This window comes from Citrus sinensis, chromosome 7 (assembly GCF_022201045.2).
Source record: "Citrus sinensis cultivar Valencia sweet orange chromosome 7, DVS_A1.0, whole genome shotgun sequence".
Taxonomy (NCBI): Eukaryota; Viridiplantae; Streptophyta; class Magnoliopsida; order Sapindales; family Rutaceae; genus Citrus; species Citrus sinensis.
The window spans coordinates 17875828-18020006 of record NC_068562.1 but is presented as its reverse complement, the minus strand read 5'-3'; the positions used below and the strand labels follow the sequence as shown (position 1 = coordinate 18020006).

The 144179-nt window shown below is 31.4% G+C and overlaps 1 protein-coding gene, 2 long non-coding RNA genes and 1 other non-coding gene across 15 annotated transcripts; 1 reads left to right on the top strand and 3 right to left on the bottom strand.

The window, feature by feature from the left end:
- Nucleotides 1-10948: 10948 nt before the first annotated feature.
- Nucleotides 10949-11055, bottom strand: LOC127899012 (small nucleolar RNA R71). The gene has a single exon (XR_008050779.1). It is a non-coding gene; the product is annotated as a small nucleolar RNA R71 (small nucleolar RNA).
- A 13297-nt stretch (nucleotides 11056-24352) lies between these two features.
- LOC102610644 (beta-amyrin synthase-like) lies at nucleotides 24353-122569 on the bottom strand. Of its 2 annotated transcripts, XM_052444738.1 has the most exons (36): nucleotides 122028-122193; nucleotides 121838-121927; nucleotides 121542-121739; nucleotides 121338-121422; nucleotides 120414-120580; nucleotides 119977-120165; nucleotides 119755-119868; nucleotides 118698-118817; nucleotides 118489-118611; nucleotides 117763-117861; nucleotides 116080-116136; nucleotides 115837-115883; nucleotides 115593-115736; nucleotides 114358-114535; nucleotides 113182-113262; nucleotides 112959-113042; nucleotides 105005-105099; nucleotides 57654-57665; nucleotides 43802-44015; nucleotides 43527-43715; nucleotides 43337-43426; nucleotides 43041-43238; nucleotides 42825-42909; nucleotides 41900-42066; nucleotides 41391-41579; nucleotides 41169-41282; nucleotides 39160-39279; nucleotides 38936-39058; nucleotides 38718-38816; nucleotides 37702-37758; nucleotides 37460-37506; nucleotides 37219-37362; nucleotides 36290-36467; nucleotides 35501-35581; nucleotides 35272-35355; nucleotides 24353-24646 (listed from the first exon to the last, which is right to left on the bottom strand). In XM_052444738.1, the coding sequence occupies exons 3-36, from the start codon at nucleotides 121692-121694 to the stop codon at nucleotides 24527-24529; spliced, it is 4047 nt and encodes a 1348-aa protein (XP_052300698.1). In that variant the 5' UTR covers nucleotides 121695-121739; nucleotides 121838-121927; nucleotides 122028-122193; the 3' UTR covers nucleotides 24353-24526. The 2 variants fall into 2 exon arrangements, with proteins under 2 accessions (XP_052300698.1, XP_052300699.1); XM_052444739.1 differs by lacking the exons at nucleotides 57654-57665; nucleotides 105005-105099; nucleotides 112959-113042; ... (13 more) ...; nucleotides 121838-121927; nucleotides 122028-122193 and adding an exon at nucleotides 122380-122569 and having other exon boundaries at nucleotides 24356-24646; nucleotides 43802-43879.
- Nucleotides 47668-51404, bottom strand: LOC102611136 (uncharacterized). 2 transcript variants are annotated; one of them, XR_008056605.1, is made up of 3 exons: nucleotides 51099-51377; nucleotides 49067-49125; nucleotides 47668-48583 (listed from the first exon to the last, which is right to left on the bottom strand). It is a non-coding gene; the product is annotated as an uncharacterized LOC102611136 (long non-coding RNA). The 2 variants fall into 2 exon arrangements; XR_008056604.1 differs by lacking the exon at nucleotides 49067-49125 and having other exon boundaries at nucleotides 51099-51404.
- On the top strand, nucleotides 59183-66967 carry LOC102612112 (uncharacterized). Of its 10 annotated transcripts, none has more exons than XR_008056599.1 (5): nucleotides 59183-59516; nucleotides 60063-60161; nucleotides 60902-66312; nucleotides 66465-66586; nucleotides 66665-66967. It is a non-coding gene; the product is annotated as an uncharacterized LOC102612112 (long non-coding RNA). The 10 variants fall into 10 exon arrangements; XR_008056596.1 differs by having other exon boundaries at nucleotides 60870-66312; XR_008056603.1 differs by having other exon boundaries at nucleotides 60063-61937; nucleotides 62651-66312.
- Nucleotides 122570-144179: the final 21610 nt, after the last annotated feature.

Genomic DNA, 144179 nt, shown 5'->3' with positions numbered 1-144179 from the left:
GGGCACAACTACAGTACATGCATGCATCTCATACATGCATAAAACTAGCCATTAGATTAAATTGGAGTAGATCGAATGGCTGAAATTTTTTATTATTATTAAATATGAAATAAATAAAAACCTGAAAAACCGGTAAACATGAAACATGGGACCAATAAATATGAAACACCTACTATTAACTTGAAACTGATTCATTAAACTTGAAACCAAATGGAACTTGAAACCAAATGGAACTTGAAACTAAGAGTAATGAACATAAAACTTAGGATCATTAACTTGCAACCCTGATTAATGGACCAACAAGCATGGAACACATACCATTAACTTGAAACTGGGTCATTAAACTAGAAACCAAAGGAACTTGAAACTTAGAGCAATGAACATGGAACTTAGGATCATTAACTTGCAACCACGAAAATCATGCAATTAATGGACCAATAAACATGAAACACCTACTATTAACTTGAAACTGGGCCACTAAATTTAAAACCAAATGAACTTGAAACCGAGGGCAATGAACATGGAACTTGGAATTATTAACTTGCAACCTCAAAAATCATGCAATTAATGGACCAATTAACATGAAGCACCTACCATTAACTTGAATATGAGATCATTAAAATTGAAACCGAGATCATTAAAATTGAAACCAAATGAATTCGAAACTGAGGGCAATGAACATGAAACTTATGATCATTAACTTGCAACCCCGATTAATGGACCAATAAACATGAAACACCTACCATTAACTTGAAGCTGGGACCATTAAATTTGAAACCAAATTAATTTGAAACTGAGAGCAATGAACTTGAAACTGAAGGCAATGAACATGAAACTTAGGATCATTAACTTGCAACCCCAATTAATGAACCAATAAACATAAAACACCTACCATTAACTTGAAACTGAGACCATTAAATTTGAAACCAAATGAACTTGAAACTGAGGGTAATGAACATGAAACTTAAAATCATTAACTTGCAACCCCAATTAATGGACCAATAAATATGAAACATCTACCATTAACTTGAAACTGGGACCAGTAAACTAGAAACCAAATGAACTTGAAACTGAGGGCAATGAACATGAAACTTAGGATCATTAACTTGTAACCTCGATTAATGGACCAATAAACATGAAACACATACCATTAACTTGAAAATGGGACTATTCAACTAGGAATCAAAGGAACTTGAAACTCATAGCAATGAACATGAAACTTGTGATCATTAACTTGTAACCCTGAAAATCATGCAATAATGGACCAATAAACATGAAACACCTCCAATTAACTTGAAATTAGGACCATTAAATTTGAAACCAAAGAAACTTGAAACTCAGAGCAATGAACATGGAACGTGGAATCATTAACTTGCAACCCCAAAAATCATGCAATTAATGGACCAATAAATATGAAACAACTACCATTAAACTTGAAACTAATTTTTAATTATTATACAACTAATTCTTTATTATTATGTTACCTTTATTATTAAAATAATTATTATTTTATTTATTATATTATTTCATAATATAATATTAATTTAAGGAGCAACCGGTTGCTCCAAGTTTTTTTTTATGTTTGGCTGCCAAGTGGCAGCCAAACAATGGCCATATTTTTTTAATTTTTTAATTATCCGCATGTATGTGATACATGCTGGTATTGTAGCGTTGGCCTTATCTACTATCTAACACCAATAATTCTTGGGTATAATCCTGACACAAACTTGTTTTGAATAGAATAATTAGGAAAATTTGTGCTACTGATCCATTATTCATGGGATTGCCAATAATTTATGGTCACTTAAGTCCCAGTGGTTTTATGCCAGTCATGATATTATAACTAAAATTTATATGTGGATTGACATACTGAAAGTTATTGCATTTATTAGACAGTACCATACCAACCTTTTGCTGACTTTATGGGAATGAAATTATTATATCTATGATGCGACTTGACATATATTGGCTGGATACCAAGGCAAGATATGGCAAAAAAATCTGCAACTGAGATTCGAGATTCTATGTAGAAACAGACTTGGTTGACATTACTAGGATCAATTCCAAAAGTAGTTGGAATTTGAGATTGAAATGGATTCTACTTACAAACTTGGGACGAAATTTTAGCTAACAATATATTTAACATTGTTTTTTTAATATTACTAATTATGAATCACTATTTAATAAAGTAAGAGATAAATTAGAAGACGAAAATCATATACATTTTAATATAATGTATTTTGTTGTGTACTATATTATGTTGTGTTTACTTATTGGAGTGGAAGTGTGAATTTCTCTCACCCCACTGTTTAATTACTTATTTAAAGAGGAGAGTGAGAATCTCACTCTGTGGGTCTTACTCATTTTTTAAGTTTAGAGTGGAATTCTCACTCCTTAGGAGAGGTGGGAGTGAGAATATACTCCTGACTCTTTATCCTTTCTTTATTAAATATAATATAATTATATTTATTAAAATAAGATAATGTTACAATTACTTAAAAATAATAATATTAAACTTATTTAAATAAAATATTAATATATTTAGTTAAAAATAATAATTTATTTAGTCTAAGTTAAATTGTTTTAAAAATAATTGTATTTTATTCATAGAGAACTAATAATATTACTATATATATATATATTTAATTTTAATAGTATTATATTTATTTAATGTTAATAATTAATAATAATAAATAGTTTATTCTGAGAAAATATTAATTTCATACTATATTATTAATAATAATGTTTCATGTGTTGCTCATATCAATAATTTTTAATTTACATAATCAAAATTAAAAATAATAAAAATTATTGTTCACATAATTAAGAATATTAATAATTATTATTAATTTATATAATTAAAAAAATAATAAAATAAATAGTTTATTTTACAAATATATTTTTTATTCACTTTGTAATTAAAAACTACAATTCTTTAATTAATGATAAAACTGTAATTTCAAACAGTTCATTTCCAATCCAAGATAAAGTGAACACATAAATGATATTCTAATTCATATTTCACACTCTTATTTTAGTGTAAGTAAATAATTACTCTCACTCCCACTCCCACTTTCACTCTCCACTTTCAATTTCAGGATTCTCAATCCAATCCGAGAGGTAACTGCTACCTTAGACTATGTGTTTTTATTATTTTTTTAAAAATCATTTACTATTAAAATATGAGATCTCAGTGGAACATTACTACTCATTAATATTATATTAATGCAATTAGTAATATAAAATATTCTTTACTTTTTCAATTATATTGGAGATGTAATTTTTAATATCAATTGAGCTGTTAATGGAAACACAGATATTTTAATATATGAAAATTTTAAATTGAATCTTATTAAAATATATTATGGAATTAAAATATTAATTAAGTGGAATTTTCATGATATATGGGACAATTAGGATGGGATGAGATTTTGAATAGTCTGAGATTAGTCTTAATTTTAATTGCAAATATACAAATGAGATGAAACATTAGTCCAAATTTGTATCCCCTTCCTAGACCATTACCATCTCTAACCAAGTATGCACGAGAGCCTCCTTCACCTTCTCACATTCACTCTCTCTATTTCTTTTTTCCTATTTGGATACATATAATATAATATTTCATTCCTACACAAGAACCAATGTACAAAATTATTCATAATTGAATCAAATTACATTAATTTATTACAACAAACAATTGGGTCAATTAGTACAATCCTACTAAAACACAAAAGAAAACTCTCGTACGCTTGAGAAATAAACAAAAGGTTTTTCCATCTAGTATACACATAATAGATTCCGGGTATATTTAGAACGCCCTAGACTATTTTCATATATTTCACACATAAAAAGTATATAATTAAATAGTGCATGAATTAAAAAAAATAATAGAGTTACAAACTCAAGTTTGTACAAATTGATGTAATATTATTAAATTAATTAAATTAAATACCTATTAGCCTACATAAATGACTTTTGTCATTTTATGCTTTCTTTCGATCAATAAATTTATGTCACGTAAATAAATTCATGATGGGTCTATCCTAAGACCTTGACAATTCCTTCCCATTCTTTCTTGAAGTTTGATATTAAAATTATTAGAGAGAAGAACAACAATTAATGATAACATCTTTTTCAACCTTTCCTTCCTTTTATTTTTTTCTATTTTTTTTCATAAGAGCCCTTGCCTTCCTCAGTATCGATTAAAATGCCTTTTTTTTTGTCCCCTTCTATTTTCCATCTATTGTTGGTCATCCTACAATGCAACAACTGTATCTCATACAGTGGCACAATTATTAAGGAAACTTGAACAACCAACTTTTTACTTGTCGTTAATTAAATAATTTATAAAAAAATATTTTTAATGTTAAAAAAATGAAAAAGATTAAGAAAATTGGTAAATAATAAACATAAAAACATTGGTTGAGAAAAAAATTTAATTTAAATTAATACTTTAAAAAACAATAAAATTTTACTCTCAATTCTTTAAGGCGAGTTTACTTGCAGGATTAGGAAATTGAAATTCGGAATTGAGAAATGAAAACTTGATTTTCATTGGAGGTTTAGAATCAAGATCCGATTCATTAAACTCTCCATTTTACCCCTACAGAATTTTCATAATGTCCAAATTGCCTTGATTAAGTTTTGTCACTTTTGCATTTTGGTCTCCGTAGAAGTTTTGTAATATTTGCAAATATGTTTATCATCATTATTATTATTATTATTATTATTATTAGTAATAGTAGTAGTAGTAGTAGTAGTAGTAGTAATAATTGTTATTTATTAATGTCATTATTCTTGTATTATAATGTTATTATTAAAATTTATTCATTTTATTATTATGATTAATTTCATTATTGATATTATTATCATTGACAATAATTATTTTAAATATAATAATCATAATCACAATTATTATAATAAATAATGACAATAATCAACTAAAGTTATTTTAGTAACTTATAATAATTTATTCTGATTCCAAGATAAAGTAAACACATCAATGGTAATACAACTCATTTTAATTTTGAATCCTATAGGTAAAGTAAACTATTTATTCTTATTAACATTTCTCATTCCAATTTCAGCCCATTTCAATTCCACTCCGTTCCAATTCCCCTCCATTCTGATTACTTATTAGTAAATGCATCTTAGTTAAAAACCAATATATTGGTTAGATGTTTCAAGTTGATATCACATGTATCTAATTTTGGTTAAACTCTTTTATTTATGGGTATATTTGTTTCAATTTATAATTCACAGTTTGAAGTCTTATGGTCCTACTAAATTTGTCCAATACTAACATTTTGGGTTAAATTTCAAATAAATTCATTTCTCATTAGATGAATTTCTAAAATTAACTTGGTAAGATTCCAATTACTTGGTTAAGTACAAAATTTAATTTTTATAATTTTATTTTGGTTAGATTAGTCACTGAGTTTTGTTAAATTTTCTCACTTATGGGTTTAAATGGGTCAGCTTATTAGTTCACCAGTTTTTCATTTTATGTTCCTACTGAATTCATTAGTGCCAATATTTTGGATTAAATTCTAAATTAATTCATTTCTTGTTGGATGAGTTCCTAAATTTGGTTATACATTCTCCCTTTTGAGCTAATGATTTTCAACTAATTATTTCACTACTTTTATGTTGCATATTCCAATCAACTTGGTAAGATTTCAAATATTGGATAAAATACCAATTTTACTATTTATAATTTTCTTTTTAGTAAGGTTAATCTCTAATTTTGGTTAAATCTTCTCTATTATAGGTCCATATGTTACAACTTTTTAGTCCACTAATTTTGTGTTTAATGTTCCTACTAAATTCATTAAATACTAATATTTTGGGTTATTGGATGAGTTCCTAATTTTGGTTAAATTTCTCCCTCATGCCTATATGTATTTCCACTAATAATCCCATTATTTTTCTGTTAGATGTTCCGATGAGTGTGAACTCAAATTAATCTGTCCACTTTCTTTCTCTACTGCAGTTTTGAACTTCTTGAAAGCTTCAAAAACTTTCAACTTCTACTTCAAAAAATACACTAAGTTTTTCTTAAAAAACATGTATAAAAAGAAGGAAGTAGTTTACTTTTACCAAGGGAATTTGACCTAATTCAACCACAAACGTCTACATGAATGAGCTCGAGTGACTTTTTTGCTCTGAAGTTTGACTATTTTGGAAAGCTTTTTCTGAATTTCTTCCCTCGTAATCATCCTTTGCAATGTTTATTAAGGTTGTTATGCATGGTAAGACTTTCACCATATTCTTCTTGTATAGTAACTCCAGTTCTCTAAAGTTGAGATGCTCAAATCGAAGATGCCAAAGGCATGATATATCCTTGTAACAAGTCATTAAATACTTTGTAATATCATTTTGAATATTCAAAGGGAACATTCTATTATTTGATATCTTCACCTTCGTGATTAAGATTCTTTTGTCATCATTTATAAAAAGATTATAATCTTTCACGTGAATATCACAGTCTTTTTCTAAGAGTTGACCTAAATTCAAGATATTTTTTTTTCATATTGGGCACGTAGTAAACATTTAAAACAAATGGATGCCTTCCATCTTTTAGATTGATAAAGATTTTACTTTTCCCTTTCATTGGTACTTTGGAATCATCTCCAAATGATACATTGTCGTTCAATGATTCATCTACCTCCACGAAGATGTTTTTTCTTCCACATATATGATTCTCACACTGGTGTCAAGATACCAAGTATTATCTTGGCCTTCATAATTGTCCTTACGTGCTAGTCACAGTGTTTCACTTTCTAGGGTCTTTTCTTCCTAAAGTTACTCTTCTCTTCAACTTTATTATTGGGAGGTTGTTATTGATTTTACTTCAATTGCTATGGTGTCAATGTGCAAGTGTACACAACAAGTAATAAAATGATGAGTATTTAAGATCGTCTCTACAGGGATTGATATTATTAGACTTGCTACAACAATTTCAACAGTGCAATCTATGTTCTAAATTAAATCAATACAACTAATATGACCAAGTAACTTAGTAAAATAAAATCATAATAATTTAAAATGCAATGAATAGAGTTTGCACGTTAAACATAAAGGTTAAATCAATAGGAATAAAGTAGTTTAGTGATTAAACTCTTTTAATGGTGTTGACTGTTTTATTCATGTTAAGTTCAGTTGCTGCAGCATCTTCTATAGCACTGAACAAAAACCAGCTTTATCCTCAGCGGTAGCATGTTGGATGTCTGATATCTTTATGCAATCTAACAATGACTAGTTGTTATACCTACATAAGATATAACATTACACGTTTAGGTTCTTTTTACTCTATAAGGTAAATCCCTATAGCTAGTTCATCACTAATATTAGATTAAGCATGACCCTTTTAGGACTTAAGTTAAACTCAATCCAAGACTGAGTATTGCTCTGATATGTTCCACTAGGATAGGCCCTTTTGTGGTTCTTTCCTAAATTGTATCATTACATGGGTGGTCAGTCGAAATAATGACTTGAAATAAATACTATCAAAGCAAAATGCTATAGCAAACATGCATCAACATCTATATAAGTCAATTAAACATCAAACTAGTTTAACACTCAACGAAAAATAAATTTAGTTCATAATTTCTGAAAGATAAATAAACAATCAAGTTCTAACCATCGAATACATCTTCATGATCAATGAATAACAAATAAATAAGAAAAGAATGAGAAAGAACGAATTCCAATCCATTTTGCAATTTCTTCTATTGGTTCAGCCTTAAATCTTAATCAGGAATTTTGCTTCTTCGTTGTTTCTTTTCTGTTTTTAATTTTGATTGACGACCCTCATTTCTTTTCATGTATGCCTCCTTTTATAATCACAAATTAGGGTAATTGGAAACTTTAAGGCACGCATCTTCATATTAGGAAACTGCAGATCGTAATATTTTAAATATCCTACCTGGATTTTTTTGTCAATGCTCGAGGATTGCTACAACAATAGCTACAGCATTTGCACTGTTCTAACCTTGCTTCAAGTCTTCTGTAGCCATGTTCGTTTGTCCTTTTTATAAGTCCATTGCAACAACATCCTTTCCATGAGATTCAGGTTTCCAATTACCTATAATTAAGCACATGTTTTAGGCATACAATCATTCAAAATCACACAAACTTCATCAAACTTAAACTAAGATAGATGTTAACGCAAACCAACATCAAAATGTACTAAAAGCACATTAATTAATCTCTCAGCAGTCTTGATTTAAGCCAAAAAGTCTCATAGTAACTCTCATTTCATAGAGTTATTAGAGGCATGCATTCCAAAACATAATGGCTGAACTCTTGACAATTATGGCATTGAACATGGGATTTGTCATACTTGTGTTTAAGTGCCCTCTTTCATGACCTTTTATTAAGTTATTGCCTCATTCATAATTGTTATTGGAATTATTTTTGCTAAAATCCCAATCTCATACACAACCGTGTGCTTCATCTCTTATCGACCTCTACCTCTACTTTGAGATTGTTATTCTCCCTGATTGCCTTAGCTTGTTGTCTTCTCATTGATTTGTGTTTTGAGGAGGTGTTCATTGATCCCTTGTTTCTTCTTGCGCTTCTCTTTGTAGGCTTGCAATAACCCTTCAAGTTGTTCTATTGTCATCGCTCTAAGGCCTTTGTCTCTTTAATTATCACAACTATATGCTTGAATCTTGCGGTTAATGAGCGAAGCATTTTTTTTTACATCTTCTATGTTCTTACAATTTTTTTTAATTAATTTGAAATGGCTAGAGCTCTTGAAAAATAATCAGAAATGGATTCCACTTCTTTTATATGCAATAACTCAAACTCATCTTTTAGAGTTTGGAGACGTACCATTTTCCCTTTCTCTTCTCCTTTATAATAGGTTTGAAGCTTCTCTTTTATAAGAGGTTAGACGCTTCTCCCATGGTTCCTTGGCTGAATTTACACTCGAAATCTTCTCAAATCCATTATCATGCAATGCTTGATAGATGAGGAAGAGAGCCTTCTTCTCTTTTATTCTTGAATCTTTTAAATTATCCTTTTGTTGTTGAGTTAAAAAAGTCTCATCTTCTAGCTCGTTGTAGTCTTTTTCAGTGACTTCCTAAATATCAAAAGCTCCAAGGAGGGCCTTCATTTTAATACTCAAATTGTTGAAGTTACTTCCTTTTAGTGATGGAACTTAGAATGATACCATGCCATGGTAGAAATTTCTGACAGTAAATGTAAGTGATAACTCTATACGATGAGAGTTATCATGAAACTTTCAAACTTGAATCAACAATACTTAGAGAGTAAATGTCATGTTTTTATTGCATTTTAACCATATTTTGCATGACCATCCATTTTAGTTTATTTTTGATAAGTTTTGTTTTATTTAGAATAATTTTGTGCTTAGATTATATGCATAATTGTAGGTGACTGGGAGCTCAAATTTCAAGGAAGGAATGCTGCTGCAATAGACTTGCAAAGATAATGAAAGAACTTGGCCACAGAAAAATTGAAACAAGTTTGAAACAGTGCAAATGCTGAAGCCATTGTTATAGCATTGTTGTTGTAGTACCATTGCTATAGCAATCCCGGAGCACTGACAAAGAAGATTTCGCGCGAGATACTTAGAAGATTGCTATTTTCAGTTTTTAAAAATGGAAGATATGCGCCCTGAACTATCAGTTGCCCTAATTCTAAACTATAAAAGGAGCACATACAAAAAGAAAAAGAGAGTCGTCAACCAAGGAGAAAATCTGGAGAGAAAAACAAAAGAAAAATAGAATTTAAGAGAGAGATTGAAGGCTGACAGAAGAGAAAATCACAGAAATAAAATAAAAATTAGTTCTTCTTATTTTTCTTGTTTTCTATTTCATTACGGGGATGTATTTGATGACTGAAACTCTTTAGTTATCTTTTTTTTTCATAAAGCATGAACTAAATCTTGTTATGGTTGAGTGATAAACGATCTTGATAGATGTTTGACTAATATAAGCATGTTGCTCTGTGTTTGCTATAGCATTTTGTCTTAATTGATTTATTTTATTCTCTATTTCGGTTGACCATCCATTTAGTTTCATAAATTATCTTAATTTCATTTAAACAAAACTGCATTGTTAATATTGTTGTAGGAAGTGTTATAACATCAATTCTTGTGGAGACGATCTGAATACTCATCAGTATATCACTTGTTGTGTACACTTGCATATTGACACCTATAATATTATAGACTGCACACATAATATTTTTGGTGCCGTTGCCGAGAATTGATTGTTCATTGTTCATTGTGAATTAATTTTTTAACAGTGCTAATTTTTAAATTTTATTTTGATTTGTTTATTTTGTTGATATAAAAACCTTGCATGCGCAAATATAAACCTGTTGAATTCTATTTTGATCTAAAAATTAAAAGAACTGCAAGGAGATTGAGAAAAGAGCAAAGGGATTCAAAAGTTGGTGTAGCAATGGATGATTCACAAGATATAGGGAATTTAAATCCCCGAGGAGATTTACAACTAGTAAATGCACAAGAAACTCAAGAAAGTCAGAATAGGTAGATTACTTATGGGCCACCAGGGAACAACAATATTCATATGGCAGATGATAGAGATAGAGCCATTGAATTTATGCAGCGTTGACGCCTCAAGCCATAAATTGTGGAATAGTTCGATCCGAAGTGCAAGCTGACAATTTTGAGCTCAAACCCATGATGTTTCAGATGCTTCAAACAGTTGGGAAGTTTAATGAACTGCCATCTGAAGATCCTCATTTAGATCGTAAGTTGTTTTTGGAAGTGACTAATTCTTTCAAGATTGCTAGAGCATCACATGAAGTATTGAGGCTCAGACTTTTCCTGTTTTCTTTGAAAGATCGACCAAGGACATGGTTGAATTCTTTACCACCTAACTCCATTACAAGATGGAATGACTTAGCAGATAAATTTTTGATGAAATACTTCCCACCAACTAAAAATAAAAAATTAAGGAATGAGATCATATCTTTCCATCAACTTGAAGATGAGAGTTTGTATGATGCATAAGAAAGATTCAAGGAGTTACTTAAGAGATGTCCTTATTATGGTATTCCTTACTTCATACAGTTCGAAACTTTTTACAATTGTCTTAACCCAAGCACTAGATTAATGGTGGATGCTTCAATAAATGAGGCTTTCTTATCTAAGTACTACAATGAGGCCTATGAGATTTTAAAGAGGATAGCCAACAATAATTATCATTTGCCATCAACCAGACAAGCTGCATGACTCAACCTATGCCTGACAAGATATTGTCCGCTTTTAGCCTTAACAATGTCTGTATTATTTTATTTTTAGGGCGCCTATACACCCCAAAACAAGTTTTGCTAATTAAGGTGTGGATCACCCCTTATAAACCCAGCATCTCTCCTGTGTTGTCCCGATGTGAAATTTGCCTAGGGTGTTATATTCACCCCCTTGGGGACTCATCGTCCTCGCTGAGGTTTGCCCCACCATCATTCAAGAGGACAAGTGAAGCCGCTCTGATACAATAATGTCATGACCTAACCCAGACTTGGCAAGATATTGTCCGCTTTGGGCCTTAACAAGGCCCACACAGTTTTGTTCCTAGAGCGCCCATACACCCTGAAACACGTCTTACCTGTTAAGGTGTAGATCACCCCTTATAAACCCAACATCTCTCTCGTGCTTTGCTAATATGGGATTTGCCTAGGGTGTTTCACAAGCTGCAGCAAGAGGAGTAATAGGAGTTTATAACGTAAAGGCCTTGACAGCACTGTCAGCCTAAGTTACCTCATTAATAAATATGGTGAAGACTATGACCACTGCTCCAGCAACTATCAACCAAGTTGCTAACGTATCCTATGTTTATTATGGAAAGGGGCACTTATTTGACAATTATCTTGGGAATCCAGCCTTGGCTAACTATGTGGGAAACTTCAACAGGCAGAACAATCAATATTCAAATGCCTACAATCCTAGATGGAGGCAGCACCCAAACTTTTCATTGAGCAATTATAATCAACATGCTGCAGCATCCAGTGGACAAAATAGACCCGCTTAACTACCTAGATTTCATCAACAAAATCAAGGGTAAAGAAACACCAGCAATGACCAACTCAATTCTCTTGAAGCTTTGCTTGAGGAATACATTGTGAAGAATGAAGCAGCTGTACAAAGTCAAGCAATATCCTTAAGAAATTTAGAAAATCAGATTGGATAGCTTGCTACAACATTAAGTAATAGACCTCAAGATAGTTTACCTAGCAATACAGAGGATCTTAGAAGAGAAGGAAAAGAACACTGTAAATTCGCCTTTTGTTCTTTTTCGCATCTAGAAAGGATGTTCATATTCTAGTTAGAGTATAAAAGAGAATAGTTGAGCCCGTCTCAGCCCAAAAGGATACTTAATTTAAGGAGGAGCCACAACAACCCATTTTCTAGCCCAATGATGTGAACAACCAAGCTTCAGTGTCAACAGAAAATAATGATCCAGCAAATGTTGAAGAAGATGTTGCAGTACCAACTATATCAATTTAGAACAAGGCAAAAGAGAAGCAACCTGCACAACTTGTTGTAGCACAGTAGCTTATGCATCTACCACATTTTACACAAAGATATAAGAAGAAAAAGTAAGACAAGCAATTTAGTAAGTTCTTAGAAGTGTTGAAGCAACTATATATCAATATTTCTTTAGTAAAAGCTCTCGAACAAATGTCAAATTATGTTAAGTTCTTGAAAGATATTCTACTAAGGAAAATGAGACTTGGAGAGTTTGAAACAGTTGCTCTAACTCAAGAATGCAACTATATGCTTCAGAATAAAATACCTCAGAAGTTGAAAGATCCAGGAAGTTTTACAATGCCAAGCTCCATTGGAACTAAATACAAAGGTAAAGCACTATGTGATTTAGGGGCAAGCATTAATCTTATGCCTTTATCAGTGTTTAAGCAATTAAGAATTAGAGAAGTTAGACTTACAATAGTGACTTTACAACTTGCTGACCGATCTTACGTTTATCTAGAAGGGAAGATTGAAAATGTTTTGATAAAAGTGGATAAGTTTATTTTTCCAGTAGATTCCATAGTGTTGGACTTTAAGGCAGACAAAAAAGTGTCAATCATTCTAAGAAGGCATTTCTTAGCTAGAGGATAGACCATAATTGATGTGTAAAAAAGAAAGTTGACTATGCAGATGAATGGCCAGCAAGTTACATTCAATGTGCTAGATGCTATGAAGAGTCTTGATGAAGTTGAAGACTGTAATTTTATCAGTGTTGTAGATTCGTTGTGATAGAGAGATTAAACAATTACTACAGTAAAGAGAAAATCGATGTTGTAACATTTGAAGAACTTAGAGATGAAGATCCTATAGCAGCTAATATAGCATAGTTATGAGAGAAGCAACCCGTAAGAGTTGTCACACATTTTAAATCTTTAGAACTCTCAAATACGGAAGTAAAACTGTTTATTCATTCTATTGAGTCACCTCCTGTTCTAGAATTAAAACTTTTGCCTTCACATTTAAAATATGTTTATCTTGGTGACAATGACACACTACTTATAATTATTTCATCTGCTTTGAGTGCAGATCAATGGAAGAGCTTGGTGGATGTATTGAGGAGATATAAGAAAGCTATTGGATGGATCATGACAGATATCAAAGGAATCAGCCCATCTATATACATCCATAAAATTCTACTGGAAGACTGCTATAACAATTCTATAGACTAATAAAAAAGATTAAATACCATTATGACGAAAGTTGTAAAGAAGAAGATCATCAAGTGGCTTGATGCTGGAATTATTTACCCAATATTAGACAGCTCATAGGTAAGTCCAATTTAATGTGTTCCAAAAAAAGGTGGAGTAACCGATGTAACAAATTAAAAGAATGAGCTCATTCCCACAAGAACATTGATTAAAAGAATCTCTGACTATGAATGGTATCACAAAAACATTTCCTGATGAGCAATTGTTGATGTTATAACGGTCTCAGATGCTACAACAATCGGGTTTCCAATGGTATTTAGATTTTGCCAACTATTTGGTGAGTGCACTATTACCACCATATATGAGTTACCAGCAGAAAAGAGATTTCTTTATAATGTAAAAAGTTATCAATCGGATAAGCCCTATTTGTACAATATGTGTTCAGACCATATGATTAGATGATGTGTATTAAATGAAGAAATTTAAGTTATTTTGCAATCCTGCCATACTACAGCATATGGAGGTCATTTTGGAGGGCACAAAAAAGCAGAAAAAGTCCTTCAATCAGGCTACTACTGGCCCTTTATTTTTAAAGATGCTTATGAGCTTGTTAAATGTTGTAATATGTGTCAAAGGGTAGGAAACATCTCTAAAAAACATGAGATGCCACTTACTAACATTTTAGAGGTTAAACTCTTTGATGTATGAGGTATAGATTTAATGGGATCGTTCCCACCCTCTTTTGGCAAACTATATATCCCAATAGCTTTAGACTATGTCTCTAAATAGGTAGAAACGGTAGCATTATGAACTAATAATGTCAAAGCAATAGTTAAATTCCTTCAAAAGAATATATTCTCAAGATTTGGCACTCCAAAAGCTATCATTAGTGATGAAAGAACACATTTTTGCAATAGAACATTTGCCACAACACTGGCTAAGTATGAATCAAGCACAAGGTTGTTACAGCGTATCATCCACAAACAAGTAGATAGGCAGAGGTATCCAATAGGGAGGTCAAGAAGATTTTGGAAAAAATTATGAGTCCCAACAGGAATGATTGGTCACTTAGATTAAATGACTCCTTATGGGCATATAGAATAGCCTATAAAACTTCACTTGGCATGTCACCGTACAGAATTATTTATGGAAAAGCATGTCACTTGTCATTAGACCTCGAGCACGTAGAATATTGGGCAGTCAAGTAACTGAATATGGATATGACTGCTGTAGCAGATCATACAAAATTACAACTTTCAGGTTATTCTCCTGTGAAAATGCAAGATTGATAAGGAGAAGACCAAGCAATGATATGACCAAAGAATCCAAAGAGGGAACTCATTCCAGGCACTCAAGTCTTGCTTTACAACTCAAGATTAAAGCTCTTTCCTCGGAAATTGAAATCTAGATGGTCAAGACCTTTCAAGCTTATTAAAGTATATACTTATGAGGCTGTTGAACTTCTAGATGAAAGAACGGGTCAAGAATTTAAAGTTAATGGACATAGAGTAAAGGATTACATAAGAGCTAGTGTAAATCACCCAAATGAGGACTTGTTCTTGAGGGATCCCACATGAGCAAGCAAGGATGGTCAGACTGAATTACCTAAAATCAAGTGCTAATTGAGAGGCAACCTAATGATTAGGGGAGTTATTTCAATTTTTCTTTAAACATTAAGTCTAGTTTTCTTGCTTTTAATTAAATATTTTTTAGCATTTTAATCAATTATTTAATTTCTTTCTTTATTTTATTGCAACACGTTTTAAAAAAAAAATTGGGCAAAGAAACTTATAAGAATTGTTGTAGCATTATAGGCAACATGGTAATTAGGTAGTGGTTCTCATCACATAGGAGAATTTATCGTTGTTGTTGCAGCAACGATTTTTACTGCTAGGAGTAATTTTGCCAGCTGGCGTCAGCAGAGTAGAGTTATAGATAAGAAAGGATTGTGCAATTCCTAAATAACCGTGATAAATATCGTTTCCTTTTTAAACTTAGATTTGTTTTAAATTTCAAATATGCTTTCCAATTTATTCTTTTTTATCTTATCGCCACCTACAAATTAGTGATTTACTGTAGCGTCCTTTATTCTCATCCAAATTCTTTCTCTTCCCATTAATAATTATCACCATTATTTGCAATCCCTTTCATGATTTACACTTTTGTAAAGTAGCTAAACGATCAATTCAGTCTGCTCTAGCAATGACAAGGTACAAGAAGACAACGGCTCGATTAAAGGACTTTCACGCTTCCATAGCTACAAAGCCGATGATAAATTTGAAGAATTTATAGAGCCAAGGAAGATTATGGGGGAAAAGGGTTTCATATTCCCCACGCAACCAATAGGTGTAATGAGCAGCATCCATACTACTGTAGCAAGGTGAGAATAGGTTAAATTTTGCTCTCACCCTCAAAACCCCATTGTTTCGGTTGTTAAAAACATCTATTCCAACATGTTGTAGCAAGACCATCAAAATATTTTTGTAAGGCAAGTCCAAGTCCCTTTAAACTATAAGGTTATTAATGCCTTTTATAATTTACCCACTGCTATTGAATGTGAATATACCCAATTTGCTGCAAATATGACCGTCAAGAAATATAGGGAAGTTTTCAAAACATTAACCGTCTCTGGTAGTGAGTGGATGAATGAAGGACGGGTAGTTAACAGAATCGATTTGAAACCTGTAGCCAAGGTTTGGGTTAAATTCTTAAAATCTAGGTTAATACCTACTACCCACACCAATATGGTTTCACAAGACCGACTCGTACTCCTTTATGCCATTATAAAAGAGTTATCTATAGATGTCAGTAAAATTATAAAACAAGAGATTCGAGACTGCGCAACAAGAAAATAGAAATCAGCAACCTTGGTATTCCTTTTTTTAATCAGAGGTATATATGAAGCCTTAGGGGTGAAGTTTGAGGCAGGTGATGAAAGGGTAAGGAATGAATGAGCCACTATAGCCCGAACAATAGAGAGAATTGATGGAGAGACTACAACTATAGTAACTCCAGAGCACCCTACTGCAGCAACTCTAAAACACCCTGCTCCAGTAAAAGTAGAATAGGCTCTCGGGCTTGAGAAGATGATTTAAGCACTTAGTGAGACAATGCAAGCATGTGTCCAAGCCTAGATGGATGAAAATAAAAGGTTGTGGACTTACTTGCAGTATTTAGAAGCCTTAAAGCACCAATTTGCTTTGTACATGAAGAGTAAGAATGAAGATTTTCCAAACTCGTTGTTGCAGCAATTTAAATTTAAAGAAGCTGAGGAAGAAGCTCCAGCAGACAAGGGTAAAAATACTGCAGCAAAAAATGAGAGAGAATGAGAGTCTAAGGAAGATCACCAGCCAGAGCAAAAAGAAGTAGAGGATGCTGAAGCAGAAACATAAGACTCAGAATAGGAAGAGGGAAATAAAGAAGAGGAGAAAAGAGAGGCATAACTCCCAAAGGTTACTCTTTCTCGCAAAAGAAAAGAGAAAATTTTATAAGAAGAGGAATTAGAATCAGATTGGGAAGAGAATGTGAATTTAGCTAGAGAGCAAGATATTAGCACAGTTGCTAGAATAGAAGAAGCAAGAAGCATTATAAAAAACCTTATTGCCAGCATCAATGCTGAGGAACCTACTACAGCAAAACCTGCTCCCACTGCTACACAACAAACTCCAACCAAATCTTCTTCCCTAGCTCCTAGGATATCGAGGAACGCAAAGGGGCACAAACCTCTAGAGTTATTTTGCATTTATTTCTTGTTAGCATATGCATGTTTGTTTTGTGTTGTTTCTTGTACTTGTAAGGACATAACACCTCTCAAGTTTGAAGAAGTTGTGTTAAAGTGTAATGCGTTTGTGATTGCATGTGTTTGTGTTGTGTGTTGTGTTAAGCTCTGTTATTTAGTATTTGTGTATAGATTAGAAAACCTAATGAAGATAAATTGAGTGTTATTTAGTATTTGTGATTGCCAAGTAGGGATAGTTTATAGATGAAGGTTAAAATTCTGTCTTGACACTTAGGCTTTGGTTAAGTTTCATGAGTGTGTTGTAGTAAAGCCAGAAAAACCAAGAAGGGTAGAAAATATTTTAAGTTTGAGGGAAATTTGTTATGAAATAAATTCTGCACCAATAACTTAAGTTGCTGAGTAACCAGGGCTGAGTATGTACCACATATATAGACTTGAGTCAAAAGGCAACAAGACCTATGAGCATTGTTGTAGTAGATATATATATATATATATATATATATAAGATATTGAGTAGTCAGGTCTGTTCATGGGCATCATGTTTAGCCTTGAGTTAAAAGTGTCTTTAGATAAGACTATATTATAATTTTTTACATGTTATTGTTGTAGCAACTCTGATCTGTACATTGGTTGAGTAATTGGGTATCATCATTACAAGTGATAGACATTCACATGAAACATCAATGACGCATTGAAGAGAATTTAAAGTGACTAAAAAAAAAAGAGAGGAGTATTCTGTTGTGGCACAGTTTACCTTTGAGCTATATGTAATGCATGTGTGATGTTTTAGTACCTTTGAAAGTTGATCAAAGTGACACACACACACTTTGGACAGAGTAAGGCCTAAGCCTAAGTCTAAAACTGACTTGCTAGGTCAATGTTGCATGGTTAAGAGTGTGATCTAAGGGTTGAAAAATCCTTGCAAGTTTGATGATAGAGGTAAGTTATTTGATGCATGATTGTGTGATTACAGTATTATTATTGTTGTCATTACTTAAGTATAAGTAATGGTTTAATTTTGGGGTTGTGATAACTCTATGAAATGAGAGTTATCATGACACTTTTAGACTGAATCAACAATACTTAGAGAGTAAATGACATGTTTTTATTGCATTTTATATTTTACATGAACATTCATTTTAGTTTATTTTAATAAGTATTGTTTGATTAGAATAATTTGTGTGCTTAGATCATATGCATAATTGTCGATGACCAAAAGCTCAAATTTCAAGAAAGGAATACTGCTGCAATAGGCTTGCAAAAATAAGGGAAGAACTTGGCTACAGAAAAATTGAAACAATTTCATAACAGTGCAGATGTTGAAGCCATTGTTGTAGCACTGTTGTTGTAGCACCGTTGCTGTAACAATCCTGTCGCATTGACAGAGAAGATTTCGTGCGAGATACTTAGAAAATTACAATTTAAAGTTTTCCAAAATGGAAGATACGCACTCTAGGCTTCCGGTTGCCCTAATTTTAAACTATAAAAGGAGTACACAAGCAAAGAAAAAGAGAGTCGTCAACCAAGGAGAAAAATCAGAGAGAAAAACACAAGAAAAACAAAATTCAAGATAGAGATTGAAGGCTGACAGAGGAGAAATCAGAGAAATAACATAAAATTAGTTCTTCTTCTTATTTTCTTGTTTTCTATTTCATTATAGGGATTTTTTTTTATGGCTGAAACTCTTTTATTTATTTTTTTATCACAAAACATGAACTAAATCTCATTGTGGTTGAGTGATAAACAATCTTGATGGATGTTTGACTAATATAAGCATGTTGATCTATGTTTGTTATAATATTTTCTCTTAACTGATTTATTTTATTCTCTATTTTGGTTGACCACCCATTTAGGGATGCTAGCTAAGAAATAGCCTAAAAAAGGTCTGACTTAGTAGATCTCATTAAGACAATACTTTATTTTAGATTGGATTTTCCAAGTTGAGTTAATATCAATATCCAATTCAAAATACACAAATTAATGTGCAATGAAAAATAAAGAGATAGGGTAAGATAGAGTGAACACGCGATTTTTACATGATTCGGCCAACCATGCCTACATCCACACCTCCAAGCTCATCTGGCTTAACGATTTCACTAAGCGAGCTTCAAAGGCTTCAGCAACTCTTACAATTGACTTCTTAGGTGTCAATAGACCTTTACAACAAGAGATTATCCCCAATCTCTTAACTTAAGTGTACCCCAACACTTACAACCTCTCAAAAATATAGATTACAAATGAATTTTCTCTTACACAATGTATATGGTTACAAATGAAAGCTCAAAGTGCGAATCAATGAAATAACAACAAGTTCAAAGCTCAATAACGGTTGTATAATTAGCAGCATGCTTAATGATAACTGTTGGATCTCTCTTCGTGTGAATTTGATTGAGCCATTTTATAGTAAAAGCCGAAAACTAGCCATTGTTGACTTTCTGAGAAAAATCGGATCGCTGTTAGCTGCTGTCAGTTCACCGTTTTGGCTTGTTCAAATGACCATTATGCTTAGATTTTTAAATAGTCAGGTAATCGTTTAGAGTTATCAGTTAGCCATTTATTTCCAAAAACCTGCTCATAACTCTATGAAATGAGAGTTACCATGGCACTTTTAAACTTAAATCAATAATACTTAGAGAGTAAATGGTGTGTGTTTATTGCATTTTAGTTATGTTTTGTATGAACATCCATCTTAGTTTATTTTTAATAAATTGAGTTGTTTTACAATAATTTGTATTTAGATTATATGAATAATTGTAGGTGACCGAAAGCTCAAGTTTTAAGGAATGAATACTATTGCAACAGACTTGTAAAGACAATTAAAGAACTTGCTACAAAGGAATGAATAGTGTAGATGTTGTAGCATTGCTGTATCAATCTTAAAGCAATGACAAATTGGATTTCGTGCACAACAACTAAAAGATTGCAATCTAAGGTTTCTGAAAATGGAGGATATGTGCCACATACTTTTGGTTTCTCTAATTCTCAGTTATAAAAGGAGCACACATGAGAAAAAAAAAAGGGAGTCGTTACTCAAGGAAAAATCATAGAGAAAAACAAAAGGAAAATAGAAAATAAGAGGGATCCGAGTGCTGCAACAGAGGAATCACAATGAATAAAGAGGAGAGATCGCAAGATTAAGTGGACTTCAACTCTTTATCTTGTTTTCTTGTTTTCTATTTATTTATGGGGATGTATTTGATGGTTGAGACTATTTTATTTACTATTCTATCGCAAATCATGAACTAAATTTAATTGTAGTTGAGTGATAAACAATCTTAATGGATGTTCGACTAACATATATCCATTGCTCTGTGTTTGCTATAATATTTTGTCTTAGTTGTATTTATTTCAATTACCTATTTCGGCTAACCACCTATTTAGGAGATACTAGTTAGGAAAGAGCCTAAAAAATGTCTGACTTAGTAGATCAAATTAAGACAGTACTTAGTTTTAGATTGGGTTTCTTAAGTTGAGTAAATCTAAATTTAAATAGGGTCATGTTTGATTTAAAATTAGTGAAGAACTAGACATAAGGATTCACCTTACAAGGTGAATAGAACCTAGAACATTTAATGCTATATTTAATGTTGGCATAACAATTGGTCACTGTTAAGTTGTATTAGATATAAAATCTCCAACAGACGACAACTGAGCATGATGAGGGATTCCTAGTGTTGTAGTAAATGTTATAGTAATGGTATTGTAATTAAAAAATAGTCAATACCATTAAGTGAGTTTATTCACTCAATTACTCTATTCCCATTAATTACATCCTTATATTTGACATGAGAATTTTCTTTAAAGCATTTTATTTATTGCATTTGTAATTCAATTAAGTTAGTTAGTTTTATTAGTTGTTTTATTTTCTTTTAAAACAAAATTGCACTGTTAAGGTTGTTGTAGCACATCTGATAACATCAATCCTTGTGAAGACGATCTGAATGCGCATTAGCATATTACTTGTTGTGTTTACTTGCACACTAACACCTATTGTATTAGAATTAACCCAACAAATTTTTGGCATCGTTGTCGGGATTGATTGTTCATTGTGATTTGTGAAAGTAATCTTAAACATTACTAATTTTTTATTTTATTTTAATTTGTTTATTTTGTTGACAGAAGTGATCCAGCAGCCCTTGCATGCACAAATATAAACCTGTTGAATTATAGTTTAATTCAGAAATTGAAAGAACTGTAAGGAGATTAATAAAAGAGTAAAGAAATTCAAAAGTTGTTGTAGCAATGGATGATTTACAAGATATGGGGAATTTGAACCCCCGAGGAGAAATACAATCAGTGAATGCACAAGGAAGTTAAGAAGGTCAGAATGGGCAGATTATTTATGGGCAATTAGGGAATAACAACATTATCCATATGACAGATGATAGAGATAGAACCATTAGAGATTATGCAATGTTGACCCCTCAAGCCATAAACCCTGGCATAGTTAGACCCGAAGTGCAAGCTGATAATTTTGAGCTTAAACCAGTGATGTTTCAGATGCTACAAATAGTAAGCCTCTATGTGTGTTCAGACGTGCTCCAAAGGCCTCTCATTTCATCTGTATCACTATATCTGAATGGGAATGGTACTGTCCAATGATTTTGCGAACAAGCTTTTATACACATATACATAAACATATAATCACATCTGAAATCACATTTCCTTTCCATGTAACGTACTTCAAATCTACTAAATTCTCTTTAAAACTATTATCATGCATTTACTCAAAAACGATAGTAAAATCATTAATCAAACTCATTTTTAATAATAAGAATAAATATCAACACGTAGATAAAAATTCATCTGCTAGAAAATCATAAAATGAGAGCATTAAATATTTATTTATCAAAACGTGTTGTACTGTATCATAAAATAAAAATATATTATGAAAATACATTTTGTATATTCCACTTACAGTGACGATATTTAAACCCGATATCGTCAATGTCTACGGGTTAACTCTTATTTGCGGATCCTCCTAATTCAAAGAAATGACATAATCATTTTTCATAAATGTGAAGTATAACTAACTTTATGCAATAAAGCTTGAAACAAATATTTATCCTCAATAAACTATTCCTGTAAGCATAAATTTACTAAAATACCCCTATGTGCCAAAATTACTAAAATGCCCCCAACAATAATATTTACCAAATTATCCTCAGAATCCTAAATTGCCAAGCTACCCTCAATTCAAATTACAAAATTAACCACAATGTCAGAAATTACAAAAATACCCTTGAGTGTGAAAATACCAAAATGCCCTTAATAATGTAATTACCAAATTACCCCCGAAATCTCAAATTACCTCACTGCCCTAATTTGAAATTACTAAATTATCCACCATTTTTTAAAATTATAAAATTATCTCGTGAGTTCGTGAAATTACCGAATTGCCCTTGCTGGTCAACGGTGACTGGAGTTCAGTCAACGGCGATGGGAAGCTCAGGTCTAATAGTTTTGAACTCGGTGAGTCCATGTTGATGTTGACCCCCCCACACGCAGCGACGATGGCGAATCAAGCTTCCCAAGCCAAGAGCTTTCTAGCAGTTGTTTGAGGCCAAAACGGAGGTTTCGGGTAACGAGGTTGGTTGGAAAATGATGTGGATGAGTTTAGAATCAAGATCCAAGCGGTGGCACGGCCTAAATTCAGCGAAATCACGGTGAGATGAATTGGGTTGAGCTGCAGGTTTTCAAGCTTCGATCACCGGCGTTATAGCCATTTTCCGGCGGTGATGACAGCGAGGATGCGATGACCAGCTTCTAAGCTTCAAATCGGTACCCTGCATGACCGGAATGGTGGCCATAAATGGGAGTGGATTCGGGTCGGTTTTGCAGGTCGGGTTGGGTGCCTCTCTCTTTCTATTTATAGAAAATAGCTCCCCTTTTCTTTTCTTTTGTTTAAATACAAATTAAGCTAATACCGGACCCATGTTGAAAATAAAATCTACCTACATAATCCTTTAATCACGTTCCATTTGTCTTGATTTATTGTCATGACAAATTTAAAATAATCCAAATAGGATATATTTAATAACATGTACTATCACCCATAATGTCGGAAAAATTGCATTGCATCAACTTAACTGTAAAAAGTTCGTAACAAGTCCTACAAATTTAAAATTAATGCCAAAGTGGAAAAATTAAATAATACACTTAATTAGAAAATTTAGTCCTACAAATTTAAAATTAATGCCAAAGTGGAAAAATTAAATAATACACTTAATTAGAAAATTTAAATCGCATATATTACATATTAGGGCTCATTTGGGATTGTTTTTAGGAGACACAGAAGTAATTTTGAAAAATTAAAAGCTAATTTTGGTGTTTGGTAAATCTTTAGAAATCACTTTCAGTAAAATCACCTTATCCTATAGCAGACTTTTAAAAAGTAGGGATGGTTTTTCAAAATATGATTTTGAGAATGAGTTTTATACTTAATACAATTCCATACATATCTTTATATATATTATAAAAATTTAAAATTATCCTTATTAATTAGGAAATAAAATCATTAACGTTAAAAAGATTATTATTATGACTAACTATATTGAGATAACAAAAAACAATTAATAATATAAAATGTTTATTTTAATTATTAATGATTATATATGCACAATAAAAAATATTTTATATACATATTCATAAATGTGTAAATAAATTTTATTCAACATTTCATTCAATTCAATCATTTAAATTCTTACAATAGTATTATAGTAAGATTTATCAAATACATAAGATTGCCTTCAAAACTTAAAGCATTTAAAAAAAATTATCATTATGTTCACAACTAATTATTTTTATAGCATACTTAGCAACAATCATTTTAAAAGTTATACTATTATCAAACTGACCCTTACCCTTATTGATTTAATGTTGCTCAAAAGCTCCATTTATTTTATCAGAACATGAATAACATAATAGAATCACAATCAATTACATAATTTGGGGGTATTTTCTTATTTGTATTATTACACACCATAAACATCATGATACTTACTACTATATCTATATGTCATAATTGACAATAACTTCGGTTAGATATACATGATATTATGGTCTTTATTTAAGCTAATGAGAATCCTAGTCTGATCCTAGCAGACAGTTTTAGAAAATCTCTGTTATTAGTAACCTTGATCGGTACTCTGCCAAAGCCCACATCGGGAAAATATTTCTATATGTCGGGTAGTGTGTCATGCAATTCTCCATAAAAACTCCAGTGAGTTCCTGCAATCAATAAGCAGGTAATCAATCATTTTACACCACTTGAGAATGAATTTATTTTATATTAAATAATCATTTTTTTTGTGGAGTAAAAGTATTACACTTACATAATTTATATAACGTACTGTATCAATCATTATTTTAACTGATGATGATTGAGTTTCTTATCCACTATTTTTTTCGCTAGCATGCCTTACAATGCCTTTACAATCTGGATTGAATTCTAAATTTATATATGTGGGTCATTATAATATATATGCACATCAATTTAGATACAATTTATATATCGTGATTATGTATATTGAAAAGTGATATATGGTATTATTTTAATAATATTGTCTTTATAATTTGGGTTGAGCTTCTAACCGAACCCAACTTTTTAAAAATATACTATTAATTTCCCACGAAATCTCATATCACTTAAAACATTATAAACATAGAATTTCTCATAAAAGTATTTTATGCTTTATTTAGGATAAATTTGATTGTATATTTAAATAAAGAAAAAATATTCACAGTCCATCCGTGTTTTTCAACTTTTTCAAAAATACACAATTCTTTTTTTTTTTTGCTGGAATCCACCTAAAGTTACATTTTGTTTCACTTTTTCACTTCCGTTTGGAATCCGTTAAGAAAACTAACAGAAACTTAAAAAAATGACCATTTTACCCTCCAAAATAAAAATTACAATTTCACCTTAAAAATTACCAAAAATAATCAGATTAAATCTAATTATTTTTCCCATCGGTCAATAAAGAAATTAATTGTACAACCATCAAATGCATGGTTTTTTTTAAATATGTCTGTAATTAAAATGTTAAATTATAACAGTAGTATTAAAAATAGCTCAATCTTGCAAACCATCAATTGAATTTAAGATAAGTAGAGTTTTATTATTCATTAAGTTATAATCTCTAGTAGTTAAGATTTCTTTGTACTTCATTAACGTACCAATAATGATATTCATCATTAAATTTGATTATTTTTGGCATATTTTAGAGTGAAATTGTAATTTTCATTTTGGGGGTAAAATGGTCATTTTTTTAAGTTTCCGTTAGTTTTCTTAACGGATTCCAAACGGAAGTGGAAAAGTGAAACAAAATGTAACTTTATGTGGATTCCAGCAAAAAAAAAAAAGAATTGTGTATTTTTAAAAAAATTAGAAAAAACGGATGAACAGTGGATATTTTCCCTTAAATAAATTGACTATCATTAATCCACTATCAGATTTTCGCTATGTCATTAATTCATCTCCACAGTATTAATTTTTCCGTTTCTTTAGATGATCAACTATGTTTGAATGATGAATGTATAATGCATACATTTACCCCGAATACATCTAGGGTTAATAAACATTTAAAATACCTTTGAATTTGTTAACTAAAATATAATTTACTAAAGTTTTATTTTCTCTTTCCTCTCTCCATCTCTATGTTCTTCTTATTCTGAATTAACAAACTTCAAGCTCAAATAAATTGATTGATATCATAGGAAGACATAAATAAGTGTAAAAATAAATACACTATGTTTTTCTCCGGTCCTTACTTTCTCTTTTGAATCAGTCAAAGTCAAAATCAATGCTTTTCGATGGTGAGGGACATAATGAGAAGGTAAGTTAAAGAGATAGAAAGAGAAAGGAGATAATAGGGAAAAAATTATTCCTTTGAAATTATAAATATTTTTGTTATACTGTTCATTACTTAGTTATATTATAGAAAAAAACTAACAATACGGTGGTAGAGTAATTAATTTTCAAAAACTGAAGAGTAGAGAGTCAATTCACGAGATGTAATCCAAAATTAACTATCTTATTGTCCACCATTTTTTACTGACATATGAACACTTTTGGTTGAATTTTATATACATATATATTATTGGTAGTTTTTTAGTCCAGCACTTGAAAGTGCAGAAAAAATTGAAGAAAGTTTTAAAATCATAGGGTTTAAGAGGATTAAAACTTAAAGTGTATAAATTGCACAGTTTATATATTTTCTTTTAACTTTCCAGTACTTTAAGATACATGCACATGTACATGTATATGTATGCAAGATTGGCTTCGATACAAAATGTATATCGTGAATATACAAATCAAAAAGTGACATATGGTATTATTTTATTAATATTGTCTTTATAGTTTGGGTTGGGCTTCTAACCTAGCCAACCTATTAAAATTATGGTATTATTATAATATTATTAAAAAATCTAATAAAAATTGTTTTTTTTTTTGAATAAATTTAACTGCACACTCAATATTGACTATCATTAAGTCAGTGCCAGATTTCGATAAGTCATTAATCCATCTCTACTCTATTAATTTTTCTATTTTCTGAGATGATCAACCATGTTTAATTGATGAATGTATTTATTTAGCCTTCATACATCTAAGCTTAATAAGATGATAAAAATACCCTTAAATTTATTATTAAAATATAATCTCCTAATTTTTTCCCCCTCTCCGTGTCTCCCCATCTCTATGTTCTTCCCATTCTCAATGCACAAACTCTAAGGTTGAAGAAAATTATTGATATCACAAAAAAGACAGGAATATGTGTGAAAACAAATATTCAATTAAAGTCAACTATCTATGCTTTTCGATGGTGAGGAAGAAACCGAGAAGTAAAAAGAGAGAAAGAGGGAGAAAGGAGATAGAAAGGCAAAATTTGCTGTTTCAGATTATAAAAAAATATTTTTGTCGCAAAGTTCGTAGTTTAGATTCATTCTTTGAGCTACCCTTGACTCAATTAAGTTATCCGAAAAAGTTAACAACGTGGGGAGTACATAAAATTTTGTCGTTCATAACTTGTAGCATGATATGCTTAGAAATAACAGCATATACGAGCTTGTTTGGAAGCGCCCAAAATATTTATGGTGAGTGTTTAGCAACCAACCTTAAGGACATGTTTGGTTTGAAAAAAAGGGAGGAGACGAAAAGAGTGTAATGGAGAGGAAAAGAGTGGAGAAAAGTAATCAAATTATATTTCATTTTTTGGTTTGATATAAAATTTAATAAGAAAAGGAATTACAATTTTTTTTCTTTAGACAATCCTATACCTTAAATATTAAACTATTTATATTAGTAATAACACACACACACACATATATATAAATAAAATGGCGGTCCAGTGGCGTCCGGTGAAGGTCCGATGACAGTTGATTTGTATTTTTATATTTTCATATTAAATAAATAAATAAGTTTATTTATTTTGTTAAGTTTCTTAAATCATTTAATAAATTTAATTAATATATAATTATTTATAATATTAAATCAATAAATTAAAATTATAAATAATAATTATTAATGGCATTAAACAAGTTAAAAAGTTGAAGGGTAATTTTAGAAACTTTGGTTTCCAACATAAGAGGAATTTAAATTCTTCACTACTTGGTGTGGAATTCAAATTCTACATTATGATGGATATTAAATTCTAATAAAAATTAAATTCTTATATATTTTTTCAAACCAAACAATGGAAATAAAAATAAAATTTAAATTCTTTTCTTCTCCCCCATTTTCTTCTCCAAACCAAACACCACCTAAAAGTACTTATCAAAATTTAAAAGTACCGGTGGACTAATAACTCAAAATTACATAATCATTTCATAATTTTAAAAATACTTTAATACACACACACACACAAAATTACATAATCATTTCATAATTTTAAAAATACTTTAATACACACACACACACACACATATTATTTTTTCTATCTTATATGTTTACTATTTTTAATTCTGTTATCAAATAAAGCGATGACATGCAATATACCACTAAACTCTATTTCCTGAGATCTACAAGGTAAATTACGGTGTTGAGCTACCATCATTTTATACACTTAGGTGTTGAAAAGTCAGTACCAAAAGCCAACTTTTCAACAAATGTGTGGCTGGCATGCAAGCTTGCCACAACTAATATGCAAGCTTGCTATAGCTAGCATGCAAGCTTGCTATAGCTAGCATGCAAATTGATTGTTGACTTGAATATTGGCCATTATTTAGGCTATAAATAGAGAGGTGATGAGAGCTTGAATTGCATTGCAAAATTTGAGCTTAATAATTTAAATGAAGAATTGTTAAGAGATTGAGCAATTGGAGAGTGTGTAATTGAGAGATTTTTTCTTTCAAGTGCGTGTCAGAGTACTTTATATATTTGGATTTTGGGACAGTGAGGTTTCTTTACTCAAATTTGTACTCTAATAATTATTAATAATACAATTATTTTTCTCTTACTCCCATAGACGTAGGCATAAATGCCGAACTGCATAAATTTATGTCCTTTATTTTTCTTGTAATTATTTAGTGCTGTTCATTTTGCATTCTACACATAACAAGTGGTATCAGAGCCGACGATTCGTACTTGGAGTAGACAATATTATTCACGTATACGGTACTATTCTCGTATACGCTACTATTCACGTACGGTACTATTCACAAATACGGTAGAGACGGCCATTTGTACTTGGGAGACAGTCTATTGTAAGTAGTGTGTATTTATACATGTCTAGAAAAGTTTTGTCAACAAGACGATAAGAGTCTAAGGAGTCTCAGTTTTAAGTAGGACCATTGTGACCCCTCCATTCTCCTGAAAATTTTCCTGGTGCATTTAGTCATGCGAAATTAACATCATAGAAGTTGTTTTTCAAGTGGAAATAGTTCGTTGAGAAAATGGTAGAAGATGAAACTTCCAGAATTAAGAAGGGATCTGTTTAGACTATTTAAAGAGACACTTCACGTAAGAGACGAGATTTGTCAAATCGTCATTCAGCACATATTATAGGAGGCCAAAAGATCGATGTTGAAAATTTTGATTGAAAAATCAACTTCGGCATGTGGAGGCGTGAAGTTATGGATGCCCATATTCAAATCGATCTCGATGTCGTTCTGAAAAATAAAAGACACTTGTATGGTGAAGAAACTTGGGATTGTATGAACAAGAAAGCATGTGGTTAGATTAGATCTTGTTTGACCAATGAGGTGAAATACTTGGTGAAAGATGAAAAGTAAGCGATGACTTTGTGGCGTACATTGGAGGAGAAGTATTTGCTGAAAAGTCTTGAAAATCATCATCATGTAATGAACCAAGTATATGGCTTTCGAAAGAAGCTCAGGGTGTCAATGCATGATCATGTCTCAAGATTTGGAAAGTTACTTGCTGATTTGAAGAATTATGATGAAAATATTAAGGATGAAGTCAAGGTTATGATTCTGTTACACTTACTGCCAGAGGAATATAGCCATTTTGTGACTATTTTGATATATGGAAAAAGCGTGATCATCTTTAAAGATGTTTGCATAGCATTGACCAATTTGAAAATTTAAAATAATGATAAACATTCCGCAAGAGCATTGTATAAAGTTTTGTTTGCCGGAGAAAGGACGATGAAGAAAAAAACGAAACGTGGCGGAAAGAATTCTCGATCTAAATCGAGAAGCAGAACTATAGCTCGAGATGAGCGTGCCTTTTGTCATGAAAAGGGCCATTAGAGGAAAGATTGTTCAAAGGCTCAAAAGAAAAATTGGAAGAAACCAGCAACAGCAAACATGTGACGTAAAGATGAAAACTCTGATTATTCACTAAGTGTTACTCCTACAGCATACATGGCTAGTTTGAGCGAGTGGATACTTGATACTGAAGCAACCTATCATTTGTGTCCCATTAAGGAATGATTTACAGATTTTTGTAATTTAGAATCCGGTGCAGTTGTGATGGCCAATGATCAACCTTGTCGCACAATGTGGGATATGAACAATTTCAGCTTTAAAGAAACATTTAAATTTTGCAAGTGCTCTAGAAGGTAAAGGCTACGGGGCTATTATTGAAAATGGCACAATGAAGTTCAAGTATGGGGCTATGGTGATTCTGCAAGGGGTTCGGCATCACAATCTGTAAAGAGAGGTACAACCGATAGCATGTACGACTGGGACATGCTGGAGAGAAGTCTTTAAAAACTTTGATGAGGCATCGACTCTTCGAAGGTACCAAAACTTGTAAATTAAAGTTCTGTGAGCATTGTGTAGCAAGCAAGAAAACAAGGGTCAAATTTAGTATGGCTAATCACGATACTCGTGAGATCCTTGAATATGTTCACAGTGATGTGTGGGGACTAACCAAGACTACATCAATTGGTGGAAGCCATTATTTTGTTACATTTGTTGATAATTTCTCTATACGTGTGTGGGTGTACATCATGCAAGCAAATGATGAGGTTCTAGAGATTTTTGTGATGTGGAAGAAACTAGTGGAGACTCAAACTAGTATAAAGATTAAAGTATTACTATTTGGTAATGGGAGTGAATATATTTCTGATCAATTCTTGCAAGAATACTAGAGTGAAGGTATAAAAGGACATTTCACGGTGAGACATACTCCGCAATAGAACGGTGTGGCTGAGCGTATAAATCGAACTTTGTTGGAAAAGATAAGGTGTATGTTATCTAATGTTAGTTTAGATAAAAAGTTTTGGGCTGAGGCTGTGAGCTATGCAAGTCACTTGATAAACCGGTTGCCTTCTGCTGCAATTGGAGGTAAAACTCCTATGGAAATATGGTCTGGAAAACATGCACAAGACTATAACTCCATTTGTGTGTTTGGGTATCCAGCTTATCATTATGTAAAGAATGATACGCTCGATTCTCGTGCAAGAAAATCTATCTTTGTGGAATTCAAAGGTGGAGTTAAAAGTTTCAAGCTTCGGGATCTTGAAGATAAAAAGTTTGTATATAGCAGATATGTCACTTTTGATGAAGCTTCTATGCTGAAGGCTTCAAGTTCTCAAGAGGTGGAGAACAAGACCAATGAGATATTGCAGTGGGTGGAGTTTAATGCAACTCCATATGTACCAATTAGTTTTATATCAGAGAAGAGCTCAACTTTAGAGAAGACCCCACGAGTTGAAGAAGAAGAAGTTTCTGCTGATGTCCCACAACAAGAAGAAACAATTGAAGGTGTAAAAGATGAAAATGATACTACAGCAAAAAGCAAACCAAAAAGAGAAATAAAGAAAGCCGAATGGCTTGTTAAAGACATGGTGGTGGCCTATATATTTCTAGTTATTGATGATGACATCCCCAACACTTTTGGTGAAGCATTAAGCAGCAGTGAAACTGATCAACGGAAGTTAGCCACAGAGGAAGAGATGAAATCTCTTCATCAAACCAAACTTGGGAACTTGTGAAGTTACCAAAGGGGAAAAGGGGTATTGGCAATAAATAGGTCTGCACCAAGAAACAAGGATCTCTAAATCAATCAACTCTTCGATATAAGGTAAGGCTTGTTGCAAAAGGTTTTGCTTAGAAAGAAGGTATTGACTACAATGAAGTTTTTTCTCCAGTCGTAAAATATATTTCCATTTGTATCATACTTGCCTTAGTAGCTGAATATGAGTTAAAGTTGACTCAATTGGATATTAAGATGGGGATTTTACATGGAGATTTGGAGGATGAAATCTACATGACTCAGCCTTGTAGTTTCAAAGTTGTTAGAAAGGAGAATCATGTGTACAGATTGATTAAATCTTTATACGGACTGAAACAATCACCAAGGCAGTGGTATAAGAGATTTGATCAATTCATACAAGGGTAGAAATTCACCAGAATCGAACACCATCATTGTGTTTACTTCAGAAGATTACAAGATGGAGTTTTCATTTATTTGTTACTCTATGTCGACGATATGCTTATAACTTTGAAGAATAAAGCTGAGATGGAAAGACTAAAGAAGTAGTTGGCTTATGAGTTCGAGATAAAAGACCTCTGTGATGCACATAAAATACTTGGAATGGAGATTAACAAAAAGAAGATTGGGAGCCTATGGTTGACTTAAACATCTTATTTGAAGAAGGTGCTAGAAAGGTTCGGTATGGATAACAAAAGTCAACCACTATGTACTCCTCTAACTCATCACTTCAAATTAAACTCTTCTTCATGTCCTTCTTCTCAAGAGGAACACAACTACATAACTCGTGTTCCATATGCTAATGTTGTGGGTAGTCTTATGTATGCTATGGTCTGCACAAGGCCCAACATATCTTAAGCCGTGAGTATGGTTAGTCTATATATGCATAATCTGGGTAAAGATCATTGGCTTGTGGTGAAGTGGATTCTCCTATATCTGTATAGAATAGTGGATGTTGGGTTATTATTCAAGAAGGATTGTGGTTAACAATGTATTGGGTATTATGACTCTGATTTTGCTGGAGACTCAGAGAAGTGAATATCAACAAGCTACATATTCACATTGGGTGGAGGTCCTGTTAGTTGGAGGTCAATTCTACAATCGGCAATCGCTCTGCATACTACGAAAGCAAAGTACATGGCAGCAATTGAAGCTGTAAAGGAAGCTATCTGGTTGAAAGACTTGTTAGGCGATTTGGGAGTAATCCAGGAGAATATTGCGGTCTTCTGTGATAATCAAAGTGTGACATTCCTTGCGAAGAATCAAACATATCATGTTCCGACAAAACACATAGATGTAAAATATCATTATGTGTGAGAGATTATCAAGAACGGTAATGTGTTATTAAATAAGATCAATACCAAAGATAATACATCAGATATGTTGACAAAAGTAATTTTTGGAGTTAAGTTTCAACATTACTTAAAACTAATTAAAATTCTTCGAATGCAATAAGTTTGGAGAATTTTGAACTACGGTTGGCTTGGTCCTAAATTTTGGGTACGTAATCAGTCACAGAGATGCAGCCACTTTGTGGATGATGATTTGTTGGTAGTCGGCTCAGATTTGGTCAAATCTTTACCTATGTGAAGAATTATTGAAAAGTCAGCACCAAAAGCCAACTTTTTAACAAACTTGTGGCTAACATACAAGCTTGCCACAGCTAATATGCAAGCTTGCTACAACTAGCATGCAAGCTTACTACCGCTAGCATGCAAATTGATTGCTGACTTAAATATTGGCCATTATTTAGGCTATAAATAGAGAGGTGATGAGAGCTTGAATTGCATCCCAAAATTTGAGCTTAGTAATTTAAGTGAAGAATTATTAAGAGATTGAGAAATTGGAGAGTGTGTAATTGAGAGATTTTTTTCTTTCAAGTGTATGTGAGAGTATTGGGTGTATTTGGGTTCTTGGAAAGTGAGGTTCTTTACTCAAATTTATACTCTAATAATTGTTAATAATATAATTATTTGTCTCTTACTCCGTGGACGTAGGCATAATTGCTGAACCACATAAATTTATGTGTCCTTTATTTTTCTTGTAATTATTTAGTGTGCTTCATTCCACATTCCGCACACAACATCAGGCTCTAATGGTAATGGTGCGACACACGACAACAAGTGTTGGCTGCCCTAGTTTATCGCTCGCTGTGGAGACTATGCCTCCCACATTGCTCCTTTTTAAAAACTGTTGAAGAATATAATTAATTACCTTGATACATTGTAGATTTTCCTCTCAATTACCGGACATTCTGTTCTCTGATTTTATTTACTTTCCTACTTCTATTTCTTTAATTTAGAGATTTTATAGCTTTGCATTTAGTTGCTTTCCTTTATTAGTCTTTAGAAGTCAACTACAGTTTTGTATATAATTCTTTGTATTTTATGATGTAAAGTGAACAACATGTGATAGCATTTTCGAACCTTCATTTTCATCATGGTATCAGAGCAATAAGTCTTATTGCTATTCATTTCCCCTTCTTTTCAAACTTTGGCTACCAGTCATCATGACTGAAAAATCGGATGCCACAAACGACAGCAAAAATGCTGCTCTTACCTTACATCCTTCAGATAATCCTGGAACCATTTTGGTTTCCTTTCCATTAAATGGAGAAAATTACACCATGTGGAGTAGAGCCATGATTAAAGCACTAAGTGTCAAAAACAAATCTGGTTTTATCAATGGTGTAATAAAAAAGCTTTCCGCTTTAGATTCAAACTTTGAATTGTGGAAACAATATGATGACATGATAGCCTCTTGAATTGTGAATACTATTACTCCAGAACTTGCAGGAGATACTATTTATACAGAGACAACTCATGATTTATGGGTTGATCTTCAAGAAAGGTTCTTTCAAATTAACGGGCAGCGTATTTTCGAACTACAAAAAATAATCAGTTCTATATCCCAAGGTTTGGACTCCATTATAGCCTATTACTCTAAGCTGAAAGGTTTATGGGATGAATTAAATATATATTCTCCCATGCCTATCGGATAAATCTCAAAAACGGATCCAACCATCACATAAAGCTCAAAAATATGAGTCGATGGTATGGTTTTTATCTCATAAATTCACCATTCGCTGTCACTGGAGCACTATCGGAGCCTCTAACGATGGTGACACCGTATGACTTGCTATTTAGTTTTAAAAGAATAAATTAATTAAATATTATTAAGTACTTATTGATATAATGGGTTGGACTATTTGTTTGAACTTAAAATTTTGATGCTAATATATATCCATTAGTCTCATCAAATCCATTGGTAAAAATTAAAGAAGGTGGATGAAACAGTCATGTTACTTGTTTATTTTACATCTTCACCATTAAATTTAATCAGGTCAATATAAATTTGTATGAAAATCCTATGTCAAAACTATATGTTAAAATAGTTCTCCACCCTAAATTATTGTCTTCCTAGTTTTTTCGTAATAATTATCGAAGAGAATTACCTGTTGGGGAAAATCGCCGTCTTCCAGCTGCGAATTTATCAACAGTTTTGCAGCACGGTGAAGAGGAGTAGGATCTTTTTCCATCTAAACCCAAAAAGAAAAAAATTTATATATATATGTAAAGAAAAAATGAAAGGAATTACTTTTCTATTATTTAGCTGAATTATGTAATTCATATATCGTACAAGTTCTTAGAGAAACCATTGTATGGTAATTAACACCTGATTACCTGTCCAGCATGGATTAAACTCATCATAGCCCATGCAGTTTGTACTAAATTCGATCGGTTTCCAGCAAGAGGTACATATTTCTACATTAGGAAACACAATGATAATATTTTTGTAAAAATCACTAATTTTCTAAATGTAAAACTGAAAAAATAATAAAAAGAAATCCGAAAACTAGTTACTATACTCCAAGAAAACCTACTGAAAGTTTAGGTGGCAATTCGCATTTGTTTCTTCAAATTTATTTACTTCTGAAACTCTTAATGATTTAAAGCATATATTCTAATAATATTTACCTTAAGAAGACCTTATCTTTTCTTGCCTATATTTTTCATGACGATAAATATGTGAAAACAATATTTTTCAGATATTTCATTTAGAGATTAAAAAAAAGTATATAATTCTGATTTATACCAAAACATATATAACTCTAATTTATACTTTCATATATATCTAATTAGATTTTAGTCAAACTCGGACTTAACTTTGAAGTTAACGAACTCTAAATAGTTGAAAAACACGTTAAGTCGAAATTTTACACTTAATTCTATTATCTGTGATAATTAAGTTGTTAATAAAACATCCGAATACCAAAATTAATCATACTCAATCATAGTATAATCTAATGGCAGAACCAAAACTTCATTTGATATTACCAGTAGCTATTTGGTAGGTTTTTATTTTATTATCGCAAATCCCAGATATCGATGATTTCATGAGAACAATAAGGTTTAAGAGAATTAAATTTTTTTATACATTTATAATTATCAATCAAATCCAAATAAAATTACCATGTTTGGGCAGGAACGGTAACTCTCTCCCCAACCACCATCTTCGCATTGTATTTTGAGTAAAAAATCTGTTGCTTTGCGCATAGCTAAACAATTACTGTAAGTCTTTTTAGCGGCAACTAGCCCTGACGTTGCAAACCATGTACCGTACATGAAGCAGATTCCCCAGCTACCATACCTGTCAAAACATAATTAATTTTTTATAAACAATTTTCTAGGCTCAGCTTAAAATCTTGGTAAAAATCGAATAATTTTTCAAGTTTAAAATAGCATTTATACAGTGTAATATAACCTACCATTCGTATAAATTTGACAGACAATAAGTGACAAATAGATAAATTAAGTAATCTAATGAAATGATTTGCTAATGGTTTTAATTGGAAATTTTTTCGGGGTGAATAAAAGATTTGCAATTCTTGGTCACATACGTGGGAGAGAAAAAGATAGGGAAAAAATGATCGCCCAGTCCATCTTAATTAACCTATTCTGACACACAAAACTTTGACCATGCTCCAAATGAAAAGATTCGATCTTATGTCTCGGTTTTCATGGTTTGTTAGTATCGGGCTTGGACCTAGTCGTACAACAAAAACCTAGGCTTGGCCGAACCCTAAACTTTAAAAAAATAAATAAATGAATTATTTTAGTTAATCAAAATAATAATATAAAATACTAAAAATAAAAGTCTAAAAATAAAATATTATTTAAAAAAGACCAGACTTATCCAATTTTGGACAAACTTTTAAGGATATGGATTTTAATTAAAAACATGGGCTTGAGCTGAGGCTAGGTCAAGCCCAACCTGGCCCAACTCAAGTATATACTTAGGAGAAAATTGAATTGTTATCAACCCATTAAAAACAAATTAAAAAAAAATAAAAGGGCACACATCTTAAAACAATCATGATTTTTTTTTATTGAAAACGTACCAAGAACCGTCAGGTTTTTGTATGTCTTCAATGAATTTCGCAGCATTTCGGATGAAGTTTTTAACCTCTTTTGTCCTGTGTTTTGGATATAATTCCTTAAACAAAGTCATTGCTTTCAATGCTGATGCAGTGCACTCAACTTTACTGGATTCAACACAATTCACAATTTCTAACAAGTATAAACCAGAATTTATAGCAAGAATATTTGTGTAAGATCAAACAAAAATTCGGAAAATCTTACTCATGTTCAATGATGACTTTGTCAAGGAATTCTATAGGATTCAGCAACTGAACAATGAACGAAAGAAAAAATTATTTCAACCAATATACATATTAATGGTTTTTTTTTTAAATGTAGAAACTAGGAAAGCTTAAATCGAATTCTTTAACACCCCGTCTCTTAAGATTTGAACTCAAGTGGTTAGTCAAATGAAGCTGATTATTAATGACTAAATAAAAGTTTTATATGTTAAAAGTTTTTACCTCTAACCATGATGGTGCTCCTGTTGGCTCCCAGGCTGGTACTCCACCAGTTTCACTCTGCATAAAAAAATTTTGGACTAATGAGCCAGGGAACCATATATATATATAGAAAAGTACTAAACTAAATACACATATTTAGTTGGAGCCTCTTTTATACCATTATTTGCATGTACATTCATCGAATAAATTTATGTCATAAATACCTAATAATAGATAAGTTATAATTAATTTTAGTAGAGAAGTATACATTCACATGACTAAAATTATCTCAAAATATAACTTTCTCTAGGCAAAAAATAGTGAATATTTTGGGGTTAATAAGTAAAAACATAAGACAAGAATATAAGAATTTAAATCTTAATTATATGCTATTAGTAATGAACATGTGCCATGCAGGCAAGGGGGAACTATGTACAAGCGAATTGTCGCTTCGGTCATCCTAGGTTAAGAATAAAACAAGTACAGGGAGTAAAACATATCAATTGAAATTTGAATACTGATCTAATTGAAGTTCCTGGACTATATTAAAGTTTGGCAAACCTATTAAACTATATGACTTGGTATAATATCATTATACAATTAAACTATATAGTTTAATAATTTTTCTGGACCTTAACAAAAGTCTAGAATTCTGTATTGAAATATTTCTATTGAAATTTTACTGTGTTTATGCAACTTTAACGTCTAGATATTTTAGTTTTACATAAGTTTATTACAGCCTGCTATATCTATGATTTCCGCACTATGACCCCCGCTACTGGCCTTCTTGATTGTATTGATATACTGTCACACTCAATATAAGTTTACATTTTCTCCATCATGGGCCCGTCGAAGTAAATCATGTTTCACCACTGCATACAAAATCTTCAAAAATTTAAGAGAGTTTAAATCAAGACAAAATCTTATTTCATATATGTAATTGATATTCGAAGATTAATATTTTCGTCAAATGTGTACAATTTACAAACGATATATGCAAATAATAAGGTTGCAAATAAAAACTGTTCGCTCCTTACCTGCAAAGAAAGTATGCAATTAACAGCATCATAAAATCTTTCAGGTTCCATTTTTTCTCCAACAATTTCTGGTCGCATCATTGAGAAGTGTAGACAACACTGCATATATGGTATACGAAAGATAGTACGAATTTATGTGTAAAACTACATGGAAAAATAATTACCATTTTGATTGCCTTGTTTACCCAAAAATGCCCATTTCAATCATCTCTAATTACCAGTAAGGCTTCTGCAGTACAATCAGAAACTTGCCATCCATGATCTTTATTAGAAAATGTCCATCCTCCTTTAGAAATGTGACGAAACATGCTCCTAAAATCTCCTTGAGGATTATCAGTGACCTGCCAAATTGTATGCGTATATATGTGTCTGATCATGAAAAAGAAAACTGTGCTTGTGTGCTAGAAATAAAATTTACAAAACAAAAATGGGAAAAATTAACCTGAGATGCTTTAAGGAAGTCATGTGCTTTCATAAGTATTGGACCAATTTCGTCAGTGAGATTGCAAGCAAGTAAAGCTTGGATGGCAAGAGCACAGTCCCATGTTTGACTACCGAAACTCTGCATATGTTGTTAACAATAACTAATTTTCAATTTTAAAATGCAGGGTTAAGCTAGATATTAGGTACCTATATGTAGAATCTCCTTTTATAGTCTCCTTTTACTAAAAGTTTCCTTACTTTAATATGGTAAGCTATAGGTTAAAATATATATATATATATATATATATATATAACTTTCAATACATTAAAAAATAAAATATATTGTATTGAAATATCTGTTTTTTTAATCTTTAACTTGTCCCTTACTTTATAGTCAGGGATTCTTTATAAAAAAATTCGTTAGATATCTATATGTGTGCGTGTATACGCATTGAGAGAGAGAGATATGAAGAGAGAGAGAGAGAGAGAGAGAGTTGTGCTTAGGTGAGAATGTTCTCATGAATTTTTGTGTCTTAGAAAGTTTTATAATTTGAATCTACACAAAAAATCATGCAAACATCTAAATCTGAGCGCATATTATATTATATATATATAGAGGGTAAAAGCTCATTTAGTCCTTGTATTTTAATATTAGTATCCATTTATCCCTATATTTTTAAATATGCCGCGAAACATCTCTACCGTTATAGTATTGATACCCCTACCGTTACTTTTTATTTCTTTTGGCTTACTTTTACAATATTACCCTTTTACAATAATTTTTTTGTTTGGACATTAATAAAAAGAAAATAATTAAATTACCAATTTAACCCTAAAAAATAAAAAAAATTATATTAATTTTTAATTGTCAAAAATTAAATTGTTACTTTTTATTTCTTTTGGCTTACTTTTACAATATTACCCTTTTATAATAATTTTTTTGTTTGGACATTAATAAAAAGAAAATAATTAAATTACCAATTTAACCCTAAAAAATAAAAAAAATTTATATTAATTTTTAATTGTCAAAAATTGTATGCAAACTACCAAGTATGCAAATGGTGCTTGCAAAAAAATTAATATAATTTTTTTATTTTCTAGGGTGAAATTGGTAATTTAATTATTTTCTTTTTATTAATGTTCAGACAAAAAAATTATTATAAAAGGGTAATATTGTAAAAGTAAGCCAAGAGAAATAAAAAGTAACGGTATGGGTATCAATATTTTTATGGCAGAAATGTTTCAAGGTATTTTTAAAAATACAGCGACTAAACGGACACTAATCTTAAAATATAGGGACTAAATGAGCTTTTACCCTATATATATATAGTATACATCTGTACAATATACGAGAAAAATTATGGTACCATACCACAGTTGCACCCAGCCGTTGGATCCCAATGGACGCCATCAATCCAAGTGGATCCAACGGCTGGATGCAACTGTCCACAATATACATATATTAATATTGTATACTTATAATTTATTAATTATTGTCTTCTATTCTAAATCTTGATTTTAAAAACGGGACGAGAAAGTAATTATAAATTGACCATTTTCACATATCGTACATTGCATCATAAGTTTTAAAAAGAGGAAAAAAAATATTTGATTACATCAAATTAATTGTATTGAAATGTACATTATCAATACTATTTCACATCTATGGTTATAATGATTAGATTGTAAAAGTCTATGGATTTAACTCATATCCAAAAATTAGTTCTTGAGTTGGCTATTCTTATTTTAAGAACTATTCTTAGCTGAAGTAATATTTTTTTGCCTCTGTCACATACACGCTAATCCACATTACCATGTGTGGGGTGTCTTTTTTATCTTAGACTTTGTCACGTGGAATAATAGTGTGTCCCAATTGTAAATGTGTTAACTCATAAGTTGAGGATTGCCGGAATATTATCAGCCAAGGTAACACATTTTTCCTACAAGATTTTAAAATATACTCTTAAGAAAAATTTTAAAAGTTTGTGAGCTTGTAATACAATTAATGCAGGACGAAATTGTACAAACCTGCACTCTCATTCCATCTTCTCCAACCCATAAGTACTCGCCGAGCCTTGCAAGATGCTTCTTAAAATAATCACTGTTAGGATCTTCGACCCAGCAACAGAGCATATTCAACGGCTGTCCGATCAAGCATGTATCAATTAACATATATGAGTCTCGAAAATATAAATGCATAGCTTATGATAAGCATATTGCCATCTAATCTTACTACTCTAATTCAATCACCTTTTCAACGCATCCAATAGTCATGTACCGACTTGCCTCGTCTTCATAATGAATGAGATTGATTGCTATTTCTAGAGACTTCTGTCGCAATTTGTTAAGGGGAAAATGATTAAGAACGGGCTCAACTACGTTAGACAGAGTATCCCAAAGCAAGTTTTGAACGGTAGTATGAGGAAAGAAGATATCCTCCTGCAAAAAATAATAAATAAATAAATAAATAAAATCTTAATCATTCCATCAATCAATAAAGTCTTTCAATGCATGAGCTTCCATTCGAACGACTAAGGCTCTGATATTTTGATTATGTGGCTTCTAATTTACCGTTGTTATGGAATATATAATAATAAAAATTCGAACATTTAAGGAAAGGGATGTCTATTTGACAGCTAGACTAACGAAGTCAAGCTACAAAATATTTATCGAATGCTTTAGCAGGTTAACTTTGACGCACAAATTCCCAACAAACAAAAAACAATTAAAACAAGGAGAAATCAATTTAACGAAAGAACCTTTGCACAGAAGTGTCGCATTTTACTCCAATTAATCTCACTGTAAGGTTGAGTGTAAATCTCTTCTCTTAATTGTAAAATAAGTGATGTGATTGGACCGACAAATCTTTTTCCATACAAATATGACATGGGCAGGTATGTCAACCGACAGTAGCAAAGCAATTTTCCTGTAATGTTGAAACGAAAATACAGAAAAAGAACTGAAATCACAGCATATTTTAGAACTTAAAAAGAGAGATTGCAGCATCAATTTTCAATTTGAAATTAAAATGGGACTTGTGTTTAACCAATAATTACTATTCATTCTGCTTATAATTAAAGTTAGCCCCCGAATTACTGTCATGAGTATGTAATTACTTATTTACCCTTGCTCATTCAATGATATAATAATCATTTTCCAATAGAAAAATTATTAACGGTCACCTGATGTTTTCTCAATCTTTAAAAATACCCTAAAATTTTTAATCTGTGCAGCAATCCATCCTTTTTTACAAATTACATCCCCGTTTCCTCCTTGTCATTAATGGAGATTAACTTTTGATGACGTTGCAAAAATAATTTGAACATTCAATATGTTGTCATTTGTCAAAAAAAAAAATCAATTTTTTACCCAATAACTATCATTTTTTTCACTCAATGATTGCTAAAAAAATTCAAATTTTCACCCATTATTAAACTATACTTCAAGAGCAAAATGGTCATTTTATTGAGACACTTTTAACAATGTTAATAGAAATGTGAAAAATTAATACAATTTGTAAACTTCGCACAAACTTCGGGGGTAAACAATTTTGGGTAGACAATTGATAATTTGTTGTTCAGTATATACTCAACGTATATTCGTCCAAAAGTGGAATCCCGATAATTTAATTGACAGCAATAATCAATGATGTTTATAATGATTTTGCATGTTCTATGAGCTAACCTGGACTGATAGGTAGAAAGGAAGGAAATTTCCAAAATTCTGGAGGCATTGGGTTACATCCAGACCAATCATAAACACCAAGAATCTATTAGACCAAATAAAAAAAAAAATCAATTCATTACCAAAATATTGCTGCTAATAATCAAGATTTCACTAGATTTAACAAATTTGTTAAATTTGTGTGAAAGATTTAACAAGAAGAATGATGGATCATACTGAAAGCCAAGTCTTTCCCCATGATGTTACGCCCATTGCTCCACCGCGATCAAGAATCCATTTTCGAGCTCTTGCACAAGCGTTGTTCTCGCCACCGTCGGGTCCTTCTCCCAGTAAACGCATGCAAATGTAGTTAAAAACAGTACCAAACATTGTGCTGTGCCCCTCAACGTGTAATCCCCATCCCCCATCTTCATTCTGTTTATATAATGCACATAATATTGCAATTCAAAATTATTCAATGTGCATGAGAATTTAAACCTGGTACAACAATCGGCGATTTAATTTTTAAGTACCTGATGATTGTATGTGTAACGAAGCATTTCTTTGCGGTGTTCACTAGAGAGTACACTGTTAAGATACCCTGTAACGTATAAACAAATAACCTGCACATTTTCAAAAATTTAAAATCTAGACTAATAGTTGAATGAATAAAATAGTACTTTGATTGTAAATTTGTGAGAATTATGAATTAAAGATAATTACAAATGGGGTGTTATAAAACAAGGGGCCAGAATTATCAGCAGGCCAGTGGCCATGGCTAGATTGCAAGGCTGAAAATATGTGAACTGCCCTCCGCAATGCGGCTGTGGCAGTTTCAAGTGTTATCTCCTCTCCATGGTCATCAACTTTGACCTGCGGAATTGTTTGTTTGAATTTCTTCTCTCTTAAAAACTGCAATTAATTAGCAAACAAATTACGTATGTTCTGTTAATCGAATTGGAAAAAACATGTTAGTGTTCGTGCATTACACAAATTACCTGAATTTGCCAGATGAGGTCAGAAGAATTTTTAACATTGAAGCGGTTATTGAAGTAATTCAAACGAGCCGCCTCAACCTCAGCTAGCTCCTCAGGGGAGTCTGCATCAGGATCAAATTCCCAAATTTGCCTACCGACATGGTTGTTTGTGCTGAATATATATGGATCATTTTTCGTCCTATGATCTCCAATCCTAAGCCTCCACATTATGCTTCTTAATTTTCAAGAACACAATTAAAGAAATGATTGTTCTTCACGTACGCTTATAATTATCAATTCAGCTACCATTTTCACCCGTCCTAGGCTCTTTATAAGTCCTTCTCAAACTGAGGATGGCCTACAAAATTAATGAGAATGAAATCAAGAAAATTTTTATCCAGTCATTTATTATACTCTGGTTTGGAAGGAACTTAATTATAAAATAAATGTTTCGGTGATGTCAGCACAAAGTAGTTAGTAGTTGTCTCTTTATTTAACATACTGCAAAACTACATTATAAACTTGTATGTTGTAATATAACAATCTATTAAGTGATGCTGTTCACCTTGTAATAATATGTCGTTATCTAGTTAATCTATCATTTTAATACCATTCATATTTTATTATAAAATTATATCATATGTCCATATAGTCACAATATAATGGAGAGAGATGTTCAATAGATTATTTTTCTACAATAACATAGATACTTATAGAATCATTATAATAATTAATAAACAAAACAATTACATACCACGAAAATGCATATTACAGGCAAGACATCTTTATTAATTTCGGGTCGGACAGGAAAATTATTAATTGCTTCTGAATTTCTGCGGCCGAGCGATGACAGTAAATGGGATTGGATCACATAAAGGACATTGGTCCCATAACTCTCCCAATAAAAAATATGATAAGGCCCATGTGAACGGCTCGAGAGAGTAAATATGACAAAATTTGAAAGAATTTGTTGGATTAACACCAAAATTTGTTAGGTGGACAATAACTTTGGAAAACGACTCCACTGCCCATCATTAATTATTTTGGATCGGGCTGGAGAAATAACAATTGTACTTCTTAAACATAACTTTTTTGGAACTATCATTTCTACACAATTCATATCGACTACGAAAACAGTCGACAATATCTTGACTCTGATATCTAAATCGTTTATTGTATTCATTATATAGTTTTTCTAGAGAGAATAAAATATAAAATTTATAAATTAATATTAATTGTAAAATATAATATAAATTATGTATATAGAATATAAGATTAATAAATAAAATATAAAATAAATAAATTAATATAGGAGTGATAAATTAGTATATCACTGATAAATAAAATAAAAACTTATAAATGTAACATTAAACTTGAGAATCAACATTATGTGTAAAATAAAATATAATTTATGTGAATAAAATAGAAGACTTATAAATGAAAGGTAATATAAATGAAAGGTAATATAAATAAAATGTAAAATAAGTAAATTAATATAAAAGTAGTAGATTGATGTATGAAACAGATAAATGCTCGTTTAGTTTCTATGTTTTGACTTAAATGTCTATTTAACCCTTATATTTTAAAAAATACCTGAAAACATCCATCAAGTTAAATATGTTACATTCTTAACCTTAATTTTTCTTAACTTTTATAGTATTATCCTTACAATAATATTCTTGACATTAATTAATTTATCTTTACAATAGTTAATTTTAGTAAATTAACCAAAAATTAATTATTAGCAAAGTAACCAATAAATAGCAACATGAAAAGAACTAGTATTTTTTGTATCTGTGCAACAATCTTGCTAATAATTATTTATAAATAAATTTATATTGACCAACTTAAAACAATGTTTAATATCCTTCCAACAATCTTACTAATAATTATTTTATAGAAAATTAATTTACCAAATTAATCATAAAAATAAAATAGTAATATAAATATTTCAGTAAATTTTTATATTACTTGTAAGGCTAATTTGATAAATTATCATTAACATCCTAAAAAATATTGTTGTAAGAAAATTATTGTAAAAGAAAAGAAAAAAGTAAGGATGCCTTGAGGTATTTTTTAAATATAAGGACTAAAAGAATAGTTAAATTAAAATATGAGGACCAAATAATAATTACTCAATAAATTTGTAAAAACAAAATATGAGAGTAATATATTTAATAGTAAGGATGCCTTGAGGTATTTTTTAAATATAGAGACTAAAAGAACAGTTAAATTAAAATATGAAGACCAAATAATAATTACTCAATAAATTTGTAAAAACAAAATAAGAGGTGTTTTATAAGAGAAATAGAGGGGTGCCAGTAACATCACTTTTTTTTTTTTTTAATAAAAACAAGAACCAAAATTTCAAAAGACAATGTGAAATGAGTTGTGCTGGGCTGCTAGCCAATACTTGGGCGAGTAATGATATTTAACCCCACCAACCTACATTTCTCACTTAACCCCAATGTAAATTTTAAAATAATTATTCTTTCTGAATATACCTTATCTAACACCCATTTTATCCTTATTATAATTTTTAACGTTTTTCATGCACCCCCATCATATAAAACTTGGAGAATTTACTCGTTAACTATGAGAACTATGGAACGATTTCCTTATTTGTTCTCAGTTGGGATTCACTCAGAATTTTGTTTCAGTGAATGCTAATTTCATAGGTGGTTTCCATGCTCTAGTTGAAGAAAATTTTGCTAGTTTTTAGGCATAATATATTGGGGAATGAGTCCAAGTTGATTGAATTAGAGAGTTGACAATGATGGCGAGGGGAGTTCGAGGAAGTCTTTGGTTTCCAGACCTAGGACTTATCAAGTAAAGCTCGGTCCCTCAGCCTCATCCTTGGGCCGGGTATTCAGCGGGGTCCCATGCAAGCCTAGGCCGAGCGAATATTCTTAACATCTCTACTCACATACCTACTTCTGATGAGCTGGCTTGACAGGGCCGTTGGACATCTGTGTTTGACAAAATATCATAAAACCTTTATAAAATAAAATAATATACTTGGGAGTGAGGACGAGTTTGATTTTCGTAAGTTTTACGTTTTGTACCCGTTGATCATGGACTGATTCAACTTAAAAATTTCACTGAGTTTTGCTTTTTGTATACATTGATCGTGGGCCTATTCAACTTAGAAAATAGAAATCAGGGAGGTTAAATCTTCTTGCCTTCAAGTTGCACGGCGAAACCATGGAGGGACCGAAAAGTTTGTCTTCTTTCCATGATAAGCTGTTTTCCTTCCACTTAGGGTGCGTTTGAAATTGAAGTTGGGCAGTTGTAGCTTAAAAATTACAGCACTAAAATGTTTGGTAAATACTAACTGCTGTAACTTTTAAGCTATGTTGATATGATTTTTCACTTGTATAATATAAAATTTATTATATCTTTAATAATTTTATCAAAATTATTATTTAAAATTTATATTTATTATATATTATTAACTTTTGTTTCATAATTACAGCTTTTTTTTCACAGCAGTTGTAGCTTAAAAGCTACAGCACCTCAATCCCAAACGCACCCTTAGCTGCCCTTCTGAAGTGGAGACTTAACCTTTTGTATTGAATAATTGACTTTGTATTAAGAAATTTTAATCCCACCCTAAGACCTTGTAAGTAAAAATATCAAATAAATAATAAACAGAAAATAGATAAAGAATAAAACCAATCACGCAACACAATAATTTACGTGGAAAACTGAATTACTGAAAAAAAAAATTACGGCTACCAAAGACAACAAGAGAAAAGTTTACTATGTGAAAAATTATTATAATCACTCTAGTATTTTTCTCCCAAACCCCAAAAACACCCAATTTCTCAATAGACCTACTATTTCTCTCAACTAGAAACTGTCTACATAAAGAGAACTGATTGTTGTATTATACAAACAAGTGAATCCAACCTCTCTATATATAGTGATTATTTCTTATAGGAAAAATATTTCTTTTTTTATACTAGTTATATTTCTCCTTAAAAAAAGTTAAGTCCTAAAGAAAAAATTATTATCCTTAAATAGGATGTTGCAGAAGCGTGAGTTGAGCAATTATAAATAGTATAGTGATTGCAACTTCTGGAGAAATATAAATGTGATGATAAACAAATGCAAAAAAAAAAAAAAAAAAAAAGACACAACAATTTACTTGTTTTGGCTTAAAGCATACTTCCATGGGCAATCAGCCCTTCCCCATTACTCACTTCATGCCCATTATTTCTCTGAATCTCCTTTGAGCTCAGTGATGCCTTAGCATTTTCAAAGGTCAATGTTGTTCTTAGATACAACATTGTATCTAAGAAATCTTCATAGGATTGTGGCAGTGAACTTAGCAAGAAGAATGCTTTGTCTTCACCTCGAATCTTCACATTCTCAACCCATCATGATAAAGAATGATCTTGTTGAAGGTATCAATGTGATCTTAGATAGACACACCCTCTTTCATCGAAAACGCATAGAGCTTTTTCTTCAAGAAAGCCTGTGGGCTAAGTTCTTCATACACAATGCCTCCACCTTATTCCATATCCCCAAAGGTGTTTTTTCTTCAGAGATTTCCCTTAAGATTGAGTCACTAAGGCTCAAAATCAAGGTACTGTGGGCTTTGTTCTGGATCTGTTTTTTCTTTTCATCAGGTTTGGAACTTATAGCTCTATCAAGATCTTCTTCTTCTAGAGCAGACTCATGGCCCTAATGAACAAGCAGAGCCCTTAGCCTCATCTTCCAGAAACCATATAACTACCTTTTAACAACCCAGGCCATGTCAGCAAAAGTTTTTAAATGTACCCCTCAACTGAATGCAATCTGCATAATGACCCACAAAGTTCTCATTTGATTTCACTTTTGTTCCTAAATCAGACAAGCATATCTTCACAACTTGAAGCATTCACTACTATAGAATTGGTCTTTAATGACGGTTTTAAATGACATAAGATGACGATTTTAAAACCATCATCTTAGGCAGTGGCATTAAAAGTGACATTAAAAAAGGCATACTTTTTATAACGGTTCAAAAACCGTCATTAAATGTATACATATAATGATGGTTATTTTGCTAAACATTCGTTATTTATGATATATACTAAAATTTTAATCATGATTTTTTTCCTAAAAACCATCATTAAAAAGGCACATTTAATGACGATTCTTTTAATAACGGTTATCTATTGCACTTTTCCATTAATTTTTAATGACGGTTTTATTCACAACTGTCATATTTTATAGTAAGTATACTTATATTTTATGACGGTTATTACATAATAAAATTTTAAGGTGTAGGAATTTAACCTCTTCATATGGCCTATCAATTTAATGACTGTCACCAAACTTAATTGTAAATTCTTGACCTACAAAATTTTGAAAGAATATATGATTAGAAAGATCCTGCAAATAACCTCCATCTACTAAACTGAAATTTTGAAAGAGTATAATCTATTACATATGCACATTCCTATGCTTGTACTATATTAATTTAATATAGTATTCCAATTTAGTCGTCTAAGAGCATTAATACGTATACACTATAAGCTAAACAATTAGAAGACTCTATTGGTACCCTGATATGAGTGTTTATCTAAAAATATTTTTAGAACTCATGTTCTAAAGCAAGAAATATAAATATATGATCTTTATAGATATGAATGGTGAGTAGTATAGTTGTAATGCCATACAGGTAATTAAAGCACAAACTGCAAAGGTCACCTAATCAGCTAGTATTTTGTCAAATCATTTAACTTATCAACAAAGATGAGGAAACCATTGGAGTCAAAATATGCAGTTGCTTTATTGTCTCCTACATAATCTGCATTAACAAAGTCATATTACTGATAGAACTAATAATTTTGAATGAACTAAAATGAAGAAAGGAAGTTGTTCGAAAGCTAAGTTAAGAAAATGAATTGCTTTCAAACTACCTAGAAATAAAAACAAGGAAAGAAATAATCAACAGCAAGTTTAAAAATCAACTTGCTTTCATGCTTTTGTTCTTTAGGCTTAAATTGTATAGAGTCGTAAATAACTCCTTCCAATTTCTCAGTTTTTATCTTAAAAGCAATCAAAGCATCCATTTGCTCACTCAAACATTCAACCTAAGCATAATTTTCTTTCACTTTATTCCTATAAAACTTGTCAAATTTATCAAAATCATCATCAAGCCTTGTAAAAAACTACTGCTCCCATTCCCCTCCTTCCTCAACAATCTTCAAAAATATTTTTAATGCAAAATAAACCAAAAAAGTTTCCGGGAGCCGTTTTGATTGAAGAACAGTAACCAAATAGCACTTGCAGATTTCCAGCTGTTGTTTTGCTACTGTCTTACAGTGAAAACAGCCAATAGAAATTTGCAGAGGCTGTTTTTCTGCTTTTCTGTGGTGAAAACAGCCCCGCAAATTACCAAGGGCTGTTTTGGTGCAGAAAAGCAGAAAAGCAGTCCTTGTAAACTTCTAGCGGATATTTTGACAGCAAAGCTATAGAAAAACAACCTTTGGAATCGTCCATTGCTGTTTTAGTTTGATGAAAAATAACGGTAAATTGATTTTTTTTTTTTAACTATGAACAAAATCAATAGATGATTCAACAACCATGGGAAATTATCAAAGCAACCTCAAATGGGAACAAGCAAAGTTATCAAGCAAAAACAAAATAAATAAGCCTTATTATCATTTTCCTTTCTAAATTTTGATATTAATAATAAATAAAAAAATTAGTGCAGAGCTTTCAATGATTTGGAAAAATTAAAAAGCCCAAAATAGGAGGAGGGACAGTTAAAACTTATATGATAAAGGTCAAATCCAAGAACATACATTGATAACTTTGATAAAGATCAGCTGAAACTTGCGCTGCATCTTCAGTTGATTTCTTAGAAGCTTGGTTGTAAACAATATAAATCCCATATTTTTTCACCACGTCGCAACAATTTATGTGTTTAAGATCTAACTGGAAAAAGACAACAATATTTTCACAATACTCACCGTCCCCATTGAAATTAAAACTACTGAAGAAATTCTTCCCGAAAACTATGTGAACTAACTCAAACTAAAAATAATGTAAAAAAAAACTGAGGTGGCTATCAAACCTGTAAAGTGGGATAAGTCGAAAAATTGCAAAACAAAAACCATGGCAAGAGAGAACATAATCATTTTCTATTGCCACAGCACAAAAGATTCCCTTAATCAGCAATATAAGGGAAAAAAAATTAAATAGAGCAACCAAAACAAGTAATCAAAACCATTGAAGAAATTATTGCACAAAAGGATTAAGGCTCACGACAATGAAATGAACGCAAGAAAAATGAGATCTAAAACAGCGATGTAAATCATACCAAATGCCGCAATAATCCGTGAATGGCACCGTGAGAGGGTGTTGGAGTTTTGTGGCCATTTAAATTGGAAGTTAGGGTTTCGTGTGACATGAAATTGGATATTAGGGTTTCGTGTGATAGAAAGGTAAAGATTTTGGCTAATAAAATTGCATGAAGTGAGAGAGGAATCCAAAAGTTTTGTGTATTGAGAAAGGGAGCGAGGGAATGTTTGAAGTTTTGGGAAAGTGTTGTAATAGAAAGGGGATGAGATTAAACATGACAGTTCTAAACAATTACAGTCATGTTAATTATTAAAATTAAAAGTTATATATAATGATGGCTTTTAATCACCGTCATAAAATAATTACACATACAATGATCGTTCTTTATTAGAACGGGGGTTATTTAGCGTCAGCCCCCACATGTTTCGACCATTTGCGCCGCGCATCCACAAGTTTCGACCATGTGTGCCGCACACCCATTGCCGTTAAAATAACTGTTATCTGTTACGGTGGAGGGGTAAAAATGGAAACAAATGAAGAAATATTTTAAAATCTTGTACTTTGAAAATTCGAATACGAGCTGTCATTTCAATCTCTGTGACTTCACTCTTCCTTCATCATGGCAGTGAGCTTGCTTATACAAGATGCTCAAGTATTGGAAATTGGAGGGAAATCGAAGACGAAGAAGAGCAAATGGCGGGAAAAGCATCCATTGTCACCCACGACAGTCATATATATTAAGGAGATAAAGTTATTACATTGTGTTATTTAGAAAATGCACTGAGGAAACAGAGGTTTGAGAGCTGAACCAATCACACGTTCTTGAAGAAGCTTAAGTGAGTGAGAATACTTCTTCATTTAATTTTTGGTAGTTATATTGATCTGCATTTCGATTCCAGTAATTATGTTTTGTGATTTGAATCTATAGAGTTATGATTATAGATTTGATTGTATTACAGATGGTTATGGCTCAATTCTTTTGCTATTGGATATTTGGTTTGTTGGTCATTGATTATAGCTTATTTGGAGAGCGTTGAGATGGTTGTTGATAGTTTGTTAGGCTGATGTGTGTAATCGATGAAATTAACAAGGGTTTGTTTGTTTAATGGTCTGGGTAAATGCTTTGATTTAATGAATTGTGTGTGCTATAGGTTTTAAGTTTTTATGTTGATTGAGATTTATATTTATTTCATGAAAAAAATCTCTGCATTATAAAGTAGGTACTGTCATTACAGGAATAATGGATGGAGATGATGATACCATTATGCTTGTAAGTTACAAGGATAAGACACATAACCTTGGTATTGTTGATCGAGACAAATTCAGTAGGGTGTCTGTGATCAACAAAGTTATGGTGAGAGTGTATGGAAGGAAGATGTTGTTTGATGAGAGGTTTAATATGAGTATTTGGCAGTCGTGGGACTGTAAGGAAGCACAGATTGACACTGATACAGACCTCATCTCACAACTAAAAGAGCACAACCATCATCTAATCTACTACATGCAGTTATACCTTGATAAGATACCCCAAAACCATGACTCTACAGCAAAGAGAGTGTTATTTGAACCTTCTAAACTAAACTCATCTAGAGATCCAGACACCAACAATCCAGCAACCTTAAACCTCAATGATCCAATTCCATTACCCCTGCATGTGTCGACAAACCCAACTGAGTTTTCAAATGAAACACTCTTGCCTGAATTAGAAGCTACAATTCCAATCACTGTCACCACCAATATCATGAAATCTTTGGTTGCACCCGATTCCATTCAATCTCAATCCAATTCACAAAAATCACCACCTCCTTCTATAACCAAGATTCAGAACAAATTTGATGCAAACTCTGACCTATTTGAAGATTTCATGGACAATACTTCATGTTACACTCCAGAAAGTCCATCTCAGCAGCTCCCACAAAACTTTGCCCAATCTCCAAACCTATCTCCTTTCTTGAATGATTGTCCATCCCCTCACGAAGAGACAGACAAAACATCTGAAGCTGCCTTTACATCTCTTGACCAAAATGATATAGTTTCTTTCCTGCAAACTCAAAATCCTGAATCCCAACCTACTTTTGCTTCCAATCCTTTCAATAATTCATCTGACCATGGTAACATACCCAACTCCAAAGCAGCAGTGGGTGCTGAATATGACTCAGACGACAATGTTTTCAGTTTGATTGACAGTGATGAAGATCCAGAGCATCCATTCGGTACTCCTAATGTCATTAAGCCATCTACAAAGACTGTGTTGGAGCCTGAAATGGCTTCTGTTGTTTCTGATGGTAGTGATGGAGATTATATCCTATCTGATTATGAAAGTGGTGATGATGATTGTGGCCTTGTTTATGATGATGAAGGTGATGGTGTTTTGGCTAAAATGGAGGCTATTATTAAAGAGAACTTGTACATTCCAAGTTGGGATCATGTGACTTTCATAATAGGGATGTATTTTTGAAATTTTAGAGAGCTTGCATGGGCAATCAGGCAGCATTCTGTTGAAAACAAATTTAAGGTGTATAGGCATAAGTTTGAAAGGGCTCGAATTACTATTGGTTGTGCATACTACAAATGTCCTTGGTTTCTACATGCTGGCAGGACCAGATTTAATAGTGTTTACCTATTGAAGAGACTGCACAATGTGCATACATGTTCACGAGAGCTGGACAATCCTGAATGTACTGCTGAGTTTATAGCTGTGAAGTATGAACAAACCTTTCTAGATCACCTAGACATAAATGTTGATTTCATTATCGATGAGCTGAGAAGAATATATGGTTGTAAGGTTAATAGGTTCAAGGTGTATAGGGCAAAGAAAATGGCATTGCAAAGAGCAGGTGCAGATCATGAATCAAGCTACAGGCTGATCAGAAGTTATGCCCAGATAATACTAAATAAGATGCCACAAGCTCTGGCCTTAGTTAGTGTTATTCGGTTCCCAAGGGAGCAGTCTCAAACTCATTTTGATAGATTTATCCTTTCATTTCCAGCACTTAGAGATGGTTTCAAAGCTGGTTGTAGACCATTCATTAGGATTGATGGCTGCCACTTGAAGGGTCCATATAAGGGTGTAATGTTGTCAGCTGTAGCACTTGATGCTAACACTGGAATATTTCCAGTTGCTGTATGTGTGTGTAGTGTTGAAAGCACAAGTACTTGGACATGGTTTCTAGGCCATTTAAAAACATTTCTTGAAGATGCAAGGCAGCTAACCTTCATGTGTGACAGGCAGAAAGGTATCCAGAATGCTTTGGCCCTTGAGTTCCCAAATGCTCAGGTGAGGTTTTGTGCGAGACACATTCTTGCAAACTTGAAGACAAAGCATCCGCATACAAACTTCAAGGCTTATTTCTGGGCAGCTGCAAGGGCATGTAACAGCAAGGATTTTGATGTAGCAATGACTAATTTGAAGAATATAGATGAAGGTGTTTATGAGACACTAAGAAGGTTGCCACCAAAATTCTGGGCTAGACATGCTTTTGACAACAGTTGTAAGAGTGACCACTGCACAAATAATATGACAGAATCTTTTAATGCATGGCTTAGGGTTCAAAGAAAAGTCTCATTGTTGAATATGCTTGAATGGATGAGGAAGAAGCTAATGAAGAGGCTGGTGAACAGAAGAAAAAAAGCTAAGGCTTAGGAGTCTGAGATTCCAAAGAGGATCTATGATAGGATGATGAATAATCTGCAGATTGGAAGTCCAAACCCTGTAGCTCGAGCTAGTGAATGACTATATGAAGTAGACCACAACCACAAGACTTATATAATTGATTTACAGCACCATGTATGTGACTGTGGTCACTGGCAACTATGTGGCATCCCATGCATCCATGCAATGCCATGTATCTTTCATAGTAGAAAAGAGTTAGGACAATTCCTTAGCCCATTATTAAAGCAGGGGAGCTATTTGAGGACTTATGCTGGAATGATCCACCCTATTCCAGATAAATCTTCATGGCCAATTACACCAGGTGATGAGATTTATCCTCCATTGGTGAAAAGGCCTCCTGGGAGGCCAAAAATGAATAGGAGACGGGAAGCTGATGAGGTTCCTCCAGAGAAGAAGCGATATAGGATGCAATGTAAGTGCTGTAAACAATTTGGCCATAACAAGAGAGGTTGTCCCATTAACCCCTTAAATGCAAACAAATGTACAAAACATTATAAGGTCAGTGCAGTTTCTGTGATTTTTACAGTTGTCTTTCTGTAACGTTGAACCTTACTTTGTACATTTGTGCATGCCCACAGACCAATCTAAAACAGTACATGACAAAGACAGGATCAGCAGCTCGAGGTATGATTTTGTAACTACTCATGTTTCTATTGTTAATATACAATTGTTAACTCATTAGTCAATAATTCAAATGACAAAAAAAAAATATCAGTTTTACAAGATAGGCTAGTGGATCCACTGTCAAGTGCACTAGGCAGTGGGTCCACCATTGTTATTCACATGCAGCCATATGAGGATGTGAGGACAACAGTTGAGGTTCACGAGCCTAGAGAGATGCAGTTGCCACCACAAAAGACAAATGCATTTAGGAATCAAGAAGGGCCATCAGGTACCAAGAAAATGAATCATCAACAGATGGCAAATATTCAACTTGATGCTCCGTGGTTGGGTGTACAAGGCAGGAAGATAATGGCAGTTTGTGGAATCAGTTTGAGAGAAAACCAGACTAAACATAAAAGAGTGAACTGAACAATGCTGGCAAAGGGAAGGCACCAGCCTTCCCACCTGATATGGTTAGGCATTGTTTTATCCTGCATGTGATTTTGTGATTAATATTATCATTAGGTAATGAAAGCATCATGTTACTTACTCTGTATTCTATTACTTATCATAATTCAGTGATTGGTGAATGCATTTGAGACATTGGCAGCAGTAACAGTACCAAGTAGTGGAGGTATATAAGCATTTTTTGACACCTTCCACAATGCCACAGTGAACCAGCTGAAGCTTTTGTTTTTTATTGGAAAGAAGAATGCAATGGTTAGTTTATAGTTGAAATTCTGGAGTTGGTCCTTTTTGGATGTGTAATGTTAGTCTGCACATGGAGCTTAAATATAAACTAATGCTTAGGTTATGTTGCCATGGGTTTGTGGCATTATGAAAGTTGTTGGCAAAGTATATATGTAGGACTTACATATAGGTAGACCAACATTGTTTTTTGTTTTTTGTTGGATACATTGCTGTGTAACCATACAGGTGATTAATACACCATTTCAGATGCTGCCAATATATATTACTCCATGATCTATTTTATATTATTAACTACAATGAATATGAGCAACTGTTACACTTAATTTCTCTGCAATTTCTAAAGCTAAGCAACCATTCTGAAAATATTTTTCATAACTTACAGTAAATGATAGTTGCAAGAAATAATAAAATAACCATTGTGATGAATTGATACTTTTTCAGTTGATAAAGAAAGATTTCAATTGTGACGGTCCTCTGATCAAGGTCAGCCATTGTCAATTTCATAATATTATTGTCACTGGTGTCAACACCTTGCTCTTCAAACGGGTTCATTTGTCTTGTAAATTCTGTAATCTCCTCTCTAGATGGCGTCCACCATCTAAAGAAACCACATGCAGGATCATTAGGACAACTATAGTATAATCTGTTGGGATTTGACTTAGATTCTGATATTTTAATGGCTGCCCTGACTCTACAATAGCAAACTTTGTTGTGGAACTTGAAAATTCCTCCATTGATTAAATTCTTTTCTGAGTCGGGTTTTGATTTTGATGAACTTGAAGCACCCCCGGAGCAGTTAGACATTCTTCTACCAATGTATGTGTTGACTAGGTTGTAATTTCAGTAGCTGGTGATGCTTCAAGTGATACTTCTAGTAATGCTTCTGGTTATGCTTCTAATTGGGCTTAATAATGACAGCTTGAAGCTAAACAATGACTGCTGTTTGTAGTAATTTAAATATGGTGGGTTTTGATAGGCATGCTGAAGATGAGGAATTGTCATGTGCAATATTTATAGCTAGTGGAAGTGGCATGCCGTTATGTTACCGTTGCAAATGAACTGTAAATCAAAGACTTGTTCTGCCTATATAGCCGTTACAATGCACAGCTGCAAATACTTTACTGTAATTAGATTGTTATTTAAGGGCAAAAATGTCATCCTAATAAATATGGGCAATTTCGTCATTTTCCAAAATCACAAACGGTACAGTAACATATAACAGTTATTTTAACAGCAATGGGTGCACGGCGCACATGGTCGAAACTTGTGGGTGCGCGGCGTAAATGGTCGAAACATTTGGGGGCTGACGCTAAATAACCCTTAGAACGGTCATTATTTGTGCTTTCTTCGATGACGGTTCTTATACGGAAAATTTACAAAAATAACTTAAAATCTTTTGTGATTTTTATAATTGGCCCTTCAAATTTTTTCCTATCATAATTAGCCAAACACAAGATTTCTTTCTTAAATTACCCTTGTCTATCAAACCAAACGCAACTTTTCTTCTCCCTCTTTATCAAACCAAACGCAGCTTTGCACTCTTGAATCATCACCGGCAAATGGCAACGGCAAACGACGACGGCGAACGGTAAAAGTGAACTCCGATCAAATATAGCTGAATCTATCCAGATTCAACACTAATCAGACACAATTCTAACAAAGTGAAATAGAGTCAACTTGATTTCGTGTGACAAGAGAGTTTCAATATGATTGTATGTTAGTGCGACAGGCGCCTGTCACACTGAATTTGTGCGACAAGCAACCTGTCGCACCAAGAGTGAGTTGCACTGAAATTGTCTCTTGGTGTGACTGGTGCCTGTCGCACAAATTTGGTGCGACAGACTACCTCACTAAGTATGTGCGACAGACTGCCTGTCGCACTAAGTCCTATCGCACTAAGCTTGTCGCACCAAGCATGAGCGACAAGCGCGCGCTTGTCGCATAAATGAGGTGCGACAGGCGTACTGTTGCACCTGATCAGGCGAGATGTCTCCCGGCACTAAGCCCACGCCAACTTCAATCTTCACCCATGCACCACATTAATAACTTCACCCATGCCATCAATGTCACAAACACTTCAATCTTCACTCACCATCACCAACACAATAGGAAAACCACAATATAAAAGAAGAATAGAAAATAGAACATGCTTCAAAATCTAGGGTTTTTGAACTAATCATTGATTTCAGATCTTGACCGAAATTTTGGTGATGTTGGCTGCCGAGGATGGACTCCGGGAAGCCGCCAACGATGAGTGACCACCTTGGGAGAGAAATTGTTGGTTAGAGAGAGAGAGAGAGAGAGGAAGCTTGGTGAGTATGAGAGGGGTATTTTCGGCACTTGAGAGGGTTTTTGGCTAATGTTGATAGAAAAAAATTTAAAGGGTTAAATGTCAAAATTACAAAAATTTTAGGTTATTTTTGCAAATTTCCCTTCTTATACACCATCATTAAAATTACGGTTACATTTTAACTATAAATTTAATGACGGTTATATGTGCTAACCGTCATTATTTGTTTATATTTTTTATCATAGTTTTTAAAAATAACCGTTATTAAAAATGAGATTGTATTTTAACTATAAATTCAATAACTGTTACATTTAATAATCATCATTGTAACTGTTATATATTATGACAGATTAAATAATAACGATTTTCAATCATCCACCATAAATTGACAAAAGCTATCTGCCGTTTGAAAGTTAAAGAAATTATAGCGAATTGACGATTTTATCCTTGAAACTTAAATTAAAGTAAAGAAAAATTATCACTTGTATATCCTTAAATTCTCTTATTATCACTTGTATACTTTTAAATTATCACTTATATACCCTTAAATTCTATTTTTATCACTTGTATACTCTCAAATTATCACTTATATATCTTCAAATTATCACTTGTATCAAATAAAAAGATCAGATTACCCATTTAAAGTCATTTTGTCAACTTAGGGTATACGATTGATACACTCTCAAAGTGTTGTAGTATTTTTTATAATGAAGTAAACTAAGTGTATATGAATGATAATTTTTCTTAAAAAAAAAAGAAAAGAAAATGCTAGCAAAACGCTCCGTTTTGGTTACTTTTAACATTCCATTTCTTTTTCTAAGTGCTAAACACACATACACACACTTAGAAATCAAAATCCCTAAATGCAGCTTCTAACGTTCTTGCCGTTGACATACACTTTGTCTGAAACCCTCATTCTTTCCATTCTTCTACCATTCATACATTGCTATTGCCGTCATTCTTAATTTATTCTTCTTGTTCAGCTATCACTCTCCTTCCTATTAAGCCTTCAATATCCTCAGATTTATTTTGTCCCCCATTATTGTCAGTCTCTTTCACTTCCTTTCAAATTTTCCCAACTAAACCCTAATTAACCGTTGTCAAGTGCTTGTTCGTGGATGATTGTGCCAATGACGATATCCCTTTGCCCAACGTCACAGGTAAGATCCTCTCTAAGGCCATCGAGTACTGTAATAAGCATGACAAGGCATCTAAGTCCGACAATCTCGCCACTACTGGCATCGATGATTATCTGAAGGCTTGGGATGCTGATTTCGTCAAAGTCAATTAGGCCGCTCTCTTTAATCTCATGCTTGTTAGTTGGCCTCTTTCTCTTTTCTTAATTATCAATTATTTCATTTTAATTTATGTTTAGGGACCTTGGTTTTGTATTTAGTTTCTTGATTAATTTTTGGGATTTTTCTTTTAAATTGACTGTTGATTAATTGATAAAATCAAATAAATGATCCTTTTTAGGGACTGATAATGGGAAATTGTAATTCCACGTTGGAACCGAAAGTTCCTCTTTGGTCAAATATGGATTGTTAATAAGAATTTTGAGTTTTTTTTATTTAAATCAGAAATCTAGTGAAGGATGGGTTAGGAATGAGAATTTTTTTGTAATGATTTTGCACTTTGGTAATTATTTATTTGAAAGCAAATTCGCATGTTAATTTTTTTTAAATAAATTTTTTCTGCGTGAACAGTAGCTACATAGCCAGAAAAGAGTGGCCAAAGTTCATGATTTTCAAGAGGTGGCAAGGCAAAATAATAGAGATGATTGTTGGCTTGTAATTTAAAGGAAGGTTAGTTCATCTAACTCAACGGCTGTTCGATTTACTTGCTTTTTCTTGATCTCATTGATTTGTCTATTGTGTTTTCTCTTTACTGCATAGGCTAAAGAACTTTTTTTTTAATCTAATATTTGTTAGTTTTATCTAAAAATCATTTTGGTTCAATATAAAGACTTTTTAAAGATAAAGATCTAGAAGTAAATTTTTTAGGACCCAAATAGGTGAGGACAAGAGATAAACATGCTATTAAAAGACTAAAAATTTATATGATTCATTTAATATTTTTTCCGTTCTCGGGGTATTATTAGTGGAAGTTTATTGTAGTATGCATAGTTTAGTGAGAGAATTAGAAAATAGTAACATGTCATTGAAAATCTGTACAATTCTTAATATTTGTGAATTTTCATTGCTAAATTAAAACTTCCTCAATGACAGGATTTTCTCCTAGCAAGAATTTTTAATCCCCAAGTTCGCTTTTTAATGATTTTCTTTATTGCTTTAAATTTTGTTTTAGAAAACTAGTTTTTCTGTTTTTCCCCTTTCGTTAACAACCAATATCCTTTCAATTTCAAAACCCAGCAACTACGAATTCCAGCCTATAAAATCTCAAGTTGCTTTTCCTCTTGGTGCCAAATTTAATTTAATTTGTTGAAAGAGACGAGTGCTTTTGTGTAATAGCTAGGTGCAAGCTTAATTGTTGATCCTGTGTTTTTGTTTTAGGCTTGAACTTTTTGCTGCCATCGCTTTCACAGGTCTAGTTTCCAACAACAATCCACAATAAAATTAATTCTCTGGCGAGTAGTTTTGAGTTTGCTTCTTTTACATATGCACAAATAATTAATTTTTGTTGATTGAATCAATTTTGTATGTTTAATTTCATTTTTAATTTTTACTTTGAAATACAAATGTATCCATATTCCTACTTTTGAGAATTTAATTTGTTCATTAAATTGTTGCTCTGTGGTTTGTTTAATATAGATAGGACTTAATGTCTATATGCCTTAAGAGTATCTTGTATGTATTATTCACTGGGTAATTCCTTATAATCCAGGATCACTTAAAATCCTGGAATTTGAGCTTTATTTTAATTTTTTTTCCTTATAAAAATCACTTCCGAGAAGTACTAGATAATCATTTGATTGCTGTCCGGTGAGACCACAAATCAAAATTACAATCAGTTGGTATTTATATTTTATCCATGACCAACTAACACCTTTTATAATCATGAAATAACTCTCTTTTTTCTTCTTAAAAGTTTCAAAGACCACTGATAGTTTTACATGTTCAATTAAGAATGCCTTGGCTGAGTGGACATTTTCCTTACTTTTAGTCTAAGATGTTACTTTTTTTTTTTTTTTATGGTCATGTAACATAGTTAGAGTCATTGAAAGTGCTTGAAACATAGAGCAAAATGACTACAGAAGCTTAAAGAGTTAGATGAGAAAAACCAATTATTGACATTAAGCTCAAATTTTTAGTTGCTACATGATAAAATTGAACGTTATTACTTTAACACAACTTTAGGATGATTATCTATGCGTATACTTGTTATATACATATATTTTTCTTCTTATTGCAACAATGCTAGCATATAACTGAAACATTTGAATCTTATTGTTGTTTTTATTTCCATTTTGGTTGGATTCTCAAACGTGATAAATTAGTATTTACGAATATTTTTATTTAAATTTATTTACTTCTTGCTGAACAAGTGCAAGTGAACTTGTTAAGATTTTCAACAATCCTCTTTGTGCTCAGTTCTTCAGCATTGCAACTTTTGCCAAGAAGGTAATAGCCCAGAATCATGCATCATTCTTATCTATCATTATTTTTTATATGATTATTGAGCCAGAATCATGGAGCCTTAATCAATGTTAATAATCTTTCTATTTCTTGGAAGCCAAATAGAGCCTGTCGTGACAAGCTCTCACGATAACCACTTCTTCGGCTCTTATGATAACCACTTCTCCGGTTCATAATTATATTTAATGATTAATGCATTCCTATTGCAATTATCATGCCATTATGAGGCTCTACTTATACATTTAGTTACAGAGCATGATAAGTGAACTTGAAAGATAATCTGTCATCATTCCTTATTCTAATACTACAGGTTGTCGGAAGATGGTATTTCTGCTGGAATATTTATAAGTAAGATGGGGATGGTAAGGAAAAAAGGAATTATAGTACTAATATGAGATTTGTGAATGTAAAAAAAAAAGTAGCCCTACAGAAACTACATAGGCCAATCAATTACTTAACTAAAACAAATGGGTTTTGTGAGCTTTTTTTTTTTGGTTTTGCATGAACAAGCTTCGAAATAAAATATTGCAAAATTGGAGTCTAATTGTTATGTGTTAAGGTACATGAAGGAAATAATAGAACATGTTAGCTTGTTAGGGAACAATGTGAGTTAATGATAAGATATCTTAATTTTCTTTTATTCCATAAATGTGACATTATTTTTGAAGTTTGACAATATTTATTCTTGTGATTAACAGTTTAATGGAAAGAAAGCATAAACTTAGGATGAATTAGATGGGGTTCATTTGGAGTGGGTTAACCATTTTCCAACATCCTTGTCCCGTCAGCAAAATGGTTAGTATACATATAAAACTTTAGATATTACAATTTGTTGAAATTTAAAGTTGTAGTGTCACATTATAATGGTTATTGTTAAGGATTGTATAGTAGATATTATGCATTTGATAACATAGGGTATTTTGATTGATTCTGCATAGATTGGTTTACTAAGTTTGGGTTAGAATATTGCTGGGTATATGGCTAGAATTAGAGTGCTGTTGGAAAATGGTGGGTTGCGGGGTATGGATTAGACTGTTGCTGGGTATGCAGCTGTTAGAGTATTGCCGTTGGAAGATGGTATTGGTGTTGGAAGTCTTGTCGGAATTCTTGTTGTTGGAATATTTCCATTAATCTTTGGAAGTTTTGTTGGTTAAGTTGACTTGGTGGCTAGAATTTTAATTGCTTTTCTTGGAGTTTAATTGAAATTTAACTGTTGTTTTATATTTTTGGGTAGTATTTTTTTAATTTGGGATGTCTTATTATGTATTGGTGGTGATCACATTGGATACTAGATGTATTTCCTTTGAAATTAATTCGCTGGATTGAATAGATGTTAATTAATATTAATTTTTTTAGTTTTTTTACGATATTCATTTTATTAATTACTTAAATTTGTAAATTGGAATTCATTAAGAAATTATAATTACAATATAATTTTTTTTAAAAATATATATAACTTTAGGACGGGAAATACCCATCATAAAGTCTGTCATAAAAAATCTCCTACCAAAATTGAATAATAAATTTATAAATGATAATTGAATTTCGTGCCAAAAATTTAAAAAAATGGTGCAAAAATTTAAATAAATTCAAATTTTAATTTTATTATTTTTTATATTCAAATATTATGTGATGGATATATGACTGTGAATTACCATCATGAATCATGACGCAAGATATTTTGTCATAAATTAATGACAGTGACATAGATGACGGATGAACTGCTTCTCATGCACCCCCTTTTATAACAGTTATTTCCCATCATATATTACCTATTTTCTTGTAGTGTACAAACTTGTAAGTACATAAGAACACTAAAAATTATCATAAGTTATTCGTTATTAGTCATTCACTACAAGAAAATTGGCAATAGATGACAAACAATTTGCGGCAGATTCTGAGTGAAATTGTATATATCATAAAAGTATGATGGACTCGTGATATAATATGGTTCTATCCCGTTTTAATGATGATTTTTGTGATAGAATTATTGTTTATCAAGAATAGATGATAGAATCGTGATAGAAATTTGCTCTGTCAAGAAATTGTGATAGATTATGATTTTGACTGTGTTTGACCAAATTTTAATGTATTATTTTATTTTTAAAAATCAAACAATGCATTTTAAAATTAAAAAAAAAGAATAAAATGCTACAATTTACAAAGGATTGCTTAAAACATGCAAGTTTGTCTAAGTGTTGGACATTCACCCAGCCACTCTCCATTTTGCCTCCCTCTTTCATCATTTGAAAACCTAGAACTAAACTTTTAGTCCTAATGGATCATAAAAACTCCACTAGTTTTGCCATTCAAAATGCCACCATTCTTCCTCCGTTCAAGCCGTCATGCTTGCTTGCACTCTCGTTTCAAGTTGTTTCTCAATCTCTTCATCTTTTTGTCATCTCCACATGCAGAGATCTACCAATGCCATGAGAATCAATTGTTTTTTTAATTTCGTTCCTCGACAAATCAATCCATATTCAGGTAAGGTTGCTGATTTTTTAAAAAAAATTAAAATTGAAGGGTATGTATTAAAACTTGTGGGTTTAGTTTTCTAAATACTAAAATTGATGGGATTTTGGTGGAGAAATTGATTGTGTTTGATTTGCATGATATTGGACTTGTTGTGGAGGGCAAGGTAGTGGTGGCTCGTGGCTGTCACGATGGTTAGGGTTTGGCTTTATCTTGAAATTTTCATGTTCAATTATCTTGTACATTTTACCCGCTCTTGTCTAAAAAATCATGATTTGGGAAAATTTGAATATATATTGAGGATTTAACATGTTTAATTGGTTTATAATTCCGAAAGATTTTGACGCATGTAAGGTGTTTGATTAAATGTCTATTAGAGATTTATATAGTTAATAATTTTATTTTTATCTACATAATATATGAGAAGGTGTTTGATTAAATGTCTGTTAGAAATTTATATAGTTAAATTACTATTTTTCTCTACATAATTTAGGAGAAAATGGCTAAAGAAAGTTATGATGGTTGCTTTTCTTGGTTTTTTGGAGGTTCCCGTCATCATTATTTAATGTACTATTGCATGATAATTTTTGTCTTTTGCTTAATGGCTTGCCATGTAGTATGTGAAGCATAGATCATTGACGGCTGCTAGCATTTGTGGGATGCTTGGAATGTTCCAGAATGTATGTGTTTCTAATTTATTACTCTGTGCCTGCTGTGTTAAATGTTTAAGTTTATTTGGAAGGAGGTTTTAATTGGTTAGTGCTTAAAAAGAATTTGATTTTTGACTTCATATGTTTTTTCATGAACTTGTGTTTTAGCATATTACCAATTTGCTGCCGAATGCAAGCTTAGATTATATTCTAATTTCATCAGTGTGTAATAAGCTCTAATTTTTATGGTGATCTTTTTCTTTCTATGAAGTATACTGTCGGCCAGATTTTAGCCCATGTTTTTCATCCATAAGATTATATTGTTTTCGTATTCATTAGGTCTCTTCATTCCATAATAATTTAGAATGTATGACACGGATATTTTGTCTTAGAGTTTTCTTGCCAAATTTTTTATGCTAGATTTATCTAATATACTTTACAAAATAGAGCTATTGTAAGATTTTTGTTTTGAGATCCCTTGTTCTGTGCTCTTGTAATTTCTTTCATTTGATAAGTGAATACTTCTTTTATAAATAATGATAATTGTGTAAACATTATTTAATGCTTTTTATCATTTTTTTAACCGTAATATTGCTGATTTCTTGGTGATGTTCCTTCAAATTCACAATTTTAATTGATGCTGAATTTTACAATTTAATACATGATTCTTTATTACATTTCCTATCCGTTACATTGTTTGTCTAATTGTAAGAATGGGATGGTCTGATGGTATCTAATTTTGCTTTGGAGCAACAACATCATACAGCAAGCAAGAGCTAAGTCATGAATCGTACCAAGTAATAGCACTTTAGGTTATGCTTGCCAAAGTGTAATTCACAAATTATCTCTTTATATCGGGCATTTATTGTATTGATGTACGTACTGTATTGTCCTAGCTGAAGTTAATGGAAATATGAGTTTGCTGCTAAATAATTTGATTTTATAGATAATTAGTTTGTAGGCTTGTTGTTATCTCTATAAAATGTATTTATCTAGAAAATACGCATTGAGCCTTAGCAAATTTTGGCTTTTTTTAAAAAAAAGAATTACACATTTACATTTTATATCTTCTTCTATTTGACCATAACCTATAAATTGTAATTAAATCATCATTTGAGCAACTCACTAACCTTAGCATATTGATTTGTCCTCAGGATGCTGCTGCTTGTCGTGTAATTGCTAGACTTAAAAAGGAAAGGGATGAAGCATGGTCATTACTTGCGCAATCTGAAAGACAGGTAATGCTTGTAGCATCAACTGCAATTACATCTAATGCTACTCTTAGTAATGGAAAAAGTGGTTCTTTCTCTCTGTCGTTTTAGGTTTACTTTTGTTTTAGTATCCCTCATATTTACCTTTTACTTATTTATTATTTCATTCGTTATCTTAGCCCCATAAGATGAGGATTTGGGCCCTACTAAATAGAAAATACATGCTGGAATTACTCCGACATTATTGCTAAGTTGATCGACCCTAATGCGGGCTCTTTCACAGCAGTAGAAAAAGTAGCAGGTAAAGTTCGTTAATGTGGATAATTATGCTCATACAAGTACCATTTATGACTTTTACTTTGTTTGATGCTGGAATTAGAGTGCTGTTGGAAGATGGTATTGTTGCTGGAAGTTTTGCCAGAAGTCTTGCTATTGCAATATTTGCAATAATCTTTGGAAGTTTTGTTGGTTAACTTGGTTTCGTGGCTGCAATTTTAATTGCTTTTCTTGGAGTTTGATTGGAATTTAATTGTTATTTTATACTTTGGGATAACTTTTTTCAATTTGGGATGTTCTGTTATGTATTGGTGGTGATCACATTCGATACTAAATCTATTTCTTTTGAAATTAATTTGTTGGATTGAATGGATGTTAATTAATATTAATTGTTTTTAGTTTTTTTTTATGATATTTGTTTTATTAATTAATTAAATTTGTAAACAGGAATCCATCAACAAATTATAATTATAATATATTTAAAAAAAACTTTATGACGGAATATATTTGTCATAAATTCTATCATAAATAATTTTCGCTAAAATTGAATAATAAATTTACAAATGATAATTGCATGTTTAGCCAAAAATTTAAAAAAATGTGCAAATTTTAAATAAATTTAAATATAATTATTTTTTCACATTAAAATATTGTGTGATAACTATATGATTGTAAAAAATCATTATGAATTTATGACGGAAAATATTTTGTCATAAATTAATGACAATGATATAGACGACAAAAAAATTATATGTCATGCATCCTTTTTTTATGATAATGACACAACAATTTTTTTTTTAAAATTTGTGATTGATAACCAAAAAATGGTAATCATTATAATGTACAGTAATTGTAAGGTAAACTAACTCAGTGATGAGGTGAAGACTTAAGTCAAGTGCTAAGAGCATATCCTTCTTAGGGTTAAAATCCTTTGTTCAAACCACATTAAAGGAATGGAGTGAAATCCATTGATGCTCTTTTAAAGAGCTTTAAAAAAAAAAATAATCCACTAATAATTTTTTTTAACAAGATTCAACTAATAAATTAAATAAATTCTCGATGCATAATGCCAATTTCGAAAAATATAACGAACATCATTTTCTACGAATTTTATGATCGATGGTGAAAAATTTTTAATCAATTTTAACCTATAATGGTTGTAAGGTAAATTAATCCACGTAAAGATAGTCACTACTTTTGTATTAAAATGACGAGTCATGATAATAATTTATAAACAAAACAACTAACTTCTATAGATATTTTGAGTATAGTACACGTTTCTGTGGTAATATTAAAGTAAACAAAGCAACGGTTGATGAAAATAACTATTTGAGAGATTTGGCAAAAAGGAACAAGTAGTGTCTTCACTTTCCATTATTTTAGACCTGGCAAAGTGGCAATGATTTTGAAACATACTGGAAAGGATATTATTAATTGTTGCAAAGTGTCACTAATAAAAGGAGAAAAAAAAAATCAAATCCGGCATCCGCCCCATTTCCCCGACTAATAACTTCGCCTAATCCTTTATTTTTACTGATGTAATCATTTATAGGATACACTTAGCGGTGGTAATTTCTATTATCTTGCTGTGTCTTGTTTATAGCGTGTTAAATTGAAGTAAATATAGATATAATTCATTTATTATTCGTGTCAAAATATCAAAACATCAATACAACCCATTTAATAATTATATCAATCATGTTGAGCCGTTTAACATACTTAATAAAAAATTAAAAATTAATTAAAAATATAAAAAATATGTAAATATTATTCTAGAAAAAAGTCATAAATAAGTTAACATTATATTAAATATGACATGAATAAGTTTATGATACAATATGGACATGATATGAATAATAATTATTAAGCGTATATTTTATTTATTTTCTAAATAATATTTAGTTAGCAATATACAATATTCTTTACTTTTTCAATTGTACTGGAGATGTACTTTTTAATGTCAATTGAGTTGTCAATGGAAACACAAATATTTTAATTTATGAAAATTTAAAATGAATTTTTTAAAATTAAATCTTATTAAAATATATTGTTCATTCATACGCAATGGGTCTATCCGGAGACCTTGACAATTCCTTCCCATTCATTCTTCAATTTTGGTATCTTTTTTTTTTTTTTGAAAATTTTCAAGATTGATATGAAAATTGTTAGAGAGAAGAACAACAATAATTAATGCAATGCTAACATCTTTTTCAACATGCTCCTTCCCTTTTTTTAATAGGAAACCTTTCCTTCCTTGGTATCGATTAAAATGCCTTTTGTTTTGTCCCCTCTATTTTCCGCCTCTCTTGGGTCATCCTACAATGCAGCGGCTGTAAACACTTGAACAACCAATTTTTTGCCGGTTGTTAATTGAATAGTTTATAAAAATTATTTTTAATGCTGATAAATAAAAAAATAAAAAATAAGGAAATTGTAAATAATTAGCTAACAATGCAGAAACATTTAAAGTTAACTGATAAAAGAAACAAATGTTTCTTAATAATGAAGTTTATTGAATAAGTTTGAATTAACAAAACTAAGGTTTTGGGCCCGTTATATAATAACTCTAAAAATTACAAATTTAACAAAATAAGCAAATCCAAAATATTATTTTATACTAAAATTCTCCTAAATGAATAAGAAACCCAAAATAAACGGCAACCAAATCTGACATCTAGAAACAAAACAAAAATCTTAAGAGAAACAAGAAAAATAGGAAAAAAAACTTAAAACTGAAGAAATAACTAGGAAAGAAGTGGAATTTCTGACTCGATCACGGGGCAGAACAACAGAACAACACAAGCCATTGTAAATTTGCTTCATCTCATTACAAACCTCGAAAGGTATATTGTAACCCAAGATGGACACCTACAACACAAGTTATGACTTTCGGAAGATAACTTACTCATCCCATGCGACTAACCAACATCAATCCCCCTCACTTGGAAAAGAACTCATCCTCGAGTGTGGCATATACAACTTTAAAACCGTGAGATATATTTCAATTATCCTATGTTGAATACTGGAGACTGCATATTTATACAAGGTAAAATTGTCATTTTATGCTCCAAATCTCACTAACATTTTCACTTTTACGTGTTTAAATCCTCTAACCTTTTTATTATGTGTTTTATTATAATTTAATTATTTTATGTATTTCAGGGATATTTTAGTCATTTCACAATTAACAAGAAGTCGGACAGCGAAACATATGGCATTTTGGAACTCGAAACGGTTGAAAACTTTAGGAGCATAAAAGGGTATTTGGTATTGTTCACGTATACAATACTATTCACAAGTACGACACTGTTCACATATACGGTATGATGATATGACATTGATCGATGACGTGGTAGCATCCCATTGGACCAATTATGTGGTATTGACTAATTATGTGACGTTGATCAATGATGTGGTTGGATGCTATTTAACCAAAATACTGATGTGGCATTAACCGATGACGTGGTAGCATCTTATTGCTCCGAAATGCTGATATGGTATTAACTGATGATGTGTTGAACAATCAAAATAAAGAGCTCCCCCCTAATTTGACACCCCTGAATCCATTTTTGAGCTTCATTTTCTATAATTCTCTCTCTATCTTGTATTTTCTACATATTCTAGTAAAATTATTATTTTACCTCTAGTTTAGTTATGAGTGGCTAATTTAGTTTCAACATTGAGTTGAAGGTGAAGTCTTAACATGATCCATGAGTTTAATTAGGTAAGTTTATTTTCTTTTCCTCTCTAATTTATGCTGGTTTTTTGACTCATTGTCAACACATAGTGTATCGTGTCTAGATTTTGTACTGTATACTAGCTCCCTAGTAAAATATCGTTACTGGCTAGCACAAGGAGTATTTAGCACCATATTAATTAGAGAGAAAATTATTCTCTAGTATTTTGTGGGTAGTCTTGACTTAGTGTCAACAGAGAGTGTATCTAAGCTATTTAGTGGATGGTCTTGCCACGTTGTCGACAAAAGGATTATTATAACCCGGCACAGCGTGTTCTTAACACCACACTAAGTCAAAGATTATTATCTCTGACATACTGAGTGCTTGATACTATATTTATTATAGTGATGATTATGAGGGGTGGAATTACCTCCCTCATGAATTAATCGAAACTAAAAGAGAAATATTAAGCACATGGTGAATGTTGAGTGTAAATCTAGAGACTCAATCGTTTCATTTGCATTATTTTCATCTTTAATTCATTCGGACCATTTTATTTTAAATCTTAAGATAAAAGAATTCACTTCCAACCAATTCATATATACACCTAGAAAATTATCTTACGCATAATTAAATCTACCTCCGCGTGGGATCGACACTCGTCAGCATAAAATTTATTCTATAATAAAATTTGCACAATAATTTTTTGGTACCGTTGCCGGGGAAATAAGTTATTTTAATTCGTAGAGTTAATTTTCTTTGTATATATTGTAAATAATTTTGTGTGCAAGTTTTAAGTGTGTAGCAGTGTGATAAGGTCAGTATTATTACTTCCCCCCTCTCTCTTTATTTTCATTTGTTTTGTTTTTAATTTTTACGTGTTTTTTGCATGCATGGTCAAAGATCATTGTCACCTAATCTAGAACCTGTAAACCTCGAACTAGAAAAAATACTTCGTACGTTAAGACACGTTGCATAACAGCGTAAAATTGAGGATAATATTAAAATGGATTTGCAACAAGCACAAGCACCATAAGAAAGGCCATTTAAGGATAATTTCAGTCCATTAGCTAATTTGAACACATCATGCTTAAGATACCCAAATGTAACTGCTAAGAGTTTTGAGTTAAAAGCTAATGACTAAATTGTCTCTCATAATTCTATGGCTTGGAAAATGAAGACCCATACAATCATTTGAATATTTTCTTTCCGTTTACCAAACTTTAAAGTATGAAAATTTTTCAGATGAAGATGTTAAACTTAGACTATTTCCATTTTCTCTAAGAGATAGAGCTCATTCATGGTTTAATACATTGTCTGTTAATAGTATCACATCATGGGAATAGATGGTAACTAAGTTTTTAAATAAATACTTCCCAGTACATAAAACCAATGCTATTCGCAGGAAAATTTTAGAGTTTACTCAAAGAGAAGACGAGCAATTCTTTGAAGCATTCGAGCGATTCAATGGGCTATGTTTGAAGTGTCCACATTATAGGTATGAGAAATGACACCAATGTCAATTTTTCTTGAAGGGACTATTGCCACATGTGCAAAAATGGCTAATGGCACCAAGTGGAGGTGAGCTCATGTCTAAAAGTGCATCAAAGATTTAGGATTCCTTCTAGCGACAAGCAGATAATTCCAAACAACGAAGTTGATCATTCAGGAATGTGAGAAAAATCAAGGGAGTAAATGAAATCCATGTTGGCGAGTCAAGATCAGAAATCAAGAAAGTCAAAGAGATAATTGAAGGACTCTCTCGCAAAATAACATCTTTGATGGCTGCCAAATTAATAGAGTCACAAGCATACAACCAATTTGACCATGATTCCTACCCAAATCAAGCTAATGCTATAAATGTAATGAGAAAGCAGTCGAATTACAACCTTAATGATGGCCCGTTACAAGAATGGTTAACTCACTTTGGATTGGTTTTTGACGAGATCAATGCCTTTCTCCATTCATGGAATTCAAAGAAAAAGAAATTGACACCATCAGGGAAAATCTCATCCCATCATCATAATCACCATCAAAGATTGAGCTCAAATCGTCGCCCGACTCTTTGAAGTATACATTCCTGAGAGAAGAAAACACATTGTCAAAAATCATCTCATCCCCCCTTGAAGTAAAACAAAAGAATGCAGACGTCATATACCGCATCTGTGGTTCAAAAAAGAGATTATAACTGGCAAAACCTGAGGAGATTCACAACGAAAAAAATGCTAAGGACTATAAGAAGCAGATGAAAGTCTTTCATGACAAACAAATTATGAGAAAATCTTTCGCATCAGGCTAGAAAGTGTTTTTATTCAATTCTCACTTGCAAGTCTCCCTAAGTAAATTACATTATCGATGGTCTGGTCCATCTATTATGCACACTATTTTTCCACATGGGCCATTAAACTTAAGAATCCAAAGAATGGTCCAATTTTTAAAGTTAATGGTAAGAGATTTAAAGCTAAGTCACAAATACCAACCACATGGAGAAAACAACGCAATAGATTTAAGTGACCCACCAAATCTGAATTGAAATTTTTTTATTTTTTGCTTTACTAATTGATTTATTTGTTTCCTACTAAAGTGTGTTTATTTGACAATTGTATTTTCTCTCTCATCACTTGTGTTATAAATCACGAGTATCTTAGTGAGACAAATCATTTAACATCCCACTTTTTGCATTGTGTGCTTTGATTTTTGTTTGCTTTCACGTGTGTTGTAGTTTTGCTAGATTTATTCTTTTCTTTGGTATGTTATCTTTTGTCACCCCGGTAAAGTGTCGGATAACGATACTTCGTGACTATTGAAGTCGGTTCCTTCAGTTTCCCACAATAATCGATATTCTCCAGCCAAGGTATGGATAAGAACACAGCTCTTGCAAATCTTCACAAGCGATTTTCCTCTCTTCCTTAAAATGCACTCCTCACAATCTACAACACTCGGTTCGAACATTTGCGCCTGTTCATGAAGAATAATATCCCTGTCGACGTTTATTAGTTAATTGAAGCCAAAGTACGGTTAGCAAGGGAATTCCCTCCTAAGTTTGTTGCCTACATGCCTGGTTGCAGAAAAAGAAATTTTGTAAGAAAACAAAGAGTTGTACGGTTTATAGTTTCTTGTCATAAGTGTGCCAGAATGCAATGCTATAAAAAACCATGCGCTCTAGGAATGGTATCTGATAATACGAAAGATAAGATTAAATTCATTAGGGATGGCTTGAATAAGGAGTCATTGGACGATACCCTTTTGTCTCTTGAAACACATCCCAATGGATATGTACAGAGAGTAATTTCCCAATTATGGCCATTGTTCTAAAACGAACGTGCACAAAACAGTCTCGGGAATCTGACTGCTGGCTAGTTTATAAGAAAACATGATGGAAAGCATATCCTTGATCCATAGAGGGCGTTCAAGCCGTTTTTGGACGTAAAACCAGAGAAAGATGTGAGTCAAAATCACAACTACCAATATATATCTTTTTGATTTACTGTTTACATTATTGCTTTTAATGGTGTGATTTCTATCTAATCATTGCTCTTTTTTTTATTGTTTGCTTTTGAATAATTGAGCTACATTTTATTGTTTGCTTTTGAATCATTGAGCTACAAGCTTTATTTGTACTCCTACTACTAATGAATTATTTTATCTTTTAGAAGCTTACAGACCAGAGCCAGATCCCAAGACTCTTACATTGGATTAGTCGACTGATGACAGTAGCAGTAGTAGTAAGAAGCACAAATTAAACTTAACTCTCAATTTGTAAATATTTTCTATTGATATGTTCAGGTGATGTCTTTTAAACTATACATTTTTCCACATTGAGGACAATGCCTCGTTGTGGTTGGGGGGAGTGAATAGCTGACAATTGTGGAATAAATGATAGTTGTATTGTAGTAATTATTAACCATTTCTAAATTTTTGAGTCTAAGATGACTGAATGTGAAGTTTAGTTATTTTAGAAACGCATCTTCCTAGTCTTGGTGTTTAGTTAAAAAGATAAAAAAAAAGCCAAATTGTTGAATTGTTTTTCGATATTATTGACTAACTTTTTTTGTCTACCTTGGTCATCTCGAGAGATTCAACAGACCAATCTAGACATACACACACGACAAGTAATAATGGTGGTAAGTTAAGATTTTGTAATACTTAATCATTTCGTTTCATTCGTGAGCAACAAATAAAGGCAGTGGTCATTATACCTTAAAAAAAGAAAAAAAAAGAAGAAAAAGAGACTCTCACTTAGTAACCAGGTCTCTTGCCTTAGTAAACAGATAGTATTCATGTGAAACGGTGAGAGATGATCAAAATTGTGAAAACTCTTACTTAGTAATTGGGCCTCCTGCCTCAACTAGCAAAGAGTGTTCATGTCAAACGGTGAGAGTTCGATTTGTCCAACCCAGCTCTTTCTTAGAAATCTAGCCTCTTGCCTCAGTAGGCAGAGAGTCTTCACGTAAAATGGATAGCGTTGGTTAAAGAAATAATATAAATAAATATGCTGCCCATAGAAGGAACTCTAATGAGACGAGGTAGGAATTGAAGTATTGATTTATTTTGACCGACTACTGAATTTTTTATTGATAGTTGAGTAGCAAAATGGAAGGAAACAATTTTTCGGAAACATTCATTGATTTGGTAAACAGACTTTAGTTTGAATTTTATTAGATTTCATCTCTTAATATGCTAGGGACTAGCAATAAGCTAGTTGGGGGGGGGTGTTGAGTATTAGAGAATGCATATTTATACAGCGTAAAATAATCATTTTATGCTCTAATGTTTCGCTAACATTTTCACTTTACGTGTGTAAATCTTCTAAGTTTTTATTATTTTTTAATTATAATTTGAGTATTTTACGTATTTTAGGGATATTTTGACCATTTCACAACTAACGAGAAGTCGAACAGCGAAATAGATGGCATTTTTTTAACTCGGAACGATCGAAAACCTTAGGAGGAGTATAAAAGGGCATTTGGTATTGTTCACGTATATGGTATTATTCATATATATGGCACTATTCATAAGTACAATATTGTTTACATATATAGTACGATGATGTGGTATTAACCGATGATGTGGTATCATCCTATTAAACTAATGATTTGACATTGACTGATTATATGGTGTTGGCCGATGATGTGGTAGCATGTTATTGGACCGAAATGCTGATGTGGTGTTGACTAATGATGTGTTTCAACCAATTAAAGCCTACCACGTGGCGCAATCCTGAGCGTCCTAATTGTTTTCATCTGATGGCCATAATTTGTCGATTGTATCTATAAATAGAGTGTTCCCCTTAATTTAACCAACATACCCCCAATAACACATAAAATACTCAAATTATAACAAAATTCAATTAATCAAAGTTTAAAAGACTTAAATACACAGAAGTAGAGATTTTAGTGAGACTTGGAGTGCAAAATAACAATCTTTCCCTTTATGAAAAACCACTTTGCAACACTCAACATTGCATCCATCCAACTTATTACTAGTTCCTAGCAAATTAAGCGATAATATCTAGCAAAATTCAAGCTCGAATTGAAATTTATTTGCCAAATAAATGAACTATCTGAAAAGTCTATTTCTCTTTCGCCATTTAACCATTAATCAATAATTCAGCAAATTGTCCTTTGTGTTCAGTGATGTTTGACATAATCACTATGGGGTTTAGTCAAAATAAAACAATATTTTGGTTCTTACCATTTCATTAGAGTTTCTTCGTTAGGCAGCATGTTATTCATAGTATATTTTTTATCAACTCCAACTATTTTACACGAATACTCACTGCTTACTAGGTAAGAGTCTCAGTTATTAAAAAAGATCTAAGTTAGACAAATCGAACTCTTATTTTTCTACACGATTACTCACTATTGATTATGTGGGAGTTCTGATTACTAAGTAAGAGCTCACAAATAACACAAGCTTGATCAACTCTTTATGTTTTATGCAAATACCCTCTGCTGAATAGGTAGAAGATCCTATTACTAAGAAAGAACGTCACTTTCTTTTTTCTTTTTTTTTTACATTCCTTTTGATTTTTTTTATGGGGTGAAATAACTACTACTTTCGGTTATTTGTCATGAATGAAACAAAAAGACTAATTATTACAAAATCTCAACTTACCACAGTCATCACTTTTCATTCATGTGTGTCTAGAATGATTTGTTGAACCTTTCAAGATGGCCAAAGTAGGTAGAAAAGATTAGTCAATAATGTTATAATGGAGAATTCATTTTTTTTTTGAAATTTAGACTTTAAGAATAAGAAGATGCATTTCTAGGATAACTAAACTTCATATCTGATGATCTTCAATTAAAATTTATCCAAAGTTAGTAAAAACATCACCAGGACAAAAAATTTAATACAACAAACTCAATTATTAGTTATTTCACAATTATTAATTATTCCTTTCTCAACCAGAACGAGACATTGTTCTTAATGTCTTAAAGAAAAGAAGTAGAGTTTAGAAGGCATCATATGAACACTACAACATAATTTATCTAGTTTGCACTTTTTACAAAAGCTACTACTATCATCATTAGCCAACAATTCAACGCAAAGGTCTTGCGATCTAGCTCTGGTCTATAATCTTGTAAAAGATTAAGTAACTCATTAGCAATAAGAGTTTTTTCACTGTGAATAGAATAAAATGATTATTAATTACATGATTAAGAATACTATCAAACTATCATAAAAGTTATTAACATTTAACAAACCAATTGGATGTCATGTATATCATCATTTATTTTCCTAATTTGTTTTTCTAGATCCTTAACTTAAGATGCTAACAATAGTAGTCATAGATCCAGGACATGATGTGGTTTACAAGTTTGTATCAAGCTTCTTAGGTGAAACTTCACACATAAAAGTGCTTTAAGATGGTTGAAGAGGGTCTGTTTTGTTGAGGTACTCGTGACATATATTAGAAGTGATGAAGAAACACAATTGTCAAACAAACACACTTGAGAAACATCATACCACTTAAAAGATGTGTGTGCATATCAATTGAGACATAGAAAAAAACAATCAAACAATTTTAAACAGTAGAGTAACAATAAAATTAAATGAAAAAAAGTTAAGTTAACAAAAAAAAAATAAAAAGACTTAATCAAGATTTGGTGGATCACTCAATTTATTTCAGCGCCTTCTTCATATGGTTGGTATTCTGTATATGATTTTAATCTTTGGCCATTAACTTTAAAAGTGACATTATTCTTTGATTCTTCAATTTCAACGGCCCCACATGGATATAGTAGAAAAAATAAATAGACGAGACCATTGAGAGCATAATTTATTTGGAAATAAAAGCATAGAATTGAATAAAATATTGACATGACCAACGCCATCCCTTTTGTCGGATTCGAGGTGAATCGTGCGATAGTCATTGTATTACTTATCTCATGCTCATCTCTAAAACTTATGGCATAAATTTAATCTACGAATATATAAAACTAGCCTCACGCCTCGAATATAATCTTCTAATAGCATTTGTGCCTCGTCCAAAAATATATTTAAAACTTGCATGGTTCACATCTCACCGTACATACACACACTTAAATATATACATATAAATATAAACATGCTCAAAATGCTAGTCATGCAGCAATGCTTCTCGTGGGCCAACCTTAACCAATTAGAAACTAAACTACATGAAATCTGGTAAAAACTTGAGAGAAATTGAGTAAATAGGAAAATAGTGAGCTTGCGACTCAGTGAGTGGATATAATTATATATATAGAAATAAATGCACTAGTGCTTATATATAATCATATGACATAACTCTACAGTGAACATATTACATAAGCAAACATAAAATCGTAAAGATATACATGACAAAACTGCACAAATAGTACTTAGAGGAAATAATTCACTAGGATCATTGTCATAGCATGAGTAGAGTTGGGGAAAAACCTCTTTAACTATATCACACAGGCAAAGTAATATAACTCTAAATACTCATGCGCAAGCCTATAGGAAAGGTACACATATGATGACTGGCAATCAGATCTGATGACTTAATCAATCATAGAATATATATACATATAATCATAACAAGATATTAAATCATACTATCAAATATAAATGCTTTATAGAATACATAATAATAATAATAATAATCCATTCACAGATCTTGGTTCACTTTGGGGTTTGTTGGGTCTCTATAGCATTTTAAATATTTAGATTTCTCTTAAAATACAAGTTCAAAAATTAATTGTTAGTAATACATATCATGAAAACTGCAATATAACTATTCAAACTTCACAAATTTGTTACTCACTAATTCACTGGATATTAATTTAATTGCCCAATTCCATTTCCTGTAAAGTTTCCTCTTAATTCCTCTTTTCAAGTTGTTTTTGGCTCTTGGCTTATTAATTCCATTCTTCTTTTCCTTTCTTTTTTATATTTTTTCTTTACTCCCAGCTTCTCTTTTTTCTTTTATTTCTTTCCTTCCATTTTCTCTCGTTTTCCTTCTTCGTGTTTTTTTTCTCTTCCATTTTCCTTTTGTTTACTCTTGTTTTAGATTCTCCAAGTTAAGAAAAATAAAGCATCTTTTAATTTTTGTGAACTTTATATACAATACCGAATAAAAAAAATAGGAGTGGTAAGTAGGAGGTGGTAAGTGAAGTATTACATAAAGCAGGCAAATGTAATCAGTGAAACATAAAGGTGACGTGATGGAGTTCCCATGTGTCGGTTAAATGACTGCTTCTTAATTAATGAGCCGCGTGACTTCTTAAGGTATGTGCAGGTGTACTTTCTGACCTAGTGTAAAAGCGTTTCTCATAATATGCTTGTTATGAAATACTTTCATTCGCTATTTTTAATTCTTGGCATTTTTATATGCATAATTGTGAATCTCTTTATTTTTTGCTAGCTGTAATCTTTTTTCCTAACCAGCTTGTTGCATGCTAAAGTTGAATTTCTTGATGGCCTAATATACACGATTGTTGAGTTCCACCTATAGGTGACAAGCTTTCCCATATACTAGCCTATAAGAATACAATATAATATGTCTCTTGAAAGCCATTTAGTTTGCTTATAACGCATTATCGAGTCTCAATGACTAGTTTTTTCTATCTAGTCTTACCATCTTTTCTAATATTTTTATTTCTTGAATGAGGATCTTGACTTGGCCACTGGTTTGTGGACAGAATAGGATTGCCACTTTATATGTGATAGAGTACTTTGTCAGAAGAGCTTTAAATGATCTGTTACAAAAGTTGGTACCACCATCACTAATTATTACCTGAGGTAATCTAAACCATGAAATAATATTTCTTTTCAAATTTTCTATCAACATCTTGTGATCATTAGTTCTATATGGAATTGCTTTTACCCACTTTATACATAGCCGACATCAATCAATACGTATTGATGGCCAAAAAAAAGGAGGAAAATGTCCCATAAAATCGATGCCCTACACATAAAAAATCTCGACCACTAGAATAAGTTTTAATGCCATCATGTGCTTTCGTGTAATACTTCCATACATTGTCATCCATCACATGAAGAAAAAAAATGTAAGCACCTCGAAATAAAGTTGGCCAATGAAAACTACATTGTAAAATGTTAGCAACCATCTTCTTAGTATTAAAATGACCTCTACAAGCTTTTTTATAGGAGAATGAAAGGATTTTTTAAAATTCGCTATTTGGGACATATTGTTTAGTAATTTGATCCCCAATACTTGAACAGATAAGGGTCATCCTAAAAGAAATTCTTTATTTTCATAAAAAATTTAGGTCCTGTTTAGTCCAACGTTTTGGAAGTTGTCCTGTAATATGGTAATTGGCTATATTAGCATACTATGACAGTGCTTATATACTAATTAGTTGTTCATTTAGGAACCATTCTTTCAAATGTAATCATTTTGGAATTGTTTCAAAATTGAGGCAAGATAGATGATCTATCATAACATTTTTATGCCATTCTTATCTTTGAACATGAGGTTGAATTCCTACAAAAGTAATACCCATTGAATTAGTTTGGCTTTTGCATTTTTCTTTGTAATAAGATACTTAAAAGCAGCATGTAAACACAATTATTTTATATCCTATCAGATAAGATCAAATTTTTCTAATGCAAATACTACTGCTAGCATTTTTTTCAATGGTTGAATAATTCAGTTATGCATTATTCAATGTCATGCTAGCATAGTAAATGACAATGGAATACAATCAACTTCTTATCTTCAATTGCATAATCAGATTTATCACAAATGAGCTCAAAAGGTAAGTTTCAATTTGGGGGCTGAATGATAGGTGAGGTCAATAAATACTTTAATTTTTCAAATGCATCAAGACATGAATCATCAAAGACGAAAGGTACATCTTTAGCAAGTAAAATGCATAGGGGTCTAGCAATTTTACTAAAATCTTTAATGAAATATTTATAAAAACCAGCATGCCTAAGGAAAATGATTATTTTGGGTGGAAAAAAATTATAAATGAGATCTACCTTGGCGTTTTCAACTTTTATATCTTTTTTCGAAATAACATAATCTGGAACAATACCTTATTTTACCATGAAATGACATTTCTCATAGTTCAAGATCAAATTCTTCTCTGTACATCACTACAGAACTAGTGTTTAATGATACAAACACTACTTAAATGAGTCATGGAAGATAAAAAAGTCATCCATAAAGACTTCAAGAAAACATTCAATCATATCAGAAAATATGATTGTTGAAATACGGTAGTGCATTGCATAAGCCAAATGACATTCACCTATAAAAGTGCCAAAAGGGCAAGTGAAAATGATTTTGTCTTGGTCTTTTAATGTTATGGAAGTTTGGTTGTATCTTGAGTAGCCATCTAAAAAGTAATAGAATTGATAACCCGCTGATCTATTAAGCATGTAATCAATAAATTTACAGAATTCAACTTCTTATAATCAAAATACACACACTATTATGTTGTCACTTTAGTAGGTATTAATTAATTATCAACATTGGTAACTATTGTGACTCCTGACTTTTTAGGGACAACTTGTATAAGACTGACCCATGAATTATAAGAGATAAAGTGAATGATACTTGCATTTAATAGTTTAAAAACTTTAGCTCTAACAACTTCTTTTATATTGAGGTTTAATCGAAGTTGCATTTCCCCAATCGGTTTATCATTTTTGTTAAGATGAATGTAATGCATGCAATCTACTGAGTTTATATATTTTATGTCAGCTATGATCCATCCAAACACTTTTTTATGCTCTTTTCAAACATCCAACAACTTATTCTTTTGTTTGTTGTCAAAAGAGGATGAGATGATTATTGGCAAAATGTTTTCTTCTATCAAGAATGCATATTCTTATTGTCAATAGAGGATGAGATGATTATTGACAAAATATTTTCTTCTATCAAGAATGCATATTCCAAAGTGCTCAGGCTTTGGAAGTGATTTTAATGATCGGCTGAGTTTCTTTCCTCATGGTACCAATTGCTCTATTCTTGACTTCCACTTATTGATTTCCATAGTTGGTGATTAATCGAGTAAGGCATCAACCTCATCCATTGATTTGTCAATGTCAAAATCTAAACCAAAGTGAGTTAAACATGCTTCAAATGGTCACCACTAAGGTTAAAAGGAAAAGTATAATAAACTAATTCTTTAATTAGATTTACATTAATAATTCCATTGTCTTCATCATAAGGTTATTTGGCAATATTAAAGATATTCAACTCTCTAGTCATATTGCCAAAGGACCACTGTATATTTCTGGTCTTACATTGAATATAGGCATCGACAGTTACTAAGAAAGGTCGGCCTAAAATAATAGCAATATGTTTCGTCAAATCCTGCATTGGTTGAGTATTTTTCACAATGAAATCAATATGAAAATAAAACTTGTCTACCTGCATAAGTATATCCTCCACCATAATGCCAAGTATTTTCATGGATGTTAGATGTAAAATTGGTGTTAGATGTAATCAACATGAAAATAAAACGGGTGTTAGATGTAATCAACATGAAAATAAAACTAGTGTTAGATGTAATTCTCCCAATCTAAGTTTTACCAATACTGAGTAAGGAAAAAGATTTATACTAGCTCTTAAGTCCAATAAGATGCTAGAAAAGCATTCTTTTGAACGTGAATACTTCTCTTTTTACTGCAAATATCTTTAAGAAATTTAGCATAAAAGGGCACTTCTTTATAGCATCAAGCAAAAGGATGTTAACACATATCTATTTAAGGATCTCCATAATCTCACTTTTGGAATTTTCCTTCTTTACTTAACTAACATTTGAGTGAATAGAGCTTTAAGGATGTATTCTCATGGGTTGCTTTCTTTTTCTTCCTTTAGTGATGAGTCCTCAAAGTCTAAAGGTACAACTTGAGTTATCTTTTTTACCAGCATCTTTACTTTTTTGTTGACTTATTTATCGTTTTTGCAAGGTCATGATGGTTGTGACCTCTTTATGCTGCTAGATGAATTGGTACAAACTTTATGTACTCCCTTAGGATTAGGCACTGGCTGGCTTGGGAATTTGTCTTTCTCAACAATTGTAGTTAATGTTTTAAGCTGAAAAAGAAAGTTGACCCACCATTTTTTTGAGGTTTAAGATTATTTGGCTTGGGAATTTATGCTAGCTCCCATCTCATTCCACAACTCATCAATGGCGCGACTTTGTTGTTCCAACATAAAGTAAGTCAAATTTTTAAATTTTTGGAGCACTTCCTCCCATGGTCTAGTATTGTGAATAATTCTAATCTTGAATGTATTGTCTCAATGGTGGCTGAGATACTTGAGGAGTTTAAAGAACTAGTTGTGTTGGTAGAGTTGGAGCTGTTGTTTCGTTTAGTTGGAACCCTTGAGAACATTGAAAGTTAGGATGGTCTCTTCATACAAGATTATAAGTATTAAAATAAGGGTTGTAGTTCGATTGTTTTCTCATCATATTGATGGCATTGATTTGATCTAAAGTGTGTATCATGGTCAAATTGATTGTAGATATGGCTCTATTGATTTGACAGTTTTTAATGATGTTATTTAGTAACAAAACCCTTTAACTATTGCTCTAACTTCCTTAGTTTATGATCTTGACTTGCCAACATGGACTTCATTTACTCCCTTGATTTTTTTTTTTTTATGTTCCTAAGTGATTGGGTTCGCTATTAAGAATTATTTATTTATCGCAGGAAGAAATCTCATTAATTTGCGAGGTTGAACAATAGTATAAGAAAACGTAGATGCGAAGGGCACTTTTAGACATTAGCTTAATTCCAATTGTTGCCAATAGCCATTCTTGCACATGCAGCAATAGTCCTTCTAAAAAATATTGACATTGGTGCCATGTTTCATACCGATGATGTGGACACCTCAACAGTATCTTGTCAAATCACTCCTATGCCTCAAAACATTGCTCATCTTTTATTTGAGTAAACTCTGAGATTTCCCAATAAATTGCATTGGTTTTATGAATTGGAAAGTATTTATCATTTGTTCCTATAATGTAATACTATTAGTAGGCAATGTAATGAACTAAAAACAAGCTTTATCCTTTAGAGAAAATGAAAATAGCCTAAGCTTAACATCTTTATTTGATAAATTTACATAACTTAAAAGTTTGGCAAACAGTATGAAAATTATTCAAATGATTGTATGAGTCTTCGTTTTCTTGGCCATAGAATGATAAGAGACAATTTAACACACTAGATTTTAACCTGAAACTCTTATTAGTACAGTTGGGTATCTTATGCATAACTTGCTCAAATTAGCTAACGGACTAAAGTAATCCTTAAATGGCCTATCATGAAGTGCTTGCAATTGTTGTTGCTCTAATTCCATTTTAAATTTATCCACAATTTTACTCTGCGATGCAATGTGCCTATGAGTACGAAATGTATTTTAAAGTTCAAGATCTATAGGTTCTAGATCATATGATTGTAACTTTAGACCAGGCATTCAAAAAACACATAAAAAATAAAAAAAATTAATGAAAATAAAAAGAAAAGAGAAGTTATAATATTGACCCTAGTACAATGTTACATACTACTATGAAAACATACTCGAAATCTACACACAATGTTTTCACAAAATAATTACAAAGAAAATTAACTCTACAAATTAAAATGACTTAGCTTCCCAGCAATGGCGCCAAAACCTTGTTGTTGCAAATTTTAGTGAACTTATAAGTGTACAAATCTATTTTAGTATTGATTAATGGTAACAAGTGTTGATTGTAGGAGAGGTAGATCTAATTGTGTGTAGGACTAATTTTTCAATTTAGTATTTGAATTAGTTGGATGGTGATTTTTTTATCCTAAAATTTAAAATAAAAATGGCGGGAACAAATTACGAATGAAACAATGTGAATAAAACACTTGAGTCTTTGAACTCATACTAAACATTGCACTGTGGGATTAATATTCCTTTTTAGTGCTAATTAAGTTATGAGATTGTGATTGCTCTTCCTCACAAGCCTCACTCTAATAAATATATGGTATCAGACACTCACTATACCAGAGGATAACGATCTTCTGTTAAAAGTGATGACAAGTACACATTGTGCCAAACAATAACAATTCTTCTGTCAATAACGTGGCAAGACTATCCACTAAATAACTTTAGTTCACTCTCTGTCAAACACTGAGTCAAGATGACCCATCATATATTAGAGAGCAATCTCTCTCTAATAAATATTGTGAAATATGCTCATTGCGTCAAAGAATAATGATCTTTCACTAAAGGCTAGTTTATAATAATATCATGCATATACTGGATTAAGCCCATAAATCATGTTGAGGTTTCACCTTCAACTCAAGTTTGAAATTAAATTAGTCACTCATTTTTGAACTAAATGTAAATTAGTAATATGTATAAGTACAAGATAAAGTGAGATTTACATAAAATAGAGGTGAAAATAAGATTCAGCACACCCGAATTTAAGGGGTAGCCCTTTTATTTATACATACAATTGGTAAATTATGGCCATTGAATGAAAACAACTTAGATGCACAGGATTGTGAAACATGGCTTGCTCTGATTGAATGGAGCACGTGTATAAGGTTGTAATAAGTGTATATGCATGCATGATATACGGTTTTTAGTCCATTATTATACTACCACATCATTGGTCAATGCAAAGTCAATGGACACGTTTTAGTGTGTATAGGTCTACAGTAAGCTCATAGGACAGTCGCATAAGGTGCTATCATATCATGAATCAACACAAAAGTGGCTGGGCTCTATCAAATTAACAAACATCCTATTACACAAGATTCAGGCATTTGTAAATCTTGTTTTATGCAATCGGAGTCCATTTTAACCCTGGTTTATGTCGTTCCTTAGGTTTTCAAGGCTTTTAAGTCCATTCATGATGTCGTTGGCAAAGATTATGATTTTACCCTTTGTACCCATCCTAGGGTTTTTAACCATTCTAAGCTCATAAATGTCATCTATTCTGCTATTTGATTTCTCGTTAATTTAGAAATAACTAGAAATGCATAAAATACTCAAATTATGATAAAATTCATATAATCAAAGTTCAACATACTTAAATACATAAAAGTATAGATGTTAATGAGATTTGGAGTCTAAAATGACAATTTTACCTATTATGAATATACATTTTCTAGCACTCAACATTATCCCATAGATGATGCCAAAACTTATTGATGAACTTTACATCCCTAGTAGAAGTTATAGTCTTTAGAATACCATGTAAATGTACCTCCTCCTAATAAAATGTGCCATCTTTGAAAATCTATCAACCACTAAAGAATCTCTACTAATCTTTTTACGAGGCAACCTAACACAAAATCCATGGACAGATCTAACTTATTTTTTAGAATAGGTAAAGGCATGTATAATTCTATGTTATGCACATATCTCTTGCCTTATTGATTAATCTGATACCTCTACACAATCTTACGCACATCTCTTTTCAATTGCAGTCAATAATATTGCTCCTTTACAAGCCCCTTGGTTTCATCTCGACCAATATGTCTATTGAATCCTCCTCAAAGCAACTCACGGATAATCTGCTCCTTTAAAGAACTTCGAGGCACATATAACTAATTAGTTTTAAATAGATAACCATCTTGAATGAGAAAATCTTATGTATTTTAATGATTAACACACCGATCCCAAATATGCGCAAAGTCTTCATCCTCACTATATAACTCCTTTAAGCATTCAAAACTAGTAACTTCATTGATTAGAGTTACTAGTAAAGTTGCTCACCTAGTGAGTGCATCATTCACTTTGTTTTGCTACTTAGACTTATACTTCACAACGGAAGTGAACTTTTGCATATAGGTCACCCACCTTGCATGCATCTTGCTTAGATTTTGTTGGTTGTTAAAGTACCTTATTGTTTGATGGTCATTGTAAAGCACGAGCTCCATTTGAATCATGTAATGTTTTCATGACTTCAAAACCTAAAGGATTGCGTAAAGCTCTTAGTCATAAGTAGACCACTTCTGTCGTGCTTCATTTAATTTCTCATTTATATACTCAATTTGTAACACCCCAAATCTAACACATGCGGAGCACGTGAAGAAGGAGGTTACTCACAAATCATAATCTTTATTCATAAGTTTCAAACTGAAATACCTCCAATTCTTATTCAAATAAATCCACAAATTCAAACGTCTAATACTAATTAATCTCTCTCGAGGACATAAAAATAATAACAAAAGTATCAAACTCCAAATTACACGTTCATAATAGAAATAACTAAATAGAAACACGAGTCTATTCCTCCTCTTATTCGAATAGCAACGGAAACAGAAAATTACTAACTCCAAAGCTAAGCGCCCCTCTCAAAGAAACTTAATCTGCAAAAAGTAATGACGAGGGGTGAGCCGTCAACTCGGCAAGTAAAGCCATTTCTAACATACTAGGCCTATCGATACAAAAAAATATTGCAAGCCTTCTTTTGTTTAAAACATATATCATAATCCATAAATTTCATAAAACGATATATCACGATAACATAACATAAATTCTTAATAATTCAGAATATTCAAAAGCATATTTACTTACGAAGCAAATCATATAATACGTATACAGAAAACAAATGGTTAGCTCTTGTCACATAGTGTCACCTATAGTCCCGGTGACCCGGCCAGAAACAGAATCAGAATATCGTGTGCACACTCAAACAGAAACCTAGTACTGGTCCAAACAGATATATCGTATATTACGATCAGAATTAGAATTAGAATCAGAATAACTATGGACAATGAGCCAAAACATTAAGAATCTCATACAATCATCAATAATTGAAATCAAACATAGGTACAAAACATTCGTATCAGTTTCATAAAAGTTCATATCAATAATTTAGGCTTGCATAACATTTTAAAGATAACATCATAAAAGGTTGTCATGTCATAAAATCATTTACATATTAAAAAGCATTTATAAAATACTTTGTTAAAAAGGATTTAGGTTTGAAAACATTTACATAAAACTAATTTTGTTATCAAAATCAATTAATCCTTTAAGTAGTATCAAAACATTTATACTTATAATAATAATATCAAAATACTAATACATATCTAGTACATTAGGAATGAAGTTACTTACCTCGACAAATGAATGAATAAACACACCTCTAAGCTTCTAAGAGCCTCAATCACCTTCAATACCTTAAACAAATACAAGATATGACCATTAATAACTTATTCTAAGAATCTGATTTTCTAATTCATACCCGTACAGGTCTGATTCTCAGAATTTTAACTCTTAATCTAAGACTCAGAATGATATAATATCCTATGGAACTATTCTGGACATCCATGAGTACCCCATGCAAAATTTAGAAGAGGATCCGATATCAAAAACATTTTAAAAACTATTTACTTCTCAGCAAATTCGAAACTGTTTTCACATAATCTAAACTAAACAGAACGGGTTCCATGATTTTTATAAAATAAAATACTAATAAGAAAATTATGAAATTAAAACTGGGAATCCTAGACACATATATTAACATACATATAAACTTTCATAATTTTCCGAGTTCATTTGGTGGTACAAATAGTCTTGTGAATCCGATCACAATGCTGGAATCACTACTAGAAAAATGGTCTTTACTGATACTTATCTTGTGACACTTAATTAAAAAGTATCAGTAATTACATGTGTTTGGGGCATTTTCCGTGTTTAACAGATAAGTATCACAAATTTTCAATACTATAGTGTCTGTAAATTAAGTATCACAAATATGTGACATTAAGGTATCAGTAATTAAAAAAATAAAATTTTAATTATGTATCCACTGGGAGTCGAACCGCAGACTTCTATACTTTAACTTTTTAATTTTAAACGTTAAGCCGCCAAACCACAAGTTGCATTTTTACTTAATAAACAATAATTATTAAAAATTAAATTAAATTATCTAGAAAGTAGAAACTATGTCGTTTTAATGAGGTGTACATGGAAACCTAAAATCTAAAAATTTTGACGAGCAAAAAATCTATCCCCACCGCCACTTTCTTCTTTGAACCGAAGCTTTCTTCTCTCTCTCTCCCCCCTCTCTCTCTCTACCTCTCTCTCTAACAACGTTCTACCTTACAAGTCGTTGTTGTAAACCTTCAAAATAAGCCGTCATCCTTGAGCTAAAATACCCTTGGAAAAAAGCCTAGAAAGTGTTGTGAAGAACTTGGCCAAAGTTAGGGTTCGAAAGTCAGATTCAAAAAATTAGGGCTTTTTTTTTAGGGGTATTTTATTGTTTTTAATGTTGAGTTCAGAGAGGCCATCGACATTGTGGGGGTTTAAGACAAGGGGATTGGGCCCTGCAGAGCCAAGAAGGCAAGTTAGAGGCGATTCCTTGATGAGAATGCTGATGCTTCTGAAATGGATTTTCTTGGAGGAGACCTTGCTGTTTCAGCCTTTGCAGATATTTCTTTTGATCTTCCATTGAGGTGGTTTAGAGAAAAAGGAATTCATGGACATCTTTTTGCATGTGCTGGGAACGTTGCCAAGTTAATAGAGAATGAATACGGAATTTCTCTTTGCCAAAGTTTTTGGAGTCAACTCGAAGTTCTGCTAGAGCTGGGATTGTTTTTCCCACAAACCTATTCCGCCTGGAGGTGAGTTATCTATTCTGTTGAGTTTATGGAATTTAAGCAACATATGATGCTTTGATCTGGGTGGTTGTATGATTGAGGAAAGATATATGATGCATTATCAATCAAGGATCTGAAGGTATCTTGGCCTTAGTAAATGGTCATTTAGAGTTCTTCAGGACCAGTTTTTTCTTTGAAAAATAATGATGATTGAACACTGTCTTAAAATGATTAAAAGTTAATTCATTTCGGAATAAAAGGAGGTCCTATACTTCCATAATCAAGAACTGTTAAGGGAAATATTTGATTTTTACTTTGTGGATCATTATCCATAAGTAATATTTGCAAACATGTAACTCTATAATTGGGAAAGTTGATTTTTGGGTATTTGTCAAACATTTAAATATGTGGGGGACCATCCCATTGAACTAGTAGATATTTATATGGATGTCCATTGAGCTTTTGTTTAACTTCAAATGACTACTTCTTGAGTCATTACTTTTATATATGTAAATCCTAGTTTAAAGTGCCTGCAGAGAGGTGATTGTTTCTATTTCCATGCTTAAGTTCATCATGAAGTTTCCTTTGATAAACTTGCAGTAGAAAACATGGAGGGGAATGAGTAGGGAAAGAGCATTACATTGTTGGTCAGATTTAGGAAATGCTTGATGGAGTGCCCTTCTTATTCCTCTTCATTTTTTTGGACTTGGCTTGTAAATTGTATTATCACCTTGCCAAATAGAAGTCAATTTTTAGTCCTTGTTTTTCTTCCTTTAATCTAAGATTGAATAACTTTTTGCATGAATACCGCCATATTTAGAAAATTTGTAATTATTATTCATTGATTGGTAAGCTAAATCTCACCTCTCTGTTTGGTTGAAATAAAAAAAAAATTATTCAAAATCAACTAGCAAACTTTTAATTTTTTTTCGTTTCTGCAAAATGTGCAGCTTCCATGATATTTTTTTCTCTGTATTACATTTGCCATACACACTGTCTTCTGAATCTTATTCGGTACTGATGTTACTGATAGGCAGGTGAACTTATGAAACTTGACTACCAAAGAAAGGTTGCTATGCTTAACAAGCAAAAGAAACGAGGTACTAACTCTGAAGCACTGGAGAAAATAAAAGCAGCAGTCAGTCATCTGCATACAAGATATATTGTCGATATGCAATCCATGGATTCAACAGTTCTCGAAATAAATCGTTTACGAGATGAGCAGCTATATCCAAAACTTGTTCAGCTTGTTGATGGGTATGTTTCGTTCTGAGAAAAACTTCTGAAGTTAAATGTTCTTGTATCTTATTCCATTTGGTTATTTGGAATTGAATTATTATGTGTCAAAAATGAACTGAACAGTAGGACATAACAAGAATTACTGGGACTTGTTTAGATGGTTTGACTGCTTAAGCTGATGCATTAGAAGATGCTGGATGTAAATTTTAATTAAGTTTGGCAATTAACTAGGTACTTAAGTTTATCATGCGAAATTCATTAAAGTTTTCACGAAAATGAACAGAATCGGTTTTGCTTGGGACCTGCACTACTGGGATTTTTTTATTCATTTCTATAGACATACAATATTATCACCATGCCATGCCTAGGAAGAACTTGTGGTAAAATAATGATTTATTCCTCTTGGAATAGTTCCTGCGGTGGGTAAATTGAACGAAAATAAATTTCTAGTCTCATAGGACTATTTCTCTTTTGCACTTCCTTGACATTAACCGGTTGTTAGTAGTTTCAGACAAAACTTCTTTGCTCAGTTTGACTAGAAGAAAGATAGGCGAAGAATATACAAATTGCTTATTTAGGTTGAATAGGTTTTTTTTTTTTTTTTAGCTTGCGTTCACTGCATTTTGGAAACAATCTTTGGTGGGTTTATTTGGAGTTCTTGATGGCACATTTATTATTGAACTCATAAACTATCCAGCTCTAGTTGCACACTTTTCCTTCTTTATCATACTCTTTATAATTCTAAGGGTGCTCTTATTGGTGTTAGAAGAATGCTTTATTGGCTCTCCATGAGTCGAATGATTTTGGAAGTAAAAAATGTTGAATGTGATCTAAATGCAAAACATAATGATACCACCCCTGCTGCATGTCTTAAGCAGGCAACAAATTTTATGCAATTGGCATTCTCACATTTTATTAAGTTCATCTTTTTTTCATCTTAGCTTCATGCTATTGGCATTCTCTCGAATGCTTCTCTCATCTTATGTTGATTTCATTCTTTCCTTGTATTACTTTTTGAGTCACTTTTCCTCTCCATCTCAATATTTTCATTTTGGTTACTCATCCTATAACTTCATGTGTTGATTTGCAAGCTGGTCTTGTTTTACCATTGAATTTCTGCATAACTGCGCTACCGCATTTGTACGACCACATTCTCCTTTATAAACCATTTATTTTTATCTCATTGTATGAAAACCACTGCTGGTATTGACAAACTGTTTATCTTCAAAAACAATTTCTCCTAAAGAGATTTTGCACAAAACCTGAAGTCCCGTTTATGGCATGCAGGATGGCATTAATGTGGGGGACCATCCCATTTCTGAGGTCTGTACCAGTTTGGATCTGTACCAGTTTGGAGAACTAGTAATTTCTCGTAAGTAATATTATCCATTATTTCATGAGCTAATGTTCAAAGCGATTTTTGGGTTATGATGTCAATCAAGTTAAAGCAACATTACTTGTGAGTGGAAATATATAATGATTATATTTTTATTCTACTTTTTTTTTATCTTCTTAAAGTTTATAATTAGGCAAAATTAATGAATACTTAATTACAATTTAGGGTGATATTCTTTAAATGGTTCACATGAATAGATTTAAGTAGTATAATAAATCTCTTACTCACTTTATAAAGGCTTAACTAAGTTTACAAATATTATTTCTTTTAGTAGTAATAATTTTGGATCGAACTCTCAAATTATTGAAATATTTTATGTCCAAGCTTTATTATGCCTAATATAAATATGGAGATTCATAGTTATTTTATGCCCAGTTTAAGGAAACTGCAGTTTGAGAACTTATTTTTTGCCTTGTTAAATAAGCTTTTAGAATGAATAAATTGAGGAAATGAGTGGTGATTTATTTATAATAGAGCATTTGTGATAACTTTTAACTATGCACAAAAATCATTTGGTATATGTAGATAGAGTAACATGCTTGTGCTGAAAGTAGATATTACATTGAAAACTTCTTGTCTGCTATAGTTTGCTATATATATAACCTTTACCAAAAGAGAATAATTGAGTTTATTTATAAATAGCTTATGAGTATTTTTTTCTTTCGAACAAAATAATTTTATTTCTGTTAATTGTTGTTTCTCTAATGGCTCGATATTGGCAGCTAATTTTTTTTTTCTTTTCCATGTATTCATATGCAGATTTGATCAATGTGTTTGAAGTGTTTATTCTTCAACTTCACTTATATCCTAACCTATACAGTCTATTGAATGGAGAAGCTGCTGGTGGATAACGCAATTATACTACTCATATTCAAAGAGTGAAAGGCAGTCATCCTTGTCAATTTAGCTTATAGATTTATTAAATTTAGCCACAAGTAGTAGGCATTTGATTGGATAGTAGAAATTTTTATGTATTGAATTTGGATTATTTAGTTATGAGAGTAGGATATCTCATATTTTTGTTATTGAAGTTTTGGAATTTGTAATATATACTAATAATATTTAAATGTGAAATGAAAGATTTTATGATATAAATCAATTTCTTTTTGTTATTTTGTGGTGCCTTTTAATTTTCCGAATAAATCAATAAGCAATGATCCAATTCAATTTTTTATTTTTTTAAAATAAATTAACTAGTGATACCTTGGTAACAGTAATCATAGACACTAATAAAATATCAATAACTACTAATACTATGGTGTCATAATATCGGTGATACTGTAGTAATAGTAATCACTGACACCACTTACAAGTGTCACTATTTTTCTGACTCCCAGATTACTGACACAATTAACAAGTGTCAGTGAAAGTAATTTCTGACACTATTCTAAAGTCAGTAAAGACCATTTTTCTAGTAGTAAATCGTAGTTTTCCAGTGCAGTGGTTTCTATTTCCAAAATACGTATAAAATTGAAAACGAAGTCGAATTTAATGAAATAAAATTTAATCAAGAAGCCCTACATGTCTAGTTTCCAGAAATATAAATTTTATAAGAAAATTCGTTCAGAAAATATAGGTTTAAAGTCGAGATACTCATGCTGTCCAGAATTATCCTGTGCTTAATACGTCAAGAATTGATTAACTAAACTCATAATAAATCAAAACCCTAAACAACGCCTAAATACATTCTAAATCTTGCATTATGATCTACAACCATCTAGAATCGTGCCAATATAAACCCTAACTAGATAGAGTGATTAGAAATCTGTTGAGAACAGGGAGAATAACTTACCTGTCGCTTTGATTCTCTCCTAAACAAAGGTTTGAATCCTAAGATTTGGGTAGGAGCGTAAAGAGCAGCAGAGAAGAAGAATAAACGTTGTGAACTTAGGGTTATGGAAGGGGAAAAAGAATGCATTTATAGGGGATCTTAAGAAACCCTATTTAATAAGGAAAAATAACCCTTTTCCAAAATTATCTCATAAATAATCTCTATTTAATTAGTACCCCTTTCTTAATAAGGGTTATAGGCCACCCATAATTCTCAATGAAAGCCCAATTTCCATAATTTAATATGTATGGGAATTTGTGATGTTACACAATTGGTCATCCCTCTTAAGAAAGAAAGACCATAATACCCTAAACAGAAGTACCGTACTCAACCTCAAACAACTTTTTAAATTTTGGTAGGGCTAACACAAGAGTAGTAGACAACTTCTCATTTTCTCCCCACTTGAGCTTTTTTTTCTTCAAGCACTCTATAATAGGTACAGTTATAGTGCTAAAATCATGAATAAATCTCCTATAAAATGTCATCACCTATGAAAGTTCCTAACTTCACCCACTATCTTGGGCATAGTCCACTCTCTAAGGGCATCTTCGACTCAATAGCTCGAATCATATCCATGCAAACTATAAAACCAAAAAACTCCATATTACTTTGCAGAAAGCTACACTTCTTCAAATTAATAAAAAGTTTATTTCTCCACAGCACCTCCATAACTATTCTCAAATGCTTTAGGTGTGTCAAACTGATAGAGCGGGCATAATGGAAGTGAAATTGATAGGATAGGAAAACATTAGATATTAGTCTAGTACCGGACCAAGCCAATGTAATTCAATTACGCTCTAATCGAAGCGTGATTAGATCTTATTCTAATCCAAATGATCAATGAGATTTTTAATAACGTGTGCAGTGAGATTAGATGATATTCTAATATAAACAACTCTACATGAGAGATTTTGCTAGATAATCAAAAAAAATTAAAAGAGCATTTTAATTAAATTATTAAAATGGAAATTGTGAAAACAATAACAAGACCACTCTATTTATAATTGAGGAAACCTACTTCCCTAAGTTAACTTAAAAAGGGAAAAATAAAATTACAATTATACTAGAAACAAAAGACTAAGATACATAACATAATTAACTCTAATTAAAATAAAAATCCTAAAATAATAAAAATTCTAGGACCCTAAATAACATCCTACATCAGTCTGGCCCTCTTAAAAGAAAACTCGTTCCTTGAGCTTACTTAGAGGATAGAACTTGAAATAGAGCATCAATTCATCTTAGAGCTTGAACTTATAGCCTTGCTCATCAATGTTACTCAAAACTCAAAATTCTCCATGCTTTATCTTCTTCTTGATCTTGCTTGTCACCTGACAAAAAAGTGAAGTTTTGTATGAACAAATCAATCCTAAGCCTCTCAAGTCTTTTGCCAAATCTTGTCCAATAATTTCGCCAATGACCTTTATCTTTGCAGCCAAATCTTCTTTAAGAATAACTTTCTTGTCTTCAACATAGACAGACATAATCATGTCGATCATTGCCAGGGTCTCTTTAACTAGATTTTACAGTAAAAATTCGATCGCGCTATTCAACTCAATGTGAAAACCTCTTCTTTAAAAATATGAGACAAATCAATAATCTCATTATCTTCTACTTTTAATGGTGTAAAAAGGGATGGTTTAACATTATCACAACGAACAAAATGGACTTCCATCAATTGTCTCATTTCAAATCATTCTTTGATTTCTTCTTGTCCTTGTCGAATCTTTGATTCTAGTAGTTGATCCCACTGATCTAAAGCATCATCTATCAACTTGGATGATGCATAAGAAAAGGCAACTGTTAATGAGATAGTTTTAAAAAAATCATCCATCATCCATATTTAGTTAAAAATATCATTAGGATTACTATTAAAATCCAGATATCTTCAAACTCAAGAAGACAATATGAACCTCGATACTCTATCTATATCATTTTTTTCGCATGTTAAAAATACGACCATTGGCAAGACTGTAAATAAGCTTAACTCTTAGGTTTGGTGGGGCCAGTGACTGGTGGCCGTGGATTAGCTGGATTCACAACGGTAAAAGTAGATAAAAAATGTGAATCTTGTGGGTTTTAAGGGTCTATATGGTGGTTTATCGCAACTTATCGAACCCAGTATGGCTAAGATTGGATGTGCAGCTTGAGGGAAATTTGATGATGGGTGTGATTGAAGGTGAGGAAGTATTGGTGGTGGCACTAGTGGTGGAGCCTTACGTTTTGGGTGATTTGTGGTTATTCAGGCAGTGGTTAAATGCAGACTGGCTGGCATTTGGCTGGTGGTTGTTGGCGAGTTTGGTACAAGTGTTTTCTGATGGCGAACAGCTGGTGAAGAGGTGGCTATGGTGACAAGCAATGGCGTCTAGGGTTTGATAATTTGAGATTTTTTTCTACTTTTTTTTTTTAAAAAAAGGATTTGGTGGGGACAAATATGGGTAGCTAGGAAAGCTGTCAGAACAGAACGCTCTAATACTAACCAAAGATGCAGAAATATTTCAAGTTAATTGATAGAAGAAACAAAGGTTTCTAAATAATGAAGTTTATTAAATAAATCTGAATTAACAAAAACTAGGGTTTTGGGTCCCTTTATATAATAACTTTGAATATCGTGAATTTACTAAAATAGGCAAATTTGAAATATTATTTTATAATAAAATTTTCATAACTGAATAAGAAATCTAAAACAAACGGCTTACCCCATGGTCAAGCCGAGAATTCCACTTCTTTCCTTGACATTTTTCAATTTTAAAATTTTTTCTATTTTCCTGTTCCTTTATGGATTTCTATCTTTTTTTTTTTTTGTAGATGTCAGATTGGGTGTTGTTATGAGCTTCGGAAGGTACCTTGCTCGTCCCACGCAGCCAACTTACATCATTAACATAAAAAATATTTGAATGACAAAAAAATTATAATTTAAATGAATACTTGAGAAAGCTATAAAATTATAATCTCCCAACTGTTTTAGTTAAATACCAATATATTAGTTGGATGTTTCAAGTTGGTGTCACATGTCCCTTTATTAAACTTTCTCATTTATTGGTGTATTTGTTGCAACTTAGAATTCACCAGTTTTGTGTTTAATGTTACTATTGGATTCATTCAATCCAATATTGATTCTAATTTAATTCATTTCTCATTGGATGAGTTCCAAAATTTGGTTATACATTCTCCCTTTTGAGTTAATGTGTTTCCACTAATTATTTTCACTACTTTTATGTATTCTAGTTAACTTGATAAGATTTCAAAGTTTTTGGTTAAATTCCAGGTTAAATTCCAATTTTAATTTTTATAATTTTATTTTAGTAAGGTTAATCTCTAATTTTGCTTAAACTTTCTCTATTATAGGTTCACACGTTACACACTGGTTTTATGTTTAATGTTCATACTAAATTTATTAATATCAATATTTTGGGTTAAATTTCAACTATAGTTCATTTCTTATTGAATGAGTTCCTAATTTTAGTTAAACTTTCTATCTTGTGACTTCATGTATTTCAACAAATAATCTCACTATTTTTTTATTAGATGTTCCCATTAATTAGGTAAGATACCAATAATTTAGGGTAGATATCAATTACTATCGTACTACGAACTGCCACATTGATAACAAAAAAGAATTAACAAATCCTCAAAATCTTAACTAGCCCATAAAAAGAGAGCAGTAGAATCAACAAAAACTTCTAGTTAGCGAAGAAAAGCTCCATGATTTACAATCTCGAAAAGATCATTAGATGAAGGGTCAATGGAGGTATTTCTAAGAAATTCATCCCCTGCAAGATAATTATTGATATATGCAACATAAGCAGCATTTCTGAACTCACTAATGGTGTGGATCAATGTCGTGGTAGCATCCTTAAGGAATACAGGCAAAAGCTTTGCATGGCTTCCTGTACTTGTATTTGCATGCTCTAGTAGCTTCAAATAAACGTATACTATGATTTCAAAAACAAATTTCAACTTTAACAATACAGATAACAAAAAAACTTCTCCTTAGTAAACAATCAAAAAGTTAATTTTTCTTTTAAGAGAAAAAACCGCATTAAACACAAACAATAATTTTATAAATAATGTTTACAACATCCAATCAGAAACATTTTTTTAATCAAAAGAAGAACTAAATTCTGGAATTCTTTGCAATGTTTTATATAATATGTTGCTCCCTATGGCGATAACAAATGTTGTGAAAAGATGACTTTGCTGTCATTGAATCTGAAGATCAACCAACAATATGATAATGATAATTTCATTCACAGAAGCAAAAAAATAAAATTCAAAATTTGATTATATGCCTAGGTGAAAGAACATAAATCAACCTCCAAAAACATCCCGAGCTTCTTTTTTTTTTTTTTTTTCTTTTTTAAGCTGTTGATGGCTGAGAAAGCGTTATGAAATTGTACATTGTCCACTTACAAGGATTTGTGCGCACAGATTGTGTGGAACGGTGAAACGAGGACGGCGGAGACTGCTCGCATGGTAGCCAATGAGGGTTTGACGCGACTGAGCGTCTATGGTAGTTAATGTCCCAATGGGAGTATTTTTATTTTGAGTAAAAATATGATTAATGAGATTTTCTTTTATGCAGTAATTTGGGCACCTAAATGAAACATTTTACATTTTGTATTACTATCCTTCTATTTGTATTACTAGTTAGGGACGGTAAAATTAACCACGAATCCGTTTATCTATCCAAACTCACTTGCAAAAACCCACGTATAAAGGTAATTTTAAAGGCTTTAGTATTTTAAAATTAAATTAATTGCGGTTGTGGATATGTTTAATATTGAGAAAAAGATCCAATGGACATCCGTACTCTTTTTTAAAAAATTATTTATGTTTTTAATTTTCATATATATATATATATACATATATAAAGTAGAAACTTTATAATTTTAAGTTTAATATCATTGATATTTTATTTTGATTTTATTATTGTTTTCTTTTGCTTTAATGAATTAAACTTAATAATTACTTACTGAAGTTGTGTTTTTACTTGTTTAATTAATTATTAATGGCAATTGTCCAAAATTTATTTGTTAATATTGTTGACATTACTTATATATTGATTAAAAGATGAAGTAAGGTATTGATCTTAGTGATGGTGATTTGCGTAGAATTTTTTTTTTTGTGATAAATTTTGCGTATTTATTTTAATGTTGAAAATTTAATTTCTTATTTATACTGATAAAATCTAGAATTGAGTAATTTATGCCAATATTTTAGGCTGCTGGTATGAATTTACCGTTTGAAACAAAGAATTTAAATTTTTATGTATTATTGAAAATATTTTTAATATTTGTAATTTTCAATGTGGAAACTTACGGAAAACGCATTTGCAGGTTACGAGTGAGTTTGGTAATTATTAAAATCCACAACAGATTGCGTGTGGTTTAGCAATTTAAATTTTTTATAGGTATGGATTTAGTTACGACAAACTCTTAGTGGATGGTACCTATTGCCATCCTTAATTACTATCATCATATTAATACAAATTAATTTAAATTCTTATTCTAACTAACGTTACACTTATTTTTACTTTTAATGTTTGAGTGACAGTTGATTTTATTATTTATCATATACTAGGTTTAGAATAATTTTGTAACGGCATGAACGAATTATGTGACCAACTTAAAAAATAATTTTTTCATTTAATTGTGATGTAACATTAAAATAAATTTATTTAACAATTTACTTATAATTGGATACATAATTTATAACTTAATTAATATTGCCCTTCTTTTTCTAATTGTAACAGTGATAGTTTATTTTAGTATCAATTGATAGTGTAATAAATTTGTAACAATTGATTGCAAATCAAATTTTCATCAACTAGTACACGGATTACATATTACATGTGCAGTATCACTCAAATTAATTTAGTTAGTTTCAAATTTTACAATCATGCTTAAATCATGAGTAATGATACAGTTACAAACTCTTGTACAAACTTATTTTGTACAAACTGACGTGGCATTAATTCATTGGTTGAATGAAAATATAAAATAATAAAAACAAATCATATGGGCCAAGTGATATTTAATTCACTAATCTTATCATGCCACATCAGTTTGTACAAAATAAGTTTGTACAAGAGTTTATGGCTATATCATTACTCTTAAATCATATAATCATAAATGCAATTAAATATAAGTTATTTAATTCTAGTTGTTGCCCTAAAGTTACAATTGTCTAATTGCTTTGTTTCCCGGGTACAATTTAACATCAACCACAACTCATTATATTATTGAGATTTTCATTTTTTTAAAAATGTTCATTATTGGCTTAACCAGTGGTTTTCAGGTAGGTTAAAAAGTCAATTTAGACTATAGACATATTCTATAAACACATTAAATTAAATAATATAAAAAAATTATTATAAATATATTATTATAAAAGACAATTTCATATAGTATAGACAATATCCACATTCAGTTAAAAAAAATATAATATCATAAAAAGTATCGTAAGTTGAGTTTAGTTTAACCATAGTTATAATAATTAATAATGATAGCTATTAGCAACATCAATAATAAATTTGAGTGTTATACTATCATTAATTATACTACTACTAATAACACAATACCAAATATTTACATGCAATAATTTAGGAAAATTCTATAATGCCGTGAAAATTATGGCGTCAATACCGTGATAGACATAAATATTGTAAATTACCCATATAATTAGTAAATGTAAAGTAAAACCAGTAAATTCAGATAAGATTATTAATTATTTAAAAAATTAACATTGTTTCTATAGAATTTTAGTGAAAAATATTTTATTTATTTACAAAAAATTTTTTTTTTAATTAAACAAAAAAATTACTCATTAGTTAAACAAAAAAAAAAGAGGAATAAGTTTTATTGAATTGGTTACCATAAATTCTATATTTATTCTAGGACATTTGTATACTTTTTTCCCCATTTTTTATAATGATATTTATTTATTACACATGTTAATTAAGTGCAATTATATATCTTGATGTGGATCAAGTAAAAACAAAATAAAAAAATATTCTTATATTACTAGACACATATATGATATATCAATAAAATTATATCTAATTTTGAGTGTTATGCATATTTTATATAGTTTTAAACTTTTTACTTCTATTTAGTGACCATTTAAAGTTGTTATTGAGGAAGTGCAGAAAGATGCAAATAATCTCATCTTACAACAACTATGAAAGATATTAAAATAATATTTTTTCCAGAATCCGATTTTGAGCATAAATTTCATCCTTAATAAAAACATCACATGTATTACATAAATGCAAAACTAACATTATTCAATTTAAATATAAAAAATCAATAAATATATGAGGTAATAAACATTATAACGAGTTTTAATTTTACAATTGTGAATTTTGTTTTTTACAGTAACTATTAATTTACTTATTTTATCTTTTATTCATAAAATTTACGCATAATCTACAAACTTTTATGTTTTATTTTGCATTTAATATTGATTTACTTGTTTTATATTGTATTTATAAGTTTTTATTTTATTTACCAGTAATACATTAATTTACCAGTTTTATAGTAATTTACTAATTTTATCTTCCTTTTACAAGTCTTATGTTTCATTTCTAAAATTTATATTTTATTTTACAGTTAATGTTGATTTACAATTTTTAAACATAATCTACAACTATGATATTAGATTAAATAAGAACTTACATTCATTTTTTTATTATAATAAATTTTTGTTTTAGGCATAAATTTTTATTATAATAAGTTTTCTGTCATAATAAATTTTTGCTTCAGGTATAAATTTTTATTATATTTATGTTTTATAATGATATTTTTTATAATAAATTTTAGGCATAAATATCATTGTTGTAATTTTTTTTTCCAGAATCCGATTTTGAGCATAAATTTCATCCTTAATAAAAACTTCACATGTATTACATAAATGCAAAACTAACATTATTCAATTTAAATATAAAAAATCAATAAACATATAAGGTAATAAACATTATAACTAGTTTTAATTTTACAATTGTAAATTGTTTTTTACAATAACTATTAATTTACTAATTTTATCTTTTATTCATAAGTTTTAGGCATAATCTACAAACTTTTATGTTTTATTTTGCATTTAATATTGATTTACTTGTTTTATGTTATATTTATAAGTTTTTATTTTATTTACCAGTAATACATTAATCTACCAGTTTTATAGTAATTCACTTATTTTATCTTCCTTTTACAAGTCTTATGTTTCATTTCTAAAATTTATATTTTATTTTACAGTTAATATTGATTTACAAGTTTTAGGCATGATATACGGCTATGATATTTGATAAAATAAGAACTTCCATTCATTTGTTTTAATATTAAAATAAAAACTTGCAAATATAACATAAAACTTGTGTAAGAGACTATTTGTGAGTACTATCCATCTATCAAATTTATGACGCATTACATGTATCTTAAATGCAGTATAGTTTGTATTATTAATATCAGTCACTAGAACTAATACTATTGAAAACAGTGATATTTGATGAGTTATTATGATATTTATTACTATTAATAATTATAATTATTTGAAAACTATCCACAAGGATCGAAAAATCAAAAAACCATATTTGATTTATGATCTATATGATCTACTAATTTAAATATTATTGTCATAAATATAGACGTTACATACTTTAAAGTAACATTTTCATGAGTAAAAATATGTAAATTTTCATGTTGAGGGGAACTTTGGTATTTTTCCTAATTTAAATAAATATTTTTGATATTTAGTTAAACTGAGTGTAGCTATGTGACAGTTACTCTTGATATTTTCCATTTCCCCCCATCCCATTGTTTTGTTGGGTGGCCGGTCTAATGCAGCGGCTGCATTATAAGCGGACCTCTCTTTCAAACATCAACTAGAAGAGCCAACTAAATAATAAATACCAACTCAGTAAGAGGAAAGGGTTACTAAGTTACATCATATCTAACTTACAATAAATCTAAAAATAAGTGTCCATGATCTCCCATTTATTTCATATGTTATAATTTATAGGTGTTGAGCAACAACTTTTGAGTTCTCGTAACCTAGCAACTGCTGGAAACTTGACCTCCCTTAAAGCTTCCTTGAATGTTCATCACATATACACCGCATTAAATGAGTTTATAGTATAAAATAGAATGTATAATCTTCTCTGAGTCTGAATTAAATTTAATAAAGAACCATATTTAGTGTTGCACGGAATGTATTTTATAATTAAACTAGAAAATAGAACCGCGCTTCACGCGGCTTTAAAAAAAGAATTTAGTATTATCTTTTTTTCTTACTTTACACTTGATGAAATTGATAAAAAAATATGAATTAATTTTTTTTTAAGATGAGGACGCCTTATAAAAAACAAAAAAAAAACTATTAGCCAGCAATACAAATAAAGAAGCAACGCAAGATAAAGAATAAAATGAGAAAATATATTATAGAGTGATTTTATTCATTCTAATTGCGTGTGTACAAAACAAAAAGATGAGCTCCCCTTTTATAGTTACATAATCACTCCATGAAATTAATGAAAAAAATATGGATCATAATTCCTTGTGAGATAGAGGGAGTTATAGGAAAGCTAAAGGTTGCTAATGAGAGATAGTGGGGAGACTAAGAGATATATGTTATGAACATCTACATTTATTTTAATAAATTCATAACACTCCCTCTTGAATGTTCATTACAAAGAATATGCCTTATTAAAATCTTTACATAATTGTTATTGTGTAATAACAATCAAATTAATTATGAGAAGATGAAAATCCAAATCTAAAAGAAAATTTCTCTATTTATTAGATAATAGAGAATATATAAAGATGAGAAATGGTGATGCCACATCGCCTCTTCAAGCCCCAACTTTATATATATATATATATATATATAAATTCATAACACCCCCCCTTGGATGTTCATTACAAAGAATATACCTCATTAAAACATTTACATAATTGTTATTGTGTAATAATAATCAAATTAATTGTGAGAAGATGAAAAGCTAAATGTAAAAGAAAATTTCTCTATTTATTAGATAATAGAGAATATACAAAGATGAGAAATGGTGATACCACATCACCTCCTCAAGTCTCACCTTTATATATATATATATATATATATATATATATATAGATATTAATTAGTTACAGAAAATATAATATTTAATAATATACCTATGGGCCCATTAATTTTTGAACTAAAATTTACCATTCAATTTGATCTACTAATCTGGTTGGTATGGAAAGGCCAATGTTTTGTATAAATTACTGTGTCGAAAAAAAGAGGACTTCAAATCCTACCCCATTAAACATTTAGGGCCCTTTTGAAATTATTTTTTGGTTACTTAAAAGTGATTTTGAAAAGGTAAAAATTAATTTTAATATTTAGCAAACTTTTTTACAAATATCTTTTAGTAAAATTACCTCATTCTATAGCAGATTTTGAAAAGTATGGAAGGAGTAAGTTTTTAAAATCTGATTTTGAGAATCGGTTTTATACTTAATACAATTCCATATATATTCTTATATATTATAAAAATCTAAAATTATCCCTATTAATTAGAAAATAAAATCATCAACCTTAAAAGATTATTATTATGACTGATTATATTGAGATAACAAAATAAAAGATAATATTAAAAATCAATAATAAAAATGTCAATTTTAATTATCAATTATTATATATACATGACAAAAAGTATTTTATATTTATGTTTATTAACATGTAAATAAATATTATTTAAAATTATGTCTAATTTAGTCACTTTTCATTCTTACAATATTTTAACACATACAACTGCTTTTAAATTTATAACACTTTAAAAAAAATTACCAAACATTTAACTGATTATCTTCACAATGATTATTTTTAATGCAAAGGTAATAGCAATTATTGTAAAAGCTATAGCATTACTAAAATGGCCCTAAATCAATAAGAATAAGAGCCAATTTTGTAATGTTGTAGTTTTTAAAATAATTATTGTCATCTGTATAGTAAAAATCATCAGCTATGAAAAAAACACAATTTATTATACAAAAGCCCACTTTATTATACAAGAATATGAATAACATAGTAGAATCACAATCAATTACATAATTTGGGAATATTTTTGTATTTGTATTAATACATACCAAAATTATCATGACACTTACTACCATATTTATATGTCATAATTGAAAATAATTTTGGTTATATATACATGATATTATGGTCTTTATTCGAGCTTTTTAGAATCATAATCTGATCCCTAGCACAGAGTCTTAGAAATTCTCTGGTAGTAGGAACCTTGATCGGTACTCTGCCAAAGCCCGCATCGGAAAAATATTTCTAAATGTTGGGTAGTGTAACATGCAATTCCACATAAAAGCACCAGTAATTTCCTGCCATCAATAAGCAAGTAATCAATCTATTTATACTACTTCAGAATGAATTCTTTCATATTAAATAGTCATTTTGTTTTGGAGTAATAGTATTACCTTACATAATTTATATAGCGTAATCCTAATGGTATCAATAATTATTTTAACTGATGATGATTGATTTTATTATCCACTGTTTTCTTTTCCCTAACATGCCAACTTTTGCCTGAATTCTACTTTGATATATATGAGTCCAATATATATATATATATATATATAACATCAGTTTAGATAAATTATATATCATGAATATGTATATCCAAAAGTAACATATGGTATTATTTTAATAATATTGCCTTTATTATTTGGGTTGAGCTTCTAATCCAACCCAACCTATTAAAAATATGGTATTATTTTCCCGTGAAACGTCATATCACTTAGAAAATTATAATCATATAAATACTCATAAAAGTATTTTATGTTTTATTTTGGGAAAGTTTGAATGCACAATCATATAAATTGCCTATCATTATTCCACTGCCAGATTTTCAACATAGGATTAATCAACCTCCACTTCATTACTTTTTCTGTTCCTTTAGGTGATCAGCCATGTCTGATTTGTTAGGAAATTGGTGGGTGAAGCAGACACGCAGCTAAAATGAAATTGTAAGAAAATAAAGAACAAGCACAAAAAATGAAATATTTTCCTTCTGTTTTCGCCCGTGGACGTAGGCTAAAAGCCGAACCACGTAATTTTCGGTGTCCATTTTTTGTGCTTGTTCTTTATTTTCTTACAATTTCATTTTAGTTGCGTGTCTGCTTCACCCATCAATTTCCTAACAGTGGTAGCTATTGGTTGTATTTTTTGGAGTCGGGTACTGTTCACGTAAGGGGTACTATTCATGTATACGGCACTGTTCACGTATACGGTACTATTTACGTATATGGTACTATTTACGTATACGGTACTATTCATGTGAAACGGTGGGAGCGATCCAAGAATTTTGCAGTGCAAAGCAGGGAATAGTGGTGTGAGTAAAACAACTGTGTGGTTTTGTACATGTCTAGGAAAGTTATGTCACAAAGGCGATAAGAGCTTAAGGATTATGGGTTTTAAGTGGGACCATTGTGACCCCTCCAGTCTTTCCTGAGAACTTTCCTGGTGTGCATTCTCACACATACTCACAACTATTCAAGGTGGTACACTAGCTTATGTGCGGTATTTATCAACAAAACGGTGGCAAAGTATGAAATTGGGAAATTTAACGGAAACAATTTTTCATTGTGGAAAATGAAGATGAAAGCTGTATTGAGGAAAAATAATTGCTTGACAGCAATTGGAGAAAGGCCCATGGAGATAACTGATGACAAGTGGAACGAGATAGATAGCAACGCCATTTCTGATCTACAATTGGCACTTGCAGATAGAGTATTATCCAGTGTGGTAGACAAAAATTCAACGAAGGAAATATGAGATACTCTCACAAAATTGTACGAGGCCAAGTCACTACACAACAAAATCTTCTTGAAGAGGAAACTCTATACTCTTCGAATGGCAGAATCTACAATGGTGACCGACCACATCAACACCTGGAAGACTCAATTTTCACAACTCACAACGTTGGGTCATAATATAGAGGAAAATGAACGTGCAGAGCTTTTACTTCAAAGTCTACCAGATTCATATGATCAACTCATCATCAACCTGACGAACAACAATCCAGTAGACAGTTTAGTTTTCGACGATGTTGCAGCCTCCGTATTAAATGAGGAGAGCATGTGGAAAAATAAGGAAAATAGACAAGTAAGTTCGCAGCAAGCAGAGGCGTTATCGGTGACGAGAGGGAGATCAACGGAACGTGGCCCTAGTGGGATTCAAAATTATGGTAGATCAAAATCCAGAAGTAAGAAGAATGTTAAATGCTACAACTGTGGCAAGAAAGGACACGTCAAGAAAGAGTGTTGGAGTAACCAGAAGAGAAAAGAGGGCAAAGAACCTGAGTCATCAAATGCTTAGGGGTGTGTAGCAAGTACCTCGGATGATGGCGAAATTCTTTACAGCGAGGCAACAATTGTTTCAGAAGGCAGAAAATGATTATCTGATGTCTGGCTTATAGACTCAGGAGCTACCTAGCACATGACCTCTCGGAGAAAATGGTTCCACACATATGAACCTATCTCAGGAGGATCTGTATATATGGGTAATGATCATGCCTTGGAGATCGCTGGTATTGGTACTATTAAAATAAAAATGTTTGATGGTACAATTCGCACAATTGGGGAGGTACGACATGTCAACGACTTGAAGAAAAACTCATTGTCTTTGGGACAAATAGACAGTCATAGGTGAAAAACTCATAGGGAGAATGGAATTATGAAGATTGTTAAAGGCGCACTTGTATTGATGAAGGCAGAAAGAATCGGTGCTAATCTATTCATACTTAAAGGAGAAACACTACAGGAGGCTGATGCGTGTGTCCCGTCAAATGGAGAAAAGTCAACGATGATGTGGCATCTCAAACTTGGCCACATGTCAGAATAAGGTTTGAAGATTCTCTCTGAGCGAAAATTGCTTTCAGGGCTCAAATCGGTAAGTTTACCATTTAGCGAGCATTGTGTTATAAGTAAGCAGCATAGATTAAAATTCAGTAGATCTATTGCTAGAAGTAAATGCATTCTAGACTTGATTCATTCTGATGTTTGGGAATCACCGGATATATCCATGGGAGGTGCAAAGTATATGGTGACTTTCATTGATGATTATTTTAGAAGATGTTGGGTGTATCCAATTAAGAAAAAGTTAGATGTATTTCCAGTGTTTAAAGAATACAAAGCGCGGGTGGAACTTGAATCTAGTAAAAAGATCAAGTGCTTGAGGACGGATAATGGTGGAGAGTATACAGACGGCGAGTTTCTTGCTTTCTGTAAGCAAGAAGGTATTTAGAGACAATTCACTGTAGCATATATTCCTCAACAAAACGGAGTGGCGGAACGGATGAACAGAACTCTTACAGAAAGAATAAGAGCTATGTTGAGGACTGCTGGTCTACCTAATTCATTCTGAGCAGAAGCAGCCAAAACTGCTTGTTATATAGTAAATCGGTCGCCATTTACAGCTATTGGGCTGAAAACAGCGATGGAGATGTGGACTGGAAAGCCATCTGATTATTCATACCTACATGCATTTGGATGTCCTGTATACGTGATGTACAATGCACAAGAAAGAACAAAGTTAGATCCAAAATCTAGAAGATGTATCTTCTTGGGATATACTGATGAAGTAAAGGGGTATCGTCTGTGGGACCCCACTGCCCACCATATCGCCATTAGCAGAGATGTTATCTTTATAGAAGATCAACTGTAAAGGAGAGATAAAGATGATAGCAGTGTAAAAGAAAAGTTAGAGACTATACTGGTATATGTGGAAAGTAATCCAAAAGATTCAGATTCTTCTGAAGCAGCACCACAACACGAGGAATAAGAACTAGTCGAATCCGATGCTCCAGAAGTTCGTCGGTCAACTCATGAAAGATGACCGCCAACGTGGCACTCGGAGTATGTCACATAGATCAACGTTGCATACTGTCTTCTAACAGAGGATGGAGAGCCATCAACTTTCCATGAAACTTTAGAAAGCTCAGATGTTGCTTTGTTGATGACAGCAATGCAGGAAGAAATTGAAGCTCTGCATAAGAACAAGACATGGGAACTTGTACCACTACCACGTAGAAGAAAAGCCATTGGAAACAAATGGGCCTACAAGATCAAGCGTGATGGCAGTGACCTAGTGGAGTGGTATTGTGCAAGATTGGTGGTGAAAGGATATGCTCAGAAAGAATGTATTGACTTTAACGAGATATTTTCTCTGGTGGTTCGACTTACAACAGTCAGAGTTGTCTTGGCGATGTGTGCTATATTTGACTTACATCTTGAGCAGTTGGATGTGAAAACTGCATTTCTTTATGGGGAACTTGACGAAGAAATATATATGCTCCAACCAGAAGGTTTTGCAGAAACAGGAAAGGAGAACTTGGTTTGCAGGTTGAACAAATCTCTATACGGTCTCAAACAGGGGCCGAGATGTTGGTATAAGAGATTTGACTCCTTCATCATGAACCTTGGATACAACAGACTTAGTTCAGACCATTGTACATATTACAAGACGTTTGAAGATAATGATTTTATTATTTTGCTGTTGTACGTAGATGACATGTTGGTAGCAGGCCTTAACAAAGATCGAATCCAATAATTAAAGGCACAGTTGGCTAGGGAGTTTGAAATGAAGGACTTGGGACCAGCAAACAAGATTCTAGGGATGCAAATTTACCGAGACAGAAATAACATGAAGATTTGGCTTTCACAGAAGAATTACTTGAAGAAAATCTTGCGGCGCTTCAACATGCAAGATTGTAAGTCAATCTCTACCCCACTTCCTGTTAATTTCAAATTATCCTCAAGTATGTGTCCTAGCACTGAAGCAGAGAGGAACTAGATGTCTCGAGTACCGTATGCATCAGCAGTGGGAAGTTTGATGTTCGCTATGATGTGTACTAGACCAGACATTGCACAAGCAGTGGGAGCAGTCAGTCGATACATGGCGAATCCTGGTGGAGAGCATTGGATAGCTGTGAAGAGGATTCTGAGATACATCAGAGGAACCTCAAACAAGACCAGCAAACAAGATTCTAGGGATGCAAATTTACCGAGACAGAAATAACATGAAGATTTGGCTTTCACAGAAGAATTACTTGAAGAAAATCTTGCGGCGCTTCAACATGCAAGATTGTAAGTCAATCTCTACCCCACTTCCTGTTAATTTCAAATTATCCTCAAGTATGTGTCCTAGCACTGAAGCAGAGAGGAACTAGATGTCTTGAGTACCGTATGCATCAACAGTGGGAACTTGGGACCAGAAAACAAGATTCTAGGGATGCAAATTTACTGAGACAGAAATAACATGAAGATTTGGCTTTCACAGAAGAATTACTTGAAGAAAATCTTGCGGCGCTTCAACATGCAAGATTGTAAGTCAATCTCTACCCCACTTCCTGTTAATTTCAAATTATCCTCAAGTATGTGTCCTAGCACTGAAGCAGAGAGGAACTAGATGTCTCGAGTACCGTATGCATCAGCAGTGGGAAGTTTGATGTTCGCTATGATGTGTACTAGACCAGACATTGCACAAGCAGTGGGAGCAGTCAGTCGATACATGGCGAATCCTGGTGGAGAGCATTGGATAGCTGTGAAGAGGATTCTGAGATACATCAGAGGAACCTCAGATGTTGCATTATGTTATGGAGGATCAAAGTTTACTGTCAGGGGCTATGTGGATTAAGATTTTGCAGGAGATCTTGATAAAAGAAAATCCACTACTGGCTATGTGTTTACACTTGTAGGAGCAATTGTAAGCTGGGTTTCGAAGCTGCAGACCATTGTGGCTTTATCTACAACAGAAGCAGAATACATGGCAGCTACACAAGCTTGCAAGGAAGCTATTTGGATACAAAGATTACTGGAGGAGCTCGGGTACAAACAACAGAAAATTCCTGTGTTTTGTGACAGTCAGAGTGCCTTGCGCATTGCAAGGAATCCAGCCTTTCATTCCAGGACAAAACACGTAGGAGTTCAGTATCACTTCGTTCGAGAGAGTAGTGGAAGACGGAAGTGTGGATTTACAGAAAATCCATACGAAGGAGAACCTAGCAGATGTTTTGACCAAGCCGATAAATGCTGACAAGTTTATCTGGAGTAGATCCTCTTGTGGCCTAGCAGAAACGTAAGCAACATGATTATGGCGAAGTAGAAAGGATGGTGTGGAGACTGATTGATTTTCAATCTAATCTCCAAGTGGGAGAATGTCAAAATGCTTTGGTTGCAGCATCTAGAAGCTTTGAATAAGCAAAATTGGTGGCACACAGCTTTGAAGGCCAAGTAGATGCCGCCCAAGGAAAGAAACAAAAGAAGAAAAAGAGATGCCGGGCCGAAGAAGAAAAAGAAAAAGAAAAATTAATAAAATAATAATAATAATAAAATATTAAATGAACAATAGCTAATTTTGGCTATAAAAATGCTGGTTCCCTTCATTTGTAAATCATCGAGTTCTTTAGTTCTTTTCTTTATTTAGAGAGTGATTTCAAGAGTCTAGTGATTTGAGAGATTGAGTGTATTGGGGTTTTGGGTAGTGAGACAAAATATTACAATACTTGTAATCCTTATTTCACTAGTGAAATATTTTCTTTCTTTTTTCGCCCGTGGACGTAGGCTAAAAGCCGAACCACGTAATTTCTGGTGTCTATTTTTTGTGTTTGTTCTTTATTTTCATACAATTTCATTTTAGCTGCGTGTCTGCTTCACCCACCAATTTTCTAACATGATTTATGAATGTTTACATTCACTCCTAATGCATCTAAACTTAATAAAACGATAAAAATACCCTTAAATTTATTTATTAAAATATAATTTACTAAAGTTCTATTTTCTCCTTCCTCTCTCCATCTCTGTGTTCTTCCTACTCTTAATCAACAAACTCCGGGCTCGAAAAATTTGATTGATAGCACAAAAGACAAAAATACGTGTAAAATAAATACACTCTGTTTTTCTCCGGTCCTCGCTTTTTCTTTTGAATCAATCGAAGTCAAATATCTATGCTTTTGATGGTGTGGGACTGGAAGATACTGAGAAGATGAGTAAAAGAGAGAGGGAGAAAGGAGGTAATAGGGTGAAATTTATTGTTTTGAAATTATAAATATTTTTGTTACATATTTAATTATTTAGTTTACGGGAAAACTAATAATATGGTGATAGAGTAATTAATTTTAAAAAATTGAGAGTGCATGGTCAATTCATGAGAGGTAATTGGAAATTAACTCTTTCATTGTCCACCATTTTTTTTACATGTGAACACTTTTGGTTGAATTTTATATTTGCACACACACATGCAATATTAGTTTAAATAAAAACCATATCGTAAATATATAAATCAAAAAGTGACTTATGGTATTATTTTATTAATATTGTTTTTATAGTTTGGGTTGAGCGTCTAACCCAGCCAACCTATTAAAAATATGATATTATTATTAAAATTATTACTTAAAAAAATCTCATAAAAGAATTTTATGTTTTGTTGAAGATAAGTTCGAGTACACACTCGAATAAATTGACTATCATTAATCCAAAGCCAGATTTTCGATACGTCAATAGTCCATATTCAGGCTATTAATTTTTTTGTTTCCTTGCATAATCAACCATGTTTGACTAACGAATGTGTGTGTCTGTGTGTGTCTGTGTGTATTTCTATCTTAAATATTTACTATTTTTTAAAATCAATTATCAAATAAAGTGGTGGAAAATCACTGGTGTGGAGCCTGAACCTCCGCATTACTTTATTCTAGAAAGCCGATCCAACAATTGCATAGATCTCAAAATTTTGAGTCAGTGTTATGATAACTATCTCATAAATCCACCATTCGACGTCACTGGAGCACCATCGGACGCCACTTGCGATGGTGACACCATATGACTTGCTATTTTAATTTTAAAAATAAATAATTAAATTAAATATTATTATTTATATAATGAATTAGACTATTTGTTTGAACTTAAAATTTTTACTGAAAATTTTGACAAAAATTTATATCCTTTAGTCTCATCAAATATCTAATGGTAAAGATTAAAGGTCGATGATTAGCGACATTCATGTTACTTGCTGGTTTTATATCTTTACCGTTAAATTCTATCATATCAACATAAATTTGTATGAAAATTTTATGTCAACACTTTATGTTAAATTGCATGCCTTCCACCTACATGTTGATTCATGTCCGTTATGTATTATGATTATTATTTTCCTAGTTTTTTTCGTAATAATCAAACAGAATTACCTGTTGGGGAAAATCGCCATCTTGCAGCTGCGAATTTATCAGCAGTTTTGCAGCACGGTGAAGAGGAGTAGGATTTCTTTCCATCTAACACAAAAACAAAATTAAATTTATGTAGTGACAAAATGAAAGGAGTTACTTTTTCTATTTTTTAGCAGAATTCTATGATTCATATATCGTACAAGTCGTTAAAGAAATTATTGTGTAGTAACTAGCAACCAGTTACCTGTCCAGCATGGATTAAACTCAACATAGCCCATGCAGTTTGTACTAAATTTGATCGGTTTCCATCAAGAGGTACATATTTCTACATCACCAAACACAATGATTATATTTTGTAAAAATCACTAATTTTTTAAATTTAAAACTAAAAAGAAAAAAAGAAATGCGAAACCTAGTTCCTATACTTCAAGAAAACCTATTGAAAATTTAGGCAGCAATTTGTCGTTTGTTCGTTCATATTTATATATTTCTGAAACTCTTAATGATCTGAATATATACATTCGTATAATATTTATCTTAAGAAAACCTAATCTTTTCTTGCTAATATTTTTCATTAGGATAAATATGTGAAAACAATATTTTCAGATACTTCATTTAGAGATGGAAAAAATAAAACTAAAAAGTATGTCATTCTGATTTATACCAAAATGTATATCATTTTGATTTATACTTTCTCACATACACACATATAGATTTTAGTCAAATTTAGATTTATTCATATTCTACATAGGCATTATCGTTTCGCCCACTATCATCATTAGGCATGTCTTCCGAGAGGCTCCATCTGCTGCTGATTTCATGGCCAATTCGGCCTATACTAGTCAAACTCATCAATGATTTTTTAGTCAAAGGGACCTTAGAGCTAATTTGTCTAGCATTCTTTAGTTGGATACTCTCAAGATCCCACATGTTCGACATTAATTTCACCGTGTTGACTTAGAGTATTTTGTAGATTGCTTGATATTTTTGCTTCTCTTAAGAGATTTTGGTTTATATTCTCCTCCTTATGATTTTTTTTATTAGTTGATTTATATTAAAGGTAGGGGTCCGGCCTAACCCCCTCCCATCTTGGTAGTTTAAAAAAAAAAAAACTTTGTATACACCGAAAACATGTTAAGTCAAAATTTTACACTTAATTCTATTCATTTGTGATACTTAAGTTCGTAATAAAACATTTCAAAAACTAAAACTAAATCATGATCATAGCGAAACCTAGTGGCAGAACCAGGACTTCATTTCATATTACTAGCTACCTATTTTAGGATCTATTATTTTTTTATTTTTTTTATCGCAAATCCTAGTTACTGATAATTCCATGAGAACAATAAGGTTAATAATATTTGAGGGAATTCAAGTTTCTATACATTTATAATTATTGATCAAATCCAAATAAAATTACCTTGTTTGGGCAGGAATGGTAACTCTCTCCCCAACCACCATCTTCGCACTGAATTTTGAGTAAAAATTCTGTTGCTTTGCGTATGGCTAAACAATTACTGTAAGTCTTTTTTGCAGCAGCTAGCCCTGAAATTGCGAACCATATTCCGTACAAGAAGCAGATTCCCCAGCTACCATACCTGTCAAAGCATAATTTATTTTTGATAAACAATTTTCTAGGCTCCGCTTAACATCTTGGTAGAAATCGAATAACTATGCAAACAACTTTTGATTATTTTATGATTTCTGTTGACCATTGAAAAGTTTAAAAGAAATTGTTAATTAGTCTCTTTAAATATTCTTTTAGTTTCTACAGTTTAAGTCAATTATCTAGTTAAAAGCATCTAACACACTCATGTCACTACTTTTTTAATTTTTGCATCTGATTTTCAAGGGTAAAATAGTATTTCTATAGTCTAATATAACTTAAAGATTCATACAAAATTGACATACAGGTGAAGAATTGATAAATTAAGTAACCTAGTTAAATAATTTGCTAGTTAGATTAATTGGAATTTTTTCACGACTAATAAAAGATCTCCTATTCCAAGCAGCTCACATACATGGGGGGAGATTAAGATGGGCAGAAAGACTTTAGTCCAGCCTGCAATGAAAAGACCGGGCTTAGCGCCTTAATTTTCCAGGTCCGTTTTGTATTAGGCTTGGACGTGGTGGTACAACAAAAAGCCTGGGCTTGGCCTAACCCATAATTTAAAAAAATATATATATATTTTAGTTAACTAAAATCCCATAATTACTTTCTTGGTACACTTCTTGCTTCTTATACCAGGGAGTAATTCAAATACTCTTCACTCACCAGAACTAGAAGCGCAGAAAATGAGCAAATGTGATAATTACGCAACGACTCATGAAATATGAGCGCTGGTATAACTTTCGTGGTCTAATCTCTGAATAATTTAACCAGTTAAAAGAATCATGTAAAAGAGTAATTTTGAAAATGAGTGGTGTAAATTAAAAAATGGCGGTTGAAGAGATAAATTTAAAGGGTCAATGCCACTAGTCATTTATTTAAAAACACTGGCTTCAGCAGAGGCTTAGGCCAAGCCAAGCCTGGCCCCAACTCATTTACCATTATTAGGAGAAAATTGAATTGTTACCAACCCATTAAAAAAATAAAATATAATATAAAAGCGCACACCTTAAAATAATCATGATTTTTTTTATAGCGAAACGTACCAAGAACCGTCAGGTTTTTGTGTATCTTCAATGAATTTTGCAGCATTTCTGATTAAGTTTTTAACCTCTTTTGCCCTGTGCTTTGGATATAACTTCTTAAACAAAGTCATTGCCTTCAACGTTGATGCAGTGCACTCAACTTTACTGGATCCAACACAATTCACAATTTCTCTAATAAGTCTACATCGAAATTCATAGCAAGAATATTTGTATATGATCAAACAAAAATTTGAAGAAATCTTACTCATGCTCAATGATTACTTGGTCAAGGAATTCTATAGGATTGAGCAACTGAGGATGAACAAAAAAAAAAAAATTTATTTCAATTAATATAGATATTAATGAATTTTTTTTTAAAGGTAAGAACTGAGAAAGTCTAAATTTATTATTTATCATCTTATTTTTTTAGGATTTGAACTCGAGTGATTAGTCAAATAAAACTGCATAAAACGGCTAGAAAAAATTATTTTACATTCAAAATTTTTACCTCTAACCTGGCTGGTGCTCTCGTTGGCTCCCAGGCTCGTACTCTACCAGTTTCACTCTGCACAAAAGTTTTTGGACTAATGAGCCATTGATCAATTGTTTTTGGAGAAGTAAATTATTAAAATAATATGTAAGTCTAAACTAAAAGATATATTTAGTTGGAGCCACTTTTATACCATTATTTGCATGAATATTCATCGAATAATTGTAACGTACATACCTAATTACAGAGATGTTATAATTAATTTTAATAGACAAGTATACATTCACATGATTAAGATTCTCTCAAAATGTATCTTTCTCTAGGGTAAAAGCTTGTTTAGTCCCTATATTATGAGGTTAGTGTCCATTTAGTCCCTGAATTTTTAAAAACACCTCAAAACGTCCCTGCTACTAAATATTGACACTTATGCCATTATTTTTGATTATTTTTAACTTGCTTTTACAATATTACATTTTTACAATAATGTTTCTTTTTTGGATATTAATAAAAAAATTAAATTATCAAATTAAACTCAAAAATAAAATAAAAACAAAAAAGGTAAATATTAATTTTTGTGGAAGCTCACATATGTCTAAAAAATTAATATCGTAAAAAATTACATTATCAATTTTTTTAGAAAAATTAATATTTTAACTCAAGAGTGTGTTCCACAAAAATTAATATATATATTTTTATTTTATTTTATTTTTTGGTGTTAAACTGGTAATTTATTTTTTTCTTTTTAATAATGTCTAAAAAAATTATTATAATAGGGTTATTTTTTTCTTTTTAATAATGTCTAAAAAATTATTATAATAGGGCAATATTATAAAAATAAGTTAAAAGGAACAAAAGATAATGGCAAAAGTGTCAATAATTTAATAGTAGGGATGATTTGAGGTATTTTTAAAAATATAGGGACTAAACGGGCACTAACTTCAAAATATAAGGACTAAACGAACTTTTACCCTCTTTCTCTAAGCAGAAGATAGATGGGGATTTTGGGATTAATACATAAAAATATAAGAATAATTAAATTTTAACAATACACTATCAGTAATGAACACGTGTCATGCAGGCAAGGGGAAAATTATGTACAAGCCCATTATCATTTTGGTAATCACCAGGTTAAAAAAAGAAGTACATGAAGAAAAAGATACCAATTGAAATTTGAGCATTGATCGGATTTATGATTCTAAACTTTTTTTAAAGTCTAGAAAAACTATTAAGATAAATGGTTTAATAGTATAATGCCATTATACTATTAAACCATATTATCCTGTTCAACTATATAGTTTAATAACTTTTTATTTTATTTTAATAAAGTTCAAGATCTGAATTGGAACATTTCTATTGAAATTTTATTATGTTTTATGCAAATTTTATGTTTAGATTTTTTTTTTTTTGTTTTACATAATTTGCTATAGCCTACTATATTTTAAGACTTCTGGACTATGACCCCAACCATTTGGCTCCTCAATTTTATTGATATAATGTTACAGTCGATTTAAGTTTACATTGTCTCCACTATGACCCCACTGCACACAAAATCTTAAAAAGCTTAAGAGTCCAAATTAGGAAAAGATCTCATTTCAGGCATACAATTGATGTTCGGAGATTAATTTTTTGTCACATGTAGTAAAATTTGAAAACAGTATATACAAATAATAAGGTTGCAATTCGAAATTGTTCAGTCCTTACCTGCATAGGAAGTATGCAATTAATAGCATCATAAAATCTTTCAGGTTCCATTTTTTCTCCAACAATTTCTGGTTGCATCAGTGAGAAGTGTAGACAACACTGTATACATGAAATACGGAAGATATTTTCAATTTATGTGTAAAATTATGTAGAAAAATTGTTGAAAAGTCAAGCATGCTTGCATGAGACAGTTAGCATGCAAATTTCAAGCACACAATTGTTGAGCTAGTGTGATCCAATTTCATGTGTGAGCATGATCTCTTCACCAAAAGTCACACCGAAGCCATTAAAATTGAAAAATGGGTAAGATTTTTCTATGCGTTCATATTGTATGCTTGGCCTATAAATAGAGAAGCAAAATGCATTTGTAACTCATCCCAATTGAGAGCGTTGAGAGCAATTACAAGTGAAGCAATTTGAGAGATTTAAGAGAGCTTTCACTTGAGTGTTCTAGTGATCATACAATTAGATGTATTGGAGTTGTGGGTTTTAAGAGCTTTTTCCACTTTTGTAAATTCTCATTTATTAATAAAATTATCTTTCAATCTTTACCTGTGGACATAAGCATTACACCGAACCATGTAAATTATTGTGTTTTATTTTCTTTACATTTATTTATCACCACATTTATATTTTTTCAGAAGTCACAGCAACCATAGTATATGTAATTGCTAAACCTGCGCTTCCGCAACAAAAATAATGAACATTTCAATTATCTTTAATTACCAGTAAGGCTTCTGCAGTATAATCAGAAACTGGCCATCCATGATCTTTATTGGAAAATGTCCATGCTCCTTTTGACATGTGACGAAACATGCTTTTAAAATCTCCTGGAGGATTATTAGTGACCTGCCAAAATGCATGCACATGTTTGAAACAACATAAAAAATTGATAAGTGTGTTTTATATATATATATATAAAAAGGAAAATTAACCTGACATATTTTAAGGAAGTCATGTGCTTTCATAAGTATTGGACCAATTTCGTCAGTGAGAGTGCAAGCAAGCAAAGCTTGAACGGCAAAAGCACAATCCCATGTTTGACTACCGAAACTCTCCATTCATTGTTAACAATAACTTTTCAACTCACAACGATTAAAATATTGAAAACTCTCTAGTGCGGAGGTTCACCAATTAAATGCAGGGTTAAGCTAGATATTAGATACTTATATGTAGACTCTTCTAGAGAGGGTTTCCTTTTACAAATTTTAATATACTAAAAATAAAATATATTACATTAAATTTCTTATATTTTAGTTTACCTTTATTTTATTAAATTAAAAGATTTCCTATTAAAAATTTTCTTATAAGTAAAGTTGTGCTCGGATGAGGACATTCACATGAATTTTCGTGTGAATTTAGGTTTGACAAAATTATAAACGATTTTCACAATATTGTAAAATCTTGAATCTGTACGAAAAATCGTAAGATATAATTTATTAGCTATTCTCGTCTTAGTCCAAATCTTAATTTTAAAATGAAGAATTATCTTACTAGAAAGTGATTATCAATTGCCCATTTTAAGATGTCATGCATTACATCACAAGTTTTAAAAAGAAGAAAAAATATCTGATTACATGAAATTAATTGTATTGAAATGCGCATTAGTACTGTTCTACATCTATGGTTAGAGTGATCAGATTATAAAAGTTAATGGATCTAACTAATATTCAAAAACTAATTCTTGAGTTAAGGATTTTTCAAATTTATATTCTTATTCCAAGAATTATTGTTTATCTAAATTGAGATTTTTCCCTCTATTACGTACGGACTAGTCCACACTGTCCTATTTACCCTAATCTCTATCATTTGGAATAATAGTGTGCATTCCAATCGTGAGTATGTTAATTAATAAGTTGAGGATTCCCACAATAATATCTACCAAAGTACAGCTTTTTTTCTTCAAGATTTTAAAATACAATCTAAAGAAAAATGCTAAAAGTATGTGTGCATGCTTATAATATAATTAATGCAGGACGAACTTACACGAACCTGCACCTTCATTCCATCTTCTCCAACCCATAAATACTCCCCGATCCTAGGAAGATGCTTCTTAAAATAATCGCTGTTAGGATCTTCGATCCAACAACAGAGCATATTCAATGGCTGGTCGATCAAGCATGTATCAATTAACATATACGAGTCTGGAAAATATAAATGTATAGCTGATAATACGCATATTGCCATCTTATCTTATTACTTTAATTCAATTACCTTTTCAACACATTCAATAGTCATGTACCGACTGGCCTCATCTTCATAATGAATGTGATTCATCGCTATTTCTAGAGACTTCTCTCGCAATTTGTTAAGAGGCCAACGATTAAGAATGGGCTCAACTACATTATAAAGAGTATCCCAAAGCAAGTTTTGAACGGTAGTATGCGGAAAGAAGATATCCTCCTGCAAAGAAAAATGCTTTCATAATCATTCCATCAATCGATAAAGTCTCTCAATGCATGACCATTCATTCCAACGACTGAGGTTAAAGGGTGTATTTTTGACAGTTGTACTACGAGGTCAAGTTACAAGTGTTTACCGAACACTTTGACAGATTAACTCGAAGAATGATTAAAAAACAAAGGGGAAAATAAAAAAAAAATCAGGTAAAATAAGGTGAAATCAATTTAAAATCAATTTAATGCAAGAACCTTTGCACAGAAATGTCGCATTTTACTCCAATCAATGTCAGTGTAAGGTTGAGTGTAAATCTCTTCTCTCAGCTGTAAAATAAGTGGTGTGATTGGACCGACAAATCTTTTTCCATACAAATATGACATAGGCATGTATGTCACCCGACAGTAGCAATTCAATTTTCCTGTAATATTGAAACAAAATGAAAATTCAGAGTAAGAATTGAACTCATAGCATATTTTAGAACTTAACTTAAACAGAGATATAGCAACATCAATTTGAAATTTGAAATTAAAATTGAACTTCAAACCAATAATAACTATTTATTTAACCCGTTTATTTATGCTCATAATTAAGGTTAGCCCCCAAATTAATGTTTCGACTATTTAATTACTTATTCACCCTTGCTCATTCAATGCTCTAACAATCATTTTCCGATAAAGAAAATATTAATCGTTTACTCAATCTTTTGAAATACCCTAAAAATTTAAATTTGTTCAGCAGTCCATCCATTGTTTTCAAATTATATCCTGTTGGGTCCTTGTCACCAATACAAATTAGCTTTGGATGATGTCACAACAGTAATTTAGACATTTAATATGTTATTATTTGTCAAAAAAATCAATTTTTTATCCAATAGCTATCATATTTTTTTACCTCAATGATTGCTAAAAAGTATCAAAATTTCACCCGTTATTATGCTACACTTCAAGAGCAAAATGTCATTTTATTGAGATGCTTTAACATTATTAAAGGAAATATGAAAAACTGGTGCAATTTATAAACTTAGCATGGGCCGGTGAACAAATTAAAACCTTTACAGCAACAAATTTCTGGTGAACAATTGAAAATTTATACTTTACAAAGTGGAAGCCCGAAAATTTAACTGACAACAATAATGAATGATGCTTATAATGATTTTACAAGTTCTATGAACTAACCTGGACTGATAGGTAAAAAGGAAGGAATTTTCCAAAATTCTGGAGGCATTGGGTTGCATCCAGACCAATCATAAACACCAAGAATCTATTAGATAAATAAAAAAAACAAAATCATTTCATTTTATGAATATTGTTGCTTATAATCAAGATTTCAATGGATTAAAACTATATATATAATTTAGCAGGAAGAGTGATGGATTATACTGAAAGCCAAGTCTTTCCCCAAGATGTTACGCCCATTGCTCCCCCGCGATCAAGAATCCACTTTCGAGCTCTTGCACAAGCGTTGTTCTCGCCACCGTCGGGTCCTTCTCCCAGTAAACGCATGCAAATGTAGTTAAAAACAGTACCAAACATTGTGCTGTGCCCCTCAACGTGTAATCCTCATCCCCCATCTTCATTCTGTTTATATAATGCACATAATATTGCAATTCAAAATTAGTCAATGTGCATGAGAATTTAAACAGGGTACAACAATCAATGATTTAATTTTTAAGTACCTGATGATTGTATGTGTAACGAAGCATTTCTTTGCGATGTTCACTAGAGAGTACACTGTTAAGATACCCCGTAATGTATAAATAAATAACCTGCACATTTTCAAAAATTTAAAATCTAGACTAATAGTCGAATGAATAAAAAAGTACTTTGATTGTAAATTTGTGAGAATTATGAATTAAAGATAATTACAAATGGGGTGTTATAAAACAAGGGGCCAGAATTATCAGCAGGCCAGTGGCCATGGCTAGATTGCAAGGCTGAAAATATGTGAACTGCCCTCCGCAATGCGCCTGTGGCAGTTTCAAGTGTTATCTCCTCTCCATGGTCAGCAATTTTGACTACGGAATTGTTTGTTTGAATTTCTTCTCTCTTAAAACCTGTAATTAATTGGCAAACAAATTATGTATGTTCTGTTAATCGAATTGGAAAAAACATCTTAGTGTTCGTGGATTACACAAATTACCTGAATTTGCCAGATGAGGTTAGAAGAATTTTTAACATTGAAGCGGTTATTGAAGTAATTCAAACGAGCCCCCTCAACCTCAGCTAGCTCCTCAGGGGAGTCTGCATCAGGATCAAATTCCCAAATTTGCCTACCGACATGGTTGTTTGTGCTGAATATATATGGATCATTTTTTGTCCTATGATCTCCAATCTTAAGCCTCCACATTATGCTTCTTAATTCTCAAGAACACAATTAAAGAAATGATTGTCCTTCACGTACGCTTATAATTATCATTCAGGTACCATTTTCACCCGTCCTAGGCTCTTTATAAGTCCTTCTCAAACTGAGGATGGCCTACAAAATTAATGAGAATGAAATCAAGAAACTTTTTATCTAGTCATTTATTATACTCTGGTTTGGAACTCAATTATGACCTTGTCTCTATAAAATAAATGTTTTGGTGATGTCACCACAAAGTAGTTAGTAGTTGTCTCTTTATTTAACATACCACAAAACTACATTACAAACTTGTATATTGTAATATAATAATCTATTAAGTGATGCTGTTCACCTTATAATAATATGCCGTTATCTAGTTAATCTATCATTTTAATACCATTCATATATTATTATAAAATCATATCATATGTCCATATAGTCACAATATAATGGAGAGAGATGTTCAATAGATTATTTTTCTACAATAACATAGATACTTATAGAATCATGATAATAATTAATATACAAAACAATTATATACCACGAAAATGCATATTACAGGCAAGACATCTTTATTGATTTTGGGGTCGGACAGGAAAATTATTAATTGTTTCTGAATTTCTACGGCCGAGCGATGACGGTTAATGGGACTGGATCACATAAAGGACGTTGGTCCCATTACTCTCCCAAATAAAAAATCTGATAAGGCCCATGTGAACGGCTTGAGATGGTAAATATGACAAAATTTGAAAGAATTTGCTAGATTACACCAAAATTTGTTAGGTGGACAATAACTCTGGAAAACGACTCCACTGTCCATTATTAATTATTTTGGATCCGGCTGGAGATATAACAATTGTACTTCTTAAACATAACTTTTTTGGAACTATCATTCCTACGCAATTCATATCGATTACGAAAACAGTCGACAATATCTTGACTCTGAAATCTAAATCGTTTATTGTATTCATTATATGGTTTTTCCAGAAAGAATAAAATATAAAACTTATAAATCAATATTAATTATAAAATATAATACAAATTATGTAGATAGAATATAAGGTTTATAAAAAAAATATAAAACAAGTAAATTAATAAAGGAGTGGTTTATTAGTATATCACTGATAAACAAAATAAAAATTTATAAATGTAACATTAAACTTGAGAATCAATATTAGGTGTAAAATAAAATATAAACTATGTAAATAAAGTATAAGACTTGTAAATGAAACGTAAAATAAGTAAATTAATATAAAAGTAGTAAATTGATGTATTAAACAAATAAATGCTCGCTTAGTTTCTATGTTTTGACTTAAGTGTCTATTTAACCCTTATATTTTAAAAAATACCTCAAAATATCCTTCAAGTTAAATATGTTACATTCTTAACCTTAATTTTTCTTTGTTTTTACAGTAATATCCTTACAATAATATTCTGACATTAATTAATTTATCTTTGAAAAAGTTAATTTCAGTAAATTAACCAAAAATTAATTATTAGCAAAGTAACCAATAAATAGCAACATGAAAAGAACTAGTATTTTTTTTATCCATGCAACAATCTTGCAAATAATTATTTATAAATAAATTTATATTAACCAACTTAAAACAATGTTTAATATCCTTCCAACAATCTTACTAATAATTATTTTATAGAAAATTAATTTACCAAATTGATCATAAAAATAAAATAGAAATATAAAAATTTGGGTGAATTTTTCTAATACTTGTAAGGCTAATTTGATAAATTATCATTAACATCCTCAAAAATATTGTTGCAAGAAAATTTTTGTAAAAGAAAAGAAAAAAGTAAGGGTACGAGAGTAATATATTTAATAGTAAGGGTGTCTTGAGGTATTTTTTAAATATAGGGACTAAAAGAACACTTAAGTCAAAATATGAGGACCAAACAATAATTACTCAATAAACTTGTAAAAACAAAATGAGAGGTGTTTTATAAGAGAAATAGAGGGGTGCTAGTAACATCACTCTATATATATATTTTTTTTTATAAAAACAAGAACCAAAATTTCAAAAGAAAAGGTGAAATCAGTTATGCCGGGCTGCTAGCCAATATTCAAGTGAGTAATGATATTTGACCTCAACCAGCCCACATTTCTCACTTAACCCCATTGTAAATTTTAAAACAATTATTCTTTCTTAATATATCTTATCTAACACCCATCTTATCCTTATTCAGGGGCGGATTTGTTAGTGGGCTATACCAGGCTGCAGCCCGGTGTAAGAAAAAAAGTCAATTAATTTGATTAAAATTATGAAAATGCCATTAATTATTAATTACGAAAATACCATCAATTGTTTATTACAAAATACCATCCATCATTATTACTTTTCCTTTACTTCCACCGACACCATTAGAAAAACAAAAAGAGTAAAAACTCGTTTAGTCCCTACATTATGAGGTTAGTGCTTGTTTAGTCCCTATATTTTTAAAAATACCTCAACATATCCCTACCGTTAAGCTATTGACATCCATGCTATTACTTTTTATTTCTTTTGGCTTACTTTTATAATATTATCCTCTTAAATAATGTTTCTTTTTTGTGGGACAATAATAAAAGATAAAATAAAGTAATCTCAAAAAATAAAATAAAAATAAAAATAATATATATTCATCTTTGTGGAAGTTCATGTATGTCCAAACAAATTAATATTGTTAAAAAAATTAAACTATCAATTTTTTTTGGATATTAATAAAAAAATTAATATATTAGCTACTCTGCAGAGTGTTCCAAAAAAAATAAAATATATTTTTTATTTCTATATTTATTTTTGGGGTGAAATTAGTAATTTAATTTTTCTTTTAATTAAAGTTAAGAAAAAAAGAAGCATTATTGTAAGAGGATAATATTGTAAAAACAAGTCAAAAGGAACAAAAAGTAATGGCACGGTATCAATAATTTAACACTAGGGATGTTTTGAGGTATTTTTAAAAATATAGAGACTAAATGAGTACTAATCTGATAGAACGAACTTTTGCCCAAACAAAAATATATCATTATTACTTTTCCTTTACTTCCACCGACACCATTAGAAAAAAACAAAAAAATTCCAAACCCTTCACAATTCTTCATTCTTCATCAATTCACCTTCCCTGCTTCACAAATCATAATTCATCATCCATTCATATCTTCCAATTTCTTGGCAATTTGTACATTTTTCTATTGGTATGTTACTATACTTTTAGAACTTGCATAAATTATTTATTTTTCTTAGATATATTTTATTGATTTATTTTACATATTATTTTAATTTATTATTTTGAATGTTTGATTGGCTTTTTTAAATTAGTTTTGTGATTTGTTAGTTTAAGTTGATTTATTATTGTTATTTTTTCACTAATTATATTTTTTTAAAATGGAAAAGATGAACAAAATTGAATTGTTTAATTTATTTAAGCATGCTAATTAAGCTTGTAATTATTAATTAATTTATTAATTCTTCTGTAGTTTCATGTTATGGTAATTTATAGGTTATAATGTCCAACAAATCCGACCCAAGGAAAACTCTCCTTTCATTCTTTGCCAAAGTAGATGGAGCAATTTAAAGGATCCATTTAAACATATTGTTAAAAGAATGAATGCACAATCTTCACAACAAGTTTTAGAGAATAAAGTTGTGGCTAAAAACCTCAATAGTAGCTACCAAGTGGTCAGATACTATTGATTCAGAATTCATAATTGATGAATTCCATTATTTGAAGCAGCGAAAAATACAATTTTAGTTATATTTTTGTTTTGAATTACATTTTTATTTTTGATTTTTATAAAATTATTTTTTAAAGTAATTATTATTTGGTGTAAGATTTCTAATGTCCTCATCTTATTATGTGTACTTTATTTTTTTTATAAAATTTTATGTTCACTTTACAATATTATTTTTTATAAAAAAAAATTAGCCCGGAGTACTTTAAAATTCTGAATCTGCACCTGTTATTATAATTTTTAACGTTTTTCATGCACCCCCATCATATAAAACTTGAAGAATTTACTCGTTAACTTTGAGAACTATGGAACGATTTCCTTAACTGTTCTGAGTTGGCATTCACTCAGAATTTTGTTTCAGTGAATGCTAATTTCATAGGTGGTTTCCATGTTCTAGTTGAAGAAAATTATGCTAGTTTTTAGGCATAATATAGAATCAATATATTGGGGAATGAGTCCGAGTTGATTGAATTAGAGAGTTGACAATGGTGGCGACGGGAGTTCGAAGAAGTCTTTGGTAACTAATACAATTGTTGCAATTAGACAAGCAATTATTGATGGAATTGGCAATATCATTTGGGCTAGATGGGGCTGCTTTGTATGTAGATCCTGTTGTGCTAGCCACAGTTGCTGCTATTGAGATAAATATCTTCATCTCTACATAGGCAAGAAAAACAGGGTCATTCATTGCGTTCTGACAGTTGCTGAGGGATCGTGAATTTGAACTAGTTTTTGGGAAATGGAGTTACAGTCACGGGTTTGTCTCTTTATTTTAAGGGCTTTATCTTTAATCCACGTCGAATTGAATACCAAATCACTTATGATAGATTAAGGAGTGCTGGAAACTATTTTCTTTAATTGTAAAAGTAATAAATAAATATATTTAAGAAGTGATAATCATTTACGAATAGAAATTGGGATTTATAAAAATAGATTTATATTTGGGTATGCTTAAAAGATATTTATTTTTTTAGTAACTTTATATGAGATAAAATAGGTATTAAAATGTAAGTGATTAGTGGGGGTTATTTGGACAAATTTAGAAGTTCAAATATTAACACTCTATTTAGGCATAGCACAAGGCACCAATCTTTGCGACCTTGTCATGCCAGCCCGTGTGCCCTCACAGGTAAGGATGGCAAAAACTTATGTCTGACTCAGATATAACAATGCCCAAATTTGGCCTAGACATATTTTTTGAACAACTAGGCCAAGTTTTTTTATTTAGATTTAAAAAGTTTGGATTTTATATTTTATAATATTATATATGGATATTTTCAATTTATTTTTTAATTTTATTTTAATGAAATTAAACTTCAAAATATGAACTTTAAATATTTAAAATTTTAAATATATGTAATAGATGAAACAAATAAATATAATTATTTAAAATAATATGTATTAGCAAAGTACTTTTTTCTATAATTCTTACATCTTCTATCTTTTAACCATTTCTTTTTAATTGATTTGAAATGACTAGAGCTTTTGAAAAATGATCAGAAATGGATTCGGCTTCTTTTACATGCAACGACTCAAACTCATTTCTTTGAGCTTTGAGATGCACCCTTTCACTTTCTCTTCCCCCTTAGCACCCTTTCACTTTCTCTTCCCCCTTATAACAGGTTTGAAGCTTCTCCCTTATAAGAGGTTTGAAGCTTCTCCCATGCTTCCTTGGCTCAATTTGCACTTGAAATCTTCTCAAATCCGTTATCATACAATGCTTGATAAATGACGGAAAGAGCCTTTTTGTCTCTCATTCTTGAATCTTTTAAACTATCCTTCTGGTGTTGAACTAAAGAAGTCTCATCTTCTAGCTCGTTGTAGCCTTTTTCAGTGACTTTCCAAAAATCATGAGCTCCAAGGAGGGCCTTCATTATAATACTCCAACTGTCGATGTTACTTCCCTTTAGTGATGTAACTTGAAATGATGCCATGTCACTATTTGCCATAACACTTTATAAAGTTAAAATTTAAAAAATTTGATTGCACTGATGGATCTAGAATGTTAAAAAACCTAGGGAGGGACTCGAACCAAAAATACAAATATTTGTTAATGGTCAATGCTGATGGTCAGCAGTTAATGGATTGGTTTGGTTCACTTGAATTGGCTCTGACTCAGTTTATCTCAGTTCTGATCGATTTAGCATGGTTCACCTTGGTTCAATTTGGTTTAACTCGGTGAGTCGACTCAATTTCAAGGCAAAAACTTCCAACAGTAAGTGTGGGCATTTCCAATTTTGATCAAGTTAATTTTTATGGTGTCTTATGCCTTTCATCGAGCTCTTCGATTTGATATACTACACTGTTATGTTAATTATTAATTACTGACTCTAATACAGTTTTGTCAGAGACTTTGATTAATCAAACAACTATTCTCAAGAACAATTGAAGAGCGCAAGCTATATTTTTTTGATTTGAGAAGATTTCTTACTTAATTGATTGTTGAACTGAATAAATGAGAAGGTAATTATATTGGAGATAGTTAACACAAACCACAAAATATTATTAAAGATGATTAGTGTTAAAAATTGTATATTTATTAAGGGGTAAAAATGTTATTTTGTGCTATTAATGTAATTTATATTTGTAATTGTGTAACATATTGTGAATTTCTAATTATTTTTCTAAATATTTGATTTTGTGTATTTTTGTGTGTTTATTAGGTAAAAATAATAATTTCATGCAATTTGAGACTCCATACAAATGTGCAGATGTTAAATTTGGATTCCGGAAGTTCAAGAAATTATGTCATTGTTGAGGAGGATCCGAGACTTTTGTTGTAAAAGTTTGAGTTTTTACCATGGTAAATGTGGTAATTATAAAATTATAAACCTTTATCATATTAGGCATGGTAATTGTTAGTGGAATGTGTTGGATATACTTGAATGGATTAAGTTACGTTTATATTTTATTAGTGGGACAAATGTAAGGCTAAGATGTAATTAGATTTATTTATTTGTATGGTGTTGATTTACCATGTATTAGTATAAATAGAGGGGGGCGGGGGAACACAAGTCTACACACATTCTCTTATCTTCTTTCCCCCAAATTCTTCTTCTCATTTCTTTTTGTAATATATTTTCAATAAATAAAATTAGTTTTATTTCAATTTTCAAATTCCATTTTTTAATTATGTGTTTTCAATTTTAATAATTTCCTTTATTTCAAAAATGCTTAGCTAAATATTCATAGTTAGAGGAAAGTGAAACTCTTAGTAAAAAAATATGATTTAATCAAATTCTATTTTTAATTGTACAAATTAAATTATTTTTTATTTTATTTTATCCATATTTTATATTTTGACATTTTGATTTATTGTAGATGAACATGGGAGTTTGGCACAATGAATTCTTAATATCTTAGTATAGAGTATGGTAAAATGGTATTTTGACTTATTGTAAACAAGTTGAGTTTTGGCACATTAAGTTCTTAATCCATAATAAAATTAATGGGAAAATTATTTTAATTTATACAATTAATCTTTTGGGAAATAAAATAAAAATTTGTTAAATTGTATTTATTACTAGGAGTGGATCCATAGCCCTAACTAATTCAATTTCATAGTTTTTCTTAAATTAAATTGCATATTTTTATTTTTATTTTTATTTTTTTGATAAACTTAAATAAATAAATAAATTAAATCATTTTTTTGTGGATCGACCTCGGACTCACCGAGTTATAATATAACAAGACACTCTTATACTTGCGAGTTAGAAATTACTTTTAAATCGTGTCAAGTTTTTGATGCCGTTGCCGGGGAGAGGTATTTGTTTTGTTTTATTTTTCCTTTTATTTTTACTTTTTGTGTAAATTTTCTTTTATCCCCCTTTTCTTTTCTTAAATTCTCTTTTATCCCTACATCTTTCATAATTTCAGTTGTACCCCAAAAAAAAATCTCATTTTTGGCTCATTCTTCTCATAATTATAGTTTGACCACAAACCACAACAAATTTTGAATAGGTCCCTTGCCAAAATTTCCCATAAATCTCAAATTCGGACCTATAACTTGAACTTTCTTACCACAACTGGATTTCTTTTGACCTAATTTGGACTCAATACAAGGAATATTGACTTTAAAAATTACAAGGCCCATTAATATGAATTAATCGTTTAATTGGTTGGTAATTTTTAAAATTAAAAAAAAAGAATCTACACTTTGAGATAATAATTTCTGGTCTTTCTTTTTTTGTTTATGCAATTTAATTTTTGAATTTATTTTATTTTTCTTTTTGGCTTTTACTTTTTTTATATGTTTGGTCTATTGCCTATTTAGTTATTTTAATTTTAGTTAATTAATTTTTAGTTTATTTATTTTTGTCTTGTATTTTTTTTGTACATTTATCTTGTTTATTTAATTTTCATTTTTTCTTTAATTTGTGTAATTATTTATTTATTTTTTTTGTTATTCATTTGTTCGTGTATCATCTTTACAACATAATTTTACACTCACACATCATCATTGCATGAGACGTTAGTCTCGAACTTCAAGTGACAGGCTAATTCATAGATCTCAATCACTACCACCACCAATCATGGATGAGATCCAAGACGAAAACATTTTAGGCCAACTTAATCCTTCAGTTGATCAAGGAGACAACCAATCTCAACATGATCAGAGTCAACTAAGAACTTTGAGAGATTACATGGATCCAACGAGAACCGATGCACCGTCGTGTATAGGATAAAGTACGGTAAATTGGTATTTTAACTTATTGTAGACAAGTTGAGTTTTGGCACATTAAGTTCTTAATCCATAATAAAATTAATGGGAAAATTATTTTAATTTATATAATTAATCTTTTGGGAAATAAAATAAAAAATAAAAAATTGTTAAATTGTATTTATTACTAGGAGTGGATCCATAACCCTAACTAATTCAATTTCATAATTTTTCTTAAATTAAATTGCATATTTTTAATTTTATTTATTATTTTTTTGATAAACTTAAATAAACAAATTAAATCTTTTCTTTGTGAATCGACCTCGGACTCACCGAATTATAATATAACAAGACACGCTTATACTTGAGAGTTAGAAATCACTTTTAAGTCGTGTCAAAAGACACAAAAATTTTATAAATCACACATGTAACTCAACCAACACACCATTATTGCACCATATGGAAAGCTAATCTCTATATCTTTGAACAAAAATCTGAAGCTTTTGGCTATCAATGATGAATCATGATTTGGGCGTTAAATGGATTAGATCAAGTTTATTATCTAGCATTCCTATACTCGCATTTGCATGCACTTGTAGATTCAAATAAATGTAAATCATGATTTGAAAGACAAATTTCAACTTTAACAATATAGAAAACAATATAATTTATACTTAATTAATGATCAAACAGTTAAATTTAATTTTTTAAAATAATTGTTAAAGAGTGAAGCTCAAATCTGATTTTTATAGTCATGTATGACAACTCTGTTATATTCTCGTAGAGTGTATAATATGTCAGCCAAAGAAGTATGTTATGACTGTTATAGTGTTTCTGAGAGGTGTATGACATTTCTATAATGTCAGTTGAATGAATAAACAATAAGGTTAAATTCACTGTGCCCCCTACTAGAGTGACTATCTTCAAAATACCCCCCAAGGATACGAAAACTCACTTTAGCCCCCAATTGCCGTGACTTTAAACAGTTGACCGACGTTTAATAATTAAATTACGTGATTATCCTTGTGTGAAACAAAATATTCTATCTAACAGTATTATTGGGTGCGGTTTTGATGTGACATTTCTGTAAAAAAATGTGGTAGTGTTAAAGTTTTAAATTGATTAATATTAAAATGTATATTTACTTATTTGGTCAAAAAGTTTTAAATTGATTCCTTATTTGGGCTTTTGATTAAAGAAAATTACAAGGTATGCCATTAAATAACACTTGTTTACGGGGATTTGCACTATGATTTCAACCACTCATTTTGAAAGTAAAAAAAAAAATCATCCTTCTCTCCCTTTGACTACAACAATTCAAATTCAAAAACTAAACTGACTGTTAATTTACAGATTTGAACAAGCTTTGTAGTAGCAAAAGGCTCAAATAGGACATCACAAAAAATAAAAAAATAACAGTAAGTATGTCGTCTTCAAGAGGAAGCTGGTTTGATGTGGAAGATGAAGATGAAGATGAAAATGAGAAGTTGGAGATCAATGGGAAGGTGCTCAAGTTCATAAACAAAACATGCAGAGATTGTGGTAAACGTCCATCTGTATACATCTCAGAGTCTGCTGTGAATCCTAAGAAGCTGTACTACAAATACGATAATAAAGGCTGCAATTTTTTCAAATGGTGGAAACCAAGTTTGGATGAGTATAGAGTACTCATAAGAGGATTGGGAAAGTTGCACGAAGGTTTCGAAAGTGATGATGAAATTGGAATTAAAGATAAGAAGATGCTAGAGATGGGAATTAATAAACTTGCTGCAAAATCAGATTCAATCATTAGGCTGATGTATATTATCTTGTTCATGCTGGTACTTTGCATGATGTATATGCTTAGTGTTGCTCATAACTGAAGCATGAGGGTAGAAAGTAGTAGAAAGTAGAAATTAAGTGATATGTACTTTCAGTTCAATAAAAACTTCCATGTACCAGAAGCTCATGTATTACATTCAGTGATATGTACTTTCAGTTCAACAAAATATTACACTTATATTGTTGCAGTCAATATTCACTATCACCAGCAGCATATTACATTTTGCCTTTTCAGCTTCTATGACAAGGGATTACAGACCAGACCAAATATTAATTGCAACAACCCAAAGAAATAGTAACTTAGCCTAACTAATTAGATAAAATTACATAATATAAAATTAGCAATTCTAAAAAATCATGAGCACACATACTGCGTCTCAGTTTTTTAAAGTCTACAATTAGGTTTTAATTACAAATATATACTGCACTGCACTATCGTAGCAGTGTATTAAAAAAGCACATCAAAATATCAAAATCAGCAGCACCATTTTCAGTAAATGTCCAAACTATTGTCGTCATGCCATTCACTATAACAGTATTTTTTTGCGACATAAAGCCCCACTTAGTAGTTACCATTTTACCGAAACAAAAGATTAATTTTTGAAGAAAATTAATCTAAATATGTTATATGTAAATATAAACATTATTTTTTAAACAAACAGAAAAAACTTACAGTCAATTTGAGCTGCTGCTTTGCCCTTCAAATCTCTCTTTGTTTGAACTGGGCGAGATTGTGAAGTGGTCCCACCAGATTTGCCTCCCTTTCTAATTGCAATGCCTCTCATTGGTAGCTCTGAAAATTGATCAAAAGCTGTGTTTGTTATTGTTGATGCAAGGCATTATCTCTCTTTCCCTTTGCTTATTCCTGCCGCTTCTTGCTGCTGTCTTCTTTGTTGCTGAACCTTTAATTGATTGTTCTGGGGTAGGCGTAGAAGTATTAGGTGATGGCTCAGCTGCTGACCCACCAGGTGTTGAGTCTCCAGCAGCATTCACTCTTGTAAATGATGCTCTTGAGCTTGAGGCTGCTGCCAAGTTCTTGCGATGCTTCTGTTCAGCACAATTAAGTCAAGGTTAGTACACCTAATCTTCACACATTCATATTAGTTCCAACATATAGTCACAAAACTACAATATATATCCAAAAAAAAAAAAAGTAAAAACATCACTTAACCCTTTTATGTAGTCACTCTAGGTGGGGGTAATTTGAAGATAACGTCAAAGTGACGAAAAAAACAATTTGAATAATTAATTTTTATATTGTAAGCAATAAGCCACTAACTAATATATGCCTAGTTTTCTTATGTGCATTGGCTGGATTAACAGGGCAACCCTTTATATTGTGACCAATACTCGGATAATATGAACAAGATACTGCGAACCTTCTTCTATATGCTGGTGGTTCATCAGCCTCCCTTCTTCTACATGTCTTAGGTCTGCCAGGTGGTCTTCGACCAATTGGGGGTAAAATTTCATCAGCTTCAACCTGTGGCCATTTAGATTTGTCCGGCAATGGATGAATAATGCCAGCATAGCATCTCAAATATGCATCCTTTAGTAAACAAGGGGCAACGTACTTCTCATAAGTAGCCCTAATGTGAGCTATACAAGGCATTGCATGCTTACAAGGTAAGCCACTGATCTGCCATAAGGCACAACTACTTGTATGCTCATCAAGGTTGACAATATAAGACTCTTGCCCTGTTTCAACTTCATATAAGGCATCACTTGCTGGTATGATGTGATAATTCCTACCAACCTTCAGCATGCTGTTCAACTTCTTGTTAATAAAAGCAGGAACATCAAATGGCCACTTCAAACAACTTTGTCTTCTTTCTGTTATTGCTTTCATCATGCGCTTCCTAACGTGCTCCACCAAAGCTATAACAAGTGCTTTCCTCATATCACCAAGCTATGCATTCCAACTCTCTGTCATGTTGTTTGTTGTGTGATCACACTTTACAAACTTATCAAAGGTATGCACTGACCAATGCTTGGGATTTAACTTTCTCAGCCATTCATTGCCTTGACAAAAACATCTTTACTTGATGCTCTAACTGCCCTCCAAAACTCATCCCTCAACTCCACTTTCGAGAATCTAGTCTTCAGGTTTGCAAATACATGTCTTGCACAAAACCTATTTTCTACTCCAGCGAACTCCAAATGAAGTGCATTAAGTACTCCCTTTGCCTGTCAGTCATGAATGTCACCTATCTGTCATCAGCTAAATACTCTTGCAGGTGGCCCAAAAACCAAGTCCAGTTATCTATATTCTCAGATTCACAAACAAAAATTGCAATGGGAAATATGCCTTGATTTGCATCTAAACTTACTGCTGATAGCAGCACACCTTCAAATGACCCTTGACACAACTTAAAAGTAAATTTTAACTCTCAAGTATAAGAGTGTCTTGTTGTATTATAACTCGGTGAGTCCGAGGTCGATCCACAGAGAAAAGATTTAATTAGTTTATTTTATTTTATCTAAAAATTGAAATTAAAACTTGAATATAAACAACTTAATTTAAATGAAACTATGGAATTGAACTAGTTAGGGTTATGGATCCACTCTTAGAAATAAATAAAACTTAATAAATTCTTTTTGCCAATTTGTTTTAGATTTATTACTCAAAAGATTAATTATACAAATTATTATTATTTTCCCTTTAATTTTATGATGGATTAAGTATTTATTGTGCCAAAATTTAATTTGTCTACAATAAGTCAAAATACCATTTCACCATGCCTTATATTAAGATCTTAAGAATTTATTGTGCCAAATTCATTTGTTTGTCTACAATAAATCAAATTTTCAAAATATAAAAATTGTATAAAATTAAATAGAAAATAATTTAATTTATAAAATTAAACATAGAATTTGATTAAATCATATTTATTTCTTAAGAGTTTCACCTTCCCCTAACTAATATTATTTAGTTAAGCATAATTAAAATAAAAAGTAGTAAAATTGAATTACTTATAATTAAAAGAAATAAAAACAACTAAAATTGGAAATAAAACTAATTTTATTAATGAAAATAATTATACAAAATATTAAAAACACACCTGGAAATCAAGATTACAAGGAGATGGAGAGAATTTGAGAAGAAGAGAGTTGTAGAGAGATGATTAAAACATAAAAATGAGGCCCCATTTATAGAAAAATAAATTCATAATCCAGTGCTTTGCGGTCCATCATAGGCTTCATGCATGTGCTCCTCACAACCCTTAGATCAAGATCCAATGGCTGGTCAAACCTCAAAAGTCAACATCACACATGGCATCATTTGACTCGTCCGATTTGCCCAAAGAACGGTTGAGATTTGGCGGGTTAATGGGTGAATCGAGTCGACCCGAATACAAAGATTTGGATCCTCCAACTTGCTTCACCAACCATTGCCACGTGGCACAATCATGGCCATTGAATCATGAACGGTTGAGATTTAGTCAAGATTGCCAGTTATCCCATGCACTCATATCTATTGTAAGCTCATTTCATCATTAAATCAGTGCTCGGTCAATAGGAAAAGTCAACTTTTTTTACTCAAGCCCAATTTTAAGCCGATCTTGACTGATCTTAAGGTTTTCAAACCTCCGGAATCCAAATTTGACCTCCGTTTATCTGTTTGGAGCCTCGAAGTACGTGAAATTAATAATTTTCCTAATAAACACATAAAAATACACAAAATTAAATATATTTAAAACATAATTAATAATTCATAATATATTACATAAACACAAATATAAATTATAACATAAGCATAAAATAACATATTATCGCTTGATAATTAAACAATTTTTAATACTAATCACACCCCCCAACCAGCTTATTGCTAGCCCTCTAGCAATTAAAGCGTTATATTAAGATTTATAAAATTCACATGCAAGTTAATAGTTGTTCATCTATCCTCTAAATTACCAAATAAATGAACTCTCCCAAATTCCTTTACCACATTGATGTTCACTCATTATCCAGAATATCATCAAACTTTCTTTTGTGCTCAAGTAATTAACACAATACTTATGGGGCTTCATTAAAAGAAAAACAACATTTTCGTTATAAAATTCATTAGAAATTATATCTTTAGGCAATAGATTATTCACAAATTTTTTTTTTATATATTACATTTCTAACCCATGTAGCGAGCTTTAGGTCAGTGACTCCCAGACCAGTTGGCCTTAGGGCACTAGGTGTTGAAGCACCCCTACGAACTTAATTACTCGGGTTTCTAATAAACAAACAATATATCTATTACCCATGTAGCGAGCTTTAGGCCAGTGACTCCCAGACCAGTTGACCTTAGGGCACTAAGTGTTGAAACACCCCCACAGACTTAATTACTCGGGTTCTAGATATAGAAAAATTAAAAACAATTTTTTTTTCTACTTTTTTTTTTGTTGGAAATATACACTTTCTACTACCTTAGATACTTTTCCTAATAAATCAAAAGAACTAAATGCTGTAAAATTTTAACTTACAACCCACTAGTATGTGTCATAATGTGTGTGTGAAGAATGATTCAATAATACCTGTTAAATGAGTAAACAATTAAATAACTTAATAACCAAGTGGAGAGTTCACAAATTTGAGTAATTCAAAGAAAAGGGAACAAAAACAACTTACTATGAATCTCAAAATTAAAATATAATACAACAAGACTATTAGGATGCATCTCAAAAGTCGTGACTCTTTACACGGCCATCCTAGACAAAAAAAAAAATTTTTTTTTTGGCAAAGAAAAGAAAAGAGAAAAGAGAAAAAACAACACACATATTTAAAACATACCTCAATTATCCCCACCCCACAACCTAATCTAAACATTATCCTAACATTTTATAATTTTACAGATATGCAAAAAAATAATAATAATAATAAATAAAAATAAAAGAGAATAATAAAAGAAGAAGAAGATGGGATCTCACCTGAACTTGATGCAGAAGCTTAAAAGTAGATAACAAAGATGAAGAAAAAGTCAATTTTTTTTTTTAAACAACACCCTTAAGATTAAGAAGATGCGTTTCTAGAGAGACTACATTCTCTATATCCTGCCATCTTCGACTCAAATTTGTCCTAAGTTAGTCTTTACAGAAAAAAAAAATTTTGTTATTGTTTTTTTTTTTTTGTAAACACATAACCAGGACTAAGACATTCCACAATTATCAACTATTCCCTCCCCCCAAACTGAAAAAGACATTGTCCTCAATGTTTTAAAAGGAAAGAGAAAGAGTGTAGAAGACATCACATGAATACTATAACAGAAAATATTTACAAACGGAGAGTTAAATCTAAATCGCACTTCTTATTACTGCTACTGTTACCGTTACCATCATTAGCCGACCAATTCAGTGCAACAGTCTGTGGATCTAGCTCTGGTGTATAAGCTTGTAAAAGATCAAGTAACTCATTAGCAGTAGAAGCAGAGATAAAGAGTTTTTTTTACAGAATGTGGAACAAAATGATTCTTTATTGCATGGTTAATAAAAGTTAGCAAGCCGTCATAAAAATTATTAACATTTAACAAACCGATGGGTTTTTTATGAATGTTCAAGTGGGCCCAAGATGCAAATGTAATTAGTGTCTCAAAAGTTGCAAGATCTCCTGGAAAAAAAATAAAAGCATCAGCATGATTCATCATTTCAGATATTCTCTCTTGCATACTTGATACCACTAATTCTTCTCCAATTGGTGGGCCAGACATGCACACTAGCAGTTTCATGGGTTTTGGGATAATGTCGAGTACTTGGCTTCCTCTGGTAAAAACAGCTTCTGAGACAAGTCTTGACAACCCTCGTTCACCTCCTCCATATACAAGATGCAATTTCCTTTCTGCTATGACACGACCAAGATCTACAGCTGCCTGAACGAACTCTTTGTACTTTCCATAGTGAAACCCAGAAAGCACACAAATATTTTTGAATTGTTTACTCGAATATACTGTCATTGGACTAATTTTTCAAAAATAAGTTGTGAGTGTTTGAAAAACGAGCTCATATTTAAAGATCTTCGTGACATAAATAATGAGAAACAGCTGTAAATGGGTTGGCATATTTGTCAAATGACGAGGAAAGCTCGTGGCTCAATAATTCAAAAACAAACAGTAAAAAAAAAAGTAATGATTAGAAAAAGCAAACAGTAAAAGAAACCAAATAAATACAAAATCACATCGCTAAATGCAATAATGCAAATGATAAAATAACAGTAAAGGAAAATAACAGTGAAGTAAAAGGATATTTACTGGTAGTTGTGATTGTGGCTCACATCTTCTTCTAGTTTTACGTCCAGTAACGGCTTGAACGCCCTCTATGGGTCGAGGATCGGCTTCCCATCCAGTTTTCTTATAAACTGGCAAACAAGGTCTTTTTGAGTCAGATTCCCAAGACTTAACTGTGCACTTTGTTTTTGGAATAGTATCCACAAATTGTAAATCTCACGTTGCACAATTCCGCTTCGATGCGTCTCAAGAGATCGTAAGATATCATCCAACGATTCTTTACTCATGCCATCTTTAACGAATTTAATTTTATTTTCACGAGTATCAGAAACAATTCCTAAAGATTTACAATCCGGTCGTTTGCAATCAAGTCTTACACAGTTATGACATTTTGAGCCAAGTCGTTTAGCTCTCTTTTCTTAGCAAACGTACTTTTACCAAAACCAGGCATGTAAGAAACAAATTGACCAGAAAACTCACCTGCTAATCGGACCTTTGCTTCAATTAACCAACGAATGTCAGAAGGAATGCCATTGATCATTAACAAACGCAGTCGTTCACAACGAGCTTTGTAAATTTTCCTGAGGGCATTCTAAGGGAGAGAGGGAAAATGCTTATGGAGTTTATGTTGTATTTCTTCCATGTTTGATTTTGGGGTTTCAGTTATTGTGGGAAACTGAAGATACCGACTTAAGAAGTCACGGAGTACCATTATCCGCCATTTATACGGGAAAATAAATCAAACACACCAAAATCAAATCTGCAAAATCAAATCAAGCGTGAAAGCGAGCAAAAAGAAGCACACAATATAAAAGGAAAATGAACTTACATTCGTCCTCTCATTGAGTTAACCTCAAGCTCCATTTGAAATTCATATATGCCACTCTCTACTGTTCTGAGTTGTCCCTCTAGATCCTCAACATAGGACACGAATTCTGGTGGTTGCAGATCCGAAAGTGGATGTGATTTACAGCTTTGTATCAGGCCTCTTAAGTGAAATTTTATACGCCGAAATCTTTTAAGATGTGCGAACATGTATTTTCTCATTGAGGTGCTCATGATGTAAAATGAAAATTGATGAGAGAATGTACAACTGTCAAACAAACACGCTTACACAAGAAAAACAATGTTAAAAAAAACTATGTACAGTGCATCAATCTAAAGAAAAAAAATCAAACAATGAAACGGTAAAATAATAGTAAAACAAAAAAATCATTAAAGACTTAATCAAGAACTGGTGGGTCATCCAAATTAATTTCGGTGTCCTCGTCACGTGGGTGATGTTCCAAATATGGTTTTAATCTTTGACCATTAACTTTAAATGTGACACCGTTATTTGGATTCTCAATTTCTATGGCCCCATGTGAATATACATTTTTTACAACAAATGGGCCACTCCATTTTGACTTTAACTTCCCTGGAAATAAATGAAGACGAGAATTATAAAGCAACACTTTTTGACCAATCTCAAATGTTTTTCGAAAAATTCTTTTATCATGAAATGCTTTTGTTCTTGCCTTAATAATTCTTGAATTTTCATATGCATCATTCCTTAATTTCTCAAGTTCATTCAATTGTAATTTTCGCACATTACCAGCATCATCCAAATTTGAATTAAAAGCTTTAATAGCCCAAAGTGATTTATATTCAAGTTCAACAGGTAAATGACAAGGTTTACCATAAACTAACCGATAGGGTGACATTTCTAATGACGTTTTAAATGCAGTACGGTAAGCCCAAAGTGCATCATTAAGTCTAAGAGACCAGTCTTTTCGGTTTGGGTTAACCATTTTTTCCAAAATTTGTTTTATCTCCCTATTTGCTAATTCAACTTGACCATTTGTTTGAGGATGATAAGGGGTAGCAATTTTATGTGTAATTCCATATTTCGTCATTAAAGACTCAAATGACTTATTACAAAAATGCTTATCTCCATAACTGATAATGACTCGAGGGATTCCAAATCGACTTAAAATGTTTTCTCTTAAAAATTTAATCACAGTTTTACTATCATTATTTCGACAAGAAATTGCTTCAATCCATTTTGAGACATAATCAACTGCAACTAATATATACACAAATCCAAAAGATGATGGAAATGGACCCATGAAATCAATTCTCCAACAGTCAAATATTTCAATTTCAAGTATGGGATTTAAGGGCATCATGTTTCTTTTTGTAATTGATCCCAATTTTTGACATTTTTCACAACTTTTGCAGAATTCATATGTGTCTTTAAACATGGTAGGCCAATAAAATCCACACTGTAAAATTTTAGCAGTAGTTTTTCTTGAAGAAAAGTGACCACCACATGCTTCAGAATGACAAAAATTAATGACACTACTTACCTCATTATCAGGAATACATCGCCGAAAAATTTGATCTGGACAATATTTGAACAAATAAGGGTCATCCCAATAAAATTTCTTTACTTCAACAAAAAATTTCTTCTTCTCTTGAGTATTCCATTGCAAAGGTATTTTACCTGTAATAAGAAAATTAACAATATTAGCATACCATGGCATTGAAGTAACAGAAAATAAAAATTCATCAGGGAAAGAATCATTTATGGGTGTTATATCATTGCAGAATTCGAATGTGAGTCTTGATAGATGATCAGCAATAACATTTTCAGAACCCTTTTTATCTTTGATGGTAAGGTCAAATTCTTGTAGTAACAAAATCCAACGAATTAGTCTCGGTTTGGTATCCTGTTTACTCATCAAATATCTCACAGCAGCATGGTCAGTAAACACAACAGATTTAGAGCCAAGCAAATATGAACGGAATTTGTTTAATGCAAATACCACAGCAAGTAATTCTTTTTCAGTTGTAGAATAATTCATTTGAGCACTATCCAAAGTCTTACTCGCATAATAAATCACAATAGGCTTACCATCCCTTCTTTGTCCTAAAACAGCACCAACAGCAAAATCACTTGCATCACACATTAATTCAAATGGCAAAGACCAATCAGGAGATTGCATAATAGGTGCAGATGTTAAAAGACAAATTATTTTTTCAAAAGATTTTTGGCAATCATCATTCCATTCAAACAGTGCATCTTTTAATAAGAGGTTACAAAGTGGTTTAGATATGGCACTAAAATTTTTTATAAACCTCCTATAAAATCTTGCATGTCCTAAAAAGGATCGCACATCTCTAACTGTTTTTGGTTGTGGCAATTTAGATATGACTTCGATTTTTGCTTTGTCAACTTCAATTCCTTTAATAGAAACAACATGACCCAAAACAATTCCAGAAGTAACCATGTAGTGATATTTTTCCCAATTCAACACGAGTTCTTTTTCAACACATCTTTTTAAAACTTTCTCCAAATTATCAAGGCAATCATCAAAAGAATTCCCAAACACAGTCAAATCATCCATAAAGACCTCTAAACAATGTTCAACCATATCACAAAAGATGCTTAACATACATCTTTGAAATGTTGCAGGAGCATTACAAAGCCCGAATGGCATTCGTTTAAATGCAAATGTTCCAAATGGACATGTAAATGTGGTCTTTTCTTGATTATCAAGTGATATAGGAATTTGATAATAGCCTGAATATCCATCTAAAAAATAGTAGTAGGGATGTCCTGCTACTCTTTCTAAGATTTGGTCAAGGAATGGTAATGGAAAATGATCTTTTCTAGTGGCTTCATTTAATTTTCTATAATCGATGCACATGCGCCAACTAGATGTAATTCGTGTTGGAATTAATTCACCTTTTTCATTTTTAACAACAGTGATTCCAGATTTTTTAGGCACTACTTGTGTAGGACTTACCCACTTACTATCAGAAATAGGGTAGATAATTCCCACATCAAGTAATTTAAGGACTTCTGTTTTGACTACCTCTTTCATGTGTGGGTTTAATCTTCTTTGAGGTTGTTGACATATTTTAGCATTTTCTTCCAAATTAATTCTATGTGTGTAGATTAAGGGATTAATGCCTTTAATGTCATTTAAAGTCCATCCTATTGCATTTTTATGCTTTTTAAGAACAGTAAGTAACTTACCTTCTTGGTCGCTTGTTAAAGTAGACGAAATCACAACAGGATAAGTTTGTTCTTCTCCAAGAAAAGCATATTTCAATCCTTCAGGCAAAGGTTTCAATTCCATTTTAGGCGCTTCTTGTTGTTCTATCTTTTCAATACTTCCAAGCTCCTCAAATTTTGGCTCGTCATCATAATTTTGTGAAGTCTGCACAGAATCAAGCAATGAATTTATATTAGAAATATCAAGTTCAAGTTGCTTATTTGACTCAATTGAATTAACTAAACAAACATTAGAAAGTTCAGAAAAATCCTCTTTTTGAATATTTTCCTTGATACAAGATTCAAACAATTCCTTTTGTTGATCAGTATCATCTTCAATCTCATTTTCTTCATTAGGTTGCCTGCACATGTTGAAAACATTCAATTCCAAAGTCATATTTCCAAAGGATAAATTCATTAAATCATTCCTACAATTAATCAAAGCATTAGCAGTTGCTAAAAATGGTCGACCTAAAATTCCAGGAATTGGTTTGTAATTATTCACAACAGGTTCAGTTTCCAAGATAATAAAATCCACAGGATAAATAAATTTATCAACTTGTACTAAAACATCTTCCACTATTCCTTTTGGTACTTTAACTGATTTATCGGCAAGCAAAAGTGTAGTTGAAGTTGATTTTAACTCACCAAGATTAAGTTGAAGATAAACTGAATATGGAAGCAAATTAACACTAGCACCAAGATCTAGTAAAGCATGCTCAATTCTGTGGTTACCAATAATACAAGAAATGGTAGGACAACCAGGATCTTTATATTTCAACTTATTATTAGTAGACAGAAATGTACTTACCTGTTCGGCCATGAAAGCACTCTTTCTTACCTTCAGTTTCCTCTTAACAGTGCACAAGTCCTTTAAAAATTTGGCATATGAAGGAACCTGCTTGATTGCATCTAATAGAGGAATGTTAACTTTCACTTGCTTAAAGATTTCATAAATTTCAGAAGAGCGGTTTGATTTCTTTGGTTTATTCAATGCATGCGGAAATGGTGGTTCAGGTGGAACACTAGTTATTTCTTCACTAGGTGTAAGTTCATTCAGTCCTTCCTTACCCTTTGAATTTTCATCATTTTCATAAGGTTCAGGCATAGGTCTATCAACAACCTTACCACTACGAAGAGTTATAACTGACTTGACTTGACTTGGTCTGTGGGTGGATTTTGTTGAATTTTAGGATTTGGTTGTGGTTGGGCTGGAAATTTT

Excerpts from the sequence above, each read along its gene's own strand:
- LOC102610644 (XM_052444738.1), bottom strand. The coding sequence starts at position 121,694 with ATGTTTGGTACTGTTTTTAACTACATTTGCATGCGTTTACTGGGAGAA. Across the intron at positions 115,884-116,079 it reads GAGCACCAGCCAGGTTAGAG|TTGCTCAATCCTATAGAATT; the intron begins GTAAAAATTTTG and ends GTTCATCCTCAG. Across the intron at positions 24,647-35,271 it reads ACGGCGATTTTCCCCAACAG|GAACTCACTGGAGTTTTTAT; the intron begins GTAATTCTCTTC and ends TATTGATTGCAG.